Raw genomic sequence first — 144,179 nt, forward strand, 5'->3', positions numbered from 1 at the left:
TTTTAAATGATCATAGTCCATATTGACCAGGTGGATCTGATTCTAGCTAGGAAGTCACCTTGGCCAAGCCAGGTGTACCAAGGCACAGGTCTGAGCTTAAAGTCAGCTGGGGAGCCAAATGGTGCAAGGTGTGTGGGTGAAGGCATGCATAAGATTTCTCAGAGGACCCTGGTCTAGGTTACACAGCTGTGGGGGGATGGATGAATGAATGAATGAATGATGACCACAATGATGACAACAAGAAGAAGAAAGATTTTGTAGAGAAGGAAGGTTGCAGCCTGCTCAAGGTAGTTAGAACTTCCTTCTTGTGTTGGATTTTCACTCTGAAATGGGATTTGCTGCTTTGAGGTAGGGGGTAGTGAAGCACCCTGGCTTGTAGATGTTCTAGCTATTGCAGGCAGGTATGAAATCTCTTGTTGCTACTATGGTGTGACTCCAGGAAACTCCAGTAACCCTTTGTGCTTTCATCGCTGTAAAAGCGCCAGATAACATGAACAGTTTGGTGAGCTACAGGATATTATAGAGAAAAGGAAATGAGGGTTTTATCAGGACAAATCTCTTTTTGTCTAGGGAGTGTTACTCTTCTATGCTGGTCTTTGTTTCTTGGTTCTGGAGTACACTAGTCACAAAACTCCTTTTCAAGTCCTCTCTATGATGTTAGGCCACCCTTTCTATTTCTGGGTGAAATGATTTAATTATTTCATGCAAAGTGGAGTTAGAATATCTGTCATTTGAATACTCAGGATTACATGCTCAGCTACTTTTCTAATGTGCTTTTAGCTTGGCATTTCTCAGTCACTGTAAGTGCTAACTTATTTGGTTCTCTGTTCCCTTCCTTGGTATATGTTTCATCCATAGCTGCCCCTCTATCCTTATATATTAGGAGCTTTTTTCTTCAGCTTTTGTGAAAAATACGTTTCATTTGGCACTGAGGCTGTTGAAAATTGTTACCTTGCCAACATATGAGTCCTTCTGCTCATATCCAGGATTGTCAGTCTCTTGAATATCCTGTGTGAAGTAGGATGCGATATTTAATAGAAGAAAGGGTGCATCTCCTAAGATAAATGGTGTTGGTAGGATGAGAGTATCCTAGCTAGGTGATGAGTTGTCTGTGCAAACCTATCTATAGGTTACAATGCTGCTCAGACTGTAGATACATGTTGTTGAATAAAAGCTGTAAAAATGAGTGGGTTGTTTCTGTAAGGTCTCTCTTACTCAGTTCAGTCTGAAAGGTAACAAATCAGCATGTGGTTGTAACTCTCTGTACTTCTGAAAGCAAAATGATTTTTAGAGTGTATGAGAACTACTGTGATAGATGGGAAAAAAGTGTAGTTCTTCTTTGAATCCCCAGTAGTTGTTGGCAGTCTGATGCTGATGGATGCTACAGTAAAGCCATTCTAACCTCAATGTTACTTGTCCAGAGCTATGGTGTATATTGGGAGGGTTGAATATAAAGAAGTGGTTTTGAGAACTTTATGTAATGATTTTTTTCCCCGTTATTCATTCTGTTTCTCTCCAGCAGGTTGTAAAAACACTGGTAGGAATGATTATGTAATGAAAGCAGACAGTAATAAAAATTATGATAGAAAAGTAGACTTTGGATGTGACAAGAGGCTGTGTAAGATAAAATGCTGTCATGCCTGAGTTGGGCTCGTTAAAGTGACAGGGGAAAGGGGAGGGGGGGGAGTGAATCTTCTGCATTCTCCCAAAAGACAGGAACAGTCAGAAGAGACATGCTGAATCTTGTAGTAGTTTTGTACCAAATGATTCAGAAGCAAGACCTAGACACTTTTAAAGAAGTTAAGGCTTATTGCTGTGAGATTTTATTAATAGCAATGCTAAATATACAATTGTTTTAAAGAAGCAGCAGACTGCAATGGATGATGTGTTGAAAACATCAATCTTATGAAACTAGTGAAGTCTTTTAAAGCATTGGCAGTAGATTTTTAAGAGTGAATGTGTCTGGCTTTGGATTTTTTGGAGTACCTTGTGTTTTAAGAATGGTGTGTTAACGGACTGTAATAGATTTTAGTGTACATCTTGGAGTAGAATTTCAAAGGGAACCATTATGTGAATTTAGATCTGGTAGGCATCCAGATTTTCAAAAGGTATTTCAGCGCTCAGCAGGACACGAGAGGCAAATCTTAAGCCAGACAGAGCAATTGCACAGAGCAATTCCTTATTATTGATATTATTAAGTGAGAGCTGCTAAACATTTAACAGTTCTGCAAGTATTGCCTATAGTAGTTACTTGGCTCTTTCCCACTGAAATACAGGCAAAACTCCTGTTGATTTCAGATATGCATGATCAAGCCTCCAAGGTCTTATTTCATAGTTTTGTTACACTGCAATTACAGAGGTCTGTCATAGTTTGATGTGTTATTCTGTAAATGTTGTTAGGTTCATCCTGAATTTTTGTGAACCCTTTAAATGCAGAAGTAGTTTTATATCTTTTCTAATTTATGTAAGGTTGATTTAGAGGATACCTGAAGATAACTTCAGTTATTTGCCAAAAACTGATTTCCATGAGAAATATTTGAATTGTACACATGAGAAACCAAGGGTAGACTATAAAGTAAGGCCTTTCAGGCAGGGTGAGTTACCATTGATTTAAAGACTGATGGTGTTTCTGGATGGGCCTGTTAAAAAATATTTGTAGTCTTTTTAATTCATACAAGATATACACCGCGAGCTTCCCAGATGTCACAGTGACACACTGGATGGCTGTTAAGTCATGTTTCTTCTGTGTACAGGTCTTATCAGTAAGACGTTCCCAGAATAAACAGGCTGGTTGGCTTTATGGTGCTCTTTCTTTATGCTGATAAGAGTACACAGCTTGCCTCGCCGTGTTTGGTCAGCAGATGACGTATTTGGATATCATACTGTTTGCCAAGTCTGCATCCTCCCTGATTACAGAATGACTTGCCAATAATTGTCATCACTAATGGCATTTCTGCTGTGCTTCTGTGAGACTGTTGTCATTAGCCCAGCCATTGTGCAAGGAGTTCTACAAAATACAGTTCAGCTCTTTAGGATGTTGAGATTTCTTGGCTGGGCATCCGCTGCTCAATATATCAGAGAACAGAGGACAAAGGCAAACATTTAATTTTGTGTTAGAAAATTCAGATAATATGACAATTGCTATAAATTAACTATTTACTCTTTGTGCAATGAAATAGTCTGAGCTCTTCTTCCAATAAAACTGATTATAGGGTGCAGAAGTTACTTAGACTGCAGATTGAAGCGGTACCAATTTTATCTGAGAGATCATTATAATTGCAGCAATAAAGTGTCTGCGCATTCTTGTTGCTTAGTAACTGCGTGGTCAATTTTATGAGGGAGGAGTCATGCTTTTTAACATAGACATACTTTTGTGCATCATTCACTACTTGCCAGTCACTGTTTTGGCACTATGCCCTGGTGTGACACCATTGCTGCGTCCTGTTTGCCTTGAACTTGTGCCTGTGAAAACTTACTTAAGTGAGTACTGGTGTGCAAGGAGTAGCTCAAGCTTTGAGGAGTCTGTCAAGCACATCCATAAATCTGTGCAGGTCCCAGGCACGGTGCAATTATGCTAAAGTTAGTTACAAGTGCAATGTAATTGCTGTGCAGTGTAATGGCAATGGCGTTTGTGGAGGTGATGCACAGGCTTGCCCCATAAAAGGGAGAGCCTTGCAGGGGGAGACAGATGACATAATAATCATGTATAAGGAGAATCATAAGAATATGATGCATTTGCCTTCACCTTCACCTCACTTAATATTTGTGCTCACATATTCTTATAGGTGGTAACTATTGAAAGTATCTATCAACAGAAAATTATAATAGAAATTAATTAAAAGTTTAATTCCATGCACGTACTCTCAACCCTAGGTCCAAAAGAGGAAAAAATCTCTTTGAACCAGTCAATACTAGTATCCTGGGTTTTCCAGGTCTCAGTAAATTGTTGTGAGGAGGGAATCCTTCACAGACTACAGGAAATGGGTATAATCTCCAGAGAGAAAGAAGGTAGTGTGCTGGAGGGAGGCGAATCTGATTTTTAGGAGGAAGATAAATTAAAATATTCACATGCACTTGACGGTTCTGTGGAAAATGTAGGTTAAATGAAAGACTTATGTGCTACATTTCAGAAAAAAATATGACTAATTGGTTAACTCTTAGGAGCTAGTCTTATGTAGGTCAGATGTCAAGGACCAGATCTCTGATTCAATTCTTTGAAGATCTTTGCAGGATGTAGAACAGACATGGCTGTTCTTGCCTTCTCTCATCTCCAGTAAGCATGCATCATACATCTACCGCTCTGCAGATGCTATTTTAGTTGTACCCCAAGACTTGCATATTTTAGTGGTGGGGTCAAAACTGTAATACAACCTTCTGAGTACTGAGGAAGAAGTGGGGATTCTTTTTGCTTCCCTCCCCACCCCCAACTGGTACAGTCATATTTTTCATTTGTAGCAACATAAGATCTTATGCCAAAATGCATGGGGCTTTAATGAAAAAGGCCATATTTTTAAAGTAGTATGTGTTAACACAGCTGTTACTTGTTAAAGGCTTGATCTTGAGGCAAAAGTTGTAGACTGTGTTTAAAAATACACAGTAGTTTACTGACATGTTCCTAGCTCAAACTTAAAGGCACTGTAAGAGGAACGCAGCTGTGGGGCACTGAGCGTTGTTTTTAAATGCCTCTTTTTCCCTCCCTGTATGGAAGGTTTAACTTTCAGACACAGTTAAACTAGAATAAAGTTAAGGCAAAAGTTTTCTATGCAGAAGATGTTGCAGACAGTTAATTTGATTTGGATGGAACAAAATCTAGTTATTGTAATCAAATGAGGTGTGTGCTGCAAGGATCAGAGAGGAGTCAGCAGGATGATGAGTGCGTTTCATTTGCATTTGTGCTAAGGCTATGGAAAGGTTGCACAGGTGTGACTAAGCGGCGTGGACACTTAATTTGATACGAGTTGATGTTTTGCTTTAGGACAGTAAACATACCCTCTTGATGTAGGGTAAATTGCAATAAAACATTCTTAAACCAACATCATAATTTTATACAACTTTAATTGCAGCATCTGAAAACCGAATGAAGTTAAACCAGTGCAATTTTTCCAAGTAAATGCAGCCTGAGATCACCTGCACGTTTCTCTAACAGGGTGTAAGTTGAAATGTGTGACGTACAACTTATGCTTCCTTTCAAGCCTATTTATTCCAATCTATAACACGTCGGTGGCTTTCTTTGCAGAAATTGTCCTCTTACTTTTTATGATTTGAATCTTGTTTATGCTGAAAACACTAAAAGAGGTTTCCTTCCTGACTATTAGCATTACCATGTGAGAGTAGTTGTGCTTTTTAGGTGAATGGTTGTGTAACTGGATGATAACTTACGGATTTTCCAAAGCAGTGGATACTGGAAGGGGCTGCCAGAAACTGAAGGGGAAGAGATGAAATTCCTGATCTATCTCGTAGCTTTCCAAAGCCTCCAGGAGCAAGAAGAAAATATTTCTAGATGTTTGATATGATTTATACATATATATATATCTTTTTTAGTGTCTCTGTGTGTATATATGTGTCTTCAAAGCAGACAGACACCTATCAGAGTGCTATTGCTGAACACATTAGTAAAGGAGTGTGCAGTAACCCAGAGGAGGATAAGGGTCAGGAGTATTTATTATTCTATAGGTACGCTGACCAGTCTCTTCTGATATGAATGAAAACTTCAGAGATGCACAAGGCCAGACAAAGTAATAGGACGGCATGTTTGGAGATAAATCCAAAAGATCTGGCATTAGAGAGTAAGCTTTACTATTTATTTTCTCTGAATGGAGTATTTGTTTTCAAGGAAACCTCTGTGAAGAAAGGTTGCATTTTTACAGCACGTGTGTGATACGTTCAGTTTGAAGCAATACTCTACACCCTTACATCATCTCGTGGTTTTGAGATGTTGATGTTGTTTCAAAAACAAACCCACCTCTTTTGAAGACTGTTTTGAACTATAGGTCATGTTTCTAGTAACAGGAAATGTCTCACAATCTTAGTATGACTGTTTTCAGTTGGTTTTGACTTTGGCAAAATTTCAGCATGTGGATTTGAAGGGGTTTATTCTTTATTTTGTAATTTCAACTAGAGGTTATCTAGAAAAACATATAAATTGTTAATTAAACTGTTCCTGCTTAGAACACAGCTGGAAATAGGAGGCTGTGTCGTATTGCTCTGAACATCTGCTTGACTGCAGCTAGCTTGGAAGTCTCAGCAGAATTTGCAGTTTGCAGGTGCTCAACAGGGCCTTGGCTAAAATTCTCTGAAGGCACAGCGAGCCCAGTGGGTTATGGCCTGACATTTGTACGAAGCTTGTATTTGTGTCATGTTTCAGTGTAACTTTATTTGATCAGTTAAGTATATTTAAGCAAACAAACTGTCCATCAAAAAGAATCTTTTATTTTTAGAGATGAAATTTCCTTTTGGTTGCTTGCATTCAGGTAAAAACCCTCTGTTTTTGGTAGTTGAGTTTTTGTGGTAAGACTTTTGGGGTTTTTTTGCTTGAGATCTGTTTTTGGGGGTGTGTGTGTGTTAAGTGTATTTCCCATTTTGCTGCTATGCAAGTCACACTTTGCATGGCAAGATTAAACTTTTAGTTGGAGGTCAAGGACAGCTGGCAGACTTTAAGTCATCTCCAGAATAGTAAAAAGTCAGGGCTATATATAAAGTGCTGAGCAATAAGTGACATATAATTAAATGATCACCTAAATTTGTCTGTAAATGAAATACTGTTTTATATGTGAAGCATTTGAAACTTTATTCAAGCTTAATTAGTCTCTTTAAAAATTAACAGTGGTTCACCATTTTACCACAGTTCTTCAAATTTGTCAGTGTTCTCCCTGTGTAGCTGGGAGAGAGAGAACAACCCTTTTCCCTATGTACAGGGGGAATCCTGCCATCTGATAGCTTACAGCATCTTGTTTCTTGCCTGTTCATAAGCTCACTGAAAATTAGATCATAGGGTAAGTGTTTACTGAGCTCTGGTCAGGTGTAGTGGGGGGGAAAAATCTCAGTCCTGCTTAATCTCATGATGTGATTTGAGATCTTATATTGGTAATAGTCATGTGCAGGGAGTGCTTCTAGTGATGGAGAGCTGTCCTGGTTTTGCTGGAATAGAGTTAATTTTGTTCCTAGTAGCTGGGGTAGTGCTGTGGTTTGGATTTAAGATGAGAATAATGTCAATAGCACACTGATGATTTGGTTATTGCTAGGCAATGTTTACACCAAATCAGGGGCTTTCCAGCCTCTCATACTGCCCCACCAGCCAGGGGGCTGGAGGTGCACAAAAAACTGGGAGGGGGGACACGGCCAAGACAGCTGGCACCAACTTGCCAAAGGGATATTCCATACCATATAATGTCATGCTCAGTATGTAACCTGGAGGAACCTGGCTGGGGTTATAGACTGTAGTTCAGAAACTAGTTAGTGGGTGGTGAGCAATTGTGCTGTGCATCGCTTTCTTTGTATATTCTTTTTTCTATTTCTTTTCTGTCCTATTAAACTGTCTTTATCTCAACCCATAAATTTTACTTCCTTCCCTCCCCATTTCTCTCCCCTGTCCCACTGAGGGGTGAGTGAGTGAATGGCTGTGTGGCTGGTTTAGTTACCAGCTGGGTTAAACCACAACAAGAACCAAGACAGCAAACACTATGACATCTCTTTCTGCAGCCCTGAGGTGAGACATGCCTCCAGGAATTAACTTTTCCTAGCTCCTGCTCTTGGAACTCCTTGGTGGTCACTTCACAGAGTCACAGAACATTAGAAATTGGAAAGGACCTCAAAAGATCATCTAGTCCAACCCCCTTGCCAGAGCAGGATCACCTAGACTAAATCGCACAGGAACGCTTCCAGGCAGGCTTTGAATGGCTCTGGAGATGGTGACTCCACAACCCCTCTGGGCAGCCTGTTGCAGTGCTCCTGCTCACTTTTTGCGAGTGAAAGGGCACTGTCAACTGGTGTAACTTGGAGGACACTGTGGCCCACGCCTTCTTCTTTCCAGAAATAATCTTTGCTCTTTGAGCTATTCTAATTCAGATTGGTATAATATAGAGATGCCTGAGCTACCTTTCCAGTTATTCTGCCAGGAGTGGTTTGGTGTGCCAGCACCGGGTCCTGTGTAGATTAATTTGCTCTGCTCAGAGGCAGTTATTTTGAATTATTAGCTAGAGGCAGAATAAATTAGTCCATGGGAACTCTGGGCTGCTACAGCCGGAGCCAGATTAGTTTTCAGATGACTTAGAAGCAGTCCATGCTCTAGAGACCAGGGCAAACAATATTTTTCTTTGCTAGATATAAGCAGGTACCCCTTCTTGTGGAATGCAATTTGACCAGAGCTTGCTCCTTGGTGCTATTGTGTGACAGAGCTAGAAAGATGTTCCTCTAGCAACTCCTGCTGGAGAGGGAAAAATGCTCACATGAAGTTGTGACCTGGTGTAAGTGCTGAATTCAATATTGGGCTTTTTTTTCCCTTCTGTCATGTCAGACACATGCTGAAAGTGGGGATACAAAATCCTCTCTCTGAGCATAAAGCAGGATGAAATCATGTCCCGAGTCTTACAGGAGTGATACCCTAATCAAGGGTGTATCTACATATGTTAGCCATGTTATGACATGTTTACAATGCATAATTGAATTAGATGTTTTTTCATCAGATCAACAGAGCATGGTAGACTTGTCTTAGTTCTGGATATCTTTTTATGAGGGTTAAACTTGCTTCTGCAGGAGCTAGTGGGAGTGGTTGAGCACAGTGCTGGGCAAAGATGTCTAGGATGTGACCTATCTTCTTCCCAGAAACGTTTAGAAGTCACTGTACTGTGTTTCTTTGCATTTCCTGTCCACTGTGAATTTGAGTAGAGACACACTTGGTTGTGTCTGCTTTGCCAGCATCATTGTTTTGAGATCTGGTAGAAAATAATTCCAGGTTGTTTTTTTACTTTGCAGAATCAGACTTCCCCTTGAACCAGATGTTGGACAAGTGCTCACCTGTCACGTACCAGGTAGTGTGTACTATACTGGATGGCATTAGCAGAGAATAATGATGGCCTTCTGACATCTCTGATAAGTTTGCCCCTAAGTGGATGTATAGTTAAAAATGTGTTTTATGTAAAAAAAAATTCTTATGTAATCTTCTCAATACAAGATTAGACTCCAAATCTAGGAAGTCGGGCAAAAGCAGTTACAAAACTTGCATCCCTATTTAGGTTTTCTTGATGGTACTGGATCATGTGTGGTGTGGTGAGTTTTTGGTTGAGTTTTTTTAAGACTGTACCCATAGGCACAAATCTCCTGTGCCATTTCAAATTATATCAAAACATGCTTTGGCAGGCTTTTAGGATGGCTAATGTAACGGCTGGAATAATCTACCACAATTCATGTGGCAAGGTGCCTGTATGGTAAAAACTGTGTCACAGGTTACCAAGAAATCTCCGAACTTGTTTGGAATGAATGGTTTCTTTTGGGAGGAAGGAGAGCTGAGAAAAGCTAAATAGGCAGGACTACATAGAATGCTCTCTGCCCAGCTCAGCTATGGCAATGTAACCTTCAAAGTATTCAGCTCTGGTTTATATTGGAATTTGTGCGGAACAGTACAGAGACCCATGTTTCTGACTTCAATTGCTTTCTTTTTCTACTCTTGTTTAACCATATATTAAGATACATAGATAGTGTGTGCTTATATTCCTGCTCTTCAACACTGGATGTGGCTAGTACTCTTGCTACAGAAGCAAAGGAAGCAAATAAGTGTCTCAGAAAAAAGATTTTTCTCAGAACAGTTGAAGATGCTTTTGCCAAGAATAAATGTGGTTCTGCTTATTTTGAGTACCAAAATGAAAAACACATGAGAAATTAATGCATAAAAAAAATTTCCATACGTAAACGTTTGCTGGTGGGAGAGGTATTGGCTGGCTAAAGGGGCCAAAAGAGGGTATGGTTTCAAAGGGGACTCGGGTCCATAGTAACTGAAAACTGTTGCCAGCATCTGGTGGTTCTGTGTTCTTTAAAGCAAAATAACTTTTACAAACAAAGTTGGGGAGATTTATGTTATCAGCCAGTATATTACAGGTGAAGAAAATAACATGCCTCAGAATCCTTTAAGGCAGTACGAAAGACTTCTGACAGAGACTGTTTCTGTGTTGGTTTTGCACATTCTCTGTCAGTCCAAGGTCATTCACCTCTAATGAACAACTGTCTGATACAATCTGTCAGATGGTTTTATTGCTCACCAAGCTGTTCCCTTTGGAACAAGCTGCAGTAAGACATTGTCAGCTTTTCTTGCCTTGCCTTTTGATTTCATTTGGTGGGACTTTAATGAATTGTAGTATCTGTTAGCCCTGTCTTAGGCTTTACTCGAAGGCTGTGCTAGCCGATTAGAAATCCATCCTGCAGACAGTTAAGTGTGGGATTGTCCTTATTAGCCAAGTGGTTTCTGAGGCGTTGAGGGCTCTCAGTAATCACGGGCATGAGAAGGAGCTGACAGGGCTGAGCAGGATGCAGGAGATTTGCATGTTTTCCCCGTGTGAACAAAACTATGAAAAGCAAAGAAATTAGATATCAGTGTAATTATAGATCTCATTTGTCATACATAGTATATGTGAACCACTTAACAGGTTCTCAAAGGTGTTTTATCTATGCACAAGTGGAGATCACATGGCATCTGTCCTGAACCTTCAGCAGTATTAACAGAGTGGGTGCTTGCGAACTGAGGATAGCATGTATCCTCTCAGTTACTCCTTGTCAGGAAGTTCGGCAGTGGAACGCTTGGTTCGGAAGCATTCTGTTTATCTTGAAAGATATTGTGTACATTATCCCCACTGGATCCCAGTGAATCGCACTGGCCCTGAACAGTACTGGGATGGCAGATATAAATTGGGGTATGTGTACATACTTAACACAACTGCATGCCTTTTGGGGTTTAAGTCCACGGTATCTTTTTCTCTATCCATGCAGTAAGACAGCCCTCTGAGATTCTTCCTTGAAGGATAATTCTTCCATGAAGCTCTTTATGTTGGGTGTGAGGGTTTTTTTGTGAGGGTTTTTTGTTTAGTTGGTTTTTGGGTTTTTGTTTAATTGCCAGCCCTACCTAAACACCTTTCAGTTTTAGTTTCTACCAGAAAGTGTCATAGGTGTGGTCAGTTCCCATGGTCTGGGTTTATCTGTGCATTGTGTAAAAGACTGGCTGCATCTTTTTTTTGTCATCCTGCAGCTAATATCGCTTGGACTGATCTGATTAAGAAGGGACAATTAAAGTTACATTGGGCTGGAGGATTATATTTCATGTTACATGCAATTTTAGAAAAAGGATGTTGTTTGACTTGCTCCATAAGACTTGGTATAACTTTTGGAAGAAGGAACGTATCTTCATCTATCTTCTATGGGTCCCAGATAAAGAAAATTTAATTTCCACGTGTGCTGCTTCATGCCAGTTTACATTACCACATATTTTCCAGTATTTGAGTCATCCTTCAGAGACCAGCAGACTCTGAAGGGAAAGGGTGGAGTTATCTGAAGTTGAGTTGTTAAACAACTCACTCAAAAATAGTTTAAATAAAACACTACCTCGTGTTTTAGTTCTGTCTCTAGTCTAGCTGCTAACACTCAGGGATTACTTTGATTTGTGTGAATAACCCACTGGCCTAACAGGTCATCCTACAGAAGAAAACACCCTGTGAAAATTGCTCTAGGTAAGAGAATTACATGAAGGAACAATTTCTCTTTCTTTATTTATGTTGCATATGGTAGCATTACAAAAGCACCTTGTCTGAATGCAGGGAGAATGATCTCTGAAAGGACTGGGACTAGACATTCAAGCACAGATCTCTTTTTATAGATTAGTCCCTGCCATCTGCAGCAAAACCAGGGATTTCTACCCGCAATAACAGCTTTCATAAGGAAGGCCCTGTCTTGCACATACTTGCAGAACAAATAGAAGTACTATCATTCTGGTTTGATAGTATAAAAATTGAATGTGAAAATTCACAGGCTTCATGTTTCAAGGCATGACAGCACTAGAGAGCACAATAACATCTTTTTTTCAGGCTTCTGCTGGAATTAGTTTCCTAACATCAATGCTGGTGTCACGGTAGGGGAAACATAAAGCCCTGGCTCTGCAGTATTCTCGTACTGCTAATGCCAGAAGAGCAGCACCTCCCCTGACTGCTGGGAACGGCTTCTCCATCACTGCTCCTTTTTGTACACTTGGGGGCAGCTTTTCTAACTCTTCCTTGAGAATGCCTCACCTACCAGCATGGTTATTGTTCGCAATATTTACAGTCTTGGGACTTGGAGACCAGTCTAGGTTGTTTTCAGGAGAAGAACAACATGCCCCTTTCCCATGAATTTAAATTGAATTGCATGTGGGATTAATTAGCCCATAGGCAGGAGTGAAAAAGCTGTCTGGTTCTGATGCATTTTTCCTTTGTTGAAGGTAATTCACAGAATCATAGAATCACTAGGTTGGAAAAGACCTGTGAGAGAGAGTCCAAACATACCTGTCTGCTACTAACCATAGCCCTAAGCACTTCATCTACCCGTCTTTTAAATACATCCAGGGGTGGTGACTCAACTGCCTCCCTGGGCAGCCTGTTCCAGTGCCCAATGACCCTTTTGGTGAACTTTTTCCTGATGTCTAATCTGAACCTGCCCTGGCACAGCTTGAGACCATTCCCCCTCATCCTATCACCTGTCACCTGTGAGACCAACACCCATCTTTATACAACCTCCTTTCAGGTAATTGTAGGTGGTGATAAGGTCTCCCCTCAGCCTCCTCTTCTCCAGGCTAACCAGCCCCAGTTCCCCTAGCAGCTCCTCATAAGATTTGCTCTCCAGCCCTTTCACCATCCTGGTTGTCCCTTCTCCAGGACCTCAACGTCTTTCTTGTAGTGAGGGACCTAAAACTGAATGCTGTACTTGAGGTGCGGCCTCACCAATGCCGCGTACAGGGGCACAATCACTTCCTTGAATCTGCTGGCCACACTGTTTCTGATACATGCCAAGATGCCATTAGCCTTCTTGGCCTCCTGGGCACACAGCTGGCTCATATTCAGTCAGCAGTCAATCAGAATAACTTTCAGAGTCTCTTAATTTCATAAATAATATATTTATATAATTATTTTCTAGCTGTACATGGAAAGTCTGATGCTGAAAGGTAAATGGGTGTTTTCGTTTTCTCTGTTCCAGGGTGTTGCAGCAAAAGAGTTCTGTGTAAATCTTCTCCAACTAGAAAGATGAGAGAAAACAGGTGCCAGATCAGAGTTTGTCTATGAAGTTGTCTTTCTTTTCACCCTGTTTTCTAATTATTGACCATCTTGCTCTCCCCTTGTTCCCAGAATTCAGCATGACAGATTCACAGTAATGTATACCAGAATCGCATACTGCAATAGCAAAAGGGCAATGGGACATAAATGATGATGTAAGAACTTTGATGGAAACTGTATCTGGTCTCCACAAGTAACCAAGCCTGAGAAGTCCACAGAGTGTCTGTCTTTTGACTGATACTCATGATTGTGATTGCCAAGAATTTGGCCCTGGTGGTAAGGATACAGCACACAGCTGCCCACTGATGGACAGTTCGAAATCCAAGGTTGATTTTCTTTCAGTTTGTTGTGGTTTTTGCCTGTGAACAGAAGGAGGACATTGCTCCTTACAAAGGAAAGGAAAAACAAAAAGGATGCTCATCGTGATATTCAGTCTGAAATCCTTCAGCTTTGTATAGGACTGCTGCTTTAGAGCTGTATGGGGAAGAATGGCCGAGTCCTTCTGGACATAAGGTTCAGTGGGTTATGTGGATTTCCTTTGCATAAGAGCAATTTATGATTGTTGTTTACTGTGTTGGAAAAAGAGCATGTTCTTTTTGTTGTAAATAAAGTTTCTGAGCGCATCAGGAACTCTGCATGTGGAGCTGTAACCTTTCTGCTGGTCTGGTCTTTGTTGTTCTTCATCCATGCATCATCTTATTTTCCCCCCAAGTATTAATAGATGTGGTTCAAGTTCTCAGACTGCCAGGGTCTACAGCTATCAGTGGTGAGTGTTCCCTGAGGAGATGGGAGCCTCAGAACAGCACTGTGACTTTTGTGGGTTTCATGGCATTGTTTGTATTACGTGTCTTGTGTCTATTTTATGTTTTGGGCCTGCTTTGTTCCCGCCGGTAAGCTGGTGTATGCTGCACTGTCCAAGTGTCACTGGCAGGAAAAGTAAATCTCTGCGGTTGATGTGCGTGTTGAGAAAGAACCCCAGCCAGCTCCTGGCAGAGTGGGAGACCCCGGGAGCAGTAAGGTCAGGGCGCGTTCCCTCGGCGCTCCGCCTGACGTTGAGCCCAGGGTAACCCGATGAAGTGCTCTTGGGGGCTCCGGACGGGCGGGAAGTTCCAGCGGGGGAAGGGCAGGCCTATGGGTTAGCGCCTCTCGGGGAGATGCCTGCCGGGCTCGGCGCTTCCCGGCGAGGAGGAACAGTCAGCACGCTCTGTGCCCCAGAGGCAACACCGGCGGGGCGTACCCGGCCGGCACCGGCTGCTCCGGGGCGGTCCCGGCTCTCAGCCCGCAGCCGGCCCTACCTGCCGCCGCCGAGCTGGGCCCCGCCTCCCGCTTCGGCGCTGCCTCGGGGCGGGGCCCGAGGAAGTGACTTCAGCCGGCAGCGGAGCGGCACGCTGGGGCTGAGCGGCTGGCGAGGAGCATGGCAGCGGCGGCGGCGCGGTCCCTGCTGGCAGCGGGGCGGACGGGAGGGCGGCGGTGCCGGGCTCTGCCCGCCGCGGGGGCCGCTGCCTACTGCACCGTTGCTCCGCAGGAGCAGCGGCAGCCGCCGCCCGACATGAAGAGCTACCTGTGGTCGCGCTATAAGGAGGCCAAGAGAGTCACCAAGGGTGAGCGGCGAGCCGGGGCGCGGGGGCCGCGGGTGGCAGTGCTCCCCCGCCGCGCCGGTCCTCATGCAGGTCGCAGTGTCTCCGGTCTAAGAGGGGTGGAGCGGCGAACCCTGCGGGAGCCGCCGCCGCGGTTCAGGGGCGGGCGCCCCGGGGAGCGTGTGGAGGGCGGCTACGAGCCTCCACCCGGCGGTTTTTTTCTCGTGGGTCCCCGTGGTGAGCAGCAGAGGGCCCGTCCTGCTGCCAAGCCCCCGTCAGCTCCTGGAGTCATTGTGGCGCTGGCGTCAGAGGGCTCCCCCGGTGTCAAACCGGGAGCGCAGGTGAGACCATCGCCTCCGTAGGGCCTGAGGGCCGCGCACCCGGCGGCGCGATGCATGGGGGGAGCCCCTCGGACCGCCGCCGCCTGACCCACCGGGCTGTAGCTGTTCGGAAGCGCCTTGGGGCAGCAGAAGCCGTGGCTTTGGGCTGGGCAAAGCGGCTGGCGTTGGTCGGATGTTTGAGGGGCTTTCTGCTGCTCTTCCAGAAAGTTGAAGCACTGCGAAGTTTTAGGGGACTTTTGTTTTGCCTTAAAATACCTTTTGTTCCATAAAAATTGCGTGAAGCCTCGGAGCCGGAGTGAAATGCCAGTGATGTGTGCATGGCGGCACTGGGAAGCCCAGCTCCTTGGCTAGGCAAAAAGCTAAGGGCCAGATGCTTCACTGAAGCTTGCTTGCTTCCACCCGTGCTCCGATGGGAAGAGTATCACCAAGGGGCTTGATCTGCAGAGAGCCAAAAGAGCAAGAAGCAGCGGGTGCTCTGTGATGTCAAGTGGGCAGGCTTGTCCCGTAGTGGCAGTGGTTAGTGCTTTAGGCTTGCATGTTTTGCCCTTTAAAAAAACAGAACAACCCCTGAAAAGCCCAACAAAAAACCCCAAAACCCAACAAAAATGGTCTTATCCTGCACTTTAGAGTCTCGAGTGTGAGCTGGGGCTTTGCTGTGCTGGGTGCAAGCGTAGCATTTGCAAACAAAATAGTGGCAGCATTTCACAAGTGAAATGAGAAGCTGTGTTAGGGATCTCGAAGAAATGCTGTGGACTTTGGAGGGTGGGACAAGGGATAGGAAGATGAGAGTAAATGCCTCTTCAGTCTCTTCTTTTCTTTTCTTTTCCTGTTCTTGCAATTAACTTTTTATCATCCTAAACCACACCCAAATAATACTTAAGAGCTGTGGTTAGAGAGTAGGGTAATGTTGAGAGAAAATCAGTCAGTCTGTGGCCGTGGGTTGGCGAAGGATGAGGTGAGTGCTTCTCGAGTAATTCAGAATATTTTATTACAGCCTAAGGCACCCAGTGGCTTCAAGTATGTGATGTTTCACTTAGTTACAGCATTAAGATGACAAAGCTGTCATGATTTTTGACCCAAGGTTTATAGCACTTGGGATGCTGTCTGCCATCCAGAATGTCTAATGGCAACAAAGTGTTTCTACTGTCTGCTTTTAGGCAGACGCTAGTCAAGCTTTTTTTTTTAACCTGAAATATCCTTATATCTATATACAGATCTATAAATACCTTTATTTTTAAAACAGATGTTGACTCACCAGGATGCACAATTGACATCTGGAAAAATACTTTATGATACGGTAATGAATGTTGTATTATGATTTTGGAAGTTCACTTACAACTGTGGTTAAAACTTCAGGTTAATTAAATGATTCATGGCACTTTTTACAGAATAGGAGTATTTGCCTTAATAGTAATGTGTCAAATGATTATTTTGTTACCTCAGCTGAGTGTAACATTTACCTCCTGTAATACTATAAGCAGTGAGTGGAGACAGTAGAAGCTAGTATTTTGATTGAGGCTTATTTTGCTAAATCCCCTGAAATGAAAGGGATAGCTTGTCGTGTCAGCTTAATCATGGGGGACTCCTAGGATCTTTTTTGGTGAAAGATGATGGACTTTATTTGAAACTTGGAATTAAACTCGCTGAAGTTCCTGATCTCTCTCTCAAAAATTAAGAGACTTGAGTGTCTGCATCTGATAAAGTTGAATGGTTTTAGGTTACAGTGTGTTACTGAGCTGCTGTGTAAGTTTCTTACTGTGTGTCAGTCTCAGCCACTGCTTTTATGTAAGAAATGTCATTTCCCTTTCTATGAGTTGACCAGAGTTTTAAAAACCGAAGTGCTGTCTTTCTGACAGATTTGGAGTCCCCACACCTACCTGCCTCGTTGAGATGGTTTCCTCCCATCACGGAGCACGTAGTGTACCTGTCCTCAGAGCTGAAGGTGTTGAGATGAGCTTGACCAATTCCTTTTAGACCTATCTGTAGAAAGTAATCAAACAAAGGATATCCCCTTTGACAAACCGTTCCAAACACAGATGTAACATGAAAGCTCCCTTGTTTTGTTTTTTTAGCTCCATGAGTGGTGAAGGCTGGATTATAAAGATAGAGTATAGGAAGGAAGGGAAGGAAAATGTGCTTATGTTTTATGCTTCCAGCAGGGTAGCATTTAGCCTCCTAATGTTGCTTTTCCAAGTGTTTTAAACAAGAACTACAGACATCCTTAATACTGATGTAGGTGATGGTCCTAAAGTTACTTAATGTGTTAGAGCTCTGTGTAGGTCATCTTAACTTCTCAGTATGCTTTTCAAACAAGTATCAAGAGAAGTATACCCTTAAAAAAAAAAGTGATTTAAATACGTTAGGTCTGTGTGTGTAGAGGATAGCAGAACATTTTGGGTTTCCTAATTTGCTAGAAGGTAAATAAGCATAGTGGTATATGCCGCTGTTGTTTGGAAAGTATGGCAGTCACTTAGTTTACTTATATGAGTTGAAATTAAGTAAGCTTGAAGTGGTGAAACAAAAGAAATTAAAGCAATGACAAATTAAAACGATGTCAGTTCTGCTTCTGGGGCAGAAGCCACACCAAATAGTGGGAAGAGAAGACAAGATTCAAACAATAATAATAATAATAATAATAATAATAATAATAATAATAATAATAATAATAATAATAATAATAATAATAATAATAATAATATCCTCCTCAAATGCCAAGGTTCATTTTCAAAAGCAGTAATAAATGTGTTAATGGAGTTAACAAAAAAATTTATACGTCGAGCTTGGGATTCTCTGATGAGCAAGATGCTGAAATGCAAAGTGTGCTTCAAATAGCAACAGTGGGTTACCAGGACAAGTTTGAGTGCTAATGGGTTTCTGTGTATTCATTTAAACAAAACTACAAGGCTGGTATAACTCTCTGGGTTTTCTGTTTTGTTTTTGTCTCCTCTCTCCTGTTCTCAGAGTTGGTCCCTTCAATTATGAGTAACATGCTGAATCCGGATGCTATTTTTTCAAACAATGAAATGAGCCTGTCAGACATCGAAATTTATGGTTTTGATTACGACTACACGTTGGTCTTTTATTCTAAACACCTGCACACGTTGATCTTCAATGCTGCTCGAGATCTTCTTATCAATGAGCATCGGGTAAGTAAAATTAATGGAATAACAGTAACCTTATGAATAGTAATTTCTGAGAAGGACATAACTCAGCTTTTCCTGCCTCAATCCTAGATTGGCTCCCTTATAACACATTTTGTACAACAGCAAACCACAGAAGTCCTGGTTTATTCTTGGCTACAGTTTTGAGCAGAGCTCAATCTGTCAACCGTTAAGGAATAGAGTTTTATTTGTTTTTTTTTTTTTTTATTTGGTGGTGGTGGGGTGGTTTGTTGTTTTTTTCCCCTGATTTTCAATTATTGAAGTCACCCTACTAGATAAGCTTAAAAGTTACTGTTACCCTGCTGCATGCATTCCTGGGAGTGCAGTGATTAATTTCTGTATGGAATATTTTTAGCCTAACTTCTTATGAGGTCTTTGATTGTGCTGTGTGCTTGTGAGGTGCTCTGTATGTGCCCCTCTGTACGTGTTACAGCTGAGTTAGCTGAAGGGGCAGCCTATGCAGTGATGCTGTAATGAGGGGTTGGGTGCAGATGAGCCTCAAGTTAAGTGTTCAGCTCAGCAGCCCCTTGAAAGGGAGCTCTGCCCTGCTGCCTCACCAAGCAGCGTGTTTGTATTGCTCACCAGTGGACATCCAAGCAGCTTGGAGCCGTTCGCAGTGTGCTTTGGGGATGGGAGAAGTTGCTGTGTGTCACGGAGCAAGGGGGAGATGGGTGACTTGGGAAGTTGAAGGTATTGAAGGGAAAAAGATTGAAGAAAACATGGGAAGAGAGATGGAAAGTTTATGGAACTGAAGGTGTGGGGCCAGGGGTGGGGGAAGAGAGACAAAAAATTCAATGGGTAGCTTAATAAAATTGCTCATATATTTTATACAACCTAAATCTGAATGAGGAGTGTTGTTCTACTTTCATATTTGAATCTAAAGGTTAGGAGCTATATATAAACATCTATAAATATCCCTGGAAGCACAAACAAAACTTCATGGGTGCTACGAGCATACACAACTTGATCCCCCTAAGATTTACACAACTTGGTCCCCCTAAAATTTTAACATGTCTGGATATGAGCATTACTCTAACATGTGTAAATACACTTTTTTTTAAAGCTGTGTGATTCTTGGTAAAAAAAACCCAACCAATTTTACTGTAGGATTCAAGGTTAAATCTTGTCAGCAAAAATTCAAGCGGTGCTCTGTCTTTATGATTCAAATGAATTCAGGTAGTAATAACTTTCCAGTTTGTCTCAATTAAAATCTCTTGAGTTCTAGTAAATGAAGCTGTAATTACATTTTGAGACAGCTTAATGAAATATATTATCTTGTGTTGGGATTTATGGAAGGACAAAAGTTTTTATTAAATTTATCTTTCTGTAGCCGATTATTCTGTTAATGTTTTTCTTGTCTTCAACATTACAAAAATCTTTTGCCTGTTACGACTGTCACAACCTAAAAGATGGCCAATTTTGGTCATGGCAGTGTAAGGTAATTCATCAGAAATTGCAAAATGCAGTGTAGGAAGCAAGGAATTTTGAAGTGTGTCCAGGAGAATAAACATCAATTTAATGCTGATCTCGAAAGTGACAGCAGGTGTTGGATGTAAACTCTTGGTCTTGGGCTTATTTCTCTCCTAATGTACGGGCCTTGTGCCACCTTATCTGGACTGCTGTCTCAGCCCAGATAGATGTATCCCCACTGAGAGCTGGGTAAGCAAACAGTGAAATTTTTATCTTTTTTTTTTCATGGTTACTTTTTTTTTTTTACTTATAAAGAAGCTTTGATTTGTGTGTTAAAGCAGGCTCAATCTTTCTCTCATACGTACTGGCATGCATGCAAAAAGACTGTCTTCTAGTAGAATAAATTAAAGGAGGGAAGTCAAGGAAGCAGAAATTTGGAAAAAAAAAAATTCCCTGGTTCATGTGTGATGTTGCTGCTTTGGGGCGTTTGCAGGACGCTGTAGTTCATCATGGATCACAGATTCTATGTTCCCCACGATGTACCCCATCTTTTTCTGCTTCACGTTCCTTGCCAAAGCCTATACATCTTCCCAGCCCATGTGTAGGCTTTTGATGCTGTTCTTGAGATCAGTAGCCTCCCCCATGTTTTCTGGAAGCAGTAATAGGGATGATAGTTTGGAAGTTGCAAGAAAGAACCATTTTCTTTAACTGTAGATGCCTGTGCTCAGTATAAGCACAACATACAGCAGCTGCAGCAAATCTTCTTCAGCATAGATCAAATCTTTGTGCAGAAGTTGTGATTTTAAAAAAATTTTAGTAATTTCTTTTAGAGTAGCTAGAGCTTCTGTTGGAGCTGTGTAATCTACCTTTTTTCCCCAAAGGCTCGTAAATTAGCTATATATGTGTGGAGTCTGTTGTAGAGAGGTGGAAAATGTGCCTGGGGTGCATTTGTCAAATTCTAAGACAACTGTAGCCTGTGGGAGGGAAATGAATGATCACCCTTCAGTTGGTTAGTCAAATAAATGATAGTTTTCTCAAGCCTTGTCAGAAATGACTGTATAATTTTACCTATTAAGAAGAAATGAACAATGTCCTTAGCCCAAGGCACACATCTAATGTTATATTTTTCCTGGCTAACCTATGCTTGAAGCAGGATGAAATTATAATTGACTGAAAAGCGATAGAAAATGCTCTGATAGGTGGTGCGAGCTACCTACCTATGCTGTCTGTAAAGAACCTGACAAAAGAGGACATGACACAGACATTCAATTCACATGGATCTCTAAATGATGAGGTGTTAAAATTGCTGTCCAGGGTAGGTATAGCTGTGTCATTGTGGTGTTCTGGCTCACCCTTTAATGCCTGACTTGTGTTCAGGATTTGGCCTTTGTGACACAGGGTATCTTGGGGAAAGTCCCAGTTGTGAGAGCCTGGCTTCTCCAGGTCACACTAGTTCCTGTGAATTTCCTTCTTCCTTCTTCTCCACCTATGTTTCTTTGCAGTGCACCATATCTTTAAACACCACTGGGGTCTCAATTTCCAAAAGGACAATCTGTGATCAGGAGTATGGTCTGCACCGAGGGAGTCAAAACAGAGAGCTGTGCTGCTTTTATTTCTTCAAAATGCCAGAGACTATTCTCCTCCTGTTAATATTGATGATGATGTATTGTGTTTTCTCTCAATAAAAGTGAGCAGTGAAGTTAGGTATCTGTAAATCAGGCCACATTTTTGGGTCTCAACTAGAAGGTTGAGTTGGAAACAGTATAGTTTGTTTCATGGGGAGACCTCACAACAAAGGGGACCCTGCTATTGAATTTTAGGAAGCTAATAAAATTCAGTTCGCTTTCAAAAGTGCATATATTAAATCAACTAGCCTCTTGTTCAAAAATGTTCAAAGGTGATGACTACAAAGTGTCTGCATGTCCAGTTTTAGGTATTGTGCTTGATTTAAAGTCAAAACACTGACCTTGGAGTTTGGAAGAGAAATGTTTGACCTGTCTTGCACCGTACATCCATTCCTGCGAATCTCACCAACCTATCAAAAAGCCTTTTAATGATGAGTGAAAAAGACAAGCATGGAAAACATAGGCTTTTGAAATTCTGCAGAAACAATTTTTAAACTTGTTTTTTGTTTGTTATGGATTTAAAATCAAATAATTTCTCTCTTCTCTTAGTATCCTGCAGAAATAAGAAAATATGATTATGATCCCAATTTCGCAATCCGAGGACTTCATTATGATGTGCACCGGGTATGTATAAACAACTTTGTGATGAGTTATATCATGCGGAGAGCCTAGCCAAAGACAATAAATAGGGCTTTAAGTCTTCCAACTTTTCCTTCTGTGTTGATGTGTAAGGATATTGTTTTGTATTTTTCTCTTTCAGAGCAAGCTTAATTAAACAAAAAAAAAATGTTAATAGCTCTTAAGTATGACATGTTTTGGATATTTTGCTGTGAGGGTCAGTGGGGGTGGCAAGACAGCTTACAGAGTGCAAAAGATTAAATGTAAGCAGGCTGCTGCTAATAAGAAGTTATTTCTTCATGACTTAGCTCAGGTCACTGGACAATGTTTCCTTTGTGATTTGGCAAGCCCTGGGCAAAAGCCATTGATAAAAGTATTTTGGAAGCTGTGATGGTAGTTGAAATGAATGTACTCAGGCGTTCTTGGGAAAGAAAGGGTATAAATAAAGTTGTTTTGATTTTTACAATTTCATGTTAGATAGTTGATATGATAAAACGAGACGCTTTTTTTCCTCCCCCTGCAAGGCATTATTAATGAAGATCGATGCTTTCCATTACATTCAACTGGGAACAGTTTACAGGTGGGTAAAATTATTTCATATTTATAATAAAAATACATACTTTTGTGGGTTGTTTTAATCTCATAGTTGCATTTATTAGTGTTTCTCTTACCTTCGTATCAGGAACAGGGCTCTGAAAAGCAGAGACCTGAATGAACATCGCAGTCTCACTGGAAGGGGGTTTCTTTGCACCTCTGTGTGTGCAGACAGATGTGTGCACACATTTACTGGCTGGTAGAGTGCAGCTGGCTCCCCAGTTCGGAGCCGGGGAAGTCGGCAAGCTGGTCGGTCACATGCTGCTGACTCACTTTGTTTCCGGCTGTTAAATTGTGCTGAAAGACATCTCAGAATATGCTGATGACTTCTCTGCTGCTGCTTTCTATGTAAATGATTGCTGCAGAGTCCCTGTTAGCCTGATTTTTTTTGGTGTGGTTGTAGGGGACGTGTGAGAGGTTTCCACAGAGCTTCCAAGTTTGGACACATCAACCACATCGTACTTGCAGGATGAAGCACAGCTGCTTTGTATCCACAGGGCCTGACGCTTTCTGAGCTTACCCAATTGATGTGAAATTGTCGATCTGTTCTTTGTTACATGATACAGAGGTAGAGTATGTGACCTTTGTCAGGAGGGATCTTGGTATGGCTCAGTGGGCTGCAATGAAGCAGTACGCAGTTGACTGACATGAACACCAGACTTGTGTAATTTAAAAATCAAGTACCAAGCCTGAGCACCTTTCTTAATGTCATCAGACAAGAAGTTTACCTCTGGGGCCCGACAGTAGTTCAACCTTGAGGTGATTTGCATTTGGGAGTACGAAATGGTGATAATGTGCTCCTTCCTGTTTGCCAGTTGGGCAGCGATAGGTAGCTGAGTCAGCCATTGTCATGGATCTGTTCTTCTGTGAGTTAATCTGAGAGTCCCTTGAGGAGAAGGGAGGAAAATAAGAGGAAACAAGATGGCATGGTCCAGCATTAGCCTTACTGTCAACATGGTAGCTATCTAAAGCCACAAAACCAATGTGTTCTCTAGGTACTGTCTGAGTGAAACTTTGATTTATTTGTGGTTTATACCCACCGATGTGGACTAACCATTCTGTATTTCAACTGACAAAACCTGTTCTTGTGGTTTTCAAAGGAATTGTTTATGCAGCACTAGGAGGAAACCAGTAAACTCTCTGTGAAGGTTGCTCGTTTTGAGGGTCATTTATCAAGGCTGTCATACTTTCACATTTTTCATTGTGAAGAACATTAATTTGCTGGATTAAAGGCTAGGTGAAGTAATAAACCCCCCCCACACCGTTTATCTGTAGAGTTATGTAGTAGAAATACTTAGATTAGTACGAATGGAAAGTTTTATGTGTGAGAGCACCAGGTGGAAGGGACAAAAGGATGGAATGTGGTGGTCATACCTTGTTCAGTTGGTCTTCAAGAAATCAGCACGTCTGCATGCTGTTTCTCCAACATGCCATATGAGTGTGGGGGGGGCAAAAAATGGCTGAAGGCTTTGAGAGATGCTGTCAGTAACAATGATGGTATGACTGGAACTGTATAGTAACCTAGATGAGAATTAAAATGGGTGGTGAGTCCATCAGCAGGGTTGCTGTATGACTCAGAGTGGGGAAAAAATAAAGAGGCAGAAGATTACAGTTGCTGTCAACTCCTGGTACAAAAGGCATATCCGAAGTCAGCACTCTGAAGAGGTGTTGAGAGGAGTTGAAGAGCTGGTGTCCCTTGTTCTCTGTGTCACCCAAAGTAGTTTTGGACAGATTGCTGGGCCACACATCTTGGCACTTGTGAGTGTGTGTGAGGGAGAGAGTGAAAGCTGCCATTTCACTTAATACTTTCTTTTAGTTTGGTTTTAAATAAGATTACTTTTCTCTTCTGTACTGAGTTGCTGCATATCTGTAGTTCTTAGCTTTATTCTTGCATGTGTTCTGTATGTGTGTATGTCAGTGATAGCACTGAAAGCAGCAGGACTTGCCCAAGTGTACAATCTCGCTTGTGCTGAGAGGTGTAAACGGTTCTGGTATTTCCAAGACCAGTGGCAGGAGCGCTGCTGTGGGTGGACTGGGGTGCTTTTAGTGCAGTCTGTCTGTGCTGTCAGTGGGATACAATAAACCTATGTAGTTACGCAGCTGGACTGTGAACTGTGTCAAGACTCTAGGGCTCTTCAGGTAAAACTAACCCACAGCTTTGCCAACAGAGTTGTCTCCCCTGTTGTCCTCTCTTCGTTTGTGCTGAAGTAGCTCCTGGTCCACATGTGTGGTCTTCAGCAGTATTCAAATACTACTTGGCATGGCTGTCTTCAGACTGGAAGATGAGTCAGTCCTCCTCAGTCCTGCGCATATTACTTTGTATATGTTTAACATTTTGGTTGTGTTTCTTTGCATTTATTGCTGTGGAGTGGGTGACACTGAACTCTGTATGTTACAGAGCCTGTATATGTATTATCTGCCCTGTGGGTGTGCAGTTCTGACTAGAGTGCTGGAGTCCTACCTGCAGTAGCACAGAGCTTATGTACAAGTTGATGATTCTTTGAGAAGTGCAGTAGAGGAGCTAGGTAACATGAGATGCTGCTGCCATAGCAGTCCTGAGGAGGTTCATGTATCCTATCGTGCCCTTCCACAATGATGGGTGCTAATGATGCCCTTCCATGGCAACTTGATGTGGGTGCTAAACACTTCAAAGTACTAGGCTTGTTAATTATTTTTTTAAATGCCTCACAATACTTTTGGGTAATACAAGGAGGCATGAAATGACTGTTTCTTTTACCAGGCTGCAAAAACCTCTAAGTAGGCTTGAAAAAAGGAACCAGATGATCTTGGTTTTGTTTGTATTCTTTAATTTGAAGCAGAACTCAACACTTCTGTGTCCTCTTGTGAGGATGTTTGCATGCCTGCAGTGGTTTAGATGCTTTAGTGCAAGATGCTTCATACTGTAAACATTCAAAACAAAGCTTTTAATCTCTTAATAGTTTATAGAGAAGCTCTGATGAGAGACGGTATCTTCTTCCCTGTTTGTTGTTACACTTTTAATATTTTAATTACTTGTCAAAAATCCTTCAAGTAATCTTAAATTTTAGGAAACCAAACTGCTGACACAGTTTAAAATAAATTCTGTTGTTGTTAAAAGTTGTGTAGGTTTTTCTTTCCCTTAAATCTTCAAGGTCATACTGCAGAATAATTCGGTTTAAACACTATCGTGTCATCAGTGCTGTGTGAAACAAAGGCAGAGCGAGGAATTACTTTGTGTTAAGAAACTGGAAGCTCTTAACTACTTATCAACCCTTAAGGCATAGTTTCAGTGGAGACTAATTAGCTCTTTTCCCGTAAGAAAGTAAAAATGACTTAAAACTGGAATGTGTTCTGTGTGCGTCAGCCTGTTAAAATGTTCCTTGTTCCATAAGGAATGATGCTGTTTTAAAGGCTAAAGTGTTCGTGCGACGTTATTAGTGTATTAACGAGCTCCAGATTGGAGTGTTAATCTGTCAGATTTTCTTTCGGTAGTTACTTGGAAATTTCAATTTGACTTTTGAACTAAAGCAAATGTTGTTTTCTAGAGGCCTCAGTGTTGTCCCAGATGAAGAAGTCATTGCAATGTATGATGGTTCCCATGTCCCCTTAGAACAAATGAGTGACTTCTATGGAAAGGTAAAGCCACAAACTGCTCTTTAAAAGTTATTTTGTGTTATTTTTTTTTAATGGTAGGGGTAGTGCTTTTTTGTTCTTACTAGCAGTTATATTTTTCTCAACACGATTGATTTTTAGTGCTAGATGTAAAGTTTGCCCTGTAAAGTGACAAATACCTTTCTCCAGCTTGCTATAGTATCTTCTTTCACTGTTCCTTTGCCCAGTCATAAAGACAGAGAAGTAGAACATAGAAAAATCAAGTGACTTGCTCAGTGTTGCACAACAAATCTGATGAAGGCTGGGAAGTGAACCATATCTGGCACCTTGCCCTGCCTGTGTCCTCCTTCCTGGTGGTCTAATGGCTTAGCTGATGCCTCCTTACATTTACTTGCCGGTGCATTTCTTGGGTACGAGCTGATGTAGTGACAGAGGATTTGACAAAACATGAATGATAAAAGCTTTTAAGTTTAGGATTTGGCTTTGTGGAGAGGCTTGATCTTGCTGGTGGACTCCTTCCTCTTTCCCAAATGAAGAGTAGTGCTGTCTTTTTAGTAAAAAATCAAAACAAACTTATTTTACCCCTTTTACTTACAGGTGTTAATTCCACATTGACATGAGAAGCCCTTCTTTGTGCTGTGGAGCATTTTATTGTTTTCATGCTTGTTCTTATTTTAAGGAGCTGAGACCAGATTTGAATATTGCCCTGGCATTCCCTGTGAGATACCTTGGGCTTCGCACGTCTGTGCTTTCTTTGGTATTGGAAAGGACAGTGACAGGAGGCTGTGGGCACGAATTGAAACACAAGAGGTTTCCTCTGAACATCAGGAAATGCTTCCTTTACTGTGAGGGTGGCTGAATGCTAGTATGGGTTGGTTGCCCCAGCAAAGTTGTGGAGTTTCCATCCTTGCAGCTATTGAAAAGCAATCTGGACAAGGTCCTAGGCAATCAGCTCTAGGTAGCCCTGCTTGGACAGGAGAGTTGGACAAGATGACCTCCAGAGGTCCTTTGCAACCTCAACCATTCTGTGTTTCTGACCAGGGTGCTGTCTTGAGTTGGTTGCTTTATCTCTCTCCTTCTTGAGCAGTGTTTAGTTTTTATTTGCTCTTGTATAATGAGATTCTCTACTTCTGTGAAACTTAGCTAGGCTTACAGCTTTTGCAGACTAGAAACTTTCCTCTGTTCCTGTAATATTATTCAGATTTGCACAACTTTTTATTTTCTCTTTTCAAGGAGATAAATTGTTTTGAAGTCTTAATCAGTATTCCATTTATTAAAAAAAAAAAACCCACCCAAAATGAGCTAACAATAAAACCTTAATCCCCATCACTCTTATTTCTAGAAGTGCAGACTTCCAGTGAAGGCCTCTTGACTACTTCTTTTTACTGTTAGCTGAGCTCTGTCTTTTATGTGTTTATGAATTAAAATGCTGCTCTTAAGAATTAATCATGACTCATTACTCTTAAAATAAAGCCAACCTTTTTTGTTGGATTTTCTTCTTGAGCTAACAGGCTTTCAATAAAATATCTAAGCTATGTGAACAGTGATGGCTAAAGCTGAATATCTGCAGCTAAGCTGACATGTTTATACTGAATGAGTGAAAGTTGTGTGATATGAGAAATGCCTGACTTCTTTTTTTTCCCTTCTTCCCATCCCTGTAGAGCTCACAAGGAAATACAATGAAGCAATTCATGGATATATTTTCCTTGCCAGAAATGACACTCCTTTCTTGTGTGAATGAATATTTTCTGAAAAACAACATAGACTATGAGCCTGTTCATCTCTACAAAGATGTCAAGGTACTAGCTGTGAAGATGTATGTAAACCTCTACTTTGGTGCGTCATCTTTGTAAGCACTTCAAGAAGCTTCAACTTGTTGTGTCACCTCCAGTGAAATACCTCACCTTTAGGTTTTGTGTAGAGCAATCATTGCTGTACAACTGTAAACACATAAGCAAAATGAAAGGAAATCTTGGAAAAGAAACAGTAATTTGAAAAGTTGTTTTAAATCCAATGTTCTAGGTTTGTTGTTCTTTCTGGGGGTTTGAGGTGCGAATGGGGAAAGTGAAGGAGCTCTTGTTCATTGAGAAAGCTTCTTCTGACTGTTATTAAAGGTATAATTTTCTCACCAGCAGAAAGAGACTGTAAGAGACTATGGGGAATTCTGGCTGACTCTATCTTTGCCAGTACATGATAGTGTGCTGCCTCTTGCTTTTGGCATGTCTTTCTCCTGTTTTCCGCTCTTCCTCCTCCAGAAAATGTGTAGTAATAATGACTAATTTGACCATCTTGGTTCCTCAGGATGTATCCTGCAGAGAGATAAAATTATGTCATGTTTTTTTATAAACAGAAGAGGTCATGTCCGAGTTGATGGTGTTTGTCTGCATAAGCTTTCCATCCAAAGCCTTTTCCTGGCCCTTTGACTTGTATTAAACTTGCCTGGTTAATCAGTATGTGTAATGCACCTGAGTGTTGAAGTGTCCACTTTGCCAAATAGATCAGATAGGCTTTAAGAAACTTTTGACTTGGAGAGTAGTTTTCCCCTTCTGCCTATGGCTACACAGAGTCAGAAGGCTGTTTTTTTGTGGTTTCTGCTGAAGTATTGGTAGAAACCTGTGTACTGCCAACAATGTGGAAGCCCTACAGTGATATTCCTTGAGGATTTCTAGGACATGCTCCATGTAAGTACTGAAATGGCACTACCACTCTCCTAAACAAAGTGGTCAGGTGCAGAGCTGGCTCAGGAGAACTCGTTCTGGGTACTTTGCTCAACCAGTTAGCTTATTTCATTTCTTCATAAACTTTTTTGTGGGTGGTTTTGTTTTTTTTTTTTTTAAATAACCAGGACATTTGGTAGTGATCATGATCTAAAAATCTATCTGACCTAAAGCTTTTGGGTTTTGTTTCTGTAAGAGGAAAGGGATGTTTTTTGCCCCAAAGTTCATTAGAAGTCTGTGATGACTCTGCTTCTGCAGAGGGCTTTCACCCCACTTCACTCTTCTGAGGGCCCTTTCACAGTTGTTATGTAAAAGAGCCCCTTTACTATGCAATTGTGTACTATGCAGTTGTGTACTTTCTCAGGGGACAGGCTTACTTTTTGTCTGATAGTGACATATGCATAATGAACATCAGATGACATTTCTGTAAAGTTGAAAGTGTAATTCAGAGACAGGAATTGCTTTTAAAACCAAATTGCTACAGCTGCGCAGTGAGCATGGTTTTTAGAGTTGAAAAGGCTTTTTCAGTTCTTTAGTGCTCTCTTGCTTTTCTGACAGGATTCAATCAGGGATGTCCACATCAAAGGAATAATGTACAGAGCGATTGAAGCAGATATTGGTAAGTACTAATGGGATCGTCTGTCTGAGCTTTTTGTCACTGATAATATAGTGATCTCTCTGGTTCCTTAAGATTACAAATTCTAAATTTTAAAGCTTGAAAGAGTTATTTCCACTTGCCTGTGGTGCTTTTGTTAGGTATAACCTCATGTTCTGAACACTTGGTTGAATGAAGAGAAGATTCTTGTGAGAAAGTCTTTGAATTAACACGGTATTCTCCTCAATCCTCACAGAGAAATACATCTGCTATGCCGAACAAACTCGTGCAGTGTTAGCAAAGCTGGCTGATCACGGCAAGAAGATGTTTCTCATCACAAACAGTCCTAGCAGCTTCGTGTAAGTGGACAGTTGTTTGCTGTTCAGCTGTGTGTGTGTGTAAAGAATGGGGAGGATGAGGTTCTTGAAAGTAATTCATTGTATTGTGCACATAACCAGTTCTGTTACGTTGAACTGTTAATACCCCTCTGTCCTTTTTTAGGGACAAAGGCATGAAGTTCATAGTTGGCAAGGACTGGAGGGATCTCTTTGATGTGGTCATTGTACAGGCTGATAAGCCAAACTTCTTCAATGATAAGCGAAGGTGGGTATTTAGTCAGAAAGGAACGATTCAAGCAGCTTATTCTATGTTCAGGCTATAGAGCATGTTTTGAGATACTTTAATTTGGATGCAATGTAAAATAAACCTACATTTGACAAGGTCCCATTTAAGGTTTTTAAATAATACAGTGACACCTGCTTCTTAGTCCAAAAGTTTGCCATTTCTTGCCTGAGAAAATTCCAGCAGCCATGACAGACCTGCTGGACTGAGTTAGGATCACAGAAGCTGTTTTTAACATCTTGGCGTGTAAGCTGGTTAAGTGTGTTCCTTCTCAAAGAAATCTTTCCTAACAAACCTGAGAAATTCTGGTGCATTCCAGAATCAGCTCCTTATCTGGAAATGTCTTTCATTGCTTTTAGTTTGTGGGCTTTTTTTTGTCAAGGTGTAATATTTAAATGGCAGGCCGGCTGACAGGCTGGAGTGTTTGGACTTGTTCAATGAAGTAAACCCATTTGTAATGCCTATGTGGTACTCTGACAGTTGAAAAAGACCGATTCCTTTACGTAGCTTAGGATTTGAAAAGTGCAATAGAGGGAGGAGGGATTCCCCCCCCCCCCCCCCCTTTTTTTCATTTATTTTTGAAAAGAGCTTTGCTGTACATCCTGTCCCAAGACCTCTGCCCCCTTCTTCAGCTATACAAAATGAGGTGTTGGGCAAGATTTTTACATACAATCACTTTTGTGTTCTCTTCTCTCCTTGTTCATGGCAAACAATTCAGTTTCTTCCCATCTGGTTGGGATCCCTGCCTTAGTTCTCAACAGTTGTTCTCAAACTCTGTTATAAATATCATGGATATACTGGAGAGAGACATGGTGCTTCACTGGCTAAAGTGAAGCTACTTTGGCAGCGGGGTTGGACTCGATGGTCTCTTGAGGTCCCTTCCAACCCCTACTATTCTGTGACTCTGATTCTGTGATTGGTACCTTTCCTTTTTCTGTCTATTCCAAAATGTTGAGATGCTAGAGAGCATGTTTTTCTTTGGAAAGATGGATTTTTTTAATATGAAAATGTTAATGTCCTCCTAAGAGGTGTCAGAATTTCTACAGCAATCTAACAGTTGTCTATCATTCTATTCTAGACCGTTTCGGAAGGTGAATGAAAGGGGAGTGTTGCTTTGGGACAAAATTCACAAACTGCAGAAAGGTCAGATTTACAAACAGGTATGTTTTCAATAACCCCTTTCAGTTCAAGTGTAAGACCTATTTCCTAGAATCCCAAGCTTCTTTAGATATCTGTTTTTTAGAAACCTTTATGATATGTTTAAGGGAGTTTTAATAACTGAAGGGGTATAGATTCATTGTTGGTATTATGTGTCTGCAGTTTACTGGCCTCTTCAAGTGGTAGTATAAGAGTTGGCTGTAAGACTTGGGATTTGTGATATGTAAATGGAGGATGAGATCCTTGATACAGAAATGTTTTTAGGGGTTTATGGCTGTGAAGGTGCAAGTTGTATGCTGCTACAATGTATGTGTCACTGTTTCTGCAGGGTAACTTGTATGAATTTCTGAAGCTTACTGGCTGGAGGGGCTCTAAGGTTCTCTACTTTGGGGATCACATTTACAGCGACTTGGCGGTAAGTAGTTTACTTTCACCAAGTAAGATAAAAAGTGAAGCTTTTTGTTAGTCTGCCTCTGTTTGTAACATACTTTGATTTGAGACTTCTAAATACAGTAAAGCTTGTGTTGGTAGTTAACCATATTGCTTTTCCTGCAGAAAGGAAAAAGTGGTGCCGAAAAGGCTGACCATGTTTTCCTCCTGACCTATGGGATTTAACTTGTTTACAGAGTGCACTTTGGAATGAATCTGTTTTGAATCACAGGCTGGTTTGGGTTGAAAGATCACCTAATTCCAGCCTCCTGCCATGGGCAGGGACACCCTTCACTAGACCAGGTTGCCCAAAAGCCCCATCCAGCCTGGACTTGAACACTGACAGGGAGGGCTCAGCCACAGCTCCTCTGGGCAACCTGTGCTGGTGCCCTACCACCTTCGCCGTGAAGGATTTCTTCCTAATACGTCATGGAAATCTTAAAGCTTAAAAGCCACTACCCTTTGTCCTATCACTCCATGCCCTTGCAAACATCCCCTCTCCAGCTTTCTTGTTAGCCTGTTTAGGTGCTGGAAGGCTGCTGTAAGGTCTCTCTGAAGCCTTGAGTAAGCACAGATATCCATGAGTACAGGATGTGGCTGATTTGGATGACATTTACTACCAAGTGTAGTAAGAGCTAAATGAACTTCTGTTTTGAATGGCAGGAGGCAATCTTCCTGTTGCTAATGGTAAACTTCCTTTCTTCTTGAGATCTTATGGTTTGTAGCCCCATTCTCCAGGCATCTTTCTTACTACTTTAGGAACAAATGTACTGTTACTTCAGACCAAGTGACTACCACCTAGTTCTTCTGTAATTGATTGCATATGAATGCCTGGATATGACTTTCCACAACCAAGCAGTGGTAATTAACATGCTTCAGCAGCAAACAGATGTTAATGTTTTTGCCCCAATCTGCTTTTAAAAATAGAAGTAAGTGTGGGTGCTTCAGAAGGCTGAGGGCCAAAGGAAGGAGGCGGCAGCTCTGTTCTTCTCTGGCACAATGGAGGAGAGAGCACAGGTGGCAGCTGCCTCATCCTGTACTTGACAGGAGGAAATGGGATAGCTGGGGGTCCTCATCAGCCCCTTTTATCAGTTGAGTGTATGGGTAAATACCGTGACGCCAAGGCACTATTTCTTCCAGATACTTCTGACAGCAAGAGAGGCCTCATCTACGAGAGGAATTTCCTACTGTTTGTTTTAACTGTAATGAATTAGTGCTTATGTGTTCTTATTCCTCCCTCTCTTTAAAACTCTGGGATTTGATGCTTACTCTGAAGCCGTTAAGTCCCACTGTTTAATTTCTGCTTATACACAAGAAGCACTTAAATTAGTGCCCCTTTGGGATATACAATGGTCAAATTCTTCAGTTCCTTTAAGTAGATCTTTCTAAGACTAATACTTTTATTTCGTAATTCTTCTCGGTAAATAGGATTTGACCCTGAAGCACGGCTGGCGCACCGGAGCAATTATTCCGGAGTTACGATCAGAGATTAAAATCATGAACACAGAGAAGTACATTCAGACCATGACCTGGCTGCAAACCTTGACAGGATTACTGGAACACATGCAGGTTTGTTTTGTGTGTCTGCTCTGCCCTGTAGAGCAGAAGGGATTCAGCCAAGTTTTTAAGTGCTGGACATGGATGTTGCAAAGTTCGTACTAAAATTCGAAAGTTTGACTGTAGATAAATGCATGCAGTTATTTATGGGGGTATTTAATAAGAGCTTTCTCAAAATCTTGTTGCCTTCCTCCACGGGTCAGCATGGATCGATCCCTGCTTTTGTTTGTTTGAAATGCATATGGATGACTTCTGCATACTGGTTTCTGAAGCATGCACTCGTCCTGTTAGCTGAGGGTTTATGAATGGAAAGGCTCATTTTTGAGGGCATCCTTAGTTACCTGCTATTCATTCCTTGTATTCCAGGTTCACCGTGATCCTGATTCACAGATGATTTTAGAAGAATGGAAGAAGGAAAGAAAAGAATTGAGGTAAGACATGGGAGATGAAGAATTTGCAGTATGGTTCATGGTAGCCAAATGTCCTATGTGATGTCTTCAGTGGGTATCTCCAGAATTTCTCTCTGTCCCTGATTTATATTCCCTGCTAGTTACAGACCTTCTGAAATTATCTGTGTAAAGCAATATTCTGTCTCTTGTGCAGTTATTCTCCCCTCTGACCCTTTGTGCGTATGAACCCCTACTTTGGGGGTTCCCCTGTTCCCCTTTGATGCACATGTTGGTTTTCTGCATGAAAGGGTAACATTAGTTCACATGTTTATCTAACTTCTCCAGTCTTCCTGTGTTGAGCTGTCACCAGCTATTGATTACAGACTTCTGTGGGATTTAAAAATGTGTTTCTGCATCAAGAATTTGGTCACTTCGGGTCTTTTAGATGATTTCTTCAGATTACATGCAGTGCATTTTGGAGTAGAAACCGGACTCTGCAACTAAACTGGATTTAGCAATGGGGTCCTTACAGAGACAAGTAACAGGGCTACAAATCTATTGTTGTGAAGGAGCAGTCCCTAAGTGCAGGGGGTGTGAAGTGCCCAGTCAGCAGCTGTACTGACAGAGCCTTTCCCGGAAATGTCAAAGTAGATGAAACGGTCATGGGACTTGGCAGTGACCAACAACAGAAATTAATTCCAAGATGTTTTTAAGCTTTTTGTGCACATCAAGTGAAATATTTGTGTATGTTTGATTTGTTGCTTGAGTTTTCTGTTTGTGGTGTTTAGGTTTTTTCTAGAGTCTTTTTATAATGTCATTAGGATTTAGGTGAAGGTGAAAACTCTTCTTGCAAAATCTCTAGACAGACAAGCTTGATATGTCCTGTTTTTTGAAGTTAGAAGCAACTGGTTTTAGTGGGAGATGTGTGAAGCGCTGCTGTGGTTGGTAGGTCTGGGCTGCCTATGTGCAAGAGGCACAGAAATTTCACATGTGGTGCGTTAAGTGGTTTGAAGTGCTATGGCAAGAGAGTAATGCCCAGAAGAAGACTGTAGGAGCTGCTTGCTTCAGGCTGTGGATGCTAGCTGCTGGAAGAGACATGTGTGCAGGTATGCTCATTCTCTTTTGCTTTCTTTTCTTGGGGGACAGGGAGATGAACAGGAACTTCTTCAATGCACAGTTCGGAAGCTTGTTCAGAACTGACGAGAATCCAACTTACTTCCTTCGACGTCTCTCTAGATTTGCGGATATCTACATGGCGTCACTGAGCTGTCTCTTGAACTATGAGCCTGATTACACGTTTTATCCAAGGAGGACTCCTTTGCAGCATGAACTTCCTGGCTGGTCAGATCAGCTGTGTACTGGTACATTCAGAATACCTTTCCTACAAGAGACAGTTCAGATCAAATAAACAGTTGGTGGCTTCTCTCTTAAATGGGCAAATATTTTTATCTTTTTTTCTTTGAATGTACATGTATTGTATTTGTCACATCTAAATCAAGGTAACAGACTTAATTCATACTTGTTCTCATAAGCAGTGTACCTGTTTTCTCCTCTCCTGCTTGGAAGTGTGAAAATTCTTCTTGCACACAGAAGAGATGATGGACTGCCAAAATAGCAGTGGGCTGGGAGGGAGGGCAGATCTGAGGGGAAGGACTTGCCGTGTTCTGGGTTGGTTGTTCATTGCAAATGTCAATCTGTGGCCTTGCGGCTTACAAAGAAACACTCTCTGTTCTGGCCCTGATCACAGCTCCAGCTGGAGCCTGTAATGCATCTTGGTATTGACAAGCTTAAGCCCCAGTGTTAGCAATTCAGCGATGTGCAGTAGCCGGGTTACCGTGAGAGGGACGGAGTGTGTGTTTTAACTCTCCTGCTGCCACAGCTAGAGCCTGACCTGCTGTAGTGTTGGTGTAGCCCCACTGCAGCCATGGCAGCGTGGGCAGGCTCGGGCTGATGGGCTTTTCACTGCTCCGTGCATTTTCTGTGCCTGGCTGTAGGTAAGTGGCAGTAACTTGGGCTGCTTCAGCTTCCTTTGTTAACTTCCAGGCACCTTTTAAGTTTGACAACACTACGTATCCACTCTGATAATAAAGCCATTTCAAGAGGTCTTGCATTTTGCATGTAAAAGTGGAGACAGATTTCTCTGTCAGGCTTAGGATCGATCCTAAATGCTGCTTTTAAGATTTTAAGTGTCTTACAGTGGTATGCAATGTGGTTTTGCTGTTCACTGGGAGAGAATGTATTTCTTACCGCCTTCAGTAACAGGCTCTTAAAGTCAAGAGTCAACACGCACAATGGGCTAAGGAATTGAAAGAAAAATTAAGAAATGAGAGAAAATGAAACCCAGAGTGTTCTGATGGCATTTTTTTAGCTCAAAGCTTGATTGGCGCTGGTGGACAGTTTGCATCAAAAGAAATAAATTTGGTGGTGCAATTTTGAAGTTTTACTGAATTCCTGAAGTTGCAGGTAACGCACAAACTCTGGGTAGCATGTATGTTCCAAAGATTTGAGCTGAAAAATGTCTATTTTGCACAAGGAAAACATCTGTTGATGTGTTTCCTCCAACAGGCACTTTATAGAACTGCTTTATAGTTGTTCTTAAGTAAGGATGCTTTCCTTTCGCAGCATCCAAAAGAAACTTTTTTTTTAACTGGTGCTCCCCCCAGCCATTTTAGAAGGCATAATATAATGAATGTTTTTCAAATTTTAGTTATTCAAGGCTCAGTTTTTAAAAGCATATCATTAACAAAATGCATAGTATTTGATACTCTTCACATGACTTTGGGATATTGATCCCTCACGTCCTATCGTGATTGTCAGGCAAACAAACTTTTGGTGACCAGAAGTTTCTTTTGTTTTTCTTCTGTTTTTTTACCCCATCTGTATCCTGTGCAGGTCCCTATATTGAATTTCAGATGCAGGAACATTCATGTCTTTAAAAGCATGTTTGCCAAGTAAAGAATGTATTCTGATCCCACCTGCGCCGTTCCAGAAGCAGGTTTCCTGTGTGCTTGGACTCAGCCCTTGGCCCTCAGCAATGGGTATAGGTTTCACGTTCCTGGTTCTTTTTGTGCTTCTGGTCAAACTTGACGTGTGACACTCTTGAGGTGTGTGAGTGTGTGTACTTCAAGCAAATGAATTTACTTGAAATGAGTCAGTTCACCTTACTCTTCCAGAAAATAAATCAGGTGAAGTTTTGCAGGAGGATAGTTTGGCTTTTTTAGGAGACACAGTGGCAGAAATACTCAGCGTAGCTTGGCAGTGAAATGTGGGGGTAGAAGTATCCCCAGTTTGCCTTCAGGTCCTTTTGCTAATGCTTGCCTAGAACCGAACTTGGTGTTACACATGCACGGCACTGCTCATGCTCCAGAGGTTGCAATGTGTTGTTTAAGAAACCCCACCAAAACAACCCCCCAAGCCACTCTACGTTCTCTGTATTCCTACCAGCAAACAGTATTACTGTGTTATTCAGTTTTGCGTTATGGAATTTAATAATTTCTGTTGTTTGGAGCTCTGTGACCTGTATTTGTTTAAACCTGTCTAGGAGTCAGTTTGCCTGATGTTCCTGTGTTACGCAGGAACAGTTTAATTAGGTTGGATGACGTTATCCATGTAATACACACTTTTGTTTCAAGATGACTTTTCTCCTCTCTCCTTTCCTTTCTCTTAACCTAGAAATCAGACTTCTGTATAAATCTATGTTGCAACAGCCAGCTGAACTAAAATCATGTCTATATTGCATGACTTCTGGAAATAAACAACACTGCATGAAAATAAGATAATTATGGGAAGGTTATGTTCCTTTAAAACAACCTGACTGTATAGAATATAAATTCAAGTGGGAATTTTGAAATGTATTATTTATTTTTCAGCGTTAGAATGCTTTTCTTTAACTTTCAAAAATGTCTTGCATTTTTGTAATGATTTCAGCATTACTTATTTTACCCTTGTTCTGTTACTGACTTGAAAGAGATTTTCGAGCGTGTTTAAAGGGCAGCGTCTCTTTACATTCATTTTGGGACTGTAGTGCATTTGAATGCCAAAGCAAAAAGAAATCCTCCTCCTGTTCTATCAAAGACATGCAAGAGAACAGTCTGTCAGTAAAAGAAGAGTTTAATGAACTGTGATACACTTTTTTTCTTTGTGGTAAAAATATTTAATGATTATTACAAAAATAAATGCTTGTGCTTTATCTTCTGGTCCCTATGAGAATGTTTTGGGTGACTGGGGAGAAGGGAAGATCATGAGCAGTATTATTTGCAAAACCCTGTGGGGAAAACTCCCCTAAATGTTTGTGTGTGTTTATGTGTGTTTGTTCCAACTTTTTTAACTACAGGTAAAAAGAAGTTGGGGGCAGAGGGAAGGACTTAGGACTTAGTCTAAGTCCTGTTCTGTCCCCTTCACCCAGGCACATTCACACATCGGATTCTTTGGGTTGTGCTTGCAGGCTGTGTGAACAGCCCTGGATTTGCCTGTGTATCTTGTTTTGATAGGAGGAAGCCTGGGGTTGCTCTTGGAGGTCACCAGTGCTTTTCTTTAGAGACCTTTTCCCTCCTGCCCACCTCTCAAATGTGGTAGACACCGGGAAGAGCTTATCATCAGGCAGTGTTACTGTTACCAGGCAAGAAAATCTTCCTTTTCTGGCTGCTTTGTGGTTTCTGCAGCGTTCTCACAACTTCACTATGCTATTCGATTTTTGAGGAGAGGAAATAAAAGTGAATCAGCCTTCACTGTACTAATAGTGTGGCAAAAATTGGAGCTGTTGTTGCCATGTGTCAGTTGAAAGCGAATGTTAACGTGCCTGGTAAAAATACAGTGTATGAGCAAGCGGGTAGCTCCTGTTCCCCGTAGGCCCAGAAATCTGCATGTAGACAATGAGCCAGGCAAGCCCCTAACCTTCATTGTCCTCTTTCCACAGAAATGGCTCAAGAACTGATGGCTACTTTAAGACTCTCATGATCTCTGAATCTTGACAAGGCTGCTACGGTTACTGCTTCTCTTTGTACAGTGAGGGGAGGGAAACAAAACACCCTCAACTTGGAGGAAAGACAGAAAACCTGAGTGGGCAAGCTGGGTAGACAGAACGGCTGCCTTCCCTGCTGCTGCAGTTTTTACAAGAAAGCACACTAGCAAAAGATCCTCTGAGGTTAAAAATACGGATTTAACACATTCTGCTTCAGTCTTGTGTGCTGTAGCTGAGCCAAAATGGAAGCCTAGTGCTGGAATACTACCAGCTTTAGGGTATTAGCCAAGTTAGTGGTGTGTTTGAGGCCATTTTGAAGTCGGCAAAGAAGGGTTAAAGCAGCTGGGTGGCAGGGTAGTGAAAGTCTTAGACAATTCTCAGCGAAAAGCATCTTTGCTTCTGGGCAGGTTAGCTGAGACTCAGGTTTGCTTTTAGCAATAACGCTCAGATACAGCCACTGCTGCTTCTGAGGTTGGGAACTCTGTGAACTCTCTCGGCTGCATCTTCAACACAGCTGTGCTCTTCTGATTTTTAATTTGTGATGAGAATTTATTCCCTGACATGGGCAGGCCCTGTTTTTCCCAGTAAGCGTAAATAGAAAAGTATTTTATAATTGGCTGGTGCCAAATTGAGTTTTAATTCTGATCATGAGGACCACTCATCATAAGCTGCTGGTCATCTGAATCCTAGAAAACAGAAGAAAAATTAAAATCAGACTTGACCATTGTGCTAAGAAAGTGAAAGCACCTTTTTGCAAATTTGGGCACAGAGGTGGCAGGGTTTGCCCCTGACAGTTTTTGCACCAAGCAAGTCACCTTACTGGATGCAAAAACTGTCTTGCTAAACTGGACCATGGAGGCTATTCAGATATTCTGGCTTTACTCAGCCTCTCCTTCCCTGTTTCCTAGCCCCCTTTCCCGTTACGTTTCTTTGCGGAGTGCTGGCACAGCATTTGGCTGAGTTTGCAGTGAAGAGGAGGGAAGACAAAACTGGAAGGCTCGTTAAGTTTGTGTAGACATGTCACTGGCATCCAGCAGCATTTGAGTCCACTTTAATTCGTCTCTCTGAAGGTAGGCTGCAGCCTCACTAGTGGCTACTTGAGATACAGCTGTGGGCTGCAGCCCCAGTTTTTGTGCAAGTGAGGCCACCCAGTTTCTAGAAGTGGTGAGACAGAAAATCCAGGAACTCCAACGGTGTTTTCCCAAACTTTTTTTTTTTTTTTGGCAAATAAATGTTTCCCTTCCATAAAGGAGCCCTGAGTTTAGTTGTGCCTCTGGCTGAAGTCACAACAAAAAACCCTGAGCACTTACCGAGAAAAGATCGTAAGTAGGTTCTGGTGGAGTCAGCCCAGAAGAACTTTCATATGAGGGGTTGGTGATGTTTGAAGGCCGGGACTTGTCCAGTGATGTTACGTCAGCATCATCTTTTGACTACACAAAATCACACAAAGCTGCTTAGAATCTATCCTGCTCCTGCAGTGCATGAAGTGGGGCACTTCAGCTCCCTGACCAACTGGTGCAGTGTCATGACTGAACTGGCTTTATCACCTGTATCAGCGTCTGTGAGAGGAGGAGCCCCCCGGGCGCCCTGGAGGGAAAGGTGTGGGGGAGCAGTAGGCAAACGTCAGCTCATGCCCAAGACAAGTGTGAGTCTTCCCTGCTTTTTCCATGTCCTTATCTGAATCATTCATGTGGGAAGCGACCGGGAATGTTTCTAGCTTAATAAAATCCAAGTGGAAATTAGAGGATGTGTGTTTGGGAGGTGTGGTGGGTCTGGGGAAACGGTGTCCCCCTGCTTCGTGTTCCTGTCTGTTGCCTACCTTGAAGTGCTGGAAGCTTGTGTTGCTCTTCTTGAACCTGAGGTAAGAATATCCGATAAAAGCCACAATTCCCATCACCAGGCAGATGCCAAAGAATATTCCTGTCCCGGTACTGGCATGGAGATGAGCCTAGAAGCAAGAGAAGGTGGTGAGCAAGCTATGGGGTGGGCACTGGTCCCCTTCCAGCAGCTGAGCACCTGCAGTGTCCCTCTGAGAGGTGTCCTAGTCCTGGACTGCTACTGTGCTCAAGTTTCCTGGTGCATGATCCCAAGAGGCAGTTAGGTATGGCCCTTTGATGGCAATTGCACATTAATTTTTCCCAGTGTACTGTATGCTGGCTGTAGTACAGTTTCATCTTGTTTGTGTTTCTGAAGTTACAGAGCACATGTAAGTGAGCTGTGTTTTTGAAGCAGCAACAGAGGCTTATGATGAGGCTGAAACCTCACTGGCCAGAGGAGAAGTAGTGGATACTGAATTCCCCACAGAAAACTGTACTACGAACCAATAGAGGGCTTTGAGTGGGTTCAAGCTTGCTCCCTGCTGCTTTGTTTGCTGGGGAGGTGTTGGTTACTGCCAGCTCTTGGCAGCCACACCAGCCTCAGCTCCACTTAACAGGGCTCAAACCCACCTCCATCCGAGATGAGGCACATCCACCCCCTTGCTGGTTAGAGGGACACCCAGACTGTGCTGAGGGGGAAGGACCAAAAAAAATTCCCGTGGGTTCTGGGTTTAAGCTAAAGAGGAGAAATGCCACCAGATGCCAACTTTGGTTGGTGTTCTGCAGCTCTGTGCCCTGGCAGACTGATATCATGAAGATGACTGGCAGTTTTGGGGTGATGATAAGTTTGAGGGATCCTTGGGTACACAGCCACTTGGGCTGCAGTCTCCCCAAAGCACTGTGCTCTTTGCTGGCAGTTGGGGAGGTGAAGAAAGGTCTGGAAATGGGTAGGATATCCATATGCCCTTACTCTTGTTTTCCCATGCGATGCCCTAGCTCTGTGGCCTCCTGCCTAGACAAATTACCCTGGCAAAACAATCACATTGTTGGTTTAATAGATATGTTCTCTTAATTTATCTTTATTAAGAAAGCAAAATTATTTACATGGTGCAGCTGGACAGCTGAATACTAGAAAACATTGGGTTGGCCTCCAGCATGTGCGAGGTATTATAAAAACCGTAATATCATGCTGCTGTAGATTGACAGAAATTGCCTCTTATTTTGGATAATTTTCAGGGAGTAATTTACGCTTTTACCCGAGTGTGTCATTTCCTACTTCTGAGGATTGTAGGCTGCAAGAGGGGGTTTTGTGAATTGAGATTGTGCAGGTGTATTATTGATCTCCTAGGAACAAGAAGGCTGGTTTGTAAAGGAGAAAGGGTTGCTCAGAACAAAATGAGATGAAAAATAGGGTTGATCTTGTGGACCGAGGAAGCAGCTGGTTAGCCCCTTCCAAAATCCAAACTGGGATGGGTGGGATGTGAATGTGAGGTCTCTTCCAGCTCATGGAGAGAAGGATCAGCAGGAGTTACCCCAAAAGAAAGGAAGTTCTTCAGGTTAAGTAAGTGGTGAGTCTTCTTGCAAGGTCACCTAGAGCTTGTGTTGGGTTGTCACAGGGTCCCCTGTGTGGAACAGAGCTGGGGAGTGCTAACGCTGTACGTCTGAACACTTACTTTGTCGAGGAAAACATCTTGTACTGGCAAAAGGTGCTCGCTGTGCACCTCTCCCAGGGGCAGCAGGGATCACTCTGTGAAACATCCCAGTTCTGCTGCAGTTGGACAAAATGTTTTTCCTCCCTTTCCTACAAAGCAGTAAGCTTTGCTGGTGGGCAATCAACAGAACAATGGTCCTGCCTCCCTGATGCTGGGCCCAGAGCCATTTTGATTCCAGTTTGAAGCAGCACAGCTGCTACCACAACTTGCCTCCAGGGAGACAGTACCCCTTTCTGAACTGCACTGTTCTGCCATGCACCACTTGTTTGGTCTTTCTAAGGGGAGAGGGAATTAGATAACTGGGACCATTGAGGGAATTCACACTGGCAAAAAATACCCCATTTCAAAACACCTTGCTGGCTTGGATAGGAATGACCTCAAAGCCAAGAGTAAAGTGTTTTCCTTAGAAGCTTGGAATATCTTCTTGAAAGAAATGAAATTAAGTTTTAAAAAACTTCCATTCCAAGATACGTGGGAAGAACTTGTTCAGACAGAAATGTTTTGAATGAGCTTCACCAGCACCTTGTTCTCAACCTCTAATTTTCTTTCAAAGTAACCTTTTAAACTGAAACTGCCCATGTATGAGAGGGAAACTGGGAATACATAAATATCAGCAATGAGTTTGGGATGATATAAGCTGCATCTGCCTCCCTCTTCCCCAAAAAATTAAATTACTATGTACTTACAGGCGCTGGTGGGGCCTTTAAAGGCTCTGAAATGACATGGATTATCCCGTTGGAAGCGATTATGTCCCACTCAACAATAGCACTTCTGTCCACGTATCTGATCACACTCTGTCAGGAAAAAGAGCGATGAGAGCCAAGCTTTGACCTCCCTCCCCTTAGGACTGAAATAAATCTTGAGTAGCCATTGTCATTACCTGCATATCGCCTGCAGCCATTTCTGTATCCCTCTAAAAAAAAAAGAAGGGGGGGAAGGTGTGTGTTGTGATGCTTGTGCAATTCGGAGTGCTGTTGTGGCTGCTTTCTGTGCTGAGAATGCCACTTGTACCGAGTGCTGGCTCCAGAGAGCTGGGTCAGCACTGATGGGGACCTGCTGCCCGTGGATTATTTGGTGGCCTAGCGTTGGTTGGTGAGCTGGAAGGTGGTCCCGTTGCCAGCTCATCAGGATGGGAGAAGGGAGAGGGACAGGTTCATTTATTTCCATCCCAACCATTGACTGCTTCAAGCTGATCCTGAGTCTCCCCAGCATTTTAGGAAGATGGGTTCAGGGGTGTCTGTGCTATTGCAAACTCTGCTCTAAAATGCATCCCAGCAAAATGGTTTCTCCTTGGCGAGCAGAACCAGAAGCTGCTGGTGGTATGCTGCTGCTGGAGCACAGGGTGAGCTTCTGTGCCCAGAGAGGAAGGGGCTCAGCTGTGGTGACACCACAGAGCAGTGTGGGAGTTACACTGTGGTCTCCTTCTTCACCCCTGTGCTACCCTCACAAGGCCCTGGGGAAAGCTCGTGGGCTCCAACCTGGTGTGCTGGGACAGGCTTGGATGCGAGGACCATGTGTGGAAAGTGGGTGCCACCTCTCCTTCCCACCCTGGCACCCTGAAAACCGTTACTGCAGCCAGAGGAACTGGGGGCTGGCTCAGGTCCTCCAGGGAAGAAGAGGAGCTACAAATTTCCAACCAGCTTTGAAGGGCAAGAGAAAAATCGGTGTTAATGCTCTCAGAGCATGCCCCCCTCCCGCCTGCAGCTTTTGAAGAAAGGAAAATTTTTTAAAGGAGAATCTTTTCTAACTCAAATACCAGATCAAAGTAATCCAAAAGAGCTCCTGGCATGCTGATGACTGATACAGGTAAGTCTCGTCTCTCACAAGGGTACACTTTGTACTGCAAACCCAGTAATCACATTAACAAGGTGTTTAAAAAAATATAAATGATAATTCTCATGCCAAAGGAGTTTCTCCTAAAGGGGGAATAAGGAAGGGAGCAAAGGCACCAGTCATCATTTGTGCATCTCTTCCTGCAGGACCTATTTCCTTCTTGTTGGTGTCTGTGAAGATCTCCTGTGTTTGTCTTGTTGGACACTCAACATCCCTTGGGCCCAGTGCCATTCTCTTGAGCACATGCTAGCTTTAAGTCTACAGATGCAGAGTTTCTTATTTTCTTATTCAGGTATACTGCATCACCCTCACCAGAGCCACAGCCTTGGTCTCAAGGGACTGTTGTCACAGAGATAATGTAAAATGCTCATGCAGTGAATATTTTGTTAGTAAAAAAGAAAAAAAGAGAAAAGTTGGGTGTTTTCAAAGAATATGTTCCTCTAAAGTGTCAAAGGATACTTTCTACCTGCAAAAAGGAGAGCAATTTTTGCATTTAAAATCTACTGAAATAGTAATTTAAAAAAAGCAAACTTGCTTTAGGTCTGAGCAAGGATCTGCTTGCCTCTCCAGCCTGTCCCAGAAAGTTACCAAGAAACTTGACAAATGCCAACACCTTTCCTCTCATCTCTCCTGCCTATCCATCTCTCCCACACTCCTTCCAGGCTGCTCTCAGGTTGAATCAAGTCTGCATCCCCATCCTGACATTTCTGCTGGCCACATGAACAGCTTCCTCTGAGTTAGTCAGGTCAGGGCTTGGCCATCTGCAGACTCATAAATGTGCAGTTTGCCAGCCCCTGTCTTGCAGCCTCTGGGTAGGAAAGTGCTTTTGGAAGTCAGCATCTCATTGCTGCCCCCTATACCCTTACCAAATTGCTTTTCCACGGGGGCGGATAAAGCATGAAGATGGGAGATGTATTAAATAGGTACCTGTTCGGTAGTGGGACCTTGATGTTCCTGGCTCTTGGCGTTTGTAACGAGGAGTTTTTCCCCCAAGTGAGTCAGAAGGCTGGTTCCGTTGGTCAAGTCCTCATAAAACATTATGCTGGTGTTAAATAAATGATACTCGATGTCTCGCCCGGAAAGTGTCTGCAAGTGAGAGGAAAATACAGGGACTGTTAACTGATCTCATGAATCCTCTGGATTTACCAGTAGGTTAAGTGCCCATGACCTTCCTTGCTGTAGCACATGCAATATGGAGTAGGGGCTGTTGGGAAATCTGGATGGGAATAGTGGGATCTTCTGTACCTGCTGGGTTCTGATAGCTGCCTGCAGCTCCTTGATTCTGGTAGGACCAAGGATTTCACTCTTTTTGTATGATGACCCAAAGTAATGAGCCTTACAGATATTCCAAACAGCTTGAAGATGTAAACCAGGGCATAAACCCATAGGAATTGTTTGATGGAAAGGAGGAAGAGAGGAAGGGAGGGAGGGAGGGAGGGAGGGAGGGAGGGAGGGAGGGAGGGAGGGAGGGAGGGAAGGAAGGATAAGCACAGAACTGTAGCTAGGAACAGATGCCTTTGATGTATCTGTGGGAAGTACCAAAGGTGCACACTGCTTTCTTCAAACAACTGTGCTTGATGTTAATAAGCCACAGAAGGCTTAATCCCAGGCAGACTCCTTTATAATGGGGTAACTAAAATACCTGATGACAAAGTCTCTGTAGTGACTTGAACACTTGATAACCTTCCATGCCCTATGACAGAAAAGCAATGGAAACGATGAACTGTTTCTTCTCTCAGAAGCACAGTTTAAACTACGTGGGGTTACACTGAAGTCGTGTCATACTAAGCTGTTTGGTTTGGATTTTTAAACTTGAATTTCACTAGGATACAGAAACCCACAATGGCTGGTTAAACAGTGTCATTGAAATGAGGAAGGAATAAAAGAAAACCACCCTGACCTCATTTTCCCTTAACCCGCTGTCGTTTGGAGCAAAGAGAGTGGCGTGCACCGACAGGTCCGTAAGGTATCGCAGGAACTCTCTCCCCTTCCTGGAGCTGTTGGAGTAAGCCATGATGTCCTAGGCAGAAACAAAATCCAGCTTTACTACAGAGCAATTGTGTGCTCCTGTGCAGGGAGCTGAAAGGATGAGACCAAATAAATAATGATAAAGAAGCTTTCTGTTACTGGCTGTGAACCATCTCTGGAGTGAGGTGACAAAGGAATGTATTCAAGACCCAGTTCTAGCTGCTGATTTCATGGGCACATCTTAAACTGACTTGCAGGAGCTGGGCCCTTGTCTGTGAGGCTACATATAATATACATATAATGCCTGCCTGAGCAGTGGCAAGAAAGGGCCCCTTTTAAATGATGTGCTTCTCTCCAGCAGTAATTCAATAGTTACAAAGCATGGTGCTCTGTGTGACACTTAAAAAGTCAGGAGTGGTTGTGCACAGTGTGTTTAAGCTAAAACTGCAGCACCAGTTTATTTCCAAGCAAGTTTAGAAACCTGAAACCTCTTTGGAGCGAGTCATTAAAAAACCAGTTCTGATCTCGACAGTGTAGAGTTCGACTTCAGCTCGGACTTTAGATGTGCTTTGCTGGTGCACGGCTGTCACCTGCACTTGCTGCGCTAGTAAAGCAAACCCTGCGATACAACCCAGCAGCAGAGCCTGCTTCACCCCGCTCCCCTGACCCAGCCGTACCGACAAGAAGTTTGTCAGCGTTGGGAAGGACATCAGCACTTGCAGCAAGTTCCCGCTGCAGGAGGAGCCGTCCCCCACGTAGCCCGTCTTGCAGGTGCAGTTCACCTCTGTAAGGTACAAGCAGAGAGAGCCGCGTGGGCAGACACCCTTCGCTGGAAGGCTTTAGGCTGTCCTGTGCCTGGAAAACAGCTTGCAGGCAGCAGATTATTATTATTTATTTAAGTTAAAAAGAGCCAGAGTCTCTTGCAGCATTATCTAGCAGCCTGGGGCTGACTAAAGGAATCTAAATCCAGGCTGCTGCTCTGCTTTGTGCGAAGGGATGCCGCAGAGGACCCTCTTACCTTTCTCTCTGTAGCAGAAGACATCCCAGGTTTCACTCAGGTTGACTCTTCTCCCATAGTCCACGATGCCAACGTGCCCGGAGCCGCAGTTTGGGGAGGAGAAGGCAGTTGGATAGCCCACTCTTTCACCATCAAGCCACCCAGCAGCACATAGGTGGTACTTTGCCTGCAGCCAGCACAGCCATAAGGGAAAGAACACAGAGGAGAGAGCTGGGTGGGGGGACTGGGGCACTGTGGAGGAAACGGACAACCCCCTTAGGGCTCTCAGGCAGCACCCAACCCACCAGCTCTCTTTCTGAGGGTCTGAGCATGCTCTGTCTGTCCCACAGCCTGCTCTGTGCTGAGATTCGGGCCCAGGGGATGCAGAGGGGGGTGCTCCCAAAAGTCAGTGGCTCCTCATATGGGCCAAGGGAGTCTTTCCCAGGAAAAGCTTCCCTGACCCAAAGCTAGACAGGATCAGAGGTGGGTGTGGAAGCCAATGGGAGTGTGTGATCCCATTATGTACCAGTCCACCTTTTGAAAGAAGGCAACAGCTCTGCACAGAAAATAAACCCCAGGAGCACTGGAGCCAGACCTACCACCAACTTTGCTCCTTTGAGGGAAATATTTAGACTACAGGACGCAGAGGACATGTGGCTTCAGCTGTAATCTGCATCTCCTCTGGCAACAGAAGGAGGTTAATGTGCTGGCTGGGATCCAGTCTCACATTTTGCTAAAGGTGTCTCTAAACAGTGAGCATCTTTTTTCCTTCCACAGATGGGAAGGATACAGAGAAGCACAGCCAGTCTGACCCATACTGCTAAAAAAAAGTTTCATAAATCCAAGATGTGATGCTCATCCCACTGATTCCAGCCATGTGTTGTCTGTAACACACTCTGGAAAAATAGTATGGAAATGGCTCTACTAAGTTAACAGCCTTTGGGGAAAAAAGTCCTGGAGCCTTACATAAAAAGAAACAATCCAAGCATAATTCTGAAGTGTACATTTCTTTAAGAAGTGAAAATATCTCTGTAAGTGCCTTTATCATCTCACCCCAAGGTCACTGGAAACAAGAACCTGGCACCTGGTTTCAGGGCTGTGTGAGCAGGCATGAAACCAATGAACAGTCTGTAAACTGCTCTCTGGGGCACAGGGGAAGGAAAACAAAGAAAATGAAGTTTATTAGCACAGAGCAGCCTCTCCATTTAAGCTGTGGTTAGGTCTGCTCTGGGGGTCTCCTCCTGCAGTGAGGCTACCTCACCTTCTGCGCATACAGCAGCTGGTTGTACGTAGCAATGGTGGCTGACTCATTGGCACAGGCCTCCTTCGCCTTCTCGTAAGTCATTTTGTACTGCCCTTGTGGGGACCGCAAATGGAAAACCCCAACCGTGGTATCTGCAAAGAGAGAGAAGGACCAGCTCTTCCTGAGGGGGTTTCTATGTCTGGATGCAGTCAATTGTGCCTGTGAATTATGTGAACTTCAGTTAGGAGAGACTGGTCCCTTACAGGTAATATTCCTACGTATTGCCCTCAGTTGATGCTTCATAAACCCAGGATTGTAAAGTATTTCAGCACACTCAAATCACATTGTTTCAGGGGGGGTGATATGTAGAGGACTGGGTGAGCTTAGAGACATGAGGAACCTGGCCACTGCTTTCACTGCAGTGGCAGAGGGATGAGGATGCCCCTGTCCTTTGCTGTGCGTGGTGGGCCACCCTTACCTTGGAAGTGGAGATCGGCACAGTCAGCATCGGGGTGGCACTGCCCGTTGTCCTGCAGGCAGCGGTCAAGAGGAAGCTGCATCACTGAGCAGTTCAGCCCATCACCGATATAGTTATTTTTACACCTGCACTGGCGTTTGTCCTGGTCAGAGAGAGAATAAAAAAGGCCAAGACAAGTAACGAACTGACATGAAAGTGGTATTTCAAGCAACATTCCTAACTGTTGGAAAAATGTCACTTGATGTAGCCAGGAATGGACAAACAGGAAAGTTGCCACTAACAACTGTGATTCAAGAGGCCACAGACTCTGATTCTGACATTTATTCTAAGCAAAACATTTACACATGTGCTTGAATGCTTCACTGACTGAACAGCGAAGTGTAACTCCATCCACGAAGCATGTATTGGAGAATTATCTGACAGATAACTAACAAAAATAGGTGGCAAACAAATCGAAAAGATATTTAAATGACTGGGCACAGGAGCATGAAAGGGATTTTCTGCACCGCTCCTAATAAACTGAGGAATATGAAATAAGTAGCAGTTGGTGACACCCAGGGATTGTGATGGTTGGCAGCTGGAACGGATTAGTGACAAGGCTTTTCTACATAGCTCCTGGAAGACACATCAGGCAAACCACCAAAATGGAATGGACAGATGATCCCAAAAGCAGCAGGACAAATGCTGGATCGAGTCATCGGCACAAGTTTTCCTCAACAACTTTGACTGTGCGTGCCAAGGAATTTGTATCACATGGCTGCAGAGCTTTTTAGGCTGTTGAGTCTGGCCAATGAACAAGTGACACTATTCTCCCAACCACCCCTAGGTTTAGCTGTCAAAATATATTCCGTTTCAATCCAACAAACTCCTACTGCAAATAGGGATACCCAGTTAAGGAGAGCTAAGAAGGGGACAGAAAAATTACACATGCAAAATATCCCATCTTTCCCTAGGGCACAGATGTCAAACTGTTTCTCACCCTGCAGCTGAAAGGATACTGAACTGGTGTGGGAAGTAGGCTGGAGCTATGTAAAGGTTGTTTTGGAAAATGGGGACTTGGAGAGGTATGGCCTGTGATCCAGCCAGAGAAAAGACTTCTGGTGGCACCAGGAAGAAATGCCTCAGATTTCCCTGCTAGTGACTGAAATCATTCCACTTACAGGTCCTATGACAATGCAAAGAGCATGCTCATGGCAGCCTCCGTTGAACCCATCGGCACAAGGATTTATCGGAAGGCACGTAAAGCCGTCTCCCTTGTATCCTTTCTGGCAGCTACAGAAGACTTTCACCCCAAGTTGTGTGCATTCAGCTGCCTTGTGGCACCCACCGTTGTTTGGTTTGCAAAGGTCCGCTGCTGCATGGGGGGAAAGACAACGGGTGAGTAAAGTTTGCTTTTAAAGAGGATGTTCTTCACAAAACCAAACCACATCCAGATTTTCAAGACACACTAAGAATACTAGAACATTGTTTGAGTTTCCTGAGGCATTTCTGGCCATGTGCAAAGGCTATCCTTCAGGGTTCTGAAGCCCTTGTCAGTATATTCTTGATTCAAGAGACATGGAACCACTCCTCAGAGATTCTGCTTTGCCTTTTGGTGGCCCAAGAGAGTTGCTTTTCTGGGGACTCTGCTCTGTTTAGGGTGACTTCAGAGCATGTACCTAGCACAGAAAAGATGACTGCATCTGCAGTGATTTTCCTGGAGAACTGTTTTAGTGCCTAATGTCATTCAAGAAAATCTTGAAACACTGCTGAAAACCCTGTGGTCTCCAAAACCTGATGGAAGCACACTTCTTGCTCACAGTCCTTGTAATGCCTTGTGAAGCCAGCCATGTACTTCAGGCACAACCCGACCTGTATATATCCTAAATTTGTTATGCTCATGGCACTGTGGACATTGTTAGGCTTGATAGCCAACTTTTTATACCAGATGGTAACTCCACGCAAATGCATGTGCAAGAGGGGATGACCTGCTTTCTTCTAGCAGTCTGTTCTAGAGGGAGCTCACCTGTGCATGTGAGCCCATCACCATTGTAAAGTGGCTTGCACTGACACGTGTTGTTCTCCATGCAGACGGCGTCAGCAGAGCAGCTTGGGGAGCACACTGGCTGCAGAGCTGTGGGGAAGGCAAAACAGCTAGGATAAAGATGCTATTTAGATCTTGATGCCCTTGTTTCATGTAGAAAGAAAAGCCCTCACACCACTCTTGTGAACTGTAAAAACCTGTAAGAACCTTGTTTTTGGACTGCTCAGCTTTCAGGTGTTACCTTCCCTCATGTAGCCGAAGGCCCCTCTACAGGGGAGGTGAGCTCTTGTATTCCCATTTCACAAAAGAGGAGACAGGGAGGTGACATGTCCAGACCCCAGAGCACAGTCCCTTTTCCTCCAGTGAGGGCTTCTGATGTTATTAACCCTTTCACTCTTTTCTTTACACAAACCCTCTGGTGAATTGCAAGTGCTATCAACCCGCGGCTCCACGCGATAGTGCCTGGTGAGAGGAGGCAGAGACCTAGTTTGGTTTCACACAGCCGGCCAGTCCATCCTGTTTCACAGAAACACCGCCCCGTTCCTGAATGTCCTTCGTCACACTGCCCATTGGTCTTGCACTGGCAGGCTGCAAAAGGAACGCAGAGTGATCACTTACAGAGATGCCTTGGGGAAACAGGAAAGTCTTTCCCTACAGAAACACCACCTACACTGCCAGTTTAGGTACAGTATTAATTACATAAATTATTTAGATAAGTTTAACCTCATGGCTTTTCACCACAGGGCCAGTCAAGCAGTGGGTTAGATTGTCCAAAGTGGTCAGGCAATTTCCATCCTTGGAGGTTTGAAAGCCCGGATGCGAACCTGGTTTGAGCTCAGAGCTGACCCTGCTTTGAGCAGGGGCCTGGACCTGAGACATCCTGAAGTCCCTCCCAGCCTCAATTATCCTGTGATCCTATGATTTTTATAACTGACATTCATTTATTTGTTGTACCTCTGGAAATGAAAATGAGTATTGATCTGCTCTGTGACTGCATAGTGACCTTCATAAATACCTGTGTTGGGAAGGAATTAATGGCTGAGTTGAAGAGCCAGCCTGATTCTATCCTAATGTGGAGCAGCTGCTGCTTGTGGGGAAGCCTTTTGGCCAGAGAGAAGGAAGGTGGATAGAGAGAGTTTGCTTGCTGCTTGGGAAAAGGTCTGACAGAGAGAGGAACCCAAATGTAAGGTTAGTGACCTTTGCTGTAAAACATGGATGATTTATATATATATATATATTTAGCTTTGTAGATAGTTTTATGACTAATAGCTTCTGAATTCCTTTTATCCATGGGATGTTGCCCCTTGTGTCCTGTAAGATGAAGGTTTAGTTTATTTGGGACTTTTTTTCTTTCCCCCTGCTCTTTGGACTCTGCAATAACCTGCTGAGACCTTCTTGAGGAATTATTGGTGGCTCTCTGTTTTATAATGTAATGAAGTAGTGCTCTTTTTCTTCCTGAAATATTGTTGCTCAAAGAGGAAAATGATGTGGGACTGGGGACATAGATTTTCAAAGACCTGATCATCCTGAAAAGGAATTTCACCCTCTGGTTATCTATTTTTTGGCTGAGATAATTACACATTAAAGAGAAGGGGCTATAAAACTTTTTTTTTTCTTTTAGATGACACTATCTGGGTCAGGCTGTTGTTTACAATAAAACTGATAAATTGCAGGCAAGCATACTCTTGAGTACTGGGATCCAGGCCTAGTGTTTGGCCTTTACCCCAAGGGTATCGAGGTTTAAACCCCACTGTTATGTACATCGTGAACATTACAGGAGCACACAGCTAGGCTGGAAGGGTTAATGCTGTAGCTTCCCATCAGAAGGCTTTATGTTGGTGAAAACATGGTTAAAGGGTGATATTGATCCTGGTTCCACCTAGTTTACATATAAAACCACAATGAAATGGATTTTGTGAGCAATTTCTTGGCTGCTGCCCCTCTTTCTAAACTGCCTTTATCTCAGTGTCCTTTTTCTACTCTTCTACAAAAGTAGAATGTATGGCCTTGGTCTCCTGCAATACTTGAGGAGCCACATTGCTAAAATGTCGTCTTGCCCTTTATGTTGATGGAGAAGAAGTCTGTGTGTACTTGGAAATACTTCTCGATAGAAGCTCTGTCTCTGTTCCCAGTTATTTATGACCTGTGTAAGAATAGGAGGAGCCTTGCAGAGAAAGTGAAGCCTCTGGCCCCCTGCCTTCTCCTCCTCCCTTCAGAGACCTTGTGCTGTTCCTCAATGTGAGGAGACACGGGCAAAAATGTTGGAGTTGAAAGGGGGAAGCTTTTCTTGGTTTACTTAACCCCTCACTTGAGAAAACAGTTTAGGTGTGGTATTGGCAATAGAGTGGAAAGGAAGCGTAAACGTACGCCGGCAGTTGGGGCCGTATCTGCCTGGCAAGCACAGCTCGCACGCGGTCCCGTTGAAGCCACTGTCACAGCGGCACTCTCCTGTCCCAGCGTAGCCGTCATCGCAGGAGCCGTGGTTGTTGCAGGGGGTCTCTGGGCCCCCTGGGCAAGCTGAAAAGTTAAAAAAAAGAAGAAGTGTATTTAGCTCAAGCGTATGTTTATTCGTTGTCATTGTCTGTTATTTATTGTTCTGTAAAAATCCTTGCAGTGCCTGTAAAAGCAGCTGTGACACTGGGGACTGCAAGCCTCCTGCTCGGAATTGCTTGTCACACTTTTACAAATGCCGTCAGACGAACGTGTTGCAGACTCTTCTGGCGCTGGGTGCTGTTAACCTGTCTGACTCATTCAGATCCATCAGTGAACAGCACTGCCCAGCCCCTACTGAAACCCAGCCCTGCTTGTGTGCCTCCAGGTGCTTGCGAGCTGCTGGGATGAGCCCAAAGGGCAGCCTGGGCCTGGCTGGCCAAAACTGCTTGGGACCCCTGTGTGTGTGTCTGTGAAATCCAGATGGGGTGAGTTGGCGAGACTGCGTATGCCTGGACCTGTCTGCCAGCAGAGATCCTAACCCAGATCCTCACCCCCTGTGCCCTCATGAAGTCTCAATGCTGTTCCTCTGCGGGGCTGGTGAAGGAACACAGGGCTAGTGCCTGCTAACAACCAGCTTGAAATAAATCCTCCCAAACTGTCTCTCAGCTGGCTTCTGAGCTTACACCACTGGTGTGTGTACTTGCATGTGGCTGGGGAATTGGACATTGTGTCTCTGGTGTATCCTGGGGTTGCTGCCATGAACCTGATGTCTGTGTATTGAAAGTGCTTTCAGCCAGTGACTGATTGAGAGTTGCTGGGCTTGGTTATAGCAGGGCAGTCTACTCTCTGTAGCGTTCCCTTAGTTTGTTACTGGCACAGGGTTTAAACTTGCTGTAAATGTGAAAAAGAGATTATTTGGAATGGAAAAGCAAGAATACTTTCTGGGTACACCAGCTTTTGCAACAGAGTTCCCTGTCTATTGGCTGGTCTCCCCTCGTGCCCCCTTTCCCAGCTCTCCCAGCTCAGCATAATGGGTGCTGCGCAGCAGTGGGGAGGGGCTCCTACCTTGGCAGTCTGGTCCGAAGTAGCCCTTGCAGCACTTGGCAGTCTGGATGACCATGGAGCAGTTCCTACGGCAGCCGTCTCTCCGAAACCCATGGTACTTGTATGTACACGACTGGATCCCTTCCTGGGCATTGTGTGTGCCAGTACAGAGGAGGGGAAAAACACAGGAAGGTGAGTGCTGTGTGGAGGTCTTGTCCTCTTTAAAACATGGTTTGTGATGTATGTAGAATCAAAATGCGGTGTGAGGTCCGAACCTTCTCTTGATTCCCAACTCGCTAAGCACCATTAATGAGAATGGAGGAGCTGCCCTGAAGTCAACCAAAGCTCTTGCTGCAGTGGATGCTGTGCAAGACCAACAAGCATCCCATACCACCATTGTCTGGGGGTTTGCCCAGGGACAGATTTGTTCCACAGGCTTTATGGGATCACTTAACAGTCCAGTTTGACTGCTGAGCTCTCTTTTTTTTTTTTTTTTTTTTTTTTCCCAAAGCGAGTTGCTCTAGCTTGCTTGTGTGAAGTACAGATAAGAGCAGTTTGGACTGGTTAAATGCAAGATTGTAGTGTATTACCTTTGGTTTTGTTCCTGGAGGGCATCTAGAATTACTGAAGCAGCTAACACAGTGCCCCTGTTGTACAAAATGGAAAAAAATGCTAATATAATGACAACAAAAAGGTATTTGAAGAGGACAAAAAGTCTGTTTTGTGAGAGCAGTAATTGTGAGCAGAGTGTAGGTTTATGGTTGAAATGCATTGTAAGAACTCTGGGGAAAAGGAGAATTACAACAAAATAGTTGCACTGCTTTAGTGCCATGGAAGGCAATAAATTAATTTAGATGTCAGAATATAAACTTTGGAAGAGGAAACTTTGCCCTGGACTTAAACAAGCAGGGTGGGGGCGGTGGGTGTTCTTCAAACAAATATTGACATGGGCTGCATCAGATCTGGGTGTCTAATTTCGAGTAGAAGCACATGGTTACTTCTCAGGAAGCGCTGACCAGATCTGAGGAAATTGTATCCAATTCATTTAACAAAATAATGAAACCAAAGATAATTTGAGCAGATGAGATAAACAGAAGTGTTTGTTCCATAACTGAAATGTAATCTTTCGGATGTCTTTTTAAGACTGACTACACAATTCATTTTTTTCACTTCTTAACCTTAGCTCTAACCAGTGTGGCACCTGGAGGCAGCCCGAAGTGGTGTCACTTAATCTCAGTACTGCCAAAGCTGCTGTGAATGTTGCCCTGGTCCCTGTGAGGGCAGGGTTTGGCCAGGGTGTGGTGTGTGTCTTTGCCAGGGTAGAGACCAAAAAAAAAGAGACTGACCATGAAATCCATGGTGAAGAAGCTGTCGCAGCGTCCTCCCAGGCTGGGGTCCGTCAGCAGGCAGTCAATACCGTAGGCGATGCCCCCGTCAAACTCCAGCTGCCGCTGCACTATCTTGCACTGTCTGTCATTCAGGAAAAGCGCACCCTGAGAGATGGGATGGGGAGAGAGGGGTGGGACAAGTAACCAGACAGTCTTACTTAGGGTCAGGATGGATCTAGGGCCTGAATAGGAGTTAGGGATAGTCCTCTCCCTGCTCTAAATCAAGCTGTGAACCTTTCTTCCCATAGCTGAACACTACAACATCACAGATAGGTGAATTTTTCTACTTTTCTGGAAGGGGCAGAGTATGCCAGCCTGATGTCCACAGGTTTACCTTATGGATGTTTGGGCTTAGCCACGTTTTTGGAGGCAGATGCTTGCCAGGGGATATGTGGGTATGATATGTGCGCATGCAAAGAAAAACATCCTGTTGTTCTGGCTTAACAGGCTGTGTGCATGCCTGCAATCTTAGCTTGTAAGCATTTACAGTCCAGAGTTTCCATGCAGACACTGTGTTCTTGGGGCTTCTGCCAAAGCCAGGTCCATTTCCACAGCTTTCTATTGTGTATTTCATTGGAAGGTAAGTTTAAATGTGCAGTTTTGAGGTAACTGAGAGCTGTTTTGGACAAAGAGCATCTTACAGCACAGAAAATGACAGCTCCAAAGAGTCTCACAAACCATCTAGTTGGATGAATCTGTTGACATGGTTGACCTGTTTTTGTGACTGTTGGGCTGGCAAAGGTTAATTGAGTTTTGGTGTCACTGACTCTGGGAGCTGTGCACAGGCACAGCGAGGTCCACATGAGCAGATCCTGCAGCAGGGGCAGGGAGTAAATGTGCTGGCAGGGTGATCACTTACAATCTTGTCATTATCCCCACAGCTAACGCTGAGGTTGGAGCCCTGAAGAGTCTTCAGTGAGGTGGAGTAGGGTAGCTGGTAGGCCAACACCTGGGGAGGAAAGATGGGAGATGCATGTGTCCAGGCTTGTGCAGCTTGGCTTTGGCAATGCTCCTAAAAAGCAGGGGCTTACCGCAGCATCACGGACGATGTGGAATTTGAGGTACTGCACCAATTTGTCTGTGTTAGACTTCTTGAAGAGGAAGTCCTGCTGCTCCTGTGGGAGCCCACGGATAGCAGTGTCTGTGGGCCAGAAGAGTGTGACGGGCTTGTGAATAGGATCATTGATCAACCCAAGCAAGTTGTTTTTCTGCAACATACCAAAAGTTGGGGTAGAAGATTAATGGTCCATCTAAAATGACACTGACCCTGTGAGCTTAATGTTGGTATAACTGGCATGTGGTGGCCTGTCTCCAGCCTGCAAACACCAGAACTTTAGAAAACCAGATGGCTGAGTTGAGCTGCCTGAGTTGAGTTACATGACCGTATTCTCAGAAGTGCTTCGTACACAGTGTTGCCCACTGAAAACCAAGGTTGATGGTCCAACTTTGGGCTCAAAGTCATACTTAAGCCAAACCTTGGCTGTGTAACTTGACATATGATAGGACAGAGTACAGTCAGGCAAAGAGGATGGAGGAAAAATGGCTGTGGGTCTGATTGACAACCCACATGGTGACCAGGGCTGTATTACAGTGTTGTGAGCCCTTTGACTCAAATGAACACCACCCTGTTCTGTGCCTGTGCCTTGTCTTTAAAAGAAGTGTTTAAAACATTTGCCCAATGGCTGCTATCTCGTGTCCTTACCTCCAGCAAACTGCTGAACAGGTTGTATCCATGTTTGGCTGCAACAATTTTAAGGCTTTCCTACAAAGAAAGGCATATTCAGTAAAATATCTAATAAATACATTGCATGGGTATTTAAAAAGCAGATACTAGCTTGCTTTAACCTGAAAGTCACTCTTTGTTATGAAATCAATGCCATTGTAAAAACCCTGTTCAGAGGTCCTCTTATACTGTTCTTAGTATTTCTTAGTAATTCCTGAATTAATTTTAAATGTAACATTTCACTTATTCAGCAGAGTCAAATGATGTTTGTATAAGGTCTGTTTGGTATCACTGAGATTGTTGTGACTGAGATTATTTCTATATCTAACAGTAGCTGTGGAAAAGCCCTTGGCTTGAGAATGGCAACAAGATGCACATACCTTCTTAAGGGGGAAATCTTGCATGTGTGATGGGACCAGAATTTGGTTTATGATGTGGATCACGCCATTGATGCCAACAGCATCACTGAGTATAATTTCAGCTTTGTTGTTCAAAACCAGCGAGTTCTGGAAAGGCAACAAAAAGACTTTCTGTGGAACCTTGTGGGAGGATGAGGCCAATGCCAAAATTCTGTGATATGGTGAGCCCAGACCACATTTTCTTTGCAGCAAATAGTAGCTTCAGTTTTAGTAAATCGCCCTTTAATTTTTCAGACTCAATTTGTGCTCATGAAGCCAGAGCCTGAGGATAAAATAACTTGTGTCAAAGCAAGGGCTGTACAACACCACCCTTCACATAGCAGATAAGTGCTGAACACTTCAGCTGAATGGGAAATCTTCTTTTAATGCTATTTATTTATTTATCTGCATCAGAGGAGGACAGGGAGCCTTTCAGGTTTTATAAAAAAGCTGAATGAGAGTAGGTTATTTTATTATTCCCTCCACTGCCTCTTCATGCTCTGTTACCTGTGAGTAGCTGATGTGTATTGGGTCGCCTTGAAGAGAGGTGATGTTGGTGATTGTTCTCAGGTCATTGGACAACAGACTGGCACAACCCACCATGTGGTACCGGAGGACTTGAGCCATCACTCCTTTGGCAGTCCAGTCCTTGATCTGCAGCAGGAAGTGGAGGAGTTGAGAAGCAGTTGAGTGAAGCATCTGAATCTGCAAACTCACTGCCAACTCATTCAAAGTGTTTAGCCTTCTTACTTACTCTGGGGTCGTTGTTTAGTATGTTTGTGCGAGGTACAAACAGAGTGAAAGGGCCAGGACCTGCAAGATCTCTGATAGACAAGGCCTGCCAAATTTAAGAGGACAAAGCAATAATGAGATTTAATGCATGTAGTAAAGTCACACAGCAATGGGGACAGCCCTGCTGTGCAGGTGGTAGTGCCCGTAGCCCTGTTGGTGCTGCACGTTGGGTTCCTGTCCCTACAATGCAAGGGTGAGAGAAACTCTCTTGTATGGTGTGGCCTTTCCTTCCCAGCCCCATCTGTCACCTCTGCCCACAGGTGCCAAATGGAAGACTTTTCTCTCTGCTTTATTAGCTTGTCTCTCTTAGCAATAATGAATGCAAGAACAGAGAAAGTTCTCAACCACTGCTAGGTGCAGGTATTCCCTTCTGGACAAGGTAAGATAGATAAACCCTTTCATCTTGAGATAGTCAAGAGTGTATATATGTATGTGCCTCTAGCTGATACATGGTTGCTTGTACGTAAGATTAGATTAATTACTGAGTGGAAAACTGTAAGATTCATTCTCTACTTCCCATCAGCAGGCATTGTCAAGCCACTTCCTGGGAAGCAGGGCTTCAGTATGCATGGTGGTTGCTCCAGAAGACAAATATCACAAATAATTAATGCCTTCCCCTCCCCCCAACCTTCTCTTAGCTTTCATTGTTGAGCAGATGTCATATGGTCAGGAATATCCCTTTGGTCAGTTTGAGTCAGCTATCCTGGCTGTGCTCCCTCCCAAGATCTTGCCCAGCCTACTTCTGTGTGTGAATGTTGGAGAGATGCTGTGCCAGCACTGATTGTTAACAGCCCAAATACTGGTGTGTTATGGACACCTTGCACAGCATTAGGAATTAATTTTCCCCACCAGCAGCCCTCAGTCTCAGCCAGACTGAATGAGTACGGTTAGAGGTGTGAACAGATCGGGGTATTGCAGGCACTTTGCAGCGGCCACTGACAAACTGAAACAAGAAGAGAGCTCTGCTGAAGTGAGAGGAAGCCATCTGTCTATCATGGTAGCATAACTGAAGCTAAAATAGGAGTCTTTGCACTAGCAGGCCAGCATACAGACTTGTGCTGCCCTGTGGCTCGGGGTAAATGGAGAATTGTTACCTGTACCCTCTCCCAGCAAAAGCCATTTAACCTTCTCTTACCTCTAAGTGGAAATAAAATCTAGATGTGTTGGCATTCCGGAGAAGTTCCTGCAATCAAGAACAAGACTTTGTAAAAGTGCTGCTAATGTGAGGCAACATCTGTGGAGCACAAACAAATGCAGTGCTCAAGGGGGACCTGTGGTTTGGAATAAATGCTGCCCATTTTACATCGCTCTGTCAAAGAATAGGCTGCTTTGAAACCTAAAAATACCAGTATTAACTCCTTAGTACTGCAGTCATAATGATTGTCCATCAGGTGGGTTTTGTTTGGGGGGTGTGTTTTTGTTTGGTTTTTTGGGGTTGGTTTTCTGGTTAGTTTTTTGTTTAGGTTATTTTGGTTTGGTTTTGGCAGATCTCACAGTATCCTATTCCTGGTTTCTTGGATTGTGATTGTTTAAAATTCTCAGGCAGATTTACCAATTTGTCCAAGAAAAAAACCTGGCATGTTTCAAGAGACAACCATTGTATTAAATAGCTACCTGAATTAAAACAAGGGACAGCAAACATTGTAGCACTTTACCTGGAAGATATTGCCTCGGCACGTAAATCCATCCCCGATGTAGTTATGTTTGCAGGTACACGTCCTTTCTGTCAGCTCGGTGTCGTTACAGATGGCAAATTCACTGCAGCCTCCGTTATTCTTTTAAGATCAAATTTTAACATATTTAATTCCTTTATTGACAGATGTACAAAACAATTCTAGTTTAGCACTTTTTTTTTCCCCCATATGCATATTTTAGTAAGACTTAATCCCAACAGCTTCTTGAAACCTGATCTTACTGGATTTATAATGGCATATACTGCTTTGCAAGCAATAAAGAGCATTTAAGGTTCATACAAAACAACTCTTTTTATGCAGAGGATGCATTTCGGATTCCCTCCTCATATCTTCAGTTTGTGGTGCTATAAGGATCCAAAAGATTTCCATACAAGGTTCACTCTGGACCTTAGGGATGGCTCAGCTGCTCTGCCGAAACAGCATTGACTTACACTGAAGGGAATTATTTACAACTGTAAATCACTTTCATGGTGCCAGGAGCCTGGATTTCTGGAGGAGCATTAGCACAGGATGTCTATTGTTCTTTGTCTGTCTTATGGCCCAGGCCAGTTGAAACGGGGAACTGTCACATGGGCTCTCCTCTAAAACATCTGCCTGCCCATGGGTCTACCACCAGTGCATCCTTAAGCTTGGAGAAGCAGATGCATCTCACTTAGCTGCCTGCCTCCAGAAAGGTCTCTGTGCTAAGGGGAGATGCTACTCATCCAAGAGCAGCATGCTGGGGTTCAGAGGTTTGCCCAGTCAGAAGTAGGTGCTCCCCAGTTAGTATCTCAGTTTGTGAATAAGTTTCTGTGCTGTGTGAGATCAAATTAGGAAAAATTGAGAAGCTACCTTGTTTTCTTTCTTTTTGCTTATTTCATGGTGTCCTTTCTGTTACCAGTCATCTCAGGGATTCTTTCCCATGGGCCTCAAATAGTGGCAGAAACTCCTTTGGGAGCTACCAGTGGGGCCTGACCTCATGGGCTATAGTGAACCCTGGCCACAAGTTCTGGGCTGGAGTGCACTTGCTATTTATTTGACTGGACTATTGGCAATCTTGAGTTTGTTATAGCTTCTCTTGAAGCTTTGCTGTGCAGGGGTTTGGCCATTGTGTAGCCAGATTAGCCTCTAGTCTGACAGTGACCCTTCTCAAGAATATCTTTATTTTTTAAAATATATATACAATTAGCCTGGAATAGTTAGCTGTTTGGAAGCAAAGATGCTGAAACAAGGCCTAGGAAAAAGCAAAAGCATATGAAATCATAGGAAGCAGTAGATCATAACTTTGAGTTCCCCTTCTTCTGGCTTTGCCCTTGCTTTTTCATCTCTGCAGTGTTCCAAGGTTAGAGAGAGTCTGCTGACAGGCAAGCTGGGACAGTGAGAATTATTGTCACTGCGCTGAGAGCACAAAGGATTAATGTGCTTGGGAGAGTGGCTGTTCCTGTGCTGCAGCTTGCCAGAAGCAGAGCGATGCGGCTGGTGCAGAGCACCGCGTTGCTTGCAGGTACGTGGCTTGCAACGTGTGAGCTAGCTTGTGGGAAACCAAAGCGGCTAGTTCTCAGCCTGCAGTGGTTAGTGAAGGACAGAACAAGGAATGCCATGGGAAGCCCTGTGTTGCATATTGTGGGAGGGAAAGGAGGACAATGATTTTTGTGGAGATAGTTTACCTCTTTTTTGCTTCCCCCCCATGCCCCCTCCCCCCCCACCTTTAACCTCCCCATCAAGGGGTGGGAGGATGGAAACCTCTCATCTCCTGTTTCTCTATTCACTAACCTGCCTCTGCTGCAGCTGGCAGTGTTGCTATCCCGTATGATGCATCCATAGGATGTTTGGGATGCAGCCTGTGTGGGGCCGCAGGGGCTGTGGGGCTTTGCTCATTCACCGCTCTGTGGGAGCTCTGCCCCAGGTGAGTCTGCAGGTTGGGATCTCCCCTGGAAACATCTACTCCAGGGAGCCCAGGCATGCCCAGGGTCCTAAGCCTGGATTGCCCCAACATGGATTTCATTGGTAATGACCAGCAATGTGAGGACTTGATACTCTGACTTGGCTATAAAAATTTCAGACCAAAAAGGGAATTTGTATTTTGACACTGGTTGTTTCTCTTGTTCAGGCTGTACAAATAAGGTTCTAAATCACACCAGAGGACTCAATGACAGGAGAATATTAAAAATAAACAGCAGTTTTGATGTGCCATAGGGTGTTTTGTTTTGTTTGTTTTCTTTTTTTTAAAGACTTGGTGATGAGTCTGTGCCCTCACTTGTATTATGTCTGGGCTATGGTCCAGGAAAAGACTTTACTGCATATGTAGTTTCTAAAACAGTGATGGCACTAAAGTGTGTACTGAAAGAAGCAGGTTTAAAAATTAGAGAAGTTAATGTAAGTGGATTCGGGGCACATAAAATCCCAGATCTACCCATCTGACTTAGTTTTGAATGCAGACAAAACACAAAAGTATAATGATTATAATAAGACCTTAAATACTCTCCTTAACTGATACTTACTTGTGAACACCGGCTGATGTATGTGCATCTTTTACCATCTCCAGAGTATCCCTTCAAGCAATTACACACTGCCTGCAAGCAAACACAGGAATATGCATACATGGAAAGACATTTGAATTTTTTCGGTGCACTTACACCTAATATACCCTTTTGCCAGAATATTTCATGGTGATACAGTGTACATCATCTCTCCCACAGCAGTTTCTTAGCCAATATTAGTCTTACCACAGAGTAAGATTTGGGAATAACAATTTCTAAGAGGCTCTATCCAACCTTTCTCTGCCTTTCCATCTCTGTCTCTCTCTGCTGTCCGGGTCATTTGCAATGACCCCTCTGACACCTGCACACAGTCATCTTGCTGTCAAAAAAGGCTGAATCCCTAATTTGTTTCCCTCGTTTTATTTACATAGGTTGGTACTCCCTTTCCCTTTCCTTTCCCCTGTTGTTGTTGTTTGGTTTTTGTTTTTGTTAAGTGATGAAGTGTATCTTTAAAATATGCTTGGAATTGTGTCCCATTGCTACCGAGAGCTTCCCATGCAGCGATCCTGCATTTGACACTTACACCAGGATTATGGCGTTTTGTGGTTACCACAAAGATGAAAAATGAATGTGCATGTAAATAAACAACTTCTCTTCCTTTCCAATTCACTGCTTAACAGTTCTCAGTTTAGAATTCCCATTTAATACAAAGAAGATTGAAAATTCAAGGAGACTTCTGTAGCAGAAATAAAGCTGGTAGGGATTGTAATAGCAGTGTTTTATGTATCTATATGACTGAAAGTCCTAGAGAAAACAGACTTATTTCTGTCCTATAAGTTTGGCTCTGCTGCAATGGGATTTGCAATGGGACTTTGTAGTGGAGGTTACTACTGCTCTGATGTTAACTGTAACCCCCTGGGTAAGGAAATATAAACGATCATGTTGTAAATAGTACTTCTATCCCCAGAGAGGCTGTCTGGAAGAAAATAGCCATTACCTGTTTGCCTAGTGGGGTAGGGAAGGAGTTAAATGGCTCTCTGCTGCCACCAGAAATGTCCTGATTTGCACATGACAGTCAAGGCAAAGAGTGAATTGATCATTACTGGCAAAAAGGGCTGATGGTGTTATTGCACCTCCCTAGACAACTGGAAGCAGGAGGTGGCCTCTGACTCCTGGTCACTGTTTCTGAAGAAAAGCTCCTGTGCCACATTCACAGGAGGATTACATTCCTGTGAAGCTACAGGGGGGATGATAAGATTCAGCCAGGGAGTTCAGCTCATTCTGAAACTGTTAGAAGTGCCAGTCTATGTCACTTGGTTACTCAGGCCAATTTGCTTCTTATCTCCCACTCCTTGTCCTTTTATGCTTCTTTCTCTTGGGAGAAAAGTATGTAGTACTTCTGCATGAGAGATGCTGAACAGCAGGCCTGAGTGGATGCCAGTATGCTGTAACCCCTGTACAAGAACTATGATTCAGGCTGTTTTAGTTCCTTGTGAATATGTTTGAGCTAAACTGGGAGAAGGGCTAGTCTGAAACGAATTTTTTCCGTGGACAGTTTCTATAACAATAAAAGAAACAGTATCTGGCAATACTTTCAAGCTGTCAGGTTTTCACATCAAAACCTCCCAAAGAGGAAAAGCAACCGCTTGAAACAGCAAAACACTGCTGTCCTCTGCAGCTTTGAATTTCTTTTAATTAATTTCTTCGTGTTTGTCTACACTCCCCCTCAAATGCTTCCTCCAAAGTATGTACTTTTCAGAATTTTTGTTATGAAATCCACTTTGCCATCTCAACTTTATTTCTAAACGAAATAACATTTTTTTACCCAACTATAAACACATGACCACTCTCATTTTTCTACTCTGACAGAGTACTCACTTGATTGGGTCCAGTCTGTGTGCATTCTGCGTTTCTATCGCATCCACCATTGTTCTCCAGGCAAGGGTTGATTTCTTTATAAAATAGAGACAGTATAATAAGGAAAGAGTGATTTCTGAAAACCCAAGAAGGTAGAATTTCTAGTCAAGCATGCTAGGAATGCAGATTTTTGACAACTGTGAATCAATGAAATTCATTCCTTTTTCTACTTAATATCTCAGTCTAGGTCTTGATGAAGGCTAAAACCCTGCCATAAGCATTCCTAAAACCACTCCTGGGAAGGTATGGTATAAAAATAGCTAAAAGTCTTAAAGTTTTGCAGTGATCAGAGGAGTGTGAGTGTATCAAGCTGCTGAAGATGGGTCTATCTTTGTTGAGGGGTAGATAATTTTGTAGTAAGCTTGGTGTTATACCACACTGCTGCAGTTGCCTGCCTTGCTGAGTAGTATTGGCAATGGGGCATGTAGAGATGCATTTGGCATCTTGGCATCAGGGTCTGTAGTGTCAGGAAACTGCACTTCAGGGTTGTAGTGGAAGAAGGGTCTTCCATTTACAGAAAAGCTGCTGTAATTTTCCTCTTTGTGATATATGAGATAGTGTGAATGCTTACCAATGCAGATTATTCCATCTCCAGTGTACCCAGCATTGCAGATGCAAGTTCTCTTGCCAGGTGTTGTTCTTCTGCACTCTGCTTTGGCAGAACAGCCACCATTGCTGGTCTCACAAGCATCAATAGCTGAATGGTGACAACAACTTGGGTTAAAACAATATGCTTAGGTGGCTTTTTGCTTTTCAGGTTAATCTGCCTCTATATTTTAAATGATTTTACTAACATTTTCTGAATCTGAAACTTTCTGATTTAAGAGGCTATAGACTTCATTGGTGCCCAATATTTAATGTATCTCATTGATTGCAAGAGGGAAAGCTGAGAAGATGCATCTAGTCTGGAAGATACTGGTTTGTGCCAACCAAGCACCAAAAAAGGGACCTTCACATTCTTCTGCAGATTAAATGGCCATTTGAAGCTTTTCCTTAGCTTGCCTTTTTCTGCATGCAGATCAAATGGCCATCCCTTGTGGGAGGTCTGGACTCTGATAGCAGCCAGTCCTCCTGTGGTTGTTCAGTTGGATACTCCCACTGTTTCTGTGCCTCTGGATGACTCAGAGGGTGGCAAAAAGCTTCTTTGGGTTACCCCAAGAGCAGGGAGGGAGCCTTGTCTGGTCTTCAGTGTGAATCAAGTCAGCCCAAACACTGCTTTTAATTTTGCTTCAAATGACCCCATACTGCTGTTTCAGCAGCTGTAACAGTCAGACTGGGGACGTGACTTCCCATGTGACTGGTTTTGCCTGGGAATCCTGGATAAGTGAATAAGGGTGAACACAGATCCCCTGGGGGTGACCTGTGTCACCCAGCTCTTCCTGCACACCGGGAATTTCCCACCAGCAGATTAAAATAGATTTGGCTGGTTTGTGCCAGAAGAGAAAATGAAAGCAGCTAGAGTGCAAGTGCTAAAATCATGGATTAGGATCTTGCCAACCATTGTACATAGACAAATATGCCTCTGTTCCCAAGAGAATTAGTATTTTAGTCAGTTAAAGATTAAGTAAAATTACTATAAAATTAATTAGAATCACTGTAGCCAGAAGGAGTCTATTCTGTAAGTCTGGATATCCCAGACTCTGGGAGGGACACCTAGGATAAACTACTATTTCCCCTTTCTGAGGGTGTCTCAGATCTCTCTGCTCTAAAGAAGTTGATTTCACCACCCCAGCAATCAGTGCAAGTTCAGAAAGCTGAGAAAATGGTAGGGCCATACAGCTTCCAATAGCTGGAAGTGCTATTGTGCCCTGAATTGGCCTCTCCTCGCTGGGCTTTGTTGGGAAAAGGAGTAAAAGTCATAATCCGGGTTTCATTACTTTGCAAACAATGGGGTCTGGGTCGCGCACAGCACGTTCCCTTTTCTCTGGTCTCCCTTAGCACAATGCCTCCCGACTTGGAGATTTTGAGCCTTTTGTTTGCTCTGAATCTGCACCTGTTGGGTTCTAACTTGTTATAAGCGAACTGGCAGTGGTTCCTGTTTTTAAATGGTGCCCAGGGAAATGCTCATCTTTCACCAGCTCCACTGTGGCTACAGAGTATTCCAACTGTTACTATTTTCTTTCTCTCCGAGAAGGGAAGCAACAAAGTGCACTTGCCTGTGCAGAATGTCCCGTTCCCCTGGAACCCAGCTGCACACTTGCAATAGGCAGTGCCGTTTGATAGGAGAAGGCAGCTAAAGAAGTAAAAGGAGGGAGGCAACGTTTAGGGGAAAAAATAAATAGTTAGGAGCTCTTGGTTTTGTGTGCTGTTCAGAAGGTGATGTTGCATTCAAATACCAAAGCTTTTAATCATGCTGTATGATGTAGTTGCAACAGTAAAAATGAACCTAGTTGGGTCCAGCTTCCCAAATGCATTCTGGATGTATTGTTTTCAGTATCAAAAATGCATGCTTTGGTCAGCATGTCCTATCTTCTCATGCAGAGATCCAGGAGCTGCATACCTGCTCACCCAAAAACTGTGCTTCAATTTCTGTTTGTGTGCACACAGTTTATTGAGGGACACACCCCAACTGATATGCAAGGATGGGAGGCAGGAATCTGAGTCCTCTGAGTACAAGTTTGGTTTTTATGGACAGTTTGGCCTTCCATATGCAAGCATGGGTTTTCTGCCCCATGAGCTCTGTATAACACAAGGATAGCATAACACCACAATCAGCACAATCCCGTCCTTCCCCACCACTCCTGCCATACCTGCACCTATCCTCATACCTAGAGGGGGTGGATAAGACCCAAGAGAGAATACTCTGCTTCTCCCATCAGAAACAGAGCCCTGATGACAGTGCAAGTGAGATGCCCTTGAGCAAATTTGAGAGGAGTTCGGACAGAAGCTCCTGGTAAAAGATCTCTGCTATGAACAGCAGTTCATAAGCCAAAGGGGAGAGAATGATCTACATCTGGGAATGAGGGGATTTACCCCTTGGGTTTCTCTGCCTCTGAGAGCTGAGCAATGAGGAGTCTTTCCAGCTGCCTTTCCTTGGTTTTTGTAATATAAATCTTGCTGTCTGGTCAATGATTGGGGGGTGGCAGCTCTTCAGTAAATGGCTCAATGGGGGTGACTTGCTCCTTTGAAAACTGGTTAGTGTCCCAGTACTGGTGCTGACTCAGCAGAAGTGGGTTTTGGGTTGGTTTCTTTTAATGTTTTTATGTGAAGAAGGTAGGTGTTTTTTTGTCAAATGCAGCTCTGATGAAGTCCTTAGTGCTGATGGCATTTCTGAATTTTATGTGTGGCGGCGGATGGCGGAAATAGGAGGGACAGAAAAAGCCCACCTGAGAAACCCACCTTTGTGATCAGCCTTGCCCTGCCCTCTTGGTCTCTTTAGTGCTGCAGGCTCAAATTCTTTGTATACTGCATGGTAGGATCTCTCATGGGTGCATGGGGATTTTTTCCTCCTCCTTACATAATCTCCTTTGTTTCCCCTTTTGACATGCCCATTTTGCAATTGGGTTAATAACTGAGTATATTACATTAACATCACCCTTTATCTCTGGCAGAAAACATGTGTTATCTATGCTTCTGGGAAGTTTTCATAAACAGCAAGATGGGCTATGCTTTTTGCATACACGAGATCCCCCTATTTTCCCTTCCTCCAAATAAGTGGATTTCATACATACTTAGCACTGGTATGGCAAGAGGCGTTGCATGCATCATCTTTGATTTCTGCAAGAGTTAAAAACAAACAAACAAACAAACAAAACCTGGGATTAGAACCTTTTGGGTCAACATTCTTCTAGTTTCCCAGTCTTTTGTTCCCACCATGGAGAGCTGGGGTCTGTTACACTGCTCTCAGTCTGTATAGAGGCTCCCTCTGTACGGACCACTGTGTAACACCTGATTTCACTTGTGAGGAAGGGCCATGTCAATGTATTGCCAGGAAAACATTTCATCCACTGTCATTTAATGTGCAAAACTCACCAGAGTAAACACAGATATTAGTTTAAGTGTAGGTTAAGTGTAGGTTTTTCAAAGGGACTGAAATTTGCTCAGATATAGCAACTGAAGCAACTCTTTAACTATAAAACTAATTTCTGTACTATTTTTTCCCCTAAATTTTTTTTGAACAAATATTGAATGCTATTATTACTGTGCTTATATGTTTTGATTTTATACTATTTATATAGAGAGTTTTGAATAGTTATTTAATACACTTTAATTATGTCTAAATAAAATATAATTTTATTGGATATAGGGGCTGTATTAAGCCAAAACAAAATTATGTATTTGGTAATTCATTTTTATTGTATTAGGAAGATCAAAATTTAATATCCAGTGTTGTATAGCTAAATCAACTTATGGATGTACTTGAGAGGCTTTTGATCAGAGGAGCAAAATGTGCTACATAACTCTGCAAAATACAGAGCTAACAAGTGGGATATTCTTTTGGGACAAACACAGGATCATACAGTTAGAGAAGGAGTTAAGTAAGGCATTGAAGTCTCATGAGCAGTACCTCAGCTGGCTATCTATTAATATGGTAGTTAATTCCCATAGCACATGAGTGTCACCTGTATTTCAGTGCATGTCGGAAGCTACCTGGGCCTCCCACACTGGGATCTGATCATGGTGGTATTTCTGGCATTTCCTGAAAAGAGAAACCCACTCAGGAGGGACACTCACCACTCTCACATGTCACTCCTCTCCAGCCAACATCACATTCACAGGAGCCATCCCCATCGATCCCACTGCTGCATTTCCCGTGGACGCAAGCGCACACTGTGGGGAGAGATGGGAGGAAACCACTGTCCCTGGACAGGGTAGTAGTGTGCACAGCAAGGCAATGAGGGGGATGGAGAACACGAGGATGGCCTAGATGTCCTGATGATGGCACTTTCTACTCGTTTCTATTAAGAGAAATGCTTTGGTTTGTGCCCATTGGCTTCATCCTGGAGAATAAATCTAAGTTCAAAATATGCTTATCATTCCTCTGTTCCCAAATAAAGGGACTGAGGCGGTATTTTAATGGGAAAGCATTGGTGAAAAAGCAGTGCTAAAGAGGATTTTTCTTGCTGGGTGCTGTTCTAGGCCTGTCACAGGCCACTGTCCCCAAACAAGGGAGTAGAGAGAAACTACCATAATGGGGGAAGAAAAGAGGTTAATGATATTTTTAAATACTAGCCTATTACCCTGGAAGTGAAGTATCTTTCCAGGATCTAGAATGGACATGGTTAGAAGATGTAAAGGGGAGGTTTTGACATCTGACTGGACTAGCAAAGGTGCCTGTGCGGGCGGTGCAGGGATGCTCAGTACCTTGATCACAGTTGCGGCCGTATTTGCCTTCGATGCAGCTTTCACAGGCTGTACCGACAAACCCCTCTCCACACTCGCAGGTGCCTGTGCCATTGATGCCATCCAAGCAGATGCCGTTTCCAAAGCAGGCATTCCCTGCTTTACCTGGGCAGGGCTGGCACTGCTGCCCAAAGAAACCTGCGCAGCATTCCCTGATCTGCAACCAAGAAATGCCATGCTGAGGGTCAGGGTGGCAAGCTTGGCAGCAAGCATGTCGGTGCTGGGTATCACCTCTTGGGACTGCTGCTGGGTGGAGGTGAACTATAGGTCTGGATTTTTATCAGCACTTCAGCTCTGCTAGTCTCTGGCCACAGTCCTTACTATGCCAGGGCTCAAGCTGCCACCCCAAGTCCTTGGTGAGACCCAGGTGCCCTCCACCACCCCAGGGAAAAGCAGATGGAATTGCTAGGGACAAGCAGGGGGTTACCCTTCTCAAACCTGTGTTCCTTCTGCACCACACCAGCTCCCAGCCCTTCCTATACTGCAGCTATCAGCAGCCTTTAGCCTTCCAACTGCTGCTGCATCCAGAATGAAGGCTAATAAACATTTTTTCAGGAACCGCCTTGATACACTGTGTGTGTTTAGCATGGATTAGGAAGAGGGGGAGGCTCAGGGATGGGGGTTCTGGCTTTTTACTCACAATGACAGTTTTAGCACACTTTGGCTGGCACCCGATCTGGATGGTGTACGTTCTCATGTTGTTTTCCGAGAGGAAACAGTATTTGTCTCTTGACTGAAAAAGTGGAGAAACAGCTGCACTTCTGAGTAAAATCGATCAGCTACTTTCAAATGTTTTTAAAAACCAGGACATTAAATTTATGCATGCTGTGCACTGACTCACAAGTTCACAATGAAAATGAAGGAAATTGTTTTAGAAATAAAAAGGCATTAGCTAAATGATTATTTTTCTAGTGAACATATGATCAATTTAACTCTGTGCCCTGTGGCATTTTAAAGATGTGTCTAATACTGCCTTTGCTCAGAACTGAACAGAAGGTTTTTTCTGAAGTCTGGCAAACTCTTTTTTTTTTTTTTTTTACACATTTCCTGTTCTTTCTAATTTTTCTTGGAAAACTAAGTGCCAAAGTTCTGCAAAAGCATCTGTTGAAGCATTTCTTCTGGGTCTGGACATAGTTGGGAAAGACTGCTTGCTGAAGATGACTTGTGGGTCTTGGACATTTCTTAGGAGATTGAGATAAGCATTCATACAGCTGTTCATTGTAATGGAAGTGTTTATGTGTTTGAGTGTTACCCATGAGCACTTCAGTTTGCCTTTCCCAGCCAATTACTTTAATGGGATGGATGGGACTTGATCCTAACAGAGGTGCGTTCCCAGGGGAATTAAGATGTCAAGAAACTCTGGGTCTTATGGCTGACCTGCTAAATATGTGCAGTTCTCATGCACTGGATGTGAGTGCCCAAAGTCTCCATAGCCTTCAGGTCTCCTTGTGACCATAACTTTCAGTCTACTGCTGGGAACAGGTAGAGTTTGTCCCGAACATCTCTGATTTGAGGGGCTAAAAGCTGCTTCTGTAATTCCTCCTATAGCAAGCATACCTCAGACCATGTTCAACTCTGTTTTGCATGGTAGAGGTAACCTTTGCAGTTTGAGAAGTCTTCAGTTGTCCCAGTTCATGGTACAAACTGCTCTTTCAAGATAAAATTATCTTTAAGCTGCCCTTGATTCTGCTACCTTACTCTCTGGGTGAATTGACTCTATTGACTGTAAGCGATGTATGTAGCTGGCTGAAGTAATTGTGCAATTCTATTAAGATTGAATATATCTATGCTCAGCTTTGCATTAATGATAAAATACTTACTATTTCTTTTGTTCCTGGGGGACAGCTTGATGGCTGTGAACAAATTCTGCACTTTTCCTTCAACAACACAAGTGGAAGATAGTTAACAGGCTGTATAGAGCTGCAGACAGGCTGTTTAATAGAAAATGCATATTTTCCATCTACATCTCTAAACTTAGCCCTGAGGGTGTGTAAACAGGGTGAAGGTGGTGAGGATAGCTGGACTGGTCATCAAGGAAGAATATTCTTTACAAGGAGGGTGGTGAGACACTGAATGAGTTGCCCAGAGATGTGGTGGGGGCCCCATCCCTGGAGACGTTCAAGGTCAGGCTTGATGAAGCTCTGAGCAACCTGATCTAGTTAAAAGTGTCCCTGCTTACTGTTGGGGGTTTGGACTAGATGGCCTTTAAAGGTCCCTTCCACCCTACTGTTTTCTATGTTCCCTACCAGTGAGTCTGTAGGGACACCCCATGGGAAGCCTTCTCCCAAGGGGAAGAAGGAGGAAACCTTTTGGATATTTTGCTTTGATGTTCTACAGTAATCGTTCCCAAAGACCTTCCACATCAAAAGCCCAAGAAGAGGCAAATCGTGAACTCGGACATTTTGCTGGTGGCACAATAGCAGCTTGGAAAAGGATAATTCATGCAGTATATATGTGTATGTGACTCATTTGCACTTCTAGGGACAGTTTCTGCAAAATGCTTAGGCACATGTTGTACCTAATAAATACAATATTATTCCTGTTTAGCTGAATATGTGCTCAGTGTTAGTAAGGCTCGTACGAATGTTTAAATATATTGCATTTCAACATAGCAGGGAAAATAGTTTTCCATGGGAAAACTAAGGATAATGTCTGAAGCTTGGTTACTAGCTGATAGAGCAAAGCTGGGGCAAAGCTTTAAATGAAATACATTCAGATATGGAACTGCTTCCCAAGGTAAAGAATTAAGCCACACAAAAGTTTACGCCTGCTAAATTTGCATAAATCTCACTTTGTCTTTCTTGTCTAGTTTGTGTCATGCTCCATGAAAAAGGGAGGTATCTGCCTGTTTGCTGTCCCATTTGACTTACTCAGAAGAAAAGATAAAGGGAGTCTCTTTTCCACTTTGAGGAAACTGCATCCTATTATTTAAAGGAATGTAGACTTATTTGTGGTTCATATGTAAAAGGAACAAAAGAGTGAGAATGCTTTACTCAGAGAGCAGGAGGAATTCAGTGGTAATCTGTATCTGGAATGAAAATTTATTTCTTACCAAAAAATATTTTACTTTCCAGGTTTTTCCCCGACTTATTTACTTTATAAGCTGAGGTGATGTATTAGAATAGTGCATTGCTATTATTTTCTCAAAATTAAAGCTCAGGGATTACTTATTCTTGTGCTACTCTAATTATGTTTTTATGTAGTTTGTCAATACACTGCAGGATCCCAGCAGTCTTAAAAGCTGCTAAAACTCTGGTAGGATTATCCTTTGTGGAAAAGGCCTGCATTCTTTACTGGGAAATACAGTGCCTTGTATCCTTTACATTTTAGCTGTGTTTGACTGTATTTCTCTCTGGTGGGCCTTTTAAACCTCTGTATGAACAGAACCACTTACAGTGATCACGGTGTCATTAATATCACATCTGTTCTTCTGGATTTCCAGGACTTTTCCCAAACCATGAATAATTCCTTTGTCTGTTGCCACATTCGTGTAGCTTACAGGCGCGTCATTTATGAACAGCTACAAAAGAAACACAGTCAGTTAGAAAGTGGCAGAGCTGCTCAGGAGCTTTATGGTAACTGCAGCAGCAGTGGGTGCAAGGAGCGATGTGTAAGCCTCACTTCAGGAGAACTGAAGAACGCTGGTAACTTCAAGCACTTGCTCACACCCCAGTTCTGCCACGTTTACGAGCGGCGTTAGATGACATTAGGTGATTAGAGGCCTGTTGAAGTTTCCTAGCAATAGGATTTGTCAGAGCAGACTTTTTTACTGTGGGGTGTAAAGGCTTTGAAGTAGAAGCATAAAGGAAGTCAAAAGCTGGGTTTGCTGTCCATGAGGGATGATAGGCTTCAGAGAAGACCTCCCAGAAACTGCTCATTCAAGGACTATCATCATCTCGCTGCTAACCCACACTCCCATTGTCCCCTCCTCAGCAACAGACCCAAGTGCAGATGTTTCTTCGAAGGCTCTGCTGTGGGCAGAGCAAACAGTGGCAATGAAACTGCTTTGGTGAGAAACCTTCTGTCCCTCTTTGTCTATGCCCAGAGGGAGCTTTGGAACAGTGGAGGAGAATGACCAAGTTCCTTCTCCTTCTGGCTGTGCCACAGTTGGGTGTGTCACTCAATCTCTATGTGCCTGATTTTCCCATGAGTGGTGTTGAAAGGCAATTTTGTGTTTTTTGCTGAGGACTTCAAGCTCTTAGGATTCTAAGTGAGATAAATCCACAGAAAATAGAATTAATGTTTTATAATTGAAGGTAGGTTTCTAATAGCACTTGAAAGTCAGATTAATGACTTCTTTGCAATGCAGGCTTGTACCTACTAGAGATGTGTGTCCACTGCAGTAGTTTCTAAAATGCAATGTTTAATGGGAACAACATAATTGAAATCAAGTTCAATCGAAGATCCCTTCAAGGATGGCTTTGAAGTAAGCATGTCAGAGGCAGATGTTGCATTTGAGTGACATCTCTTGTGCTATTAATTCCCAGAAGCGGATGGGGGGTTCAGAGCTCCTTTTGACTGTGTGTTAGTTTAAAGTTGAAGCTGGATACGTTAAAACCAGGAAACCTGGTTTGTTTCTCTGAGCGAGTGCAGACAGTAGTACCTGGCCATTGTGGAGGAAGAACCCAACTTGGTAGGAGAACCCCAGCATGGTCTCCCTGTGCATGCCATTGTGCAGGTTGTTCTTCAAGAGCTTCTCATCCAGCACAACATGGTATCGGATTTGGTCTTCATCCTGCAAAGACACAATTAAATTCAGAGTTACATAACAAAACATGGGAAGTTCTTTGAGGGTAGCTATTCCCTCAGGGTATAAGTGAAACATAAATTGCCTGAATTGAAGGAGAAGCTTCTTCAGCTTGCAGGTTCTTTCACAGTTCTTACTGTGGAGCGTCTACATTTCTGTCATAATAGAACTTCTATTGATCCTGGGGGAATGGAAGGCTTTCAAACTGGTGGGATGACAGTTTACTTGTGCCTGGTAGTGTCACTTTCTGGGTATAGGATTGGGTCCTCAGCTTCCTGGTGGTAAATGGAGAAAGTAGGGATAGAGTGCAGTAGGACAGATATTTATGGAAGAGGCAGGGAAATACTAATGGCACTGTGCAAGTCATGGATGAAGCTTCTTCTGCAAGGTGTGATTCTTGATATGTGCATTTGATAAAGCGATTTCAAACAGAAGCAAATCAAAAGAAAGGTAAAGCCAGGAAAATATAGGTGGATCCATCCCTCCTCATCTTTCGTTGTGTTAAAAAAACCCCCAAACTATATTTGGACAACAAATCCCTCTTTCTATTTCTGTGTCCTTTCAATCCATCCACTTGAAACTGAGATGAGATACTGAGTTAAGACAAGTCTTATGGGCAATACGTACCAGAGTAGCAGACTTTTTATCCTTTAGGTAATTTTCTATGGCATCATTACTAGGGGCAAAGACTGTGTATGTGTTTGCAGCTTCTATTTCATTTGCCAGGCTGTATTGCTGTAGTGAAACACATAAAAAGCAATCAGAATGACCGCTGAAAATCCCACGCCAAGCCAAATACAAAGAAATCAGAGAATCGCTTCTATTCTTAAAAGGATGTGAAAGCTTACAATGATGTAGCCCCTGAAAATGGAGTAATCGGGCATTTGCTCTAGGCGGGCCAGCAGCCTTGGCATGACGGTGCTGCGGAGAGGTGTCAGAACCTGAAAAGGGAGCAGATATCCCACGTCAGTGCATGTGTGGTAGCGGCAGTGCTGTGGCAGCAGCTGCAAGGATCAGATGCAGGAGAAAATGCTGTTCTGTGCAGAGGCTGTTTTCCAAGAGTTATTGGTTATTTTCCTCTGCTTGTGGTGCAGAGGAACAAATCCTGCCTGTGTGGCTGTATACCTTGTCGATAACGTGTATGATCCCATTTGTGGATGCGATGTCACCAGCCACGATATGAGCGCCATCGAGGGTGAGGTTCTGAAAGAGGGAAAGGAGAAAGAGTTTGCTTTTGCGTGGTAGTAGCAGTGTATTCCTGGTGGTTCATGCTGTGGATTTCCACGCCTTCCCAAACGCTTGCCTGGGGCTCGACCATGGCTCTGCTCACGCCAGTGTGTACTTGCCCCCAGGGAACTGTGCACAGGAGAGGTGACTCTGAGACTTGGTGCTGTTCCTGTGCATAGACTGGCAAAGCCATAGGATTGCTTGCACTCAGGGTAGGTGTGCCCACCCATATTCTATGGCAAGTTGAGCTCCTGTGATGAGTCATGCCTTCCCATATCTGTGCAACTTTGAAGGACCCTACTCATGATTTTTCCTTCAGGAAAGTGAGGCAAAGGGAACTTCCTTCTCTTAATGGGGATGAAGTACTTAAATGTGCCATATGGGTTCCCAGAAAATCCTCCTCAGAACATGGAGTGCTAGATAAAAAGGTTGAGGGGGAAGGTCTGTCAGTTATCATCATTTACCATTGAAAATACCTTTGAGTGGTTTTGGACTATCAAGTTGCACACGTGGACATGTGTGTGGTATCACTGCTTCCTCCTACCTTCCTGGTTCCCTAAAATAAGCTATTGGGTTTCCTTGATGCTCCTTGTCTTAAATTAGTTCACACAGGCCGGGACTGTGCTTCCACTTGTCTCCAAGACTGTCCAGCATTTGCAGCAGTTACTGGGACATTAGGAATGAATAATATTGTGGACAAATTTCAGCTAGGTAAAGTGGTGGAGGAAATCAAGCTAATGTTTCTCCTGCAGGGCCAAATATCTGTTCCTTTAAATTTATGGCATGGTCTTTTTTAAAATACAGGTACATAATGTCTGTGTGGTTCTGTAATACAAGGAAGTTGGTGGCAGTGATGGTCAAGTTTCGGTGTATGATACCACAGTGGTTTGCAGGTCATCTCACCCCATTTTCTTTTGACAAGCGTAGAAAGTTGCTCTGTAGAGATGTTGGCAGCATGTCAGAGGATGATAAATTCTGGAAATCAGCAAAGCTGTAAGCTCCTGTCAATATATGATACCTAAAGAAAATTAACAGGATTTGAAGGTTTTGTATTTTCTCTTTGTTTTTCCAGATAAATATGCTTAGTGTGTCTAAAAGTGTGGCTTAAGCGGGACTTGTTTGTACCATATCTAGTTCAGCTAGATTCCAGTCTTAGCTTGGCCTTTAGATGTTTCTGACATAATACAAGTAATGGCTTTATTTGCAGTGGGGTTGCTACAGGGATTTATGCCCTTTTAACTAGAAAGGAAATCCTATGTCCCTCCCCTAAAAATATAAGAGCTGTGTTGCTCTAAAGGCCTCAGACCAAAGTCTTGTTTTGAGTGGAAAGCAATTTGTTATTAAAAAACACCCAGACCATTAACATACTTCAGTAGAGTTGGAATATTAATCTTTGACATCCAAAAGGCTTTCTCATCTTCATTCATGTTTTCAATTGCTTGAAGAGAAGGCACGAGGACAGTTAAGTTTGAGGTGTTAGACAACACTGAGTTTATTTCAGCCTCCTGCATGAAAGTAGAGAGCGTAAAATAATTAATCCTGAAGATGATCTATAAATAGCCCATGGTGACTTTTTAGCAAGGTGGAGCGTGTGATGTACTTTGTGACAGGCTTGGAGAGGAAAAACTATTATACCGAGCAATAACTTGAACAAAAGCACTTAGAGCTGTACAAATATGGTAAATGAGTGTCCGTTTTTTTTAACAGACTAGATTGCCAGCATTTAAAAGGCAGAAGCAATGTTTAGGTTGGAATTGCTTGTTATCCCAGAATCATAGAATGGTCTGGGTTGGAAGGGACCCCAAGGATCATAGACTTCCAACCCCCCTGCCGCAATCTCCAGGGCTGGATTTAGACAAGGTTGCCCAGGGCCCCATCCAACCTGGCCTTGAAGCTCCAGAGTTGGGGCATCCACCACCTCTCAGGGCAGCCCATCTTCCAGCACCTCACCACTCTCTCTGTAAAGAACTTCCCCCTAATATCTAATCTAAACCTTCCCTCCTTTAGCTTCAATCCATTCCCCCTTGTCCTGACATTGTCTACCCTTTAAAAAAGTTGATTCCCCTCCTGTTTGTATGCTCCCTTCAGGTACTGGAAGGCTGCAGTAAGGTCCCCCCGCGGCTTTCTCTTCTCTAGCCTGAACAAGCCCAGCCAGCTCCCTCAACCTTTCATGAAACACATTAAGTTACCTCCCACAACTGTTTGTCTCGTGGATTCTATTTTATGTACTTGAATGTTAAAAACAAAAAAACACATGGTGATAAATACTGTTGGTTACCACTAACTTTAAGTAACCTGCTTTACAGAGCACTCTGTGCTAGTTAATAGAAGGATTACGAACCATGAAATAAGAAACCCACATGACACAATGTTCCCATGGAATAAGATTATTTAACATGGCTGGGATTTTCCAAGATGTCCAAGGCATGTCTGTACCCACAAGCACTGCGGTGGGGCTGGCTGCTGTCAGGTCTGATTTTAGATGGGGGCTGCAGGCTTTGTAGTATGTGTGGACTGATTAATCTTTCACATGTCTGTATCTGCCTTAAAGATGGAGGGAGCTTCCACTGTAGAGGATTTTTCTAGTCATGTGGATTTTTTTGCTGGGTAGAAAAAGGAGAACTGAAGATCTGAATGTGATCGTGCTGAAGGAGTGGTTCCTCGAACTTTTCACAGGCTTTGTAACTTGCAATTTTTGATATTGCAAAACTTGAGGGAACCATATAAGCTTTGGGTTCTACCTTTTTGTAGCTGGTGGCCTGCCTGGAAGCCAGCTTGTTTTGGACAGTCCTTTGATACCTGTACAGAGTTTTAAGTCAAGAAGGGAATCTGCTCCCTTAAATAGCTGTGAATTTTGTCTCTGTTAAGACCATCTTTCTTTCTAACCATCATCACTGTCACCTTCCAAATATTTAAATACAGAAATAGCAACAGACTTCCCTTTTTCATCCTTCCTGGCCAGCAAGAAATATACTTGGGTTTGAAAATTTGTAAACATCACATTCCCGGTCAAGGATGAAGTTAAAAACACTGCAGATTGATATACCTCCCTCTTTGCTCATATTTGTTGCTACCATTATTTAATTTAAGAGACACTGTTTCTCTGAAGTGTAGCAGAAATTTCCACATCCCTGTTTCAATAGATTATACAGAATTCACTCCCTGAATTCCTCCACCCTGCTTCATTGCCTAAAAAGCACCTTAGCAGATGAACAGCCTTTCCTATTGTGCTCATTTCTTTAACTTCATAACTTCCTCTTTACATTGTCCACTGCTCCAGCCCAGGGCCAGGCAGATAATTGATTTAAATTAGCCACGGTGGCCTCTCTTTTAAGCAGCTCCCTGAGGTCCCTATTGCAATTAGGAGCTTTAATGATCCCCGAGCTGGCTAAGATTTGAAAGCATAAAAGCGGATAATATGCTGTGACTTCTGCTTCTGATACTGTTCATTAACATATTGCTGTTCCTCTCTGTTTGCGATCTCTTTGCAATACACTTATATGTAGGTTTCAAGCTCTCTGGGGGAGAAGCTGTTTTTGATCTTTATTCATACAATGTCAACCACAGTGGGGTAGTACCTCTAATGTTACTACTGACCTAGTAATAGATGACGGCACACCAACATAAAAAGTAGACAGTGAAATAAATCTGTACTAGAACTTTTTTTCCCCACCTAAATTGGTGTTTCTTCCTTATCTGAAACCAACAAGCTGTTCTGTTCCTTTATTCCCTGCACCTGGGTCAAACCCACACAGACCAAGTTTTTCCTCTCCTGGCCTGCTGTAGCAACAGCCCACTGGCTAGCCACACAGTGGCATGCAGCCCCCCTGACTCAGAGAGTCCACTTGTAACTTGCTCTTTGCTTGTGGAGCTTCCTTACTTGCCTGAATTTGGGATCAGAAATAGATTTTTCAGGAAGAAATAAGGAACCAGATGATAAGCTGTGCCATGACTAGTGGGCCTCTACTGTATGATGGGAATATTACCGTGAGGTTCCCATTTCTAAAAGCGAAAAGGCTCATTTTTTTTCTGCAGAGTTGAACATACTAAACAAAACCCCAAACAAACAACAAACATCAGCCATGAAGAGTACTTACATTAACCCATTGGTTAAATACAGCTGCTTCTGTTAGAGTAGATAACTCCTGATTAGAAACAGAAAGAGAGAGCAATGAGTATGTCTTGCTATAGCCTGCGTACAACCTACTGTCTCTAACCTGGCTGGTGTGACACAAAGAAGGAGGCTTCCTGTGTGTGTGAAAAGGGAGGACATTCATGTTTTTCTAATACTGATGCTTTTTGTTAATAGGAATAGTGAGTTACTAACTCTTGAAAATCAAGCCATCTATTACTGCTTAGGCGTGCCTGACTTTGGAATGTAGCATGCACTGATCTCAGGCTAAGCGTTAATTTCCTGGGAATGTGAACCTAAATCTCTTCTTCAATGCAAAATTAATGGGAAAAGAAAAAGTATGTTGTTTTGCTTGGTATTTGTACAGCATCTTATGTATCTTACATATACCATCATGCAAGTGGAGAGCCTTTATTTTGCCACAGTACTTTCAATAGAGATATATGACAGTATGAGCAGGGATGGCAGATAGTGATAAGAAACATAAGATTATTGCCAGTGGCTGCAACAGTTGACACTAATTTTTCCTATGTTGTTAAATGTGCATTTATTTCACCAATTTCTGCTCTGGTTTTATTTGCTTGCCAGTCAGCATGGTTTGTTTTAACATGATAAATTGACTGTTTCCATGGAGAGAGACCTCAAGGCAGAGCTTCAGAAGAGCTGGGTGCTGGCTGCTCCCAGCTGGGAAGTGAGTGCTTAGCACTTCTGTATGTTAGGCCTCTAGGGACAGTATTTTTTAATTTGTCTTAAAGACTTATGCTCAGATCCCTTAGGCCCCTTCCCAAGCTATGTTTTTCAACACAACTGGTAGTTTTTGTATCAGGCAAGAGGAACAGTTCCAGCAGGAACACTGTCAGCAGAAAGCACTGGTGGGCATTGTATTTTTCTACCTGTTTATAGTGGCATTGCTATCTCTCTGGTTAAGATCCAGTGTGAGAACTGTGCAGTAGATCCTGTGCTCAGAGAATATGACCTTCTTACTTACATCTGCAGCATTTCCATAGCATGTTCTACCATCTCCTTCATAGTCCTTTGGGCATACACACTCCCAGCCTCGTGAAGAGTCAAACTGACAAGTTGCCTTTGAACCAAAAAGAGGGAACTTGTCAAATACTCAGGAGACCATTCAACAGCACGGATGGCCTGCAAACTCTCTTCCTGATACACATTAATGTACAGACATAACCTTAGCAAAGCATCTTCATATCATCTTCCATAGAGACTTTCAACCTCCTGTAGGACAAGCTCCATCAGCTGAACTCACTAACTCCCTCACCTTCCCACTGTGTACTACGTGACACTATATGTAGGAACCTAAACCTTCTCTCCACATTTTCTTACTTCCTTCCTACATAATCTAGGTCCTGTTCCTTCACCTGACTACAGCAGACCCATCCTCTGCTTCCCAATGCTCTTTGCTTTAGCTCATGTCTCTGTGTCTTGCCTGAGGCTGATGCGGCTCTTCCAGGTCTGCTGAACACATGTGGCTACTGATCAAGCTGATAGATACCTGCATAGAGATGTGTGACTTGAGTAAATGTCTCATCAGACTATTGCATTCAAATTATAATTACTTGTAGAGAAGCAGCATTTATTTACTCCAAGTGCGAGATTAGTCTTTCTGTACAGCCCTTCCTGTCTGGCATGTGCCATATTGACGTGGTTCACATAATATTTTTGGTGCTTGTATCACTGCTTGGAAAGCTTTATTCCATCTCAAATAGAGATGGCAGGCTTGAAATGGCAAGGAAACTCTATGGTGTGTGCAGGAGGCAAGGTGTGATAAGTATCTAAATGCTTTGTTCAGGAAGTGATTAATTACTCACCAGATAATGACAATTTTCATTTTGTTCCAGGCATGAGTTTGTGGATATGCATTCAATTCCATCCCCCTGAAATCCATCCTTACATTTGCAGTCATTCTGTTGTTTTAATAAAACACAACAATTATTTAAAACTATTAAAATATTGTGCATATTCTAGCTGTGGTGATTTAGTCTCTCTGTGTTCCTGTGTAACTCCATTGACTTTGGTGGCATGATGCTGATTAATATCTATCTCCAGAAGACATCTACTAATGTACTTATTAAAAAGTATTTCCTGCCAGACTACCATGTAGGAGGAAGGAAGCACTGGGATATAGGAACTGAGGGAGATTGCTTTGGGTAGAGCATGCCATGTGGAAATGGGAGGGAAAGGAGAATTTTGGGAAGAAAACAGGGTATGAGGCACTGGCAGAGCAAAATGGGTGAGGGCTCTGCCAAAGGTGGCAATAAATACTAGACTACGTACCTGACCCGGCCCAACATATATGCAGGTGGCATTTTCATGGCACCCTGCCGTGGCAGGCAGCAGGCAGTTGTTGATGGCTGAACAGTCCCTTCCATCACCTGTCCATCCTGCCTGGCAAACACACGTGTGCTCTCCTGGGCCCGTCTGAATGCACTCAGCCTGGGAGGGATGGAGAAGCATCCATTCAGGACAATTAGGTGGCATTTGGCTTTAGATGTAAGGCTCATCGAAGCAACAGGAAAGAGCTTGAAACTGCAGTGAAAACTCTGACTCTTCCTTCTGCAAAAGCTTCTGGCCAAGCCTTCCTTATTGCCTACTGTTGTGTGGTGTCAGGCTCTGTGGGAGAAACATGTACTTACGTTGCTATTACAGCCACCTGGGTTTAAAGCAGCACAAGGATCAATTTTGCTGCAGCTCATGCCATCTCCCTCGTAGCCGGGTTTGCAAACACAGCTAGAGGGACAACAGGAGGAGGGAGGCATTAAATATGCTAGGACAGACGTAAAGTGAAGCAATTGTTTTCCATTGTAACATGCTATTTATAGGTAGTTTATAATTGGTAACTTTGGATTCATGATGGAATTAGCTTAAATGCATATATTACATATATTATGGAGTTTTCCCCCCAAATATCGCCAGAGTAAGTAAAGTAAAATCAGAGATCTATTCTCTGTGTGAGATCACAGAAACAGAGAATGGTCAGGGTCAGAAGGGACTTTAAAGATCATCAAGTTCCAACCCCTCTGCCATGGGCAGGGACACCTCTCACTAGACCAGGCTGCTCAAGGCCCACCCAACCCAGCCTTTAAAACTGCAGGGAGGGGGCAGCCACCACCTCCCTGGGCAACCTGTTCCAATGTCTCACCACCCTTGTAGTGAAGAATTTCTTCCTAATATCCAATCTAAATCTATCCCTTTCCAATTTAAAACCATTCTCCCTCATTCACTACGTGCCCTTCTAAAAAGTCCCTTCCCAGCTTCCTTGTAGGCCCCTTTCAGGTACTGGAAGACTGCTATAAGATCTCCCTGGAGCCTTCTCTTCTCCAGGCTGAACAACCCCAACTATCTCAGCCTGTCTCCATAGGAGAGGTGCTCCAGTCCTCTAATCATCTTTGTGGCCCTCCTCTGGACCTGTTCCAACAGCTCCATGTCCTTCTTATGTTGGAGAACTGGACACACTACTCCAGGTGGAGTGTCATGAGAGCAGAGAGGCAGAATCCACTCCCTCAACCTGCTGGCCATGCTCCTTTTGATGCAGCCCAGGATATGGTTTGCCTTATGGGCTATGAGCATGCATTGTTGGCTCATGTCAAGTTGGGGAGTGAAATTAATTCTGCACAGGTGTGATCTTTACAAAGGTGAGCTAATACCTCTAAATTAATTATGAGCTCACTGACACAGAAGAGAGCTCTCTCCCTGAAATGCATGCAAGAAAATGAGCCTCTTCTGTCCCTCCCTTTCTCTGGGTGTCACCCCAAAATTAGTCCCTATTGGAGAGAATTTTTTAAGCACTTAAGTTATGCAGCATCAGACATTCTGCTTTCTATGGTGACTCATTATGAACGCACTGCAGTGAGAGGCAAACTTGCCGTGTGTGAAGGTGAGGCAAGCACAAAGCAACTGTAGCAATAATGGGAGTTTGTGACCAGTCCTGCCAGGACTGGAGACCCCGTGTTGAAGTTCATGGTGTTGCAGCATACAAATTTTGCCTGAGGTGACTGGAGCGAGCTATCTATCCCCAAACTGCTTAAGGGTTCAATTGTTTTTCAACAAGGCTCAAACTCCTTGTTTGGTAAGGGATGCTTAGAAATAATCAGTTCCTTTGTAGATGTCGGTAGGAAGGCAGCCTTCTGACCAAGGGTCAGATCGGTATGCATCTAGCATCTGTTTATCAGTGTTAAATATAAGCACGGGGTAGGGCATTGAGAACTCTTAATTGCTATCTTGCAACTCAAGGTCGATGCGGCGCATGTTTAGGCTCACTTGCTGCATAGCAGTATTTCAGTGGCTGATGGTTGTGTACTGCTACAAGGTGCTGTTTTGATCAAATAAATAGGAAAGAGCTGCATCATGGTTACTGTTAATTAGATGCAAATTCCTGACTTACCTCACTGCACCATCGCTAAGCTGACAGTCTGCGTGTTCATGGCAGGACCATAAGGAGGGCTCGCAGAGAACAATCTGCTTATCACAGAGTTTTCCAGTGTATCCACTTCTGCACGATCCAGGAAGGCATATCCCATCGCTGTCTATTCGATTATCACACTTCCCATAAATGCAGAGGCACTCTAACAGAGATAAATTACAGTGTGAAGTTCCAGAGTGGTAAAATGTATCTGTCCTTGCACAGTGTTTCCTATGAAGCGGGTCCTTCTTTTTTTTTTTTCTTGATTCTAAACTTCTGTATTTTGAAAGCCTCACTTTTCTGTGGAACTTAGTCTCTATTTATCATTTCTGTGTCTTTTCAGGTGTGTTTTATGGGTAGTTATTTAAAATCTATTTTGTCTTTATAGTGAACTTACCTATCAATGAAAGTTACAGTACTTCAGAGAGGTAAAAACAAAATACAATATCCCAGGCTATTAAGGCTAAAGCTATTTCATTGCACAGTTCTGGCAGTAGGGGAAGTCTTTTCATGCTGAGTCCAAAATCCTGTGAATTGCACAGTGCTGGGTTAGTACACAGAGAAGCAGCACAGACCTACCAGCACTTTGCCAGGGCTGGGGTAATTAGTGCTGCTGGGAGGTGCAGCAGTGAGCCTGAAGGACATGGTAGATAAGTATTTTGCAATCTCGAGAAGTGACTAGTTAAGCCAATATGTGCTCCTTTGGCAGGACTGGAGCTTCAGCAGTACAACTTGCTATTATGGAATTTGTCTTTCAGGTTTTGTCCATGTACCTCTGAACCCTCAAGTGAGCTGTGTTTCATGAATGGCAGACTGTTTCACAGCAAAAAAGACTAAAAAATATTTTGTAGAAGGAAATATATCTATATCTGATATTGAATATTCTGTAGATTCTCAAAGGTCAAATGGTTTGAAAAAGCAGGATTAAATTTGTCAATATAGAGATGACTGATAGAACTACAAGCTATGCAGTAGATCAGAAATTACTCAGTACAGATGGTTATGAAGTGGTCCTAAACACAATCAGTTTATAGATCTAGTTGTTCTTAGATTACATATGTTTGTTGTTACGATCAGAATCTGTCTGTTGTGGGTGATACAAGGCAGCAATGGAACAGCAAAGATTTTTTGTTCAATCACTTATGTGAGGGAGACAGCAATGAGAAGAACAGTAAATAAAAGCAAGCTATGGCCCCTGCAGAAATCCCAGTGAAATAAATGAGAAGGTTTTCACTGGCTCTGGGCTTATGATGTATCTCTTTGAAAGAAGAAATGAAAGTATCCCAGAGAGATCTTGCCCATCCTCTGTAGAGACTGTTAAGTGAGCAGTTACATCCTACCTTAACGTTACTAGGGTCCAAAACAAATAGGCTGAAGAAGTGTGGCTGTACCCACCTTTATCACACTGAGGTCCGTATTTGCCAGGGTCTGAGCAGAACTGACAGCGTGAGCCGTTAAATGCCTCAGAGCAAATGCAGGTCCCATTTCCATCCAGACCATCCATGCACTGTGACATGAAAAAGTGGTGATTTCTATGTGTAAATTGAAATAAATCTCTATCGTCCCCCTGGAGAAGAGACTTCCATATTATGATTCTGATATACTACCATGAAGAACCTCTACTTTGATGAAAAAAGGTGTTTCAAAGCAAAAATCTACCCTGTGCTTGTACTTTAGTACTGTATTTTCTACCTTTGCAATTTTAAAATGACCTGGGTCATTACCCTGTCCTGCACACAGTAAAAGTATTGGAGTGGGTTGCCCAGCCCCGACCTTGTCTGTGTGTTGTCTATTGGCAGCACAGAAATCTGTGATTTGGACATCTGAAAGGAGACCAAATAATTTTCCCTTCTCTGTGTAACTGAACCTGAAATTCATGGCTGTCACTGGACATAAATGGAGTGTGCAGCACTTGCCTAACATTCCTGCTGCACAGAAATGCTTCAGGGACTCTTGGACCACAGCCTGTCCTTCCCCCCATGGGAGTGCAGGGTGCTGCCAGATGCTCTGCTTACCTGCCCGTTTCCTGAACAGGGTTTGGAGAAACCTCCAGGACATGGACTGCAGTCAGGGCCAAAGAAGCCTTTACAACACTTTGTTTCCTGTGAAATAAAGCAAACAGACTATTTTCTAATGTCCTAGTGATGAGACAGTGCACAAAAGACAACTCTATATTGTGTTTTGACTCTCTGGGAAGGCCTGGTAGAGGGTAACTGGCTCTTAAAAGTGTTGAACCAGAACCACCTCTGCAAAGGGCCTTGTTAAAAGCAAGGAGGGGTGTTGGCAGCCCAAGACAGGGATGCACAGGCCCCCAGATACTTTCCTTGCTCCTATCAGTCTCATTAGTGTCAGAAATCCCTGTCCCATCACCAGTTAGGAACATGTCTGCATGTGGGTACTCGAGATTTAGGCAATACACAACTCTAAATGTTTTTCTCTTCTGCGTCTTTTGTTTTAATCATGAATTAGCTGCTTGATGAATTTATTTATCAAGAGCACAGAAAGTGTATTAGGAAAAAGCCCTCATTTATATATGTGATTCATGGGAAATAGGAATTAGCCAAAGGCTCTCAAAGTGTATGGATTTGTAGGCATCTCTGCTTTTTGCTTAATGGTTGTCATGAAATGCAGAAACCTATTTGGAGCTCCAGGAGCCAGAGAGCTCTAAGTACTTCTCAGGAGCGTTGACTTCTGCAATGACTAGGCTTGTCAAGCAGAGCAAGTGTGTTTTTTGGGAGTGTTCCCTGTTCATTATTACCCAGTATTGTGTGAAGTCCTGGGATGGGAGGGGTTGAGACCAGGGAGGGACCAAGTGTCGTCTTCATGAGTGAAGCGGTATGGGTCAATGACAGCATTTAGGCATGGAGCCTTGTGTGAAAACTCCTGTGTTACAGAGTATGAGAGTGCTGTCAATAATGTATGGCAGCTAAAAAAAGCTTGCTGTAATTTGCCTGGTATTTTGCTCTAAAGTTTACAGTAGCTCTTCTCAATGTCCCCCTGTAGAAGCTACATTGACATCTCCAACCATCTCCCAACTCCAAAATGAAAAGTTCACAATGCAGGAGACAATATTTTTTGAAAACTTTAATATACATTTGTCCTGGGTTTGGCTGGGATCTAGTTAACAACATTTCACCTTAAGGAACCGTAACTCTGTACCTTAACTGTTATATTGCAGGCTCTAGTACAGCCGTTTTTTTGGAAGCTTGGACCTTGGATAATGCATCTCCGTTTTGAGAAAGGCTGCAACATGCACAAAATAGAATCATTAGTATTTCTAAGCAATGTGGACTTCAGTGATAGTCTTAATATTGCAACGTAATTTAACTGGAGAACAGAAATCACCTTGCTTGAGTGTTCAATTTCAAAAATGTATTAAATTATGGGTTTTTTCATAACATGGACTTTATTTTTGTTATTACTGAATAATGGCATATAGATTATTACTGATTATGGCATATAGGACTAACTATCAGTGAGTATTTATAACACAGGGAATAAAATTCCTATGGTAGCTAGACTTGAGTTTTGTATGTAGAGAAACGCAGCCAGATTTGCATCTCTTAGAAGCAAAACAGACGGAAGAATTTTTCAGTCCTTTCTGAAGCTGCTTCTGAAGACAGTTACTTCTGTGAGGATGCTTAATCAAAAGGAAATTATGAACAGATGTGAGGTCTGTTTTAAATGTATCCCTCCTCTATATTTCATTACTAATTCTCAAAGCATAATCATAACAATTCTCACTGCTCAACTCTCTTCTGCCCAAGCCTATCCAAAATAGAAGTTACTAAACCTGAGAAAAGAGTTAGAGCTTCTATGAAGTCTGTGAGAGATCTAGCAACAGCAAGTAAAAAAAAAAAAAAAATCTCAAATTCCCTGATGCTTCAATCATTGCTAAAAAAGGACTTAAAGTACTGTCCATATTTGTATTTTTATGCAGTCTCCTGTATTCATACTTGGTTCTTTTGCTAACTATATTGGGGGAGCAGTGTTGAACTTACGGAGACCCTTTCCCTCTGTGCATTTTGTACAACTGGGGAATCTGTCAGGAAATGTCACTTACAATGGGCTTTGAATCCTGTGGACAGGGAGCCAACGCACGCGGCAAACAACTTGTACAGACACCCTATGCAGAGACAGTAAGGATAGTCATTTGAAAAGGCATCGTATCAACTGCAGAGGTGCACATTTATGGATGATATACCATATCATGATATTCAAACTTTAAGTGTGTCTGTTCAATGACTTTTAACTGTTACAGCATGGATCTGGAACAGAGCCATATCTGCTGGCTCTGTTTTTTGCAGAGTGGTTGGTTGTTTCCACCTTCTCCTTTTTATCGTCATTTGTCCTTCCCCCACTCCCTTCTTACAAAGAACTGTAAGCTTCCTAAACAGAAAATAAATGTGGGCACGAATGCACTGGCATCCTTTGCTTAACCTGGTGTAATCTGTTAATTAAAATTGTCTGTGGATCTAGTGCAATCTGCACGTTTAACATCTTGGCAATTTTTTTTGTTTCTTCCGAGGAAGACAGCAAAATATTTGAGCCTTGCATATAGGAAGTGTGAACAGAAATTTTCTAGTATATAGGTGTTAGAGAGAAAAATATTCTTTGCTTCCATATTGTAGATCCACTATGATCCAGCAGCATACAGCTATTTTTGTGTCATCACCTTATAGTTTCCTTTCCCCACTAGCTAATTTATCACTGTGTGGTGGTGGCAGAGACTGGCAATTACAACACTGAGGAGTTATAAACTCCAGGGCTAGTTTTAAAGGTGAGTCTTCTGACAAGCTCAACATGCAATAACTTCAGAAAGGTTGAGCATTTCAGAGCTTGTCAAAGCTGTGTTGTTCATGGCTGCTAACATCTTGTGTTTCAACAAAGTCAGAATAAATCTTAGAGCTGGCATCTGATGTGTTACTTCAGTGTGTTTCATAGTCATTGGACAAGTGACCATGAACCTGAATTATGGCATTTTCCTCAAAGGTTTGTCTTTGGAGCTGCAAGGAAAGAATCAGGTACTGTTTGGGATTCAGTAGTCCCTCATGTACAGCATTTAAAGGGAGAAAGGATCAGACTTATAAAAGCATTTGAGCATCAAATAGTTGTGGTACCAATGCCTCTACTATGTTTTAAAGGTCTGTGGGTCAGATATATTTTGGCAAATACATTTGGGCATTATAAAAGCTCTTTGATTAACTGCATAGTCATGGCTGAAATCAACTTAGGCTCTTAGCTTTAGTTGCGTTTCTGGCAATCCCTGAAAGTGCCTCTTTGCTCCTTTAGAATGTAAAAATCTGGCTTATTGCTGTGGGAAGTGTTTCCCGGTGCTGGCACTGCTCTCCCTACTGCTCAGTGCCCCTCAATGTCACCTATTTGCTCCCTTTCTCCACCTGGGATGGTGTCAGACACTGACACATACCTGCTCCCTCTTTTTCCTGAGGATGGGAGTCCTGTTTCTCCCCACTGCTGTGCAGCAGAGAGCGGAAAGGGAAATGTGTCTGCACTGCCATGCAAGGTCCAATCTGCCCATTTTCATTAGTAAATAAAGATATTGATTTTGCACCAGAGTTTCCGAAGCACAGATGTATATTCCATTCCACCATTTCTGCTGTAGGAGTGATGACCTCTGAGAGGCACTGGAGCAGGATGCCAAGTCCTGTGGTTATTACTAACATCAGGTGTAGTTACATGGACACGTACGTGTTAGCATAATGGTTTCATCCTTAGGGATGTACAGTTGTTGTAGGTGTGTACAACTCCCAGTAGCTACAAGACTTGTCCCTTTTCACTGGTACCACAAGTGGTGTTTGTAAGATGGTGTTGCTCTTGTTTTCCAAGAGTGATGATGATGCTTGATGGCAGTTAAGAGTAGCAAAGCCAATGTTCCCTCTGATACTTTCCTTGGCAAATACATTTGGGCATACATTTGCTCTGCTTAAAAACTTGGTTATTAAACTATATTTCAAATTATGTGTGAGGCTTTCAAAGCTGATAGAAGTCCCTGACTTAGTTGGGGGACTGATTTTTGTGAACAGATGCCATTTGTTTTGTCTTGGAATAATTTTTATAGCACTGCTTTAAGATTGATGGATGTTTAGACATATTTTGTAGGTCGGTTCTTGGTAGGGAATTCAAATTACTGGAGCATAATTTGAATTTGTAAGGGGTTGATCACTTTTTCTACTGAGACTGTGGCTTGATGCTCTGCCTGCTTTATGATTATATTGTACATATGGCACTTTGGAGTTACTGCCGGAGGTAATAGTTCTTTAGTGCCAGCTCTTGTGTTTTCTTCATTAAATTTTGATGCTGTCCAGCTCTGCTGGGAACCTCTTTCAAGGCTGTGGTTCTGGATTATTGTAAGTTAAGATAGTAAATGTTTTGCATTACTCTACTGGAACTGTTACTGGCCCAGATACGTGCTTGAACATGGTCCAGTAACAGCTCACTGGAGCCATGCTTACTGTGAACTAAAATCTCAGCTGGATACTCAGTCATCTTACCAGAAATAGTATCTGAATGTCACCAAGTGTAAAGGCCTGCACTATGTTACCAAACTGAAAAAGGTATGTTGAAATCCACCCTTTGAAATATGAGACAGTTTTGTAATATTTTGACAAAAATAGGAAGAAAAACGGGACTAAGGGAAGTTGCAGCTTCTGAAAAGAACGTATTTCTAATATATTAATGAATAAATGAATTATTGCATTAATATTTTAACTTGCTGGATCCTTTCCCTCCATATTTAGTAGAAGCGAAAATACTGATCCAAAATGGTTTCCATAGGAACTTGACTCTACTTACCAAGTACTTGTATACACAGGTGGAATTCGGAAACTGGAGGAAAAAGTTTCACCAACACATTGTAAAAGAGCTACTGCAAGAACTAGATGAATTAAAGTGGTATAGAATGTGCTTATATTAGTCCCCTCTTAACAGATTATTTGCATTTGTGCAGTACTGCTAGCCAGGTGGCTGTATGTCATTGATACGGTAATACCCCAAAAAACATCCCCCTTTTTACGGCCCATACCAGAGAAAGCAGTAAAGAGGAAGCTGGAGCACATTACATAGAGCAGTGAAGAGCTACTGATATGTTGTGATTCTTTTACCATTGCAACTTGACTTCTTGTCTCGTCACACCGATGTGGTAGAATTGGAACAATTGTGGGTGGAATAAGGACTCCTGCAAGAGTGTAAATGCGGCCATTTTTTGCAACAATATCTGTTTCTTCTATTTCTTCTCCACTCACCAAGACTTGTCCCTATGAAACAATAAATTATTAATAATAACTCTTAATAGCTTCTCAATTCCTGACAATTTAATTTCAAGAATTTCTATGCATACTTCTTTTTAATTGGTTATTTCTATTATGCTAGGTTTATGCAAGAAGCATGTATATGTGGCATATTTTCTTGAATATTGTTCTACAACAGTGGCATCTAAGCTTTTTCTCTAAATCTACACTCCTAGCCTGTGGAACTGGTGTCTAAAAGACTGTCCAAAATAAGAATGCTACTGATGGCTTCAGACATTGATTTCAGTGCATGCAAGCATGCTTTGATCCTCTCCCTGGTAGAGGAGGAAAAAGTGAGAGATGATCTGGGATCTATCCAGATTCGCAGGAGAAAAGGAGCTGCTCTGCCTTTGCAATAATTTTCACTGGTGCATCTCTTAGCCAGAACATTCGTATTTGGCCAAAGTATAGAAGACAGTTAACAAAAGGTAAGTTTGGTTTTGCAAAAGTACTGACAAATTAACCTCTTTAAAAATGTTTTCACTAGGTTCATCAGGATCAGGGACTACAGTATTAAATAGAATAAATGATATCTAGATGTGTTCTGAGAAATGTTTAAAATAACCAAAATATGTAATTGAATGATATAAAATATTTTAAATATATTGGATTTTTTTTTTTAAAACTAGGCAGAGCATAAATGATTATCATTCCTGGGCTGGGGCTGATCAGCTGATCAACTGCAGATTGCCCTTTTATACCAGTCATTTGCTTTGCATCTTTTAAAATAATAATTTCTAACAGTAGGTGGGAATGGCAAGTTGAAAATTTCTGCCTTGTTATAGCAAGAAATTCCCCTGGTAGTGTCCCCCCTCCCTCCTCTTTTATTCCCCTTGCATGCAAACAGTCGTCTCAATGAGAGCGAGCTGCTCACGGGTCAGAGCTGCCTTTGACTTACAGTGCTGGTCCTGTTAAAGTAAATGAACTGCTTCGCCATGCTTCTGATGTGCTCAATTGAGATGAGGCTGGCAATCTCTAGCTGAAATGAATATAAATTGATTAAAAGAAATGTAATATCCTTATTCTTTCCAAATTTCATGAAAATGACCGCCTTTCTTTTTAGGGTGAGTGAATTGCTTTTTCTCTGGCTATGTGGGCAGCCTTGTATGTGACTAAGCTGCTTGTGGTGTGAAGTTGGAGTGATTAAACATCGCTTGAGCTTACCTATTGCTGAGTCTGAAAAGCTTGTTGCTCAAAAGGACATTATTCTTTTTCCTAATTATAGCGATCAGTATAAGTAAAGTTATCACTTCTCCCTAAAAATAGCCTTATTTGCATCCTTAGGCACAGTTTTAATTTGCCATGGTTCCAGGATTACCCCATGGCTCCTTCCAGGTTTTATTTTGATTACCAAGACTGAGGTGAAAGGTTTGTGTTCTCTGTTAGTGACCTTTATGTGACTACCCTTAGTAAAGGCAGAGGTGAAGCTGTCTTTTGCAGCTTTGATATGCAGCACTGAGTAGATGTTGTTCTGGAAAACCTCTGACTTCAGAGTGGCAAAGTGTTTTAAAATGTTTTGCACCCCCAATTCAGTAAAGCAGCCATGCTCACCTCGGTGTTGGGGACAATGTGGTATCGGACCAGCTCCAGCAGCTTCCATGACCCCTGCCAAAGCAGAAAAGAAGCTGTTTTATACCCAAAATGAGTCAGAAACCTCCAACCTGGCCTGTGAGAGGATGTGGAGATGAGAATGGCATCACTGTTTGGTGCACCAGAAACCTCTTGGTCAGTGGTGGTGCTCAGCTCGTGACATGCAACCTGTCCTGTGGTGTCTGATTCCACTGTCCCAGACCTCCCAGGAGAGGGTTTGGGGCTTTGCCATGTGGCTGTCCAGGCTGTGCTGACAGGGCAAGAGCAAGGAAGCGATGAGCTGGTGTGGGGGATTGGTGCTGCTTCATAGGATGGCAGATCCCAAACCACATTCCTCTCTAGGTGTTACCTTGATCTTTAATTGTTAGAGAAGGCTCAGCCTTTATCACAGGAGCTGGGTTTAGATAAACACAGGAAAATGATGTATGTATGTATGTGTCTGCTATACATCTGCATGTGTATATCTACTATCTAAAAAAATATGCATTCTAGAAAGACTATACCTCTGCAGAAAGGAGGTAATCCAGAGCCTCAGCATTCATATTACTCAGTGCCTCATTGCTTGGAACAAATATGGTGTAAGGTCTGTTTTCCTCCTGTAAATCCATTCCAAGGCCGGTTTTCTGGTTTGGTTTACAAACAGACATGAAATTACATATAAATATTAAGAACATCTGAAAATAGCTTTATGGAATTGATTTTTCAGATCCTTACCTCTATCAAAGACATAAATTGGCTGTATCTTTCATTATCTTGAAGTACTGACATTATGGTTTCCTGAAATAAGATGAGAAGATTTATTTAAGTCAGGAACATAGAATAAATACCAAATCCTGTAAGACATTTTTGAGTTTCTGTATGAGTCTCAGTTATTAAGGATTGAATACAGTTGGATGGCTGGTGGTGTCTGGAAATGGCTGAGATGGTGGCACTCTTGTCTTCATGCTTTACCAGCTTATAGTTAAAGTTTGTCATTGACTTGAAATACTGTGTAACCACAGAACATACATACAGTGTCTGTGTATGAGGAAAACATTGCTATCTTTTTGTTCCCAATGAGAAAGGGCAGAGAAATAAAATATTTGCAAAAACACTTTGCGAGTGAACTCTCAAGGAAATATGCTGAGGAGGACACCAAAACCTCAAAGCATCCCAAATTATCAGTTTTTATAGTATTTTTTTTAATGAGGGATTGTTGCTTTGGATACAAGTTTTACCTGATATCTGTCTGTCCTTTGCATTCAATTAATATAAAACTATTTTAAAAGAAAGTCTGTATGTAGCATATGGCTCACCTCTTTGCTGCTTTCCACTGTTGGCTTCATATTGTCCATGGCTTTGTCAATAATATGCAAAATCCCGTTGGAAGCAATGATATTTCCCTGCAGAAGTTTTCCTTTCCTTTTTCCTCCTTGGATTCTAATCCTTAATTGATTATCCTGAAAGAAGCCAGACAATAGCTAGTGAGCTTTTTATTATGGAATGACGAGTATGAGCAGTGAATAAAGTCTAACACCCCCTTCCATTGCCAACACCCGGGCCATTTAAATCTGGGGAGGCTAGAGGCCCCTTCCAATGATTAGCAAGGATATAGAAAAAAAATCCACTAACTTTGGATCAGGACTATGTTATTCTGTTTCAGGACAGCAAAGCTTAGAAGAGAAGCAGAGACAGGCCTCATGGGCAGCATCCCTAAACAGGTTCTGTGACTGCTAGTAATAGGAGTCTGCCAGGAAATGTTTTAAAATGTGATTGTACTGAAAGGGTCAACTCCTGTAATCTTACGGGACTGCAACCCATTTCCTTATATTATATGTATATTTCAAACAACAAAATATTGCTGATTCTGCATTGTACTGAATCCTGCAGGAAACGAACAGGCCTCAGACAGCAATTATATTTTCCTGTTACAGACGGAGTGTACACTCATTAATGAAATAAAATAGCTCTCAGTTACCACTGATCTACTAATAAACATAAGAGGTACTTCATTTCAGCCTTCACATAGGCTCAAGTCATGAACAAACCTTTAAGAGACCGAGAGCAATAATTCTAGATTATAAAATCTAGTTTGTCAGCTCTAGAGGACAAATATTTTTAAACTCTGGGATCAGACTGCCCTGATGTTTTCTGACATCAAATGAGCTGGGTTAGTGATGAACTGTACTCCATATCTTTCATGATGAATTGCCATGCATGTTTTCTTTAGGCTGAAGGCTTCTATTTGCTGTGTCATTCAAAGATGGAGGGAGGTGTGATCTGCAGTGCAGTCAGTGCTTGCTCTGTGTGAGCAGCACACAGAGCTTTCCAGCATAAGCTCTGGGTTTTTCTACCTCCATTCCCCTCTTACTTCACCTGGGCTCTCTTAATGCCCCCTCTGCACCTCTGTTGGTGATGACTACAGATTTAAGATTACTTTAATTTTAGCAAACATTTTTACTATGGTCTGAACTTGATCACTGTCTGACTCAGTCATGATGTATCTCTGAAGGTAATTTTTGTTTTCATTGATTTTAGTCGGAACTTTGATGCTGGTGAGGTTAAAAGTTTCACATGAATTCCTAGCAAAACATGGCTGCAGCTGTGGTATTTTGTAATACAGTAGCTATCTGCAACCTGATTTATTGCTGTGGAAAAACATCTCATAGTCCTTGTGGAGTGAACAGAGCATAGTTTTCCTGCTGAGGTTGGTTGGAAGGTGACTTACCTTTTCTCCCTTTGATACCTCTCCTGACTTGCCAGTCAAAGTATATATTATGTTAGTATTATTCAAGTTACTTGTATTCAGTTGACCAGCGATAATATGGAGTTTCACGAAGTACTGTGCTTTCAGTTTATTATTCAGAAGATCCTTTGGAAAAGCAGAAGAACAGAGATGTATTTCAATAGAAACTTCATCTAAAAATTATCTCACAGTGAATGTTTTTTTTATCTCCAGCTGTTACATCCTGAAATGACATATTCTCTTCTGAAGTGAGGTGATAGGGTCTGAACCAAATGGAAGCCCCTCTTGATTTCAGTTCATAGAATCAAACAGAATCACAGAATGGCAGGGGTTGAAAGGGACCTTGAAAGATCCTCTAGTCCAACCCCCCCACCAGAGTGGGATCACCTAGATTGTTACACAAGAACATGTCCAGGCAGGTTTTGAATGTCTCCAGAGAAGGAGACTCCACAACCTTTCTGGACAGCTTGTCACAGTGCTTTGTCCCCTTCACAGTAAAAAAAGCTTTTCCTTATATTCATATGGAACTTCCTATGGTCCAGCTTGCACCCGTTGCCCCTTGATGACCAGTTCAGGTCAGATGACACCCTTATATCCCTATGTGAGCAGTATATGCCTCCAGAATTGTCCTGACTTCCGGTGAAGGTGCTGGATGCCGACCAATTGCAAGTCAGGGCACTATTTTTGGGTTATTTTTTCTGCTTGCTTGTTTGTTTTAAACTAAACGCATTGTTTTTTATCATCCTTACATAAAATTTGACCTGTAGGCCTCCCTGCTGGAAATTCAGACCCTAATTCAGACCCAGTCTCAACCAAGTGAAAAAACCTTGCATACAGTCATGTAAGACAATGCAGAACTTACCTGGAGCATGACTACATTCTAGCCTGACTCACCAACTCATTTTGGTTTTCTTTCAAGTAGAAAAAAGACAATCTCTGGGCCCAAGATTTATATCTACTCAGAAAAATGCTGGAGCAAAAAGTTCTTCTGAATCTGTTGCATCAGAATATTATTAACACATGAGATTTTTGAAGGAGCTAAATCCTCCCAATTTAAAAACTCTCTGTTGTTTACTTACATTTGTACCTGTGAGTCCCTTGTTTGTTGGTACAAGCACAGTAAATGGTCCCAGAGTACTCAGTGGCCATTCATAGACATTTTCTGATTAGGAGAGAGAGGAAAAAGAAAAACCCCACGTTTAAATGTGTATTGAAAAGCTCATTGGAAGAAGGGCCGGTGTTATCTGTGCTAGGTATGCAAGGACAGAAGAAGAAGAAATGCTAGCTGTGATTACTAAATCTTAATTTGAGTTTCAAAATCTAAGCTGTTGAAAGATAAGAGGCAGATGGGATGTGAAATCCAGGTGCTGCTGCTATATTTGACACAGGGTGAGGTAAACATTCAGAATACTTCTGGCAGCCCAGATTTTGTGGCATGAAGACCAGAGTGATGGACATGATAAATGTTTCTTTGGAGTCATGCCTTTGAAGGAAGGTGGCATCCTGCTTTAAATCAATTCAGTCTTCATGGGGTGAGGAATATGCTCTGATAACCTGCTGGTAGTGCAAATATTAGCAAACACATAACTGGTAATAAAAGCTGATGCACTGAAAATTAATTAAAATTAATTTGCTACCCAGATAGCGTTTCTGTTTCCAAGACAGCAGTATGAAACCACTGTTTCTCCAGCTGAAGGCATTAAATATTGCTAATATTCAGCTCTATTTTTCAGAGGCTTAAAATCAGAACTAAAACCATCCTTGCAGTTGTTTTAAGTATGGTGTACTAGGGAATATATCTCAAAATTAATATGCTGTCTTATAAACCCATGTGAACTATTCTGCTCGATATGCTTAGCTTTTGAAAGACATTAATATGGAGTCAATATATTGTAAGATAACCTGCGATGTTAATGTGCCTTTGCAGCTTGTGTCTAGAAAGTGAAACTACACATTTTTGTCCAAACCAAGGAACACAAAATCTGAATTGTTGGTAGGAAATCATGTTGGGCACTTTTCAGACACAGAAGGAGCAACCTGCAGAGAAACCGCAGTGCTCAGTGCTGAGGCAATGAATGGATTCAGGTCTGCAGTGCTGAATGTAAAGGTTGTAACAAGGCTCTGTTCTTGGCCAGCTATGGGGGGTTATTCTGTTTTGATCAGGAATTCAGGATCTTTATTTTCATTAGTTTATTTTCATTTATATTAAATAGGAGGTAATTTTTCATATTTAAAAATTTAAATTGAAGATCCAGCTTGATTCTAGAAGTGTTTGTTAATAGCTCACATTTGTGTTACTGCACTAGAAGATGATGAAGACAGTTAATGCTGTTCTCTTCATGAGGTGATTGCAGTAACTGAAAAGCTGGATGCTGTGAGCCCTAATAGAGCCTCCATCTTACCTCTGCAGTCACTTTGGAAACCTGGAGACCCCCCAGCCAAGGTGCTCTGATAGAGGGCTCCTGAGGGTCATGAAGACCATAGACAGGATCAGTCTCTGACTTGCATCTCCCCTCTTTCCTGGTGAAAGCAATGCCATTGGTGATGGCTGGGGACTGGGGAAGAGGGACCCAGCTGGGAATCCTGGTGGTTTTGGTGGACTTCTGTACATTGCTCTACATCAAATCTCAATTATCCAAAAACAGTGAGGGCAGGGAAGGAGGGGAACTGGTTCCACTTGTTCCACAACAGTGCAAAACCCAGTGGTGACACCAAATGACTTGTGAGGGGTTGTGGGAATGTGTTTAGCACCTCTGCTTGAAAATTCTTGCAGATTGCATGTCACACTGGGCAAAGTCAGCTTTAGTTGTTCAGAGGAGCCTGCAGTGAGTAGTGTGTACTCTTGTTGTACTGTTAGGGGCACCTTCCTATAGCTGCTGGTGCTAGGGGCAAACAGGGCAAGATCAACCCACCCAGAAGGAGCTGACTTTGCTTGCATGCAGTCACTTACCCATGAGTGATAAGGCAGATGTCAGCTTGCCTTGCCACCGTCCTCCCACTTCAGTGTTCAGGTCTCGGAGGCGCTCCATGATGTTTCCATAGCACACAAACCCGTTCCCCACAGAGCCACCCTGGCACGTACACCTGCGAAGGGATTGTCAATTTTAGTTATGTGCTGATGCCCTGTGGTGTCAGCGAGGCTCTAGCTAAACCTGCTCTAGTTGTTACCTCTCGCAACTCTGAATACATTTTCAGGAAGCACGAATTCATTTTGGTTTAATCTACAGCTTCTGTATGCTGTAGAGTATGTCAGCTGGTAGGGCAGACTGGTGGCTGCTTGCTTGATGTGATGTCCTGCTGTCAGCTGGGCCAGGAGGCAGCGGTGTCTGTCTTGTAGTAGCTCTTTGAGTAGGGACTATGTGATGCTCCTGTCTGCAGTGGAGCCTCTGGGCCCCACTTACTATGTGTGACTCGTTGGGATTAATGGTAGTTATGTATGAAGGGGGTTTTGGCAGCTCATTGAACTGGTAGAAAAAGGCAAGTAAGGGTGTCGGTCCTTCAATAAAGCAAAGCAGTTTTTTATCACACTGTCCTTTAAGGAATCCAACCATCTGGGGCAATTATACTGGTACTTTAACATTATCTTTTCTTTTTTTTTCTGAAGCTGCTGAAGCCCTCAATGTCATGCTTTTTCAAAGCTGTATTTATTCTTCTGTTGTCTCTGCACTGGAAATAGAATCTCTGCTGTAACACAATGACTCTCCCCTAGGGACTCCAGCCTGTGAGCAATGCCAGTGATATACAGTTGTCCTACATAAGTCCAAAGCAGGCTTAGGTTGTGGTGACAGGCAATGCCTTGAGTTGGGCTCAATGTCCTCACTGGCTTGGGTTGGGCTGCATATGAAGTAACACGTTGCGGCCAAGGCAAAATGTAAAGGAAATTTACGGAAGAACAAACCCAAGCATCAGGCTGAGATTTTCTGTCCTGTGAGGGAGGGAACATGCCTCATGAAAACTGAATCTTATGGCCATGAGAGATCTCAGTGTCACAAGAGAGGTGAGGAGAAAATCGTTGGCTGTTGATTGATGATGGGTGGTTGCTATGAGGTGTTGATAGGTACAAATTGTAGTTAGGACTTGCATGTGCTTTGACCTTGTGTTAGCCTGAATATTCCCCTAGAGCAGCGGTTAGTACTTGCTAAAAAGATGGCCTCTCTAAGCCGTCAGGGGCCATCAGGGCCTACTGGTTTTGCTAATCTCAGCTTTTTCTGTTGCACTCTTCAGAAAATCAACCCCTGCTCAGCCTCTGCTGGGAGACTTGCTGGTGGTGTCAGCTCAGTCCTTTACTCATCTGCAGTGCTAAAATTAAAGCAGGCACTTGTCAATTTGTAGCACGCACAGAAAGAAACCCTAACTATATTTAGGACACTAAACAACTATGTAGTATGTATTGCTAAACATTGGCTTGAATAGCGCCTTTCCTATTTAAGCTTCTCTAGGAGCCCTATCTGTAGTGAATCATCTCTTTGGATACTTTTTCCAAAGGCATCATTAGAGAAGGAACATGACTCCATGCAAGCAAAAGATGTTCTTTATATAACTAATGACCTAATCATATGCATGTGCTGGTTGTTGCAAACACACATCTGTCATTCACACCCCACAAGTTGTACCAACCTGATGCCAAATCATCTCCTACTTCCCACGTAGAATCTCTACTGTAGCTGTTTCCCTAATGATAGAAATCTAATTTGAAAGTCACTTCAGTGTAGGGTGCTGCACAAAGTCTCAGAGGGGTGATGGAATTTTGGCCAAGAGGCTAAGGCTTTGATTCCTTCTGGGCCCTGGGAAAAATAGAAATCTAAAAGAATTTTAAATTTTTAGGATGCAACTAAAAGAGATGAGTCCTTTTTCTTTTCTTAAGAGGAACTCTTGGGTAGAGGGGTGTGACTGTAGAGCCTGAGTGTTTAGGGCTGGGAGAGAGGAGCAGCTCTTTCTTGGAGACTGACCCCTTTCTTCTGATGGGGGTTTGTTGCATTGCCGTGCACAGTCCCCTTCACTTCTGACCAGAGAACAAAAAACTGAGGCTTCAGAAACTACCCTTGAAATATTGCACAAATCAGATCAAGGTTTCAAATTAAACCTCTCTCTCCTTCAGTAAATGGTTATAAGGAAGCAGGTGGTTAAACAATGTGATATTTTTTCTTTTTTTTTTTTTCCCTCCTATAATTTTCAGGGGCACAATGAGCTGCAGAAATACCTGTGTAGTTTGAGATTTCTCTTCTGAGGACAATATTGCTTAGAACCACGCGGGTGTCCAGTAACACAGTATGCATTTTGCTGCTAAAGGAAAGCACATAGCGATTCCAGATTAGCACCTCTTTCATGGGATCAAACCCTTCAAACCTGTGTGTCCCCTCACTGTTTCTGATGGAGTAATTTACCCTGTATGGCTGGGATTGGGAAGGACCAACTGGGTGGGTGACTGGATCGGTTTTGTCTTAGCTTTGTCTGGAGGCTGTGGTTTGTAAGGCGTACTGCATGGGGCTGTATAGGATTTTGCTATGAAAGCACCACATACTGTAAGGGCTGAGCATCTCTAAAGAGGCACAGCTTTAGAAAAAAACCTGGACTATTTAAACTTAGTTGCTTGATGTTTTCAAGATAAGCTGCATGGACAGTACTGGCAGAACAGAAGAGAGCCAGTGTCACTACTTCAGCTTACTGAGGAAGGGGAAGAGAATTGTATCTCTCTGGAAATGGGGAGCTCAGCTTTTTGTCTCCATTTTACCTGAGTTTTGGTTTATGAAGCCACTAATTTCTAACATTGAAGACAGAGTAAAAATATGAAATTAAAAGAGAAAGCAGTTGAGTTTAGTTGAGGGAAAACCAGTTCTTGACAGAGGGGTCATGGTTTAATACATAGTGTAATTCTGCACCACAGGAAGCTTTGTAGCTTCTGGGCGATGCTGAGCACAATTACCATGCTGAAGCAATGCCATAGAAAGTGTCAGTGCTCATTAAGAAGAGATCTGTATGGGAACAGAAAGGAGACACAATCTTAGTTTTTTGGGAGGTTGCTGTGTTATGGTGTCATGGTCACAAAGGAAATGTTGGTCACTTCTAAAACTCCGTACAAGAGATTTATTCTTTGACAAATAATTTGTTTCTGGAGGGAGTAGAAGTGACTGTGTGGGGGGAAGTAACTACAACTGCATCTTTCATAAAACCAAAGACAAACACAAAAGCAAGGAAGCAATGGAGGTTTGTGGCCTCTGTTAGAGCTTTGTGTTTTAGAAGAAGAAAATAAACCACCACCAAAAAAAAGCCCTCCCAAATATATCTGCATCTGTGATGCAGCCAAAATACAGTGTCTGTCACTTATCAGAAACAACTTACTGTGCTCACATTAATAATGCATGTTAATACATGTTTTTCATTGCAAAGTTCCTATTTCATAAATGGACTGTACTTAGTTGGAAACTATTCAGTATATTTTAGAGTTTTTTGGCAGATAGATAGTTTTAGTTTGAATCCCGCGTCTGTCTTCTGTATTTGCTTTTGCCATTAAAGGTCACTGAATGAAAGGTGTGCAAAGCACTTGGATTGCTTCTTTCCCTCCTCTCAGTCATAAATTTTAACATTCCCATTCTAAAATTCTCAAAACTTCATCAGCTGTTGAAAACTGAGTTGCAATAGTGAAGCAGTGACAAATTAGGAAAGAAAAGTTATGATTTGTATGATGTGGAATTTTAATTTTCATGTTGTGCAGTATAGTAGTATAGTAAACTAAGTACAGTGGAAGTATATATTAGTGCAATTTGAGTAGTATAGCATGCTCTAGAAATAAACTAGGGGATATTCTTGATAAACTTGTTTGAAATGCACAATCTCTGACACAAAAGTGACATTAATATTAGACTCTAAGAGGAAGCTGCACCGTAAAGTAAGAAATGGCAATAAGAAAATTCTTCAGCGTGATCATGATCACTTTCTGTCTCTATAGATCTAAATGATAAATAATTTGTTCCCAACTTAGAACTAACTTTTTTGTTTATCTCATTCAAACTCTCAGCTCCTGAAAACTAACATTTCAGGGACACCTTAAACCCAGTACTAGCCATCACTGGGCTGTAGAAACATATCTGAATTGTTTGGGTTAAGATAAAGGTTAGTGTTAAAGCTGACTTTCCTCCTAACTGCAAATTTCTGTACAGGAATACAAACTCTGCCAGAGGTTTTGCAGTTTCCCACGTGCCTGACTCAAGGCTTTGAGGAATCCGTTGAGGTTGTCATTGCTTTCACAGCATGGGGGTCAGATTCCCTAGTTGTATCTGTATTAGTATACTAAAAAGAACCAGGGCTCTAGTGCTGTCCCATGATAATTAATGCTGATTAATTTTTAGCATGCTGCCTGGCATGTTTCTGGCCCACACCAAGTAACATTTTCTCAGGCAGTGCCCAGGCACAGTAGTGTGTGCCAGGGACCGCTGCCAAGAGACAGTTACTCTGTTTTGGAAGAAGAAGAGGAAACTTTAGCTCTGAGCCAGACCATGCTGTTTGCCCTGAGGAACAGAAAAGAGGTCTTGGTCCTTTTCATTTACAAGTGTAGAAATGACTTCTGAGTACTATAAAGCTTAATAGGAATTAGCAATTGGATTGATGAAATCAAACACTGTTGTAATTGGTTTACCCTAACCCCATTAAATCTAATTTGTCCATTAATGATAACTTCAGGAGATCATTCACTAAATTTGTTTTTAGCAGCCTATTTACTAGGGGGAGGAAGGAGAAAGTGAGTAAACCTTTAATGAACAAAAGTACTCACTTAATCTGTCCTGGTGCTGCCATGGAGCATTGAGCCTTTTTATGGCAGGTGTTGTTTGTTTCGCAGATGTCCGTCATGCTGCATCCTTTCCCAGGTAAAAAGTTTGTATAATGCTCCTTGCATTCACAGTGGGACTGAGTCAGCGTGATGAGAGAGGGGAGAGAAAAATTAGACATGGGCAAATTGTGCATTTCATTTTCTGGAACTAGGGTTTAAAGGCAGTGATCTTGCAGAGCCTTAGTTAATCAGTTGGTGAGTTCAGATACAAGTATAAACCTTATTCATATTTGTACAACTTCCTTCTAGTTTTTATCCACTCCAGAAAACTACTGACTCTCAGATAAAATTCCTTCAGATAAAGCTCTTTAGATTACTTCTGTGACTAGAGAACATTTAAAATCAGCATGGGTAGATTAATTTTTTTACTTCTTTTCCCACAGCCCTCTACCTCCCAAATGAGTGCCAGAGCATGCTATTAATAAGTGAGGGGTATCCCTGAGACACCCCTGAGAAGAGAAACTTGCATGACCGTGAACTGCAGGACAACCCTGGGTGACTGAGTCCCTTGTTGGCCCTTCAGGGTGTCCAGGCAAGACAGGCATGTCTTCTGAAGTATCGCTTTCTTGGTGGTGGGAGTTCACATAGCAATCTGAGTCAGTTCCCAACAGCGTGAATAATATTCAGGCTTCATAGAGTGCCTCTCATGGGTTGTCTTCAAAGACTCTCATTACTTCTTTCCTAAGCACACTAACTTTAGACATGCACCTGTGGTACTTGTGGAAGGACCCTACTGGTTCTACAGGCCCCCTGTAGTCAGACACAATTTAATGGGGAGAAGCTTCATTTCAGTGCCTTCATTTTGGGGAGGTAAATATGAGCCAAAATATTTTAGGAGAAAGAACACTATTGCCATTCCCATTTTCAGAGGGAGAAACATGATGTACGTACATTATGAAGGGAGGCAAAGACTCCTGGTCAATGGCAGGACTTATGTCAAGTTGAAGAATAGAGCTTGGTCTCCCTGAGGGTTGTTCCCATACCCTTATGGCTTTTTTTTTTTTTTGAGAGAGAAAGCATTATTTCTTCTTAAACAGTTGGCATACAAAACGTCTGGGGCACACATTCAGCACTAACCTTTCCTGGACCATCATATATGCAAACAGTGGACTGAGCAGGGCAATTCCCATGTGTTGCTTGGCAAGGGTCTATGGGTAAACAAACTTGACCGTCCCCTCTGTAACCTTCTTGACAGGTACATTTGTGCTGATTTGGTCCAAGGTAAATGCAGTTGGCATTAGGATCGCAGACCCTCTTGGAGCATGGGTTGATAGCTTGTGAAAAAAGAAGTAAGAGAATTATTGCCTGCAGTTCTCAAATTGAAGACAAGGATTTGCCAGAGCACCTCCATGCCAAACAAAGCCTGAGCAGACTAAACTTCTCATAACAGCCAAGTCCGAAATATCGTGGTAACAGGAAGACAGAAGGGAGGAATGTGTTTATACTAACGTAGCAACCAACTGTTTGCTTTTGGACAGAAATGATCTCTTAACTTGGCAAATTGAGTTATAAACAGATTAAAACATGTAATGTGCTCATTAAAATATCACAACTATTTCCCTGTTCCCTGGTGGATTTTAACCAGAGAAGGTCAGGTAGGTGACACGAGGTTTGTACAAGCTCTAAACATGTGTTAGATCAGTTGGAAAATATTTTTCAATACAATAGGGTTTCACTGTTTTCTTTCCGGTAATTAAACAATATAATGTCACTTGTTCAGCTATATGGAAAACTGGCCAGCAAGTACTTTAGTCACGTCCTCCACACTGCTGTAGTTTTAGGACTTGACTGGAAGCTCACTGGTTATTTCTATGAGCCCTTTTTTTCAAGGCAATGACATTGCTAGTCCATGTTTATAGTTCAGCACTGGTTGCAGAGCATCTTCTCACACCTTCATCCAGTTTAGGATATGGTCAAGCACACATTGTAGCTACAAGGTGACAGGCCCCATAGTCACTTAAAAGGTAGTGCTCCTCACTGTCTTCCCCTCTCCTCCTCCTTTTCTTCCCCCTCAGCTGGGACTGAGTTGGCAGTGCTCAGCTCATCTTTTAAGCCTTCTCTTCTGTTCCCAGGTGGAATCACGCACATACACACATTCATGTGCTCAAATTGACCATGAGCAATGCCACCTCCAAGCTGAGTCTGGGACAGCCTCTGCTATCCTTGCTTATATGCTTGGCTGCACTGGAGCTGCTTGTTCTCTGTTTCCCAACCAGTCAAAACTAAAAGACACTGGCTTGAGCCACAGGTGACACCAGTATCTAAGGGCGCTGGGACAGAGGAGCAACATCCATGCAGGCTGCATCAATGCAAAACCCGAGAGAGGTTGGGATTCTAGCATCTTCCTTCTCTGCTTGTTTCTGTAATTTCTTTGTCTCTCAGTTGTCTATGCTGCCTACTAGAAGAACCTCACATTCCCTGAAGAGAGGCTTTCTGATGTCTTGCTTTTGGGCGCTGTTCAAGTCTACTCAGAGAGGATTATTCCATAGTTAGGACCAAGAGGGTTGAATTATATAACTTAAATATTCCTGCGGAGGATAAGTACTAGTGTATTTCTGGCCTGATTCAAGCCAGCATTTACTAAATAGTGCTTCCAGCATCAGATACAACCATTTTCTTCATTGCAATTGGTCTAGAAGGAAGAAGTCACTTAAAGGTGGCACTGTAAGACATAAAGTAAGTAGAGATTCTTGTAATATAGTTAATTTGAATGGCCAATGTCAGGTTGAAGAGTCTACGAGGACAACTTTAAGGTAGACTTTTATCTCTAGCTGAGATCCTATTACTTTTCTCCAAAAAAAAAAAAAAAAAAGGAAAGCTAACATGATCTTGTCTGTAGAGTTTATGCTTAGTGATGAAGCGGAGCCACCACATGATGGCTATTCAATAAATACAAGCCCTTGCTTGCTGTTACTGATGAGTTTGAAAGCAAACTGTGTGGCTGAATTTTGGCAAGTACAGCAATGTGGTAGGAGTGGATCTGTAAACTTTGGTGGTCCACTTTCCACACTACACATTTAATCTGGTGGCATGGACTGAAGCTTGCTAGAAGTTGGACTGATGTGCTTCTGGAGCACATTTTAGGGTTTAGTTTCATCCAGAAGTAATCTAGTTTGTGCACCTGAGACTACTTTGGAATATGAACCCAAGATTGTTAAGAACAACAGTGAAATTTGCTTCAAAAATTCAAATGTTGAGTGCACTATAATTCTAATGATGTTGTATCCAAAGACCGCAGTGAACAAGATAATTACTCACGTTCACATTGTGTACCGTCCCCGTGGTAGTTGGGCAGACATGTGCATTGCAGTTGTCTTCCATTGTCACCCAAGGCAGTACATCTGGAGTTTGGTGGGCACTGCAAAGCCTCACATTCAGCTATGGCTGATGGACAGAGAGTGACAGGTTAAATTGTGTCTTCATGCTGTGCCAGGAGATCTTGAGTCCTGCAGTATATCATTTCAAAGTACATCTGATCTAGGGAGCATCGATCCATGTTCATTCTCACCTATTCTAGTGGTATCAGAGCTGTTGAATATGTCTTATATAGAAAGCAATTTACAGCAATCTACTTACGCTGATCACATCTCAGCCCTTTGTATCCGGATAAGCAAGTGCATCTTCCATCCCCTGTAATTCCACTGTTGCATACTCCATGAATGCAGTCACAAACTATAGGGAAACATGGGTTGGTTTTACTGAATAATAGTGATGTTTGGAAAGACATCAGTTACCCACAGAAAATAGTGTCCTGGCTAACAACTGTTAGATACTACAGAGTGGAATTTTTTAATGACCTGAGGTCCTGAATGTATAGGCTTCCATTAATGAGAAGATCAATACTCAACAGTTGCATATGTCAGTAAATAACACTGATAATAGGTTGATAATAGCCTGAGGGCCTGCATATCTTCACATCACACACTATAAACACCAAACTGACCAGTTGCTAATGCTGTAAAACTTGTAAAAATTAACATATACTCTTAAGCCAAAATTGAATATAAGGTGTAACATGGGGCATTAGTATAACTGTTAAAAAATTAGTTAATTTTTTCCTTCAATTCTGCCTCTCTCAAACACCTCCAGAAGAGATGATCTTTATGAGTTTTATGACTTCTCCCCCCACCCCCATAGAATTTATTTTGTTAAAAGGATAATTAATCACTACATAGGTCTCAGGCTTTTTTCTGGTCTTGTTCCCATATTCTGCCATTTCTGGTTATAAACCTTGTGAGACTATGCACACAAGACTGTTTAGAATCCAGGCAACTATGAGGTGCCTTTATAAACGGGTTTTTTTGAAGCCTTATGTATAATTAAAAAGCTTTATGGATATAACTGATAAATTATTGGAATGATGCTTTTTAGAAAGGCCCTGTACAGCTACACTTGGAAAAGGCTTGAAGACATACCAAATTGTATCTGTGACTTCATGTTTAAGCTGCAGTGACATGTATCCTTTTCCCTTTTCAAAAATATCCTCTGTTCATGCAAATCACCTGCACTAAGTAATTAGTAATATTCTACCTGTGTTATCAGCCCTAATATAAAGCCCAGGAATGCCTAAGCTATTACTGAAGAGCAGTTAGTCACAAATGCACAGTTTTTATAGGTAGAGAACTTGGAGGAGCTCAAATACCTGAAAGCTGATGTGTAAAATGTTGCTTAAATTAATATACAGTTGAATCTTCTAGTAGCTTTTTAGAAAATAATTACACTCATGATACTGAATTAATTCAAGTAACCTATTTTCATGGAAATGATGGCTTAGTTACATTTCTGTGAACCAACACTGGCATCCAGTGGAGAGCTGGTAGAAAAAGGGCCTTTGAGTCAGCAGTGGTGTAGAATTAGTGTAGAAAGGCCAACACAGCTCGTTTAAAGTGAGGCCATTCATGACTCATTTTAGAAGTAACTTGATGTAGATCTTGAGGGAGCAAAAAGTTTTACTTTGAGATAAACTATTACCATTCAGAAAGAGGTGTTTCTTAGTATTTTTTTTTTTGTGTGGGCAGTTTTCTGATGTGTGTGTTTAATTCTCAGCAGGCATCAGGAAGGTAACTCAAATACTAGAAGTCATTAAGAAACAGACAAAACTGGCAAAAGCTTATACAACTATATATGCTTGTGATACATATGCATTTTAAATGGTGCACATAGCTCTGATCCCTTCCTCAATGTCATGCTTCTGAGAGAAGTATGGCCTACCAATGGAACAATCTACCGGCCACAAAACAAACCCAAACTTTTTTACGCTTTAGACTAAATTATGGAGCTCCTTGGCACAGAGTATTGTGGAGAGCAAAACCAGAATTGGACTCAGAGGCAAGGTAGATAATTTATGGAGGATGGATCCATCAGGAGCCTTTAAACACTACAGTTTCTATGCAGATCTAGATCTAAACTGTTGGCCTCCAATATCAGGTACTAAGCTAGAAGGACTTTTGGCCTGCTTCATAGTGACATTTTTTGTCAGATTTCAGTACCACATGAGTATTTCACGCCTTAATACCAGCACCAGCTTGTAGATCTGTGTAAGAACCATACCAAATCACTGTAAGCCACTGTAAATTATGCATTGGATATTTTCAGTACTATAAGAATCTCCTGTATTTAGATCAAATAAATGGGAGCCCTTAGTTTAGGGTGCAAAGTGGCCTGCACTATTACTATTTAACAGGGAGGGATACCTGCAGGAACACACATATGATTCTAATCCTTAATTTACTGACTGCTGGCTTCAAGATAAGATTAAGATATTTTTGTAGTGCTATACTAAATGTTGTCTGATCAGTCCTTTATATCCCTGTACCTATTTCACTGCGATCACTTGGCATCTGAATGCAGTTTTCAGTCACCTTGTTTTTCCTACTTTGATGAATAAAGGTCAAACTTACCTGATGTGCAGTAAGGACCAAATAAATTCTCTTCAGCACATTTTTCACAGGCTGTCCCACCAAATCCTTTCTGTGAATTACAGAATAGAAATCACAATTTAAGTGTCTCATCTCTACTTATAGATAGATACATGCTTAGCAGCCTGAAAACAGCGTCTTAGCAGCCAAGAGAAAATAAAACGAAAGGTTCAATCAGCAAATCAGAGATGACTACTGCAATTGAGAAAACATTGTCTTTTGAATGATTTTTCTCCTTTTTAAAAAAGTTTTTCTCTCTTACATTTCAAATCAGATCAGATGTTCTGAATGTCATGTTAATGATAAAGAACAGTATTCAAGCCTAAAGTCCAAACAATTTTTACAATTACGTTATATTTTCTGATCATTTCTCACCCTTTTTTTTTTTGCATGTTCCCAGATGTACTTTTGATGTAATGGAAAGATTAACCAGTAGAGGGAGAGAGAGAAAAGGTTCTAGTTGGTTGAAGCTATAAAGCACTGTGTGTTGCACTCTCTGAAAAAGAACTTTGTAGTGAGAGTATAATTCCAGGTATAAGTCCTTTATAATTAGGGAAAAAAGTCATAAGTAATAGCAGAGGAACACAAGCCACCTGTATCAGGCAGACAAAATGGAAGAGCTCTTTACTAATTTCGTCTGAACAGAGAATCACAGAATCATTTAGGTTGGAAAAGACCCTTAAGATCATTATCCCCAACTGTAAACCTAACACTGCCAAGTCTGCCACTTAACTGTGTCCCACTGAAGTCTGTAGAAATAATACTGTGAAGATTAGGGCGAACCACTCACAAAAAATGAACTCCAAGAAGATAATATCTACTGTTTCTAAAATACTTTCCTTTAATGTATTTATAGAATTTAATATGCATTGTTTCTGAGCAGAACTTACATGCTATTGTTACATTTTTTTCATTTAAAAGAAAGGACATACCTGACAAGTGCACGTTCCGTCCCCATTTATACCCTGGGAGCAGCGTCCTCTCCTGTTACACGGTGATGCAGCTCCCCCTGGACAGGCTAGAAATGACAACATTTAAGCCACCAGTCAGCTTGCTCTGAGCCTTATGCTCCCCTTGCACATGAGGGTTGACAGCCTTGGAGGCTGCAGGACTCTGGGCCAGACAGGGACCTCGAGTGACTGCTGCTATTTTGCAGCTGCCTGAATCTCTTCACTAGAGTATTGGCTTTGGCAGAGAGCATCAGCCTCTCTAGTTGGGGAACTCAAGCTGTGACTGTGGTCAAATGATGGCACAGAAAACTTTTCTTATTCTAAAGTACTGTCTTGATTTAGTTCCTGTTAATGCACCGCTGTCTGCAGACGCTCTGAAACTGTTAGCTCTTTTGATACAACAGGAATTCGCCAGACCACTTCTTCCATATGCAAATACAACTCTGATTATTGAAAATTAGCTGTCAGCATTATACTTGATGCTAAGTCAGAGTTTAAATAAGCCTTTTTCTTTCCCTCACAAATTGCATTTGCTTCATGTGGAAGCTTTTTTCTTTTTCTGTCTCCCATAATGATGTGATATTTGCTTCAAATCACCTTGGAAATCGAAATTTGGGTATCTCCTAAGCTACTTCTGTCCAGTGTGCAGTGGACACTGGTAACACTTGTGTGTCAAAGATAAGCTAAAGCCATGATTACAGGCAGTGCTATATACCAGTTGGAATCTGACCAAAAATACCAACCAGCAAGGGACAGTAAGAACTGATGACTATATTTCCAAATCAAAGTAGTCTGATTTTTAACTGAAATGGAATTTTTTCAATATTCAAAGTTTTACTGGAAGTTTGCCTAAAGGAAATGTGTATTAAAGTAATTTTTAGTCATATTGTTCTGTCACTTTTTTTTTTCCTCCTGTAGGGATGGATATCCTTATTTTTTATAGCTGTGCAGCCTCGCTGTGGCAATGATTTATTAACTCACTTCCATAAGCCCTTCTTTCCTGTAAGTGGAGTTCACATTAGGTACCATAATCCTGATGCAGGTGGTGTGTGTCTAAATGTATCTAACTCCTACTGCCCTTGCAGTTTCACTGCTGTACCTTGCTGGTAGATTTAGTGTTTACAGAGTCTCAGTTTGTTCTGTGTGGGTGGAGAGGGGCAGCACTGGATTTATGCTCCTTCTGAGTAACTTAATCCTGATTTAGAGTGTTTAAGTGATGTGGAAGTTTTAACGGAAATTAATTTTATTTGGACAGAACGATGAGCAAATAAGGGGATGTATATATGTATACATATTGGCTTTATACCAATCTGTTAATATTTCCCAATTTATTCCTTAATGGTGAGGGTGTGAGGTCTGCTGGATCTCAGTAATATTCTCATGAAAAAAGCAGTAAATGTAAAGATAAAACTTCAGTGCAGTTTATCTCATACGTGCATTTATTAAGAATTGAAATGAAATAACCAGAAATCAGGTAAAGTAATAAATACATATACTTCAATCTTTAAAGTGGCTTTTAGTGAATCTTGTTTCCTGCTTAGCATGTGATAGCTAAATCTCATCTTTAGGATGGGATAGATGCCAACTGCTTAATATTTGCTTTGAATGGAAACAGTCTAACCTGCACTGATGCTTTTAATAAATGTGCAAATATAGAGAAATTATGAGAAAACTCAGCTGATGGTACAAATACAAGGAAAGGCTACTTTAAAATTGCTGACACCACAAGTTTCTTTGCAGTTGATATTCATTACATTTCCCCTTGTCTTCACTACCTCTCGTCTCTTGTTTTGATATCAGCACCAAGGGACAGCTTTATCAGAAGCTTAGCAAATTGCCATATTGTTGTACGAGTTTGGTCAGGCAGATAGAGTGTTTCCCCCAGCCACTGGGGCTGCAGGAGGCAGCGCTGGGACACTGGAGCGATGCTGGCACAGTCACCCGCTGCCGCCCACCCCAGTGCTGGGGAGACCTTTGCTTTTGTTGAGGATGTTTTTTGAAAAGCAATGAGAAAGAGATGCTTCTGCTTATCTCGTACAGCTGCCAGAGACCGACGGCCAGATCTTTATATCTAGGCCAAAAGAGCTTAAATCTATCAGCCTTTTTTGTCTCTTGGAGTTCAATTCAGCACTTCCTAAGTGTTTTCAAATGCAGCCTCTTGGATTACTTTGCCTGCCTCCCTGCAGGCTGAAGCAGTTGCTCGGACTTGTAAAAGTGTATTTTGAACTTATAATAAGCCTAATTCTATCAGATTCTCTTTCCTCTGGGCCTTTTTTTTTTTTTTTCCTTTTTCTTTATTCTTACAGTGCTCTCCACGCAGTTGCTCATACCATTTACCTTTCAGTTTGTACCCAGGCTTTTCTTTGGAGCCAGGCAAATATTTGCCCAGAGCTGGGGTGGGGAACAGTTCCCACTGAAACCCAGCAGTTACATATGTGAGGCATCTGAGTTCCACCAGTTTTGGCATCTGTGGTCCAATGATACTGGCAGTGTTAATAGACTCTGTTCTTTTCTCCATGACCTTTTCCTGACATACTTTTCCCTTGACATCTTTTCAGAAGGATGGGTGTGCAACTTGTTGTCTTGGCGGGCTTTGTGGGGGGGGAAGGGGCAAACCATCTTTCATTCACACTATGTGTATCAGCGTGTACTATCATTTAAGGAAGTCAGAATGCTATTTAAAACCTCATTTTGTTATTGCCTTCAGAAGCTAAATGTGAAGTAAACCCCTACTCAGTGATTTTACTCTGGCCTCAGGAAGGACCTGCTTTCCTCCAAATATTTCAAGGCACGCCATATGCCCTTAGAAAGATTGAGATAATGCAAAGAGCTATTTTCTTCCTCCAAATGACAGCAGAATCAAGTTCTCAGCATTGTTTCTTTGCTTTTGGAGGCCAGGAAGTTTGTCTGAAGGAAGAGAGGGCTCCCTTGCCTCCGTAGGCTCCTGCCCACAGCAATGCAAGCAGGGCTGTGGCTGGTGGGCACTGAGCTCTGACCCTCACTAGAAAGACACATGCCCCTCATGGGGCTTCCCAGAACATCCTGAAGTATGGGATGACTATCATGTGTAGCCTTGCCTTCTTCCTATCAGGCACTTGAGGCTGCACAAGTGATTATCTTCAGAAGAAAGGAAAATACACAGTAATTCCTCTATATTTTCTATAGAATCAGAGAATTGTCAAGGTTGGAAAAGACCTTCAAGATCAAATCCATCCATCAGTCCTGCACCATTGTAATCACTAGACCATCTCCCAAAAGTGCCTCATCTACCCATTTTTTGAACACCCCCAAGGATGGTGACTCCACCATAGAAGTCTCCATAAATGGGGCTTTAACTATTTTCTTTTAGTAGATAAATGACTGGTATTTAAAATATAACTTGGTCCATGCTAAAAGAATTTTTAAATCTATTTTGTGGACAAAAGGATTTCACATATGTTGAACCAAACCTCTACCCCTTTATCTAAACTGTTAACCAAAGGAGGAAATGCTTTGTCTGGGCAGGGAAACTTCTTCTATGGGTCTTGATGCCCACCTCAGTAGCCTGAGGTTTGCTGTACTTGTGGAACAGCTGAAAGGCTTTTCCTGAGAAAAGGGCAGCGGGATGAGAGGCAGTCCTGATTATCCCTGTTTCAGAAATGACCTTCAGCATTTCCTGGAAGTTCAAAAAACTTGGGTGGAAAAACTGTTTCAATTTGGGCTGAAAGAAAAGACCCACTTTGCATGAAAAAGTAAAGAATTTAAGAGATTTGGAACTATTTCAGAATCAGATGAGGGTATATTTGACCAAAAAAGAAACATTTAAACTTGTGGTTTGAAAATACAGATTTTAAAAATCTGTATTGGGAAACCTCCCAAATGAAAAGTCATTTTACAGGCATTGGCTGAAATTATTTGTTTTGAAAATCTCAAAACCCAAGAGGGTTCCCCAGAATTTTTAGAAAAAAAATTCTAGGAATTTTTCTTTTTAAATGAAGCTTTGAGTATGTGTTTTTCTCCAAATCCTCTAAGGTTTGGTTGAAAACTACTGTTTATTTCTACTCCTATAATAAGTTCTGAAGAGCAACCTTCTCATGGCAATAGTTACTGAAAAGAAGCAAAATCACTGCTTTACTTCTACTCAAATTCTACTTAAAAAAAGAACAAGAAAAACCCCTTACCCATGCAGTCTGGGCCCCAGCGTCCCTGGCAGCACTCAGGATGTTCAAAGTCCTTCACACAGTGATGCCGACATCCCATGAAAGAAAGGGTGTGTGTGTTAATCTCCAGGTAATACCTGAGGAAAAGAAGTTGGAGCTGCGTTAAAGTACTTTAAAGCCTCCTGTGGGGAAAAATTAAATTCTTAACTGCCTGTTCTCATTTCAGTGTCAGACAAGAGTCCTTTAAGCTTAATTGTATCGATCTGCCTTATATTTATATTTTTTTCATTGAAACATGCATTTCACATCAAGGTCTAAAAAGATCCTTGGAGCTGTTTCTTTTGCATAGTCTAACCCAGCAGTTTTCTCTAAGTTTTGATCTAAAACACTATTTTTAAAATTATTTAATATCAAGGTTCTTTAAATGCTTAGTAAGCTCAAAATAGTTACATTTCCCCCAAAATACTGCCTTTCTGATTTTTTGTTTTTTTTTTAATCTGAAAGGCAAAATTTCAAATTTGTTTTGATATATTTATTCCTGCCCTTCATCTCCGTCCCCTCCTTCCCAATCTGGCAGTTTAAAAAATCTGTTATTTATATGATAATATATTATATGGATGATATAAAATATTATTTGTGTGATAATACATATTTATTCTATGATATTCATATATCATCCATGTAAAGTATATAGAATAAACAAGGAAGTTATTACATATGAAAGAAATTCTGATAGGCATTGATAAGAATGTTTATTTTCCCCTTCTACCATGTGCTGATGAACTTTGGGCTTGAAGTCCTCTGAGTGAAGCTTCAGTTTGGGAGTTTTGAGGAAGCAAATGGAATAGAGCATTTGTAATATGAATTAATCCTTTCTAATTCATGGAAGGTAGTATTCATGGAGAAAAGCTGTGACAGAACAAATACCTGCAGTTTGGTATCCCTGTCCCATTGGTAATTCTGGTGTAACCAGCAGGGCACTGGGTTTCAAGGTTTAAAGAGCAAGGTACACACTCAGTTTTCATTTGAATGAGCAGCTTTTGATGACATTGCTTCTTCATCTGTAATAGAAGATGATTAATTAAAAAGAAAGAAAAAGTTCTTTGAGTTGGTTTAACTCTGCCCCAAGTAGCATTGCTGAAAAATGACGAATTTACTAGCTTTGTTCTCACCCACAGCCACAACAGGTTCTACCCTGTTCAGAAGTAGCTCGCTGCTCTGGAGATAAACTATGTAGTAGACAACATATTAGAGCTTTGTAGTAATTGAGTCCACACAAAAATAAGCCCAACCACAGCAGAATAAACCCTTCTAAATGTCATATTTTTCCTAAGAAACTGTGAAGTGCTCCGTTTTCTATTCCAAGATAACCACTTATCCACTCTGCTCTAAGTATAGACCTATTTAGGTGGTCTTAACTTCAACAATATTGTCCATGACAGGCTTCCTGCATGACACAGTAGAATTGAAGTGAACTCTCTGAATGGGATTCCAATTAAGCAGCTGAGTAGTCAATTAAGGCAATGTCTGAATCATTGCCAGGCCAATGTGAGGAAATGCTTAATGTGTGTCTTGAGGCACTCTACCTGTCCACTCTGTGTATGTGTTCACATGTGTATGTATGTAGGGGCCAGTTCTAGCAGCGTCATCCATCTGAAAACATTTAAATATGTTAATAGTTGTCTGTGGATGTTTTAAGTGTTTTCCCAGGTTATAATGTCAGGAGGATAGTAGAGGTTCTTGCATGAATTGTAGTTTGAACAGGAAGATCTTTTAGAAAGCATTAATTTCATTTGGAAATGGTCAGTTGTGGAGAAACAAACGGTGGTATGTTGTTTCTGTTGTAATTTGTCTGTGATGGCTTTGCCTCTGTCTCCAGCCATTGCTCTTCTGTAGTTTGCATGACAGGTAGGAAGTTGTTCTGCTACCAAATTTACTACTCCCTTCCTATGAATACTTACAGTCTGGGATCAAAGTACATTTTTCCCTGCTCCTAAATAAATAGCATTTCTTGAATTCCCTGCTATGACTGATTTCCCTGTTCTTTGCCAGCTCTCATCTGAAGTGTGTCCAGTTTGTCAATAGCCCTCCTGCATGGGGACTGTCAGACCAGGCCTGTCTAAGCAGTTCCTGTGCACGAATGGGACTTGGGCATCACCCCTTTGAGATTTTGTTTGTCCTCTACCTCAGCAAATTGGCCATTAACCCTTTGTGCAGCATCATCATAGCACGGAAGATATGAGTTATTTGCTATCCAGGGTCTATTCCAACCCATCACTTCCAAGCTTGGGGCCCACTGCAGCACTGTGATGTCTTGCTCGATGGGCATCCCCCATTATTTCTGCCCTGGGGTTCTCAACCAACCTATGTGTACATGAAACCCTGTGCTGTCCAGGACATTTTGGGCACACAGGGGATGTTGCAGTCTTGGTGCAGCAGCTTGCAGTTAGCCTGAGCTGGTACACCGGCACCTTGGGCATGATATGTACATGTGCTACAGTGTGGTAGTCCTGGATGGAGCCCTCACTCCAAGAGGTTTCTTATGTTGTTAGTCTTTCTTCCCTCAAGGTTTGTGATAGTAGCAAGTTTCAGTAGTGAAGATTGTGAGGATGTATCATAGACACTGATAGGAGATTAGGTTGTGTGAGTTGTGAGGGACTGCACTTGACAGTCATCACCTGGGTATTAATAAATTTCAACATCTATTTAGCTGTCAAATTTTAGCCTTTATAAATGTACTGTTGAAATCTGATTTGTGTAACATTCAAGTGATTAATTGGTTGCACAGATGCATTTCAGGCATCTTTGAAATAAAAATGAGACCTTTTCCAGATGTGGGTATAACGTGGAGACAGCTCTAGCAGACACTTGGCAAAACAGCAGCAAGCTGTGCCACACTGCAAGGACTCAGCAGCATCCCTGCCCTCTTGGTAGAGCCCGTGGCACTGAGCTGACCTGGCTTTTCAGGCTTCAGGTCTAAAGTGACTCCCACAAGCTCAAACTAAAGTACCTTTGCACCTTGCTTCCCATCCAAAACCACCTCACAAGGCACCAGCACAAGAGGGGTTTTGAATGCTTCAAGCTTTTCAAAGCCCTGGTGCTCAGCACCAGTACAGCCACCTTCATGGTCCATCCTAACACATGACTCATCACCAGAACAAGAACCAACATCTTAACTCCCATCAGCATTTCCACTAGGTTAAACCAACGCTGTTACTGTAGAATAATCATATACTCAGTGTTGGCTGAGTTTTCTGAGTCTTTAACTGAGTATGCTACTGAAGCCTTGCTCCTAAAGAGTCTGAGGCTGGGTAAACTGCTGGGCTAGTAGGATATTAAGGGGCAGAAATGAAAAAAGCTTTTGGTGGGAATGGATTAAATTGTCTCACTGCAGAAGTTATCATCAAAAAGACACCCCACAAAATTTCATTTTTTGGAAAAAGAAAAATCAAAGAGATTTTGGAAAGGTAAAATCTAGATCAAAATAACTTGTGCCCTTTCCCTATAGTTTTTCCAGTTATAAAACACTGTTTGTTTTGGAATGGAGGAGTTATTTCTACTTTCTCCCATTTCCTCATTTTCCCTTTTTTTTTTTTTTTTTTTCCCTAGGGAAAATAAAGTAATTTATGGCTCTTATAGTTTTTAGAGACAAAATAAGTTTAACACATTTCCCAGTACTCATTCATGTTTTTCAAAGTATTTTTCCATTTAGAAAACCCAAACAAACAATAAAAATACAACCAGCATGGCTCCCCACCCACCCACCCCCCCCAACCTCCCACAGGGCACCCCAATTTCTCACTGTTTTTAATTTTTCCCTGTTCTACAAGTGGTTTTTTTGGTTGTTTGTTTGTTTTTTTTTCTTTGGAATGCAGTAATTTAAAGCCTTACGTTGTGAGGATGTCTTGCTGTTGAACTCCTGGTTCGGATTTGTAACCCAACACTTTTCTACCTCTCTACAACAGATTTTGTTTAATTCCACAGGTCCATAGATTTGTACATAACAAATGCACCACTTTCCCAAAAGTCTGCTAATCTTTTACTTAGAATTTATAACTTTGTACACTTCTAGTACCTCAGTTCCTTAGAATTCCCCCCCAACCTATCTGAAATAGCTTTTCAGATTTTTGTGGTTAGTAGAGTGAATAATTTTCACTAGGGAAGAATTTCTGCTTTTATCTCCTGATTTACCAGAACTTCAACAGTTTTCTCTTGATGCTTTTGATGAATGTGTCAGCTACTGTCTTTTGCCATGTTTGCCATATTTCAGTGTACTCACGACATATCCCTTAAGCCAAATTCTCACATGGAATATACAGATGCATTTCTGTTTTTTCAGAGGACTGAATTACAGAGCTCTTATTTTGTAATTCAGTATCTCACGTCTCAGTGACTGTTAAAGTGGACTTTTCTTCTATATGATATAGAATCTGATAACAGTTCTCCCTGTAACAGTGAAACTATTCCCACCTCTGTAGAGTAATACAGACACATAATAATTCATTACTTAAATAAAAAGCTGCTTCTTACCTCATCTGGGACTTGTGATGTCAGACACAGTTTCACTGCAGCCAAAAAAGCCAAAAAGCATAAAACTACTGGATTTTTTTCCATTGTGAAGATTTTTTTTTTCCTTCAGAGCCCTCCAGACATGAGAACTAAAATTGTGACATAAAGCAATGGTTTGCTAGAGGTGCTGTTTCTTCTGCATTCTTAGACTCTTGTCTTCCTGAAGGAAAATGAGTGAAGGGTATGGCACGTGAAGCTTGTCTGCAGGCAGGAAAAATTCCAAAATGAGGGTATTTGCTGAAGGTTTTCACTGCAAAGCTGAATAAACCCTTCCTAACTGAATGACAGGATATCCTGCTGGGGCTCTGTTCGTTTATCCCTCTCTCTGAGGCTGTTGACAGTACAAAACCAAGGACACGAAACTGTGATGACAGAAGATGTTTCCTTCTTTTAGGTGGGCATGGACAGGGGATGGGAGCAACTGCTGAGCTTGTTATCAGTGCATTTGTTCAACTGGTCTAAGGCAGAGCAAAGGATTTCTGGAAGTTGGCTTATCAGCCCTAATAATGTAAGGGTGGATCCCTTCCATGTGGTTCTAGGGGTAGGGCTACCGATTTTATCTCAGGAGGCCAAAAGAACATCTTCCAGCTTTGGTTAGCTGGATAAAAATGGGGACTTCCTCCCTCCCCCACTTTTTGCTACTTTTGTTAAAATTGTTTTGACTGATTTCCTGAAGCTAAGCAGAAGAAAATTAACTCAGCTATGTTACTTGCATGTGATTATGAGGGAAGAGTAGGCAGATATTTCGATTTGCCAGAAGTTAGACTAAAGTTTTCTTTCTTCTCAGGGTTGTGCAGATCTTACCTAGCGCTGTTCCTTGCTGCTGCTAGGGTCAGCCTTGTGAAGGCAGCCTCTCTTGTGTCTTAACTACATAATAATTTGACTGCCTCCAGTTTACCAGCTTTGCTTTGTGCCCCTGATGTTATTTTTCAGCCATTTGAAGGCATTCAATAAAGGTGCCTTAATACAAAGTCGTACTTTGAAGCTGGGCTAAGTTGTTGAAGAGTCCATTATAAACAGTCCTTTTTCCCAAACTCCAGCTTTTAGTCATGGCTAGCTGCTGCATTACCTTTACACCACAGATGTAAAACTTGATGCAGTTGTAACTGGTTATCTTGAACTCCGTATTGTTTTCCTAAAGAATTCAGTGGTGGTGCACATGTAATACACAAATTCTTCTACTTCTACATAAATACTGTGATATTGCTGGTAGGAGATGGCAGGGCAAGATGTTTCCTGTACGCTCATGAGATCCTGTTCCTTTCTGCTATATGGTGAGGAAAGAAAATAATTTCTTGTTTATGCAGAGAAGATAGCAGCCAGGGGTTGTGATGTACATGCCGATGGTACCTATGGCCCTGAGAAATGTCGTTTTTTTCCTCTTTTCCGAGGTCAAGGCCTTTCATGTTACTTTGGTTTTGTGTACAATGTATAATCTGGCCTGGTGGAAGGAATGGTCATGTTTTTCTCCAAAAGAGCAGAATCCTGGAGGATTTTCTCTTCCATGTTATGATATCTCATGGCTGTATCTCATCCATCATGGGATATCTGGGAGTAAAACACCCTCCATCTTCTGCAGCCATGCCTTGTTGGAGCATGGGCAGGGTGGTTCTCTGGGCAGGGTCTATGCTACCTAAGCAAAACACATTTTCCTGGTCCCTGTGTGTGTGATGGCAGGGGCTGTGACAGCTTCTGCAGCAGCTTGAGGTCAGTTGGGTTTCTTGCTTGCTGCCACTTCAGACAGCACAGTGATGAAAGCAACTGTAAATCAAGCACATCCCTTTCCTGTCCTGTAGATTGAGATAAAAAGCAACAGACATCAGCTCTCTTGTTATCTGCTCTTACGTCCCGTATAGGCATTTGAGAGAAGTAAACCCTTTTTCTCCTTCCTTCCTCTCTCCTCGTGTTGGCGCATGGTCTCGCTGCTGACCCCCATGATGAGCGCATTCCCTGTGGGGGAGGGACCAGCCACCCTTTCCTCCTGCTGGTGACAGATTCCCGGGGGTTAAATACAGACTGTGCCAGGCTCTTACTGTAACTCTGCCTGGCCTGCAGATTGGGCACAAATATTGTCTCAGGATGGGGGTCCCTGGGGCCTCGAGGGGTGGGAAGGCACCCCGACAGTCAAGCTGGTGCAGTGTGGCACTGCTGCTGATGGCAGTGTACCCGCCAGCCGGCCAGTGTACCTGCTGCTTGTTACTCTGCACATTGCCGTACCTGTGCCGCCTTTTGTCCTGGCTCTCCTCCAGCTCCTGCCCTTGACATCCAGCTCATGTGTTTCTGGGGCTGTCCTCCTCTGGGGTGGTGGTGGCAGGCTATCACGTTCCTACAGCTCGCTTTCTTGCCTTTCCTATTCCTACTTTTTCATGGCTTTAGCGGGATTTTTTTCTTTTAGCTTTGTGCTGTGTCGCTTTCTGTGTCCAGCTGGAGCAGGGGGAATGTCTTGGATCTCTTTGATTCCTATGAGAACGGGAAAATTTTGGAAGCTTTAGATGACAAATATGAAAATGTAAACGCGTTTGCAGTGGTTGTCCCCTTGGATATAATTATATATATATTTAATAATGTTGACACATGTGAGGCAAGTAAGAGCAAGGAATGTGGGAGTGACTGTGGGCACAGATGCACCTGAAAGCTGAGGTCAATTTGACATAGAAGATCCCAGCCAAACCTCACAGGGGATATCCCTGCCACTCAGATGCTCCCTGTTGCATTGTACCTCTGAAAACTTACAGGTTGCAAGTAGCCCAGTGAAAAAGATTAGAAACAGTCATTGTGTGTGCTTTAATACTGAGATATGTGCTGTGGCATTCTCTTGTGTGTGTCACAAACTTTAAGAGCCTTCCTCTGCTCTGCTGTTGCATTACCGGACTGGATGCTCCTTCTTTAAGTAGTTGAGAGCTGGTTGCCTTTTTACTTTCTTCATCCATCTACTTCCTCGTTCTGAGTTGCTCCTTCTGTTTCTGAGCTGACAATGTCAAGCAACCAGAGGAAATGCAAAGGTTCATTTCTGTAGGTGTATTTGTCTTGTGCTGCAACTTATGTCAGTGTAACAGTGACCTAGTTGCTCTTTCTCAGAGTTAAGGATCTGGTGCATGAGGTCAGTGAGTAAAAACCAGTAGAGATACAGACACGGTGGCTGTGGCACTCACCTTCCTATACATGGTTTTGATAACTACATAATGTCTTGCCTGGTTAAATTTTTCTTGATTGACTACTGCCTACATGATTTCCATTTTATATTGTTGCCCCAAACTCCATACATGAAGCTCATTCAGCCAGAGATGGTCGAACAGCATATGATGAGCTCTCAAAGACTCACGCAAACCTCAGCCATTTCACAAAAACTCATATGATAAAAACACCATTTTAGAGGAAGAAATAAAAAAGGAATATGACCATTTTGAAGCCGAGCACTCATTGCAGCCTGAACATTTATGAGCTGTATGATATAAAAGCTGGTACTGCTTTTTTGGTATGTCCCACGCTACTTGCAGATCAGCTCCGGTCCTGAGGGAGCAGCCTAGTTAATACAGTCTGGCAGAGAGTGTCAAGGGTGAGGGCAGTTTTGAACTAAATTTAATATTCTTCCTTAGTAATTTGAATATAAGCAGCAGAAAATAAATGAATTACAGTTTTTTACTGTATGGGGCTTCTCTTTTAGCACCAGTCACAGCAGGAAAACTGTCCGAGGGGTGTTTGAATAAGGCTTGAGGCTCCACATGTCTGAGGAAAGTCACTTTGCTCTTTGTTTGGAAACTGGCTAAAGCACCTTGCAGAGTGGTAGGAGAAGATAAAATGTGCTCAGAAGAAGAAAGCTTCCTAGGGGGAGGGAAGCTTCAGCTCTGCCAAGAGAAACATCTGAATGCTAATTGTAGGTGGGAGGGAAGGGGGGCACAAACCATCAAGTTGCCTAGGAGGAGGCTTGGTGAAAGAGGGGGGAGTGGGGGCGGGAATATTTGGGAAATACTGCCTTTGATTAACACAGACTTAATTGGAACGTAACAAAGAGTTTAAAAAAAAAGGGTTGGCAAGTTAAATCTTTCCAGTGCCATACATCTGAGGAAGCCAACGGTGGCCTATGGAGAGTCTGAATGGGCAATGTGGAAAATTCTAGGGGTGTGTAATTTTATCTGCAGGGTTATGACAGCCATCATTTTGAAACATGGTGACTATCAGAACTAATTAATTCTCCAAGCCCATAGGATGCATTAAGATAGAGCTGCAGCTGGTATGCTGAGGAATGCTGTGCGCCCGGCAGAGGCCATCGCTTTTATCAATGTTAATGAGGGAGAAGGCACAGACAGCTGATCTAAACCCGAATGCGTTCATGATGCATACAGCTGATGGCAATGCAGACTGCCAGTCAAGGGGTGGTCTTAGCCATAGATTAGATCCTCATAGTGGCCTCTTCAGCTTTCTTTCTTTCCCCTCTTTTTTTTTTTTTTTTTGTTCTCAAAAGAGTCTTTCAGCTGGTGAAATTGTAAACAAAAGGCATTCTAGCAGAGGCTGTGGTGGAGAGGAGCGTACACGGTGCTAACTTGGATGTTATTTACTACAAGTTTTAAGGGGGTGGTGGATGGGGGAGCTCTGTGGCTGGACTTATCATCAGCATCATGCTATAAAGGGAATGACCACAAAATCAGGGGCTGTTCATAGGTACCTCTGTTATCCTTTCATGCTACATAAGCACACTGCTTTAAAAAATGAAAGTCGTGCTCAAGCCATAGTTAGGGTACCATGCCTTTAGAGGCCAGTGAGATACAGGACTTATTTTATATATATATATGTCCCCAGTTTGTGGGAAGCGTTTCTCATGTTCAGCTGTGAGACCTTCAGGCAAGGATGTACAGGGGGATGAAGCTACAGGACTCCTGGGTGGCAGGGCCATGGGGGTGAAGGGAAGGACTTAGTAACCTGACCTGGAAGTGCAGGTGACATAGAAGAATATTAAAGCCAATTTTGTGTCTCTGTCTCCTCTGCATCTTCTGCATTATAGCTCTTGATAGGCCATGCCTAGACTCTGGTCCCACATTGCTGCTAATGGCATGATAAACTCGAAAGGTACAGCCCTGGTACAAAATCTTCATTTTTCTTTTAAGCACCGTGGATCTTCCTGGTGATATAACACTTCTCAGGTTCATTAAATGTCACATTTAATGGAGTATAAATATAACATATATTTTTTGTACAGATTTGGAATAGTGGATCACAGCGATGAGCTGCTGGGATAAATACACCAAAATAAACTTGTAGTTTGGGTTAATATCTGCCTGTTTGTGCAACGTCTGCACATTCAGCTTTAAGATGCAATGAAAAGATAACAGAAAGTAGGAACAAATAATGGACTTACACAAGGGGAGAAAGTGGCTGAAATAGATCTTGAGGGCAATTCTTAAGCAAATCCATTTGGCAGTTTGTGTAAACATCCAACAGGAAGGAGACCAGGGTCATTTGTATGTGTGTCTTTTACGTCTGCAGTTCTGCTAAGGTTGCAGTGAGTAAGGCAAAATACCAGGAAAGCCCCTAAAATTCCAGGGTTTGGGATGGACAGAGGGATGTGGACCATGGATTTCTGGTGCTTTACATATATATTAGTCTCCAGCACTGTGGTAGGAAAGCAGGACAGAGTGGCACACACATTTCAGATCTTAGCAGCTGGCTGTTGGTAGGACTGGGTACCTTTGGAAACCCCAGGCACTGTAAGGTGTAAGGGAGCTTGTGGAGTTGGGGGAAGCAGCAGAGGCTGCATCATTACTGTGGCATTATTACCTGCTGGCTTCCTTCCTTGCCTTAGACGATGCAGAGAGTTCACTGTAATTCCAGCCTACGTAGATCTTGTATGCTTTCAGAGTAATGCTTTTGTTTTGACTAGTCAGACCTAAACAGAGTTAGCTTAATATAATTAATAATTTACTAGTAATAGAACTGAATTGCAGATAATGATGTGGAGCAATCAACCTTTGCTCAGATTTTTTTTTCTTTTCCTTTTAAACGCAGCCTTTATAACATTATCCAAATGTGCGTGTTTACGGCTATAGTGAATTGATTTCAGCCAATTATCTTGTCTAGGAAAAGCCATCTCCAAATTTCTTTGAAAAAGAAAATCATACAGAAGACAAGCTGGTGTAATTTCCAGAAATAGAATAACACAACGTTATCTTTTATTGTCTTCCTTCTTATCATACACAAACTTACTGTGGGACCCGTTACGTGCTGTGCTAGATGAGCAATGGTGTGGGTACCCAGCTTGGTAATCCCTAAACCATGACCTGAGGGCAACAAGTTGCCCATGGAGACTTCTGATATTGCTGGGAAGAGCCATAGTGGTGCTGCCCAGTATGTGTTAGCTGGCTGTGGGCCAGCAAGGGTTGCAAAACACTGCCCTAAGAAATAGAGCTGGAATTGGGATGGGGAAGCTTCAGGCTGCTTTTTTGGCTAAGTTGGTTAAAGAAGTGGACGAGCTGCTCTCCTTTCTGCTTTGTCTACATCTCCTCTCCTTTCTGCCTTTTAATAGTTTGTCTGCCTCCCACTATGGGTGTGTGTCAGTGCCTCCAAAAGTGGCACCCTGCACTAGAATGGTTCCAGTACAAGACTAAAATGTGGTTTCTCCACTGTATCCTCTGTCCCTCTTCAGTTCAGCACACGCATTTCTTCTTACATCTTTCCTGCTGGGGAGGGAAGAGATAAGGGTGGGTTTTCTACCTGACATCTCCGGGGTCCGGCATGCCTTGCCCTGGGGTCGCTTTGGGGTTCAGAGCCTGCGGGACACCCCCGCCCCTTCCGAGCACCTCCGAGTCCCGGACCCTCCCCCGCGGGACCACCGGAGGGCAGCAGAACCCAAGCCAAGGCTTCTACACCACCCTTTCCCCAGCCCGCAGGCAACGGCACCTGGAAGGGGCTACTCGGTCCCCAGGACCCACTGTGAGAGCCGTGGCGGGAGGCAGCTCCCTGCGTGGGCAATCCCGCTGCAACCCAGCGGAGAGCCGTCAGCTATGAAAGTCTGGACACGCTTACACCATAGACGTGCTGATTCCTTAGAAGCAGCCTGAGAGCCTGTGGGTATTAAAAAGTACATAAAAAATAGCTAAAATATAAGAATTAGATCTAATTAAAATATTCAAAATAAATATGTTGCTATGCTATTATGGCAGTGTTAAAATGGTGCATGGTTTTTATTTTATATGATGGAGAAATTTGGAAGCGCTCATCTTGTTGCAGAGAGTAGGTAGGACATGAAGTAGAGGGGAGAGGATACATCCAGATACATGCACAAACATACGCTACACCTCAAAAACTGATGCCCTGGGGAACTATTCCCTTTCCCCTGACACCCACTGAGCTGGATATACACTATGAATAAAAAAAAAGGACTTCAAATATACAGGAGCATCTACTGAAGTTTTATGTAAAAGAATCTGCTTTGTACCTTGTATGATGACCACTAAATATGGTTAGAAAGTTTACTGTTTTCTTACCGTGATGAAATAAACAGGCAAGGATTCTTTCCATTACACAAAAGGTAGGGTAAAAAGGCCATACTTTGTGTTAAACACACTGGAAAGTCTAAACAAGCATAAAAATGTAAGGTCAGTCTAACTAGCAGTGCCATTAAGCAGAGCACGCATATGCCAAAATACCTCTTAAAGGACTCACATATGTGAAGCAAGGCCGTGCACAGAAGGCACTTGTGAAGAACCGTGCAAACTCCTCATCTACAAATCCAGATAGGTTTTGGGGGTGTTCAATATTAAAAAAATAAAGAAAAAACAAAGTACACTTTTGAAAGTCTTGATGATTAAGTCGAGTATGTAGAAGAGTCCAGAGTGAAATGCCCTCCCCAAAAGGATTATTCAGTTGAGCAGTTAGAGGCAATAACATGAAATAATCACATGAAGAGAGGAAAAACTAGGTTATGTAGGGCCTATTAACTATAAGTTAGGTTTTGAGTGCTTGACTCATTTTCAAATTTTAAAAATTAAAATTTTGTTTGTTTGGTTGGTTTTTCTAAGTTTTGGATATGTAATCCAGAAAAAGACCGAAACCACCTATAAATAGAGCTTTGGTGTAGTAATTTCAAATCCACCAAGGTTGTAAGCAACAGAAAGAAGATCTGATGGTGTGAAACTCCTAGCAGGAACGATGTTAACTCTTTGGCTCCAGTAACATCACTTGTCTTTGCAGATGTATCTTTTCTGGCCCTGACAGATTGTTTTACAAAACTTTAATCCAGCACCGTATTGTTGTGATTGCAGAATGTATTTTAATATCATTTAATTTAAGCAATGTTCTGCCAATGTAAAGACAGACTCTTCCACATTCACATCCTCTTTAGCATCCTCTGCTTCTGCATTATCAATGACATTGGAAGACAAGGAAGAGGACAGTGTAGGATACAATTCAAACCACAGTTTTTATGTTAATTTTTAAATTTTGACCTTCAGATGTGAAATTACATGAAAAACATAAGGTATCAGTTTGGGAAATAACATTATTGCAGAAGAACACTGTGGCATAACCTCATGGACCTCACCTTCTTCAATAGTGTTAATATGTTAAGGTAAACTAAATGCTAGTTTCTGGTTTGACCTGCAGGGAAGAAAGACCTTGTCTGCCTAAGAGATGGCCATATAGATAATTAAAGATGTGGCCTGAATATTTGAATGAGAGCAATTATCTTCAGCAGCCTTCTAGCTGTGGCATCTGGTTCTGATCATCCTATCCCATGAAGGGTATAGAAAGATTTGGAAGGATCTGGAGAGTGAAAATGGCAATGATTAAAAAACCAGAAGTGATAAATGTCCCCATGAAGTAGAAAGAAGGCTAAAAAAAGAGATCAAATGAATAGTAGTATTATGAAATGCGTAGAGAAGGTAAATTCTTAAGTTTCATTTTATTGTAATCATACAATAAAATAATGTTTGAAAGAATGACCTTTAAATGAGATAAAAGAAAGTAATTTCTTTGTAGATTAGAGGTTAACATTTTTTAGTCCTTTCTGCTAGCGCAATTTATTTTATTTTCCAGTTGTAGGTAGGTAAGGCTTTATATCTCTCAGAAATTTGTGGCTGAGAGGAACTGGCCAGAAAACTGTTTCACAGACTTCCCATGCAGCATGTAGCTAGAATCTGTAAGAAGCAAACTTTTCTTTCTTGTAGAAAATATTTTGATTTTGAATAGTGCTTTATTTCAAGTCAGAATGTAAGTATTTCATGGTCAAGTTGAAGAAATCTAGTTCCTCTTTATGTGCCTTTGGATGTTCAGGACTAGTGAATGCTGTGGCCTAGTGGAGCCATACCTGGCAGCCACATGGAATGCCATGAGGCATCTGAAACAGTCCAAGGCAACTAAAACACACCCGGTAGGCATAAGGACTAGAGGGAACTAGAAACCTGGAAACACAAAGAGCTACAGAGTTTATGGGACTGCAGAGGGCTTGGACCTAAGATGAACACAGTTGTGTCTTTTTCAAGTTCCCATTAGACAAATCTCTACAGAATTATGGTTTTAAAGATAAAGATTTCCTTCTTCCTCACTAGTTTGGGTTCTGTGGATCCACAGGTTGAGAAGCACAGGCTGTCTGGAGGTCCTGGGACCTGCAGACCGTGGAAATGATGTTCTGAGGGAAAAATCAAACCGATGCCTCAAAATCAATATCGTCCCTCAGAAAAGTGTTTTTTTGGAACCCAGGTTTCCTGTGGAGAAATCAATATCATGGAAAAAAATCACAACTGGTTGTTCATCTGATGCAGGCTGCAATCAGAGAGTAGAGTAGATACTCATCTGTTCCCATCAACCACCGCTGAGTATTTCAAGAGATGTTATGATGCAAGTTTTCTGTCTGAGATCCAGCTCTTGCTGGCTTGGCGCTCTCAGCTGTGACTAGTTTTTCAAAAGAGCTCAGTTCCCATTGTGACTATTATGACCAGGTTTTCAAAAGATTTCAGCACACTGAGTGCTGAGCTCCTTTGAAAACCTCCTAATAATTATTTAGGTGAGTAAATAGCATCTGAGTCTGGTCGTAAAAGCTGACTCTTTCTGGAAACTCTTATCAAAAAGTAATGCATGTTATCAGCCTTAAATTTTCACATGCCTTGTATGCGATTTGCCTTTATATGGTCTCAGCATTTGAGCTATTTTAAATACAATTTCCACAGAAATAGAGTAGTAGAGCAGCTAGAGCTTGCATTGAGCACTCCATTGTTAATTTAGGATCGATGCAATGCGGCCTTTTTCCATTCATGGATCTATCGTGTTAAAACTTGAATGCTATTATGGAGCAAAGTTTCTGGATTTATTGATAAGTAATGAGAGGAGAAATGGTAGAAGAGTGAGGATGAATCCTTCAGTTAGTGTTTTACCTCAAGACTAAAGATTAAGGGGTAAAGAGACTGTGCTGATGACAGGCGTGTACCCAAGGGCAGCAGCACTGAGGACAGCAGTGAAGGTTTTAAGCACTGTGTCTGTTACAAAGTTGGATTTAACTAATTCCTGTCACAGTGCTTAAGAGGCAAAATGCCCAAACTTGTGTTCTTGGCAAAACTTCTGAGTGAAGGCATTATTCTGAATTTAACCCTTAACGTATAGGAAAATGCAAGAGCATACCAACAACACCGTGCAAAATCAAAGGCACATTTAGTCTGGTATCCTCTTCCTGACGGTGTCCAGAGATGGATGTCTAGCAAATGAGTGTAAGAAACAGACCAGGTGTAGAACAATGTTTTTAAAGTGCTTCTCCAGGATTCCACCTATACCCAGCTATGTTTAGCTGGTTTATATTCTTAACTTTTTCCTCCATAGTCTGTTGTAGCAGTGACTTCCACAATATAGTTGCACACTGTATGAAAAAACCCAAACTCTTTTATTCCAAACCTCTTGTCAAACATTGTGGTTGTGTGTCCCTGTTTGCTGGGCTGTGAGAACTAGCTATTAAATTCTTTGTGACGTTGTGGAATTGTATCATATTCCTCCACCCTCTGCCCCTGTTATTTCTTTTCCATGTACATGGATTATAGTTTATCCAGTTTCTCCTCATATGAGAGTCTCTCTGTACCTCTGACCTGTGTTTTGCTGTGCTCTGAGCTAAAACCTTATCTAGTTCGCCTCTGTTGCTTTGGAAATAGGATGAAACAAGCTGCCTACAGCATTCACAGATTTTTATGGCTGTATAACAGCATTTCTTCTATTTTGTCCTCAATTCTCCTTAATATCCTTAGCATTGCATATGTTTTTCTGCCTTCAATTGAACACTGAATGGTGTTTCAGAGAGGGACCCACAAGGCTCCCAGATCTTTTCCAGAGTGCAAATACTGATTTAAAGATGATGCCTGGGTCATGGTGATTTTTTTCCATGTTGTGTGGATTAATGTAGGATTTAATTTGCTGCCTGTTCCCCTGACTTGCTGTGAATTCCTTTTGCAGCTCTTTACTGAATTGGCCTTACAACTGACCTCCCCAAATATTTTTGTAACAGGATATGCTTTGTTTCCTCATTATTGACTCCATTTTAACCTATGTTTTCAGCATAGGCATGCATCTCACTTCCGTGCCAATATTGTCTCTCTAATGTGAAAAATTTGCAATCTATTCCTTTCCTTTATTTTCTATGTTTCAGTCAGTCAATAATCCACTGGAGGAACTTTATTGCATAACCACTTGGTTTCTTTCAGAGGCTTTTGTAAAGAATTATTAGACTCTGGAGCCTAAATGGCTGGGTCATGTAAATCGGTATAGCTCTGGTGGAGTTGAGGATCTATGTTCCTTGGAAGAGCAGACTGTCTGTCTCAAAGAATTCACAAATCTTTAATCATCTATTCCTACTCTTGCAAATGCTACTTGAGAAAATGTATTATCTCAGTTTCTTGGCCACATTGCTCAGATGTGTCATCATCTCACCATAAAATCTCTGTATTTCATCTGTAATTTCTTTATCCAAATGTGGACATACAGTTCCACTTATTTTTACCCTTTGAGGCAGAGAAATTAGAAGTGTTTGGTCATTTGGGACTCATGCCAAACTAAGAACAAAACAGTAGTGATATTGTAAAGTGAAATATTTATTATTTTTGCTTAAAGTTGGGTAAGAATATCTAAACTATATTACGTTGGTTTTAATGAAAGCTCTTTCCAGTGAGCAGTGCTGTTCTGTCCTTTGAAAGCCAAGGTTGCATAATAGATAGAATTACTGTATTATTTTGAGCAGTCTTTGAATAATTTGGTTTTTTTGACTGCCTTCTTGCTATAACTTCGTGCTGTCTCTAGCGTAATGTCTTAGATTGCTTGGAAATTAGATACTTGCACAGAGCTGCAAACATCATCTGCAGAACAAGAAATAGAAAATCTCAAATGTATTTGGAGTGAAGCTGCCCTATGTATTACGTACAAGGAAGTGTGCTTTGAGACATAACATTGTGGAATTTGTATTCTCTTCTTGCTATTATTTAAACCACTTGAGCTTGTCTCTCAAACTTAATAACACCGTGAAAATCCCTTGGTGAAACTACAGTTTATGATACCAGGTAGGGTGTATTTTATTCGCTATTTCCTAAATTATTATTTGTCAGCAAGCACTACAGATTGCTTTTCTGTAATTGCCTTCCATGTGATAAGTGCTTCAGGATCTTTTATCTTTCAGACTCTTGGTCACACAGAGTTATTTACAGAGGTATTCAGAAATCTGTCTCATTCCAGTTATTGCTGACTTCAGAATTGCTTTGGTTTTTGTTCACTTATACTGAGTTAATGCTTAGGAAGTGCTCAGATGTATGGCCATATCAATTAAAAACTCAGTTGAGTGCAGCTGAAGACAATGGATGTCTTGGATCGCGAATCTCTCTTCCCCAATCTCTGTGCTGTAGAGATGGTGAGATCCCCAGAAGCACCATGTGTGCCTGGGCACCTCCATTCCTGCATGCACACATCTTTTGTCCCAAGGGCTGAGGATCCCCTTGCTCTCTTAGTCTGCAGGTGTATAAAAACACTGCCAGCCTGGCAGGAGTGTGGTAAAGCCTGAAAAGGGGTGAAATATCTTTTTACATGTCTCTTGCACTTAACTGGCTTGAGTAACCTGATGGAGGGGTGAACAAATCTTTCTCTCTGTCATAAATGCTTGCCAGGCCTGTATTAGTGTATGTGTTGTGTTATTAACGTGTAGTGCTAATGACATTGTAGTCCTTGCCTGCCTCCAAAGAGTGCAACAGCTCTTCTCCACCTGTAGTGTAAAATAGCATGGGCGATGTTGTCTGCACCAAATGAAGGATGAACATAGCTCATATTCATACACATTTGCATTTGCATGTACCAGGAGCATTCCTGGTACCACTTGACTCTTATCTTCTCTTGAGCAGCCTAGGTGTTAGAGCAGTCATTCAGGAAAGGAATCTTTGGCTATTTTTCCATTCTGTCTCTGCTGCAAAATATGACACCAGCTCAGGGATGGGGCTTGCTGCTGTGCTGAAAAAGTGTGTTCCTGAAAGAGTACCACTGTAATTGTTTGTTTTGTGGGATGCACTGCTTTCTCTAATTACCCTAAGTAAAATTTTAGGATACAGAACATTGTTAATGAAATATTTCTTTCTTTTAGAAATATGAAGCATAATTGAGATTTTTCATGAAAACTGTTATATTGATGCTGTGGTCCAAAAGTATTAATTTAAACATTTTGCCTATTTCTGTTATGAGCACTGACCATTGTGAATTCTGACACAAACATATAGACAACAACATAATCATAGAATCAAAGAATACCCTGAGTTGGAAGGGACCCATAAGGATCATTGAGTCCAACTCCTGGCTCCACACAGGGCCAACCAAGTCAGAGCATGTCACTGAGCGCATCGTCCAGAGGTTTCTTGAGCTCTGTCAAACTCGGTGCTGCGACCACTTCTCTGGGGAGCCTGTTCCAGTGCCCAACCACCCTCCCAGTAAAGATCCTCTTCCTAATATCCATCCTAAACCTCCCATGTTGCAGCTTCATGCCATTGCCTTGCGTTCTATCACTGGTTACCAGAGAGATCAGTGCCTGCCCCTTCGCTCTGCCTCATCAGGAAGCCACAGGCCACCGTGAAGTCTCCTCTCAGCCTCCTCCAGACTGAACAAACCAAGGGACTTCAACCTCTCCTCATAATACTTCCCCTCCAGACCCTTCTCCATCCTCCTTGCCCTCCTCTGGACACTCTCCAATATTTCTGTGTCTCTCTTGTACTGTGGCACCCAAAACTGCACACAGTACTCAAGGTGAGGCCGCATCAGTGCAGTGTGGATTGGGACAATCACCTCTCTGGACCAGCTGGCAATTCTTATTGATGTTAAAAATTAATTGCCACAATGCTGATCTATTATTATTAAAATGAAGCTCTTGGAAAATCTTTTTTTTCTAAGAGATTAATGAGGCTAAGGCTGTCCAATTACACAAAGCCAAGAAGTAACTCATGGCAAAAATACTAGCTAGTACCTGTATAATAAAGGCAGTAATGTTGGAGGGAAGTATAGCTAGACATTTTCAGAAGGAAAAATAATATGTATTTTTTTTACTTGGGGAAAGTAGTCCACATAACCTGTTGGGGTGAGCTGGATTCTCCCACACTGAATGAAGCTTGAAGGTATCTTTTCAGAGCAGGTGCTGTAGTTGTACTAGTAGTTACGACCGGAACTTAGTGCTGTGCTGGAAGCTTTAGGGTAGAATATAAGGACAGGTCCGTAACTTCTGCCCAAGTTGCACTTCAAGGCTTTAGCCCTTTTGCAGATTTGTGTATGTTTAAATTATGACTGGACACAATGGCACATTTCACTTAAACCACCTGATTTTGGGTTGTTATCAGAGGTATGTTAATGATGCCAAAGCTGAATTTATCAAGTAGGTTGAATACTGTATTAATTGCAGCCCTGAAAGTTGTTTCATTGCACCAAGGGGTAGAGAAATTGCCCCAGAATGCAACTGAGATGTTTTCAGAACAAGGGGAGAAAACATGGTTTGTAACTTAAAGAACAGCTAGAAAAAGAGCCCAGTTAGTTGTAAGAAAAGGAGAGATTTATCCAAAGTTGGTTCAAAAGGGAGAATAGGCTCTTGGCTTTGTGTCCCATTGGCCTAGAGATGTCATAGGTGGGAGTATAAAATTAGCATTGGATGTAATCCCCTTAAAATCAATGGTAAAACACAGAAAGCTGCACAGTGCTGTGATATAGCACTGGCTGGAAGAAATCCTGTTGCATATGTTCATGCTTTTATCCCTCTTGCAGTGACTCTTTTGAAACAGAGAAATTCGTCAGCTGGACCAAAAGTACAAGAATACTGGGACTGGCTACAGTCTACTTGGAGCCTCAGCTAAATCTTTATTAAAAACCTGTTTTTCCTGTGTGGAGATATTAAAGCATATCAATAATGTTACTAATCAGAATATGAGAGAATTTTCACAGGTTTGGAAGTCAGACTAAGCAGGATGAATGCATAAAACGCGATTTACACCCTTCCGAATGGGAGGTCCAGCAGCACTATTGCTTCCTCTAGAGCAGCAGAGGTATATGTTTTGGCACCAAGGATGTCAGATGCAGACTCCAGCAACCTGTGTGGTATGAACCACTGTAAATCCTTCTCTAAACTTCCATTTAAAAAGAAGTACTGGAGTCTGTCCATGAAAGCTATCAGTCTGTTTTTCCCAGCGATAAATTACTGTAACATTTGATAAACACAGTATGCCATAAGAGGGTATATCAGCCACTGCTATCAAAAGTTAATTTTCTAGACTAAATATTCATTTGGATCATTAGAGCTATTAAATACTGTGTCAGTATTTAAGGAGCTGGCTGTGCCTGAGTGCAAGAAGGAGCCTGAAAAGAATCATATCCTGTCAAGATAAATGATTGAACTGTTCAATGAACTCTTTGACTGGCATTGGTTCCAGTCATGCCAGCTGAAGCTCAATTCCTCTTTGTCTGTGTGGTCTTGTTTTCACCTTGCCTGTGGGGTGAAAGCGGTTTGATGTGACCTCCTCGCAGACGGAGGCATGAGCCTAACCTCTATTTACACCCTGTCATAATAGGGAGCTGGCAAACACCGCCGCTTGCTGCCGCTCTCCTCATTTTCTCTGCTTCTTTTTTTTTTGTCAAATAGTTAGAAGTTGCGCGTTCTAATAATAATCTAATTAGCATAGCGGGCTTCTAACATCTTGTTTATGTTGTCTACTCTATTTTGAACAAAAAGCAGCAGAGAAAATATGCTCCTTTGGATGGCTTAAGCACTGCCTTAGGGACTGCAGATGAAGTGGAGCAATAAGGTAACTGGGTGATGTATCTACAGTTTTGTCATTCTGAAATAAAAATTGGAGATGTGAACTAATTCCATACTGTACCAAGTCTGGGGCTCAGACTTTAATTTGAAAGGTGATGTATGACACTTGATACCTGGTTTATTTTTGGCATTCAGCAAGCCTTCTCCTTACAAGCTAAGTTTTTGATAGTGCTGTATGTTTGCACTGACTCTAAACTCATTTTCTGTAACGCTGAAACTATTGTTCAGACGTTTTTTCATAGTGCCAGATTTTCTGTGTCACCCACCATTTCTCATGTCTTCCCTCCCTCTCCATCCCATTTATTGACTGTTTCTTGGGCCAGACTTAAAATGGGAGAGCAGCAAAATCCCCCAGGATCTTCCAACTCGGCGCTCTGACAGTGGCTGCCCTGCGGCATCCAGGCTCATACAGAGCTCAATGGAAATGAGCATCTCCCCGGGAAAATGGAAAGGAGAAAAGACTTGCTGGGGACTCTTCTGGAAAATAATCGTGCGTTTGAGGATTTTCAGGTGAAGTGGGATAGTGCAGGTCCACTTGTATGTGTTGCTGCATTAATGTGGGACGTGGCCCTGTTTAACTATACAGTAGTTGCCTCCCGACAGTGATTTATCACTGTAGTGTGTAACAAGTTTGTGACCTACAGCAGTGACTGATAGCTACCCTAGACTTCACAAAAGGGAAGAAAGGAAGCCTTATTTATAACTACAAAGGAAAGAGGTAATTTTCAAAAGAAAGAAAGAAAGGCAGAAGACTCTGATGAATCTTCTTTGTGTTTTGAGGGATTGTTTCTATTTATACAAGAAGGTGGGTTATAAATAGAACCACGATATGTATACCATTCTTTCACTGCTGCCTTAAAAGGAAAAAAGATGCAAACGAGATGGCAGGATGTGGGGAGACAGCTAGAAACCTGTTGCATAATATATGCAAATATTATTTTAGAAGAGAAAAGAGTTCCTTTGTAAATAACAAGAAAAAAAATCTATTCAGCCTTTGATTTAAATTAATAAATTATTTCAAAAATAAATCCTGACAGGGGCAAAGGGAACAGGGATTAGCTAAGTTTGTTGGATGCCCTCTTAGCAATTATACACATGTCCATACCAAATGGGAGATCTAGAGAAAACTGTGTCAAAATACTGCTGTAACTGTGCAGCAGGTCCAAGAAAGCCCCTAAATTTGGGGCTGTGAAGAAGACATTAAATCAGGTTGCCTCAAAGAGTAAAATTCATTGCCTTCTCAGGGTACTCCTGGAAATGGAGGAAATGCTGGGGGAAATCTTTGGTTGTGCTCAGAGGGAGCCTTAGCAATTCCTTCCCCAGCATGCCTGATCTCTGCCCTCTAGGGCCAGGAGATGGTGAATGATTTAGATGGTCATGTGTCTGATCACTGACATCAGTGGAAGGTCTCTCCATATCTCTTCCTACATTATAACACGTCAGAAGGGAAAGCTTCCAATCCTCTTCCTTATCTTCCTTTGTCTTGTTTATATTAATTCTGGAAAGCAAAAAATACCCAAATCAGCTTATGAAATTTAATCCTGTTTCAGACCTGCGGGTATGTAGGCTAGTAAAGAGTTTGTGGTGGGTTGACCACGGCTGCAGACCAGGTGCCCACCAAAGTCACACTATACTTCCTTCCTCAGCTGGACAGGGGAAATATATAATGAATGGCTCATGTATTAAGATCAGGGAGAGATCATTCAGCAATTACTGTCACAGGCAAAAATGGACTCAACATTAAAAAAATTTTTCTAATTTATTATCAAGCAAATCAGAGTAGAATAATGAGAAATAAAACCAAATCTTCAAATATGTCCCACCCTTCACTTCTAGGTCTCAACATTGTTCCCAGTTTCTCTCCTTCCTCCCCCAGAGTGGCCCAGGGGGGATGGAGAAACGGTGTGTTTGGGTCAGTTTATCACATATCTCTGCCACTCCTTCCTCCTCAGGGCAACTCCTCACACACCTGATACTGTGTGGGGTCCCTTTCATGGGAGAGAGTCTTCCATGAACTTCTCCTGTGTGAGTCCTCATGGGCTGCAGTTCTTCACAAACTGCCCCAGTGTGGGTCCCTTCCATAGGATGCAGACCTTCAGGAGCACACCGCTCCAGCATGGGTCCCCCATGAAGTCACAAGTCCCCCAGCAAACCTGCTCCAGTTTGGGCCTCTCTCTCCATGAGCTGCAGGTCCTGCCAGGAGCTTGCTCCAGCACAGGTTTCCCAGGGGTCACAGGCTCCTTCAGGTGTCTCCATCTGCTCCAGCATGCGGTCCTCCATCGGCTGCAGGTAGAAGCTCTACTCCCTATCATCTTCCATGGGCTGCAGGGGAATCTCTGCTCTGGTGCCTTGACCACCTCCTCCTCCTCCTCCTCCTTCTTCACTGACCTTGGTGTCTGCGAACTTGTTTCTTCAGTCTGCACTCCTCTCTTTGGCTGCAAATGCTGATGTTAGGGTTGTTTTTTCCCAATGGTGCTACCACAGTTGCTGATTGGCAAAGCCTTGGCCAGTGGTGGGTCTGTCTTGGAGCTAGCTGGTATTGGCTCTGTTGGACAAAGGGGAAGGTTCTGATGGCTTCTTACAGAAGCCACCCCTGAAGTCACCCCACCACTACCAAACCCTTGAATGCAAGCCCAAAACAGAGTTGTATCCTCTGTAATACTTCACTTTTTTGGTCCAATTATTGCTTCTGCTACCACGAGTCCTTGTTATATTGCACTGCTAGTCCTATAGTTTCATAGAATATCCTGACTTGGAAGGGGGCCCCTAAGGATCATCAAGTCCAACTCCTGCCTCCACACGGGACCATGTATGACTCATAAGTGCAGTGATGTTTGTTGTAGTTGTGTGTATTTGTAATGGAGCTAGTTCCTCCAGAAATTGTCCTTTCCTATGAGATAGTATTTAGTTACAACAAAGCCTGATTTTATGAAATTATAAATTCTTGAAACTGCCTATTTCAACATTTTCTAGAGTAAAAGTTTTATTTTATGTTTTGGAGCACTTGAGATTATCAAAAGAAATCATTTTGTCTGACCTTTCTCTCCCTTCTTTCCCCATGGCTATTGATGTTCAGACCATTTTTGTTCCATTGGGAAGTGAAAGATTTTGGACCCATGGATGGGCAGAGGGGAAGAAGGCTGCTGAGTGGTGCCATTGCAGGGGTTCACACAGATCAGTGAGGTGAAGGGTATGTTATCCTGGCTCCCTTCTGGTCCCTGAGTGGGGCTTTGGCATATGGCAGCAAAGAAGTCAGTTGCTAAAGCCCCTTCCCAGAGCAGATTTGTATGCACAGCAAAGCCTTTTTACATACGCTTTCCTTGGGTGGTGTGGGGTTTGTCTCTGCGTTGTGATGAGCTTCATGCTTCCAGGGGCAGCTTGGTTTCAGAGTAAGCCATGAACTTAGAGCACCGATTGCATTAATTGTTTTCATGCCAGCATATTTCCATTGTGGCTGCCATTATAGTTGTGTAATGTTTCTTCTCTCTCTTCTTTCATGGCTTTCTTTGCCATGACAGGCTCAGTCAGATTCCTTCATTCACATCTGCTAATGTGCGGGCTGAATAGAATAAATCTATGCAATGATGGCTTCAGGAAAGAGGGGCGGGGGGTGGGGGGAGTAGAGGGAGTTATCTCAAAAAAAATTCTACTTAAGTGGAATTTCAATAGACAATTTCAGTTAGCTTGTCCAAAGTGAGATGCTTATGGTATGAATGGTAACAGGGCCCCAAATCCAAAAGTCTTATATCCTCCCTAGTCCTTTTTTTTCCTAACTTAAAAGTCACCCAAGCGAAGGAGCAGACAATGCACAGATTACTTTATTTAGCTTCATCAGGTTTGCCAGGAGAGAAGAGTGCTGCCAAGCTTCTCAAGACAAGCTATGCTGGGTGCTTGCCCTTGTGCCAGTGTGAAGACAAAAAATAATCAGGAGCCTTGAAAAGAAGCTGGTGCAGCACATGGCTCTTTCCCACTCCTCACAAATGATGGCTGTTGTGCTCGTTAACCTCTTCTGGGGCTCAGTCAGTTCACGCTGTGCAGCAGCGGATAGCTGAATGAAATAAAAGGCTCGCAGGACCCATAGAAACACCATAACTCCTTCATTCCCAATGCACACGCAAAGGCCGCCTTCCTCGCGGAATACCAAGTGCTTCTCCTCAAACTCTTAATAAGTCAATCCCGGCTCCATGTGGCAGTGACAGCTCAGATTCCAGCACAGGCGCGTGGGGCCAAGCCCAACTCACGATTTACCCCACCGACTTTGGCAAGCCACCTCGGGCTCGTGCTTGGCTTCGTTCTGACGACACGCTCCGACGAGAGCATTTGCTTGCGGGGTCTTCTGTAGACACGGGTTCAACTTAGTTAGACTAGCCCCGTCTCTATGTGTAGGCTAGTCCTGCTCAGATCCTTAGCAGGGGGCTAAAAGGAGACGCGTAATGAGCCTTTAGCGTGTAAGATCATTAAATAACTGTAACTCCATAACATGACTTATAAAAAAATAATAATTCTTTTTTATCCGAGTGGCTACAGTTCTGATAAATGAAAGAGAATCTCCTCTTTGTGGTTATAAATGAACAAAGACGACTGTACAAGCTGATCCAAGGCCCGCAGAAATGAAAGGAAAACCAAAGACTTCAAGGCACTTCAAATGTAGGCTCTTCTGACTAGTAGCCTTTGATTTTAAGGATTTTTATCTCAAACTGAAGAGGAAAAAGCTACTGTTTAAAATGAACTATGAGCTGTTGAATGGCATGATAAACTCCCATGTGAGGGTGCAAAAGGAATCTGTGTGCCACAGACAGAGTAAGATATGAGCTCCACTATCTAAAAGAAAAGGGAAAAAAATTGGAAACAAAGCATAAAGTTAATTAGAAAAAAAAGTCAGGAAATGTAACAAGGCAAATATCTAAATAAACTTCTCCATGGTGGTTTGGATGAAAGAGAAAAACATGTTACATGATAACTAAATGTTTTCCATTCATGTTTTTCACCTGAATTTAAATATCAAAGGGGAAAAAAATGGGAAGAAAATGCCACTGCAACAAATCTTTAAAACAGGTGAAATACATTTAGTTCTGTAGTATTTAATGCATTGCCTTGTGACCTTATAATACAGGACTATCCAGTGATTCTTAGATGTCAGTGAGTGCAGAACTGAGAGCTGTTTTCCCAGCCTTGTCAGTGTGTTGCCTTTCTGGATGAAGCACTATTTCTTTATTCACTCTTTTCCTTTTTCATGTGCTCCAGGTCCAAAAGACCATCGACACACCGAATTCTGTGAGTTTTTGGATGATGTCCCTTCGGCTGAGTCAACGATGATCTTGTTTTTCGCATTAGAGGCTGAAGAAACTGTTCCCCTGATGCCTTGGTTAAGACAAGAAAGCTCTCTAGGCTCACCATGCCATGAAAAAATGAAGCTGATCAAGAATTTCTATAATGACAATTTTAATTTTGAAATTTACATCAAAACCATTATTTTAATAATCCTGCAAATCATTAAAGGAAATGGCATCAGATAGCTTTTAAATTGTCTGATGTACCCTTGGAGGGAATACCATTTAATTGAATTTAGGATTTGTTTCATTTCAGTTTTAATCCATGAATGTGTGTGTGTGTTATTCTAATGCTGGCATGTGGAAACCAGAAAGTGAAGCCTACTTAGGAGAAGCAACAGCAAAATGGTATGAGTGTTTCTAAAGGATGAAAAGTGTGTGGTCTTCATTCAGATTTCAAACTGGTTTGACCCCATGTCATCCTATTGGCTTTAGTTATTGTCCTGATTTATGTTAGCGCAGACAAGAGTAGGATTAGATATAAGTGTGGTAGTCCATTGTTTAGAAGAAACATGTTTGTTTTTCATACTATTATCCAGAGAAGTTGACTAGAACTAAGTTATTTCAAATATCTTCAGGGTTATTTTACAAAAAAAATGTATAGAACCATCTGCATGAAGAATTTAGAATTAGAGATTGAAACATTAAAGAGAAAAGCACAGTTCTAGATCATTAGAAAATAATTTTTAGATATATTTCTAGTCTCAGTATTTCAATAATTAACATGCATGAAAAGATGAATTCTATAAGTGAACTACAAACCTCATTGGCTGCAAATGCTGTGATTACACTTTTGATAAGTTGGGCTCAATTAACGAAAAAATTACTTTAAAAGTGCTATATGCCTTTTCATGGATTTCTAACTTACCAGAACATTGCACTGTTACTAAAGCCCATCTGACTAGGCTTATCCTTCTGAAGAGCAGCTTTTTGAAAAGGGAATATTTTATTGCTTGCAAACTGAATGTAAAATAAGGCTTATTTAGCTTGGCTGTTTTTTTGAGTTTTTACATGGTTAGTAAAAGTTGTGTCCTCACTTCTGTCCTCACTTGCATACCACCCTATGGACATGGGGTCTGGGTAGAACCTGCTGAGTGTAGAATATGGCCCTTAATGAAGAGTCTAATATGGATTAAAATTAGAAAGCAGTATGAATAATATATATCACAATTATATGCATAACCTGAGCTGGTGAAACTAGGTGTACCAGCAACAGGGAACTGAGAACACTTAGATGGATGTATGTGGTACTGGCCAACATGAAGAGCCCATGGTAGCCTGGTAGCATGTCAGTAATGTGTTGGAACATGAGGGGTGGCATGAAGTTGGAGGAGAAGAGTTCAGTTTAAATGGCAAATAAGGGTAGATAAATATCTTTCCCTATCATGGAATTATTTCTGTTTGTTGAATATCCTGGAGTCTGATGCGGTGGCTCCTGATGTCCTCTGGTTTAAATCTGTTGAGTTTTAGTGGGAGCAAAATGGGGCCAAGAGACCTGAAGTTGCTGCCTCCATGTTCTTACTGCCTGCCTGTCTCCTGCTGGGTGGCATTCCTTCTAGGAAGAGGAATTTTCCCATGTAACACGATCGGGCAAGAGGAAACAGGATCAAGTTGTGCAAAGAAAGGTTTAATTTAGGAAAAAAACCTAAGAAGCTTATCCTTTGCAACAGGCTACACAGAGAAATAGTTGAGTCACCATCTCTGGAGGTATTTAAAAGATGTGTAGATGTGGCACTTAGGGATGCAGTTTATTGGTGGACTTGGCAGTGTTAGGTTTGTGGTTTGACTTGAAGATCTTAAAGATCTTTTCCAACCTGAATGATTCTGTGATTCTATATATTTGCTTGAGGCTAGATTTTGTGACCTCTGACTTGTGATGTGGTCCCTTTGAACAAAGCTTTGTGGAGTGCTGCTCTCACGCTGGTGTGAGACAGCGATGAAAGGAAGTTTTCTGCTTTGTGCTATCTCACATTCAGCGTTTTACCCATAAAATTTTATTAGACAGATTGTACATGGTACTGTCTCAAAGATATGGCTCCTCAAGTAATTGCACCTCTGTCTCTGGGATTTATACTTCTGTTCTTAATTTTGTGTAAGCTGTTTTAAAATGACACATCAAATTATGCTGGGAACATTGACATTGTGAGGACGATGTGTAAGAGTGAAGGAACACTGAAACTGAATCACCTTCAGCAATCTCCTGTGGCATATGTGTTATATATCTTTTAATTGAAGGATTTACAGGAACAGGCTGCCCAGAGCAGTTGTGGAGTTTCCTTCTCTGGAGACATTCAAAACCCACCTGGACACGTTCCTGTGTGATTTAGCCTAGGTGATCCTGCTCTGGCAAGGGGTTGGACTAGATGATCTTTTGAGGTCCCTTCCAGCTTCTAACCTTCTGTAACTCTGTTATTCTGTGATGATTCTGGTTTGCAACAGAGTGCCACTGAAAAGTGAACAGGACATTTAAAAAAGCCTTTTAAAACCCTTTTTAAGATTATTTTTTTCCTAAAAGGACTAGTAGTAGAGAGTTAAGAAATAGGTGGACTAGAAGCCTTTTTTATATGATTTTTAGCATGAATATACAGAATCACAGAATTGTAGGGGTTGGAAGGGACCTCCAGAGATCATTGGGTCCAATGATTTCTCATTGCCAGAGCAGCTCCCTAGCTCATATTGTACAGATAGGTGTCCAGATGAGTCTTGAATATCTCCAGAGATGGAGACTCCACCACCTCCCTGGGCAGCCTATTCCAGGGCTCTGTCACCCTCACTGGGAAAAAGTTCTTCCGCATGTTGGTGCGGAACTTCCTGTGCTCCAACTTGCAGCCATTGCCCCTTGTCCTGTCTCCACAGACCACTGACAAGGGGCCGGCCATTTCCACCTGCATCCCATACTTAAGATATTTATAAACATTAATAAGGTCCCCCCTTAGTCTTCTTTTCTCTAGGCTGAGCAGTCCCAGCTCACTCAGCCTTTCCTCATAGGGGAGATGCTCCAGGCGCTTAATCATCTTTGTAGCTCTTCTCTGGACTCTCTCCGGGAGATCCCTGTCTTTTTTATACCAGAGAGCTCAGAACTGGACACAATACATCCACACAGTGTTTAATGTGATGAAATGGTATGAAT

The 144,179-nt window shown here is 42.2% G+C and overlaps 2 protein-coding genes across 2 annotated transcripts; one reads left to right on the plus strand and one right to left on the minus strand.

Annotated features, from left to right (window-relative positions):
- Nucleotides 1–15,248: 15,248 nt before the first annotated feature.
- On the plus strand, nucleotides 15,249–35,265 carry NT5DC3 (5'-nucleotidase domain containing 3; the record flags this gene model as incomplete). Its single annotated transcript, XM_084269709.1, has 14 exons — nucleotides 15,249–15,420; nucleotides 18,160–18,344; nucleotides 21,944–22,018; nucleotides 22,537–22,592; nucleotides 26,131–26,221; nucleotides 27,859–27,996; nucleotides 29,473–29,533; nucleotides 29,766–29,868; nucleotides 30,011–30,112; nucleotides 31,209–31,290; nucleotides 31,617–31,703; nucleotides 33,146–33,286; nucleotides 33,641–33,705; nucleotides 34,810–35,265. The coding sequence occupies 14 exons, from the start codon at nucleotides 15,249–15,251 to the stop codon at nucleotides 35,069–35,071; spliced, it is 1,620 nt and encodes a 539-aa protein (XP_084125835.1). The 3' UTR covers nucleotides 35,072–35,265.
- A 3,993-nt stretch (nucleotides 35,266–39,258) lies between these two features.
- Nucleotides 39,259–119,479, minus strand: STAB2 (stabilin 2; the record flags this gene model as incomplete). The annotated part of the gene is made up of 69 exons (XM_084268150.1): nucleotides 39,259–39,309; nucleotides 39,934–40,053; nucleotides 40,443–40,571; nucleotides 42,839–42,946; nucleotides 44,913–45,071; nucleotides 45,886–46,005; nucleotides 46,631–46,737; nucleotides 46,972–47,137; nucleotides 48,212–48,345; nucleotides 48,672–48,813; nucleotides 49,832–50,025; nucleotides 50,677–50,784; nucleotides 51,178–51,282; nucleotides 53,062–53,211; nucleotides 54,193–54,316; nucleotides 54,762–54,818; nucleotides 55,518–55,664; nucleotides 56,419–56,508; nucleotides 56,591–56,767; nucleotides 57,262–57,321; nucleotides 57,663–57,788; nucleotides 58,188–58,334; nucleotides 58,435–58,518; nucleotides 59,608–59,655; nucleotides 60,128–60,247; nucleotides 62,647–62,718; nucleotides 64,504–64,577; nucleotides 65,114–65,239; nucleotides 66,699–66,775; nucleotides 68,214–68,259; nucleotides 69,217–69,312; nucleotides 69,847–70,042; nucleotides 70,526–70,618; nucleotides 71,706–71,762; nucleotides 73,280–73,405; nucleotides 74,489–74,620; nucleotides 75,260–75,367; nucleotides 75,481–75,573; nucleotides 75,758–75,835; nucleotides 76,763–76,877; nucleotides 77,228–77,364; nucleotides 79,957–80,004; nucleotides 80,980–81,075; nucleotides 81,821–81,916; nucleotides 82,287–82,445; nucleotides 82,646–82,739; nucleotides 84,394–84,574; nucleotides 85,807–85,918; nucleotides 86,427–86,513; nucleotides 87,571–87,654; nucleotides 88,475–88,537; nucleotides 91,533–91,685; nucleotides 92,617–92,697; nucleotides 93,270–93,323; nucleotides 93,812–93,931; nucleotides 94,023–94,085; nucleotides 94,604–94,747; nucleotides 96,016–96,159; nucleotides 97,113–97,195; nucleotides 98,984–99,117; nucleotides 103,802–103,935; nucleotides 104,936–105,132; nucleotides 107,117–107,242; nucleotides 107,435–107,530; nucleotides 109,759–109,828; nucleotides 110,709–110,794; nucleotides 114,887–115,002; nucleotides 115,793–115,926; nucleotides 119,396–119,479. The coding sequence occupies 69 exons, from the start codon at nucleotides 119,477–119,479 to the stop codon at nucleotides 39,259–39,261; spliced, it is 7,638 nt and encodes a 2,545-aa protein (XP_084124276.1).
- Nucleotides 119,480–144,179: the final 24,700 nt, after the last annotated feature.

This window comes from Gallinula chloropus (assembly GCF_964237585.1).
Source record: "Gallinula chloropus genome assembly, chromosome: 1".
Classification (NCBI taxonomy): Eukaryota; Metazoa; Chordata; class Aves; order Gruiformes; family Rallidae; genus Gallinula; species Gallinula chloropus.